The following is a 144,179-nucleotide window of genomic DNA, read 5'->3' on the forward strand; positions in this document are numbered from 1 at the left end:
ACTGTCGTCAACAGTCTTGTCTTGTCTTGAGACAATCGTGACGACTGTCGGGGCCATTTTTCAAATTTTTACCGTTTCCTGTCGGCACAGTCGTCTGTGCTGATTACTTAAGAGTGATGAGGGACTGTCGTGACGACAGTCTTCGCCAAATGAAGGACGTTCGTGACGACTGTCGGCTGAGAAATATTGGCTAACACTGCCGCCATCAAGAAATTTATATATTTATTTTGCAATCACAAGCACAATAACAACTGGGCATGGTTACGTTTCGCTGGCACAAACTTGGGAGCCGCACAGAACGCATGCACGTACTCCTTTTGCCTCGATCTCTCTTGTGTTGAATGACAGGTTGCCACCCTGAGGTCAGAAAAATGTGAAATGCAACATCTCACTCTCCAATACGGAATGGATCCATATTTAAAGGAACGGGTGGCAACCCTAAAATTTCTCGAGCATGAAATGAGTGACTGCCGCATCACGCTGCTGGTGGAGGCAAGAGGGAGGGGGGAGGGACCTTACGTCGCGTATTCTACACGTATTTTAGGACGACCCTTTGACAAATTTTACGGGCTGGTTTTGTGATTAACCGAAAAGTGCGCTCACTATAATTTTAAGATACTGAATTTTATCTGCTTGACCATTCAGATAACAAAATACCGTACGGAACAAATGCCGTTCTGTATTGGTTCAAAACGGAACGATACATTTCATCCTCGAATAATGAGCGATTCCGTATTTTAAGGAACGGCAAGGCTGCCGCCAAGACAGTCGCCAAGACAGTCGCGAAGACCGTCAGGAAGACCATCAGGAAGACTGTCGGGCAACTCCTTGGCAACTGTCGGCCAGTTAGTCGGCCAACCAGTTGACAGACAATCTGGAAGACCGTCTGCGACTGTCGGCTAATCGGTCGGCAGATTCGTGGTTGCCATAGACATGGCGCCATTTAAAAAATTGACCGTTGAGACTCGTCTTGAGACTAGTTGGCAGCATGTCAACTAGTTGGCCAAATGTCCCAGACAGTCGGCAATCATGGTAGCCGACACCAAGACGCCAGAAAATTATTGGAGCGTGGGAACCGACTTATCAAATGCAGAAGTCGCTGGGTTGTCGTGGCCCAGAGTCGGCACAGCGTGAACGGGCCTTAAAGCCCCGTTTACACTGTGCCGACTATGGGCCACGACCACCCAGCGACTTCTGCATTTGACAAGTCGGCTCCCACGCTCCAAAAAAAATTTGGCGTCTTGGTGTCGGCTAGCATGATTGCCGACTGTCTGGGACACTCGGCCAACTAGTTGGCAGAATGTCTGCGACATGCTGCCAACTAGTCTCAAGACGAGTCTCAACGGTCAATTTTTCAAATGGCACCATGTCTACAACAACCATGAATCTGCCGACCGACTGGCTGACAGTCGCAGACTGTCTTGACGACAGTCTTCCAGATTGTCTGTCAACTGATTGGCCGACTAGCTGGCCGACAGTCGCCAAGGAGTTGGCCGATGGTCTTCCTGACGATCTTCGCGACTGTCTTGGTGACTGTCTTGGCGGCAGCCTTGCCGTTCCTTAAAATACGGAATCGCTTTGTATTCGATAATGAAATATATCGTTCCGTTTTGAACCAATACGGAACGGTATTTGTTCCGCACGGTATTTTGTTATCTGAATGGTCAAGCAGATAAAATTCAGTATCTTAAAATAGTAGTAAGCGAATTTTTCGGTTAATCACAAAACCAGCCAGTAAAATTTGTCAAAGGTTCGTCCTAAAATACGTGTAAAATACGCGACGTAACGTCCCTCCCCTCTCCCTCTTGCCTCCACTAGCAGCATGCTGCTGCTGTCACTCATTGCATGCTCGAAAAATTTTAGGGTTGCCACCTGTTCCTTTAAATATGGATCCATTCTGTATTGGAGAGTGATGTTTCATTCCACATTTTTCTGACCTCAGGGTGGCAACACTAGTTATGTTATTCAACACAAGAGAGATCGAGGCAAAAGGAGTGCGTGCGTACTGTGCGGCTCCCAAGGTTGCGCCAGCGAAACGTAACCATGCCCAGAAGTTGTTATTGTGCTTGTGAGTTGCAAGATAAAAATATAATTTTCTTGATGGCAGCAGTGTTAGCCAATATTTCTGAGCCGACAGTCGTCACGAACGTCCTTCATTAAGCGAAGACTGTCGTCACGACAGTCCCTCATCATTTTTAAAAAGTCGGCACAGACGACTGTGCCGACAGGAAACGGTAAAAATTTGAAAAATGGCCCCGACAGTCGTCACGATTGTCTCAAGACAAGCCAAGACTGTTGACGACAGTCTTGACGACTGCCCCCGACCTCCCTCAGACCTTAACCGGAAGTGACGGTTGGTCCAGACTCTTGCCGACTTTTGTCTTGAAAGTTTAGCATGAAATACTTTTTTTGCGCTAACCCTCACGCCTGCAGACTCCCGTCACGACGTCGGCGCAGCATTCGGCAACAGTCTCAAGACCTCTTTCGAGACATGCCCGACCCTTTCACATCAACATCCAAGACCTCGTGTACCCTAGAGTCGTGGCCCAAAGTCGGCACAGTGTGAACGGGGCTTAAAGCCCAAAATACACTGCCGAATTTTGGCTCACGAATGTGCGCGAATATGCAAGTCATCCTGTGTCGCGAACAAGTTCGGCATCTTTCTTGCCTGTTCTTGGCCGTTCGGGGACATGTCTGCGTCCACCACACGACTTTTGACAGTTGGTCACGACCGCCACGAAAGTTTCATGTTGCATGAAAAATTTGCGGCCGTTCGCCGAATGTGCACGAATGCAAAATGGACGCCGAATTGTCGCCGACATGTCGCCGACATGTCGCAGACAATTCGGCGTCCGATTCGCGGTGTTCGGCGAATTGTCGCCGAATTTTGACCGTTGAAATTGAAATTTTATTGGCAAATTTATCGCCGACATGTCGCCGACTATTCGGGGACATGTCTCCGACATGTCGCCGAATGGCCAAGACTATTCGGGGACATGTCCCCGAATATTCGGCGAATTAATCACGACACGGCAAACGGGTCGCGGTGGGAGGTGTACACGGGGGCCTGTCTATCTATCTATCTATCTATCTATCTATCTATTATCTTTCTATCTATCTGTCTATCTATCTATCGGTTCCATGTCAACTGAACCAGTGCCACTTGCACAAGTACCACATGCACCAGTGCCAACTGAACCAGTAGACAACTGAACCAGTAGACAACTGAACCAGTAGACAACTGAACCAGTGGTCTACTGAACCAGTGGTCAACTGAACCAGTAGACAACTGAACCAGTGCCACTTGCACCAGTACCACATGCACCAGTGCCAACTGAACCAGTAGACAACTGAACCAGTAGACAACTGAACCAGTGGTCTACTGAACCAGTGGTCAACTGAACCAGTAGACAACTGAACCAGTGGTCTACTGAACCAGTGGTCAACTGAACCAGTAACCATTTGAACCAGCGACCATCCGAACCAGTGCAACTTGAACCAGTGCAAACTGAACCAGTACTACTTGAACCAGTACTATTTCAACCAGTGACCATCTGAACCAGTGACCATCTGAACCAGTGGTCAACTGAACCAGTGCAACTTGAACCAGTACTACTTGAACCAGTACTATTTCAACCAGTGACCATCTGAACCAGTGACCATCTGAACCAGTGACCATCTGAACCAGTGACCATCTGAACCAGTGGTCAACTGAACCAGTGCAACTTGAACCAGTGCAAACTGAACCAGTACTACTTGAACCAGTACTATTTCAACCAGTGACCATCTGAACCAGTGACCATCTGAACCAGTGGTCATCTGAACCAGTGGTCAACTGAACCCGTGCAACTTGAACCAGTGCAAACTGAACCAGTACTACTTGAACCAGTACTATTTCAACCAGTGACCATCTGAACCAGTGACCATCTGAACCAGTGGTCAACTGAACCAGTGCAACTTGAACCAGTGCAAACTGAACCAGTACTACTTGAACCAGTACTATTTCAACCAGTGACCATCTGAACCAGTGACCATCTGAACCAGTGACCATCTGAACCAGTGGTCAACTGAACCAGTGCAACTTGAACCAGTGCAAACTGAACCAGTACTACTTGAACCAGTACTATTTCAACCAGTGACCATCTGAACCAGTGACCATCTGAACCAGTGGTCAACTGAACCAGTGCAACTTGAACCAGTGCAAACTGAACCAGTACTACTTGAACCAGTACTATTTCAACCAGTGACCATCTGAACCAGTGACCATCTGAACCAGTGACCATCTGAACCAGTGGTCAACTGAACCAGTGCAACTTGAACCAGTGCAAACTGAACCAGTACTACTTGAACCAGTACTATTTCAACCAGTGACCATCTGAACCAGTGACCATCTGAACCAGTGACCATCTGAACCAGTGGTCAACTGAACCAGTGCAACTTGAACCAGTGCAAACTGAACCAGTACTACTTGAACCAGTACTATTTCAACCAGTGACCATCTGAACCAGTGACCATCTGAACCAGTGACCATCTGAACCAGTGGTCAACTGAACCAGTGCAACTTGAACCAGTGCAAACTGAACCAGTACTACTTGAACCAGTACTATTTCAACCAGTGACCATCTGAACCAGTGGTCATCTGAACCAGTGGTCATCTGAACCAGTGGTCAACTGAACCAGTGTAACTTGAACCAGTGCAAACTGAACCAGTACTACTTGAACCAGTACTATTTCAACCAGTGACCATCTGAACCAGTGACCATCTGAACCAGTGGTCATCTGAACCAGTGGTCAACTGAACCAGTGGTCAACTGAACCAGTACTACTTGAACCAGTACTATTTCAACCAGTGACCATCTGAACCAGTGACCATCTGAACCAGTGGTCATCTGAACCAGTGCAACTTGAACCAGTGCAAACTGAACCAGTACTACTTGAACCAGTACTATTTCAACCAGTGACCATCTGAACCAGTGACCATCTGAACCAGTGGTCATCTGAACCAGTGGTCAACTGAACCAGTGGTCAACTGAACCAGTACTACTTGAACCAGTACTATTTCAACCAGTGACCATCTGAACCAGTGACCATCTGAACCAGTGGTCAACTGAACCAGTGCAACTTGAACCAGTGCAAACTGAACCAGTACTACTTGAACCAGTACTATTTCAACCAGTACTATTTCAACCAGTGACCATCTGAACCAGTGACCATCTGAACCAGTGGTCATCTGAACCAGTGGTCAACTGAACCAGTGGTCAACTGAACCAGTAGTCAAGTGAACCAGTGGTCATTTGAACCAGTGGTCATTTGAACCAGTAACCATCTGAACCAGTGTAAACTGAACCAGTACTACTTGAACCAGTACTATTTCAACCAGTGACCATCTGAACCAGTGGTCATCTGAACCAGTGCTACTTGAACCAGTGCAAACTGAACCAGTACTACTACTTGAACCAGTACTAATTCAACCAGTGACCATCTGAACCAGTGGTCATCTGAACCAGTGCAACTTGAACCAGTGCAAACTGAACCAGTAGTACTTGAACCAGTACTATTTCAGCCAGTGACCGTGTAATACAATTTAACCCTTTTTCGAAGGCCGATGGTACTGTACTCCGTTGTGTAACCCTTTCATTACAGGTGTAACTCGTTTATGTTAGCATCCTCCCTGCACCAGCTTAAACCACGCATACTGAATTAATACAATAAATTATCCTAGGCTTTGCATTGAATTAAAACAAGAAATAATCCTAGGCTTTGTACTGAATTAAAGCAAAAAATAACCCTAGGCTTTGTACTGAATTAAAGCAAAAAATAATCCTAGGCTTTGTATTGAATTAAAACAAGAAATAACCCTAGGCTTTGTACTGAATTAAAACAAGAAATAACCCTAGGTTAGTACTTATTTAAAGTAACTTGTCGGCTTCTTCACCATAAGATCTAACTTTAACTGCTAGTCTGTTTGCTAAAAGTACATATCTATTTCTTGGCCTCTCAAGATTGACAGCTTGGGCATTTTGCATTGTTAGCCTATGAACTGCAATGTCTTTTCTGATACCATTCATGAAAGACCACATTGTTGGATGAGAGCACATAAAAAGTGACTTGAGCGAATTATGAAACCCTTCCGTGCAATTAGTGGTTTTGGTGCACATATTTGGGCATCCTCGTAATGATTCCATAGCTGTGGTTCAAATCTTGGGTTTCTTGCCTTCCTCCTACTCGAGGTCCACGTACATATGTAGATTCAAAATATGTAATTAGGTCATTGCATTCAGCCTCATCTGGAAAAGCAGCTCCCAACTCTTCAAAGACCTCAGGTACTTCATCAATTGGTACAAAGCAAGTGCTGGAAGGACTTGACAGTCATTGCAAAATCACGGTCTGTTTCATACCTGACCTTCAATCCCAATTCATTTACCTTTCTTATCACAGACTGATTTAAATGAAAGAAACATCCAGATACTCTTGCTAGAGGAAACTCATTTTGAAAGCATTTATTGCCGCCAACTCAAAATCAAGTAAGATAGTAGAAGGGTTGAGACCTGGATGCAACATTTTTAAAATTTCAATCATACGTGTGTATGTTTCAGCTGTTTTGTTTGGCAAGAGAAAATATATACAAGGGGGATAGGAGTTTCCTATCTTGGCGTGAATAGTATACAACTGAAAGAAAATCAATGGGGTAGTCTCAAATGTTCCATCCCCAATCCATAACTCACTCTGAAGGCAATTTACCAAATCATGTCTCCCAAAGGCTAACATTCTTTGAGGATCATCGACTCCAGAATCATACATGACAATGTCTGCATAATCATTAGGTATCTCAAAGTTTCGAGACTGAGGAGGTGGTTGGATGTTCTCTTTTTGGCGTGTTCGTCTAATACGTCGTTCAATGGCAGATTTAACTGGCATTCTTGCCAAGACATCATCGTTTAAGGGAACGAGATTGTCGGCGAGAATTGTCCTTGTGGTGGCACGAGTGTTTTTTCCATCTTGTTTCATTTTTGCAAGGGCAACATGAACGTCAGTTTGAATAGAGTCTCCAGAATGGGTGTGGTCAGAGGGTTCTTTTATAATATTTGAGCCCTTCGTTATTATTGATGATTTACATTTGAAAGTCTTATATTTCCTGCACCTCCAATACTTTTTTTCAGCATCCATCCAAGGCTCTTTTGTCCGAAGAATATACTCAAAACCATGATGCACTAGCAATTCTCCACCTCTCAAGGACTGTGAAATATCTAGAGCCATTTCACATAAAATTATTTGAAGATATACAGTATTATAACTACAAAAAGTACGGTTAACTGAGTAGGTGCAACGTGAGAAAGCCCCCAGTCTCAGTGACGTCTAACCCCCTACTGGGCCTGGTGGGCGGCGCCGCGGCGGGCCACTGGTGGCGCCCTGTGGCCGCAGGCAGGATTGCCAGACCCGTGTGTTAAAAATTGGCACACTCTTCCCGAAAAAAGGTTCAGATGGTCCCTTAAACGATGATGTCTTGGCAAGAATGCCAGTTAAATCTGCCATTGAACGACGTATTAGACGAACACGCCAAAAGAGGAGAACATCCAACCACCTCCTCAGTCTCGAAACTTTGAGATACCTAATGATTATGCAGACATTGTCATGTATGATTGCACGGAAGGGTTTCATAATTCGCTCAAGTCACTTTTTATGTGCTCTCATCCAACAATGTGGTCTTTCATGAATGGTATCAGAAAAGACATTGCAGTTCATAGGCTAACAATGCAAAATGCCCAAGCTGTCAATCTTGAGAGGCCAAGAAATAGATATGTACTTTTAGCAAACAGACTAGCAGTTAAAGTTAGATCTTATGGTGAAGAAGCCGACAAGTTACTTTAAATAAGTACTAACCTAGGGTTATTTCTTGTTTTAATTCAGTACAAAGCCTAGGGTTATTTCTTGTTTTAATTCAGTACAAAGCCTAGGATTATTTTTGCTTTAATTCAGTACAAAGCCTAGGGTTATTTTTGCTTTAATTCAGCACAAAGCCTAGGGTTATTTCTTGTTTTAATTCAATGCAAAGCCTAGGATAATTTGTTGTTTTAATTCAGTATGCGTGGTTTAAGCTGGTGCAGGGAGGATGCTAACATAAACGAGTTACACCTGTAATGAAAGGGTTACACAACGGAGTACAGTACCATCGGCCTTCGAAAAAGGGTTAAATTGTATTACACGGTCACTGGCTGAAATAGTACTGGTTCAAGTACTACTGGTTCAGTTTGCACTGGTTCAGATGACCACTGGTTCAGATGGTCACTGGTTGAATTAGTACTGGTTCAAGTAGTAGTACTGGTTCAGTTTGCACTGGTTCAAGTAGCACTGGTTCAGATGACCACTGGTTCAGATGGTCACTGGTTGAAATAGTACTGGTTCAAGTAGTACTGGTTCAGTTTACACTGGTTCAGATGGTTACTGGTTCAAATGACCACTGGTTCAAATGACCACTGGTTCACTTGACTACTGGTTCAGTTGACCACTGGTTCAGTTGACCACTGGTTCAGATGACCACTGGTTCAGATGGTCACTGGTTGAAATAGTACTGGTTCAAGTAGTACTGGTTCAGTTTGCACTGGTTCAAGTTGCACTGGTTCAGATGACCACTGGTTCAGATGGTCACTGGTTCAGATGGTCACTGGTTGAAATAGTACTGGTTCAAGTAGTACTGGTTCAGTTTGCACTGGTTCAAGTTGCACTGGTTCAGATGACCACTGGTTCAGATGGTCACTGGTTCAGATGGTCACTGGTTGAAATAGTACTGGTTCAAGTAGTACTGGTTCAGTTTGCACTGGTTCAAGTTGCACTGGTTCAGATGACCACTGGTTCAGATGGTCACTGGTTCAGATGGTCACTGGTTGAAATAGTACTGGTTCAAGTAGTACTGGTTCAGTTTGCACTGGTTCAAGTTGCACTGGTTCAGTTGACCACTGGTTCAGATGACCACTGGTTCAGATGGTCACTGGTTGAAATAGTACTGGTTCAAGTAGTACTGGTTCAGTTTGCACTGGTTCAAGTTGCACTGGTTCAGTTGACCACTGGTTCAGTTGACCACTGGTTCAGATGACCACTGGTTCAGATGACCACTGGTTCAGATGGTCACTGGTTGAAATAGTACTGGTTCAAGTAGTACTGGTTCAGTTTGCACTGGTTCTAGTTGCACTGGTTCAGTTGACCACTGGTTCAGATGACCACTGGTTCAGATGGTCACTGGTTCAGATGGTCACTGGTTGAAATTGTACTGGTTCAAGTAGTACTGGTTCAAGTTGCACTGGTTCAGTTGACCACTGGTTCAGATGGTCACTGGTTCAGATGGTCACTGGTTGAAATAGTACTGGTTCAAGTAGTACTGGTTCAGTTTGCACTGGTTCAGTTGACCACTGGTTCAGATGACCACTGGTTCAGATGGTCACTGGTTGAAATAGTACTGGTTCAAGTAGTACTGGTTCAGTTTACACTGGTTCAGATGGTTACTGGTTCAAATGACCACTGGTTCAAATGACCACTGGTTCACTTGACTACTGGTTCAGTTGACCACTGGTTCAGTTGACCACTGGTTCAGATGACCACTGGTTCAGATGGTCACTGGTTGAAATAGTACTGGTTCAAGTAGTACTGGTTCAGTTTACACTGGTTCAGATGGTTACTGGTTCAAATGACCACTGGTTCAAATGACCACTGGTTCACTTGACTACTGGTTCAGTTGACCACTGGTTCAGTTGACCACTGGTTCAGTTGGCACTGGTGCATGTGGTACTGGTGCAAGTGGCACTGGTTCAGTTGACCGGCAACCCTATCTATCTATATCTGCATCTCTCTCTCTCTCTCTCTCTCTCTCTCTCTCTCTCTCTCTCTCTCTCTATATATATATATATATATATATATATATATATATATATATATATAAACGGAATAAAATAATACTATAATAATAAATAGTAAACGAGAAAATATGAAAAACAAGAAGAATCATGAAAAATCCCAGCTTGGTGGCATCGGGCGGGGATTGAACTCGCGTCCTCCTGAAAGATGTGCCGTCACGCTATCCATTCAGCCATTCACATGGCATTCACATGGCACAGTAACATCTTAAACAAGGGAATTTGTAAGAGCTATAACATGTATAAAGAGTTGTATGTTTTGGAAGATTATCTGTTAAAATTAAAGAGAAACATCAGAATACCCTTAACTAAAATAAGAGCAAATAATAATAAATTACCCGTTGTGACAGGAAGATATGAAAATATAAGTAGAGATGAAAGATTATGCACAAAATGTAGAAGTAATAGTGTGGGAGATGAATTTCATATAATGTTTTTATGTCCTAATGAAAATATTGTTGAATTACGGAACAAATATATTCCATATTATTATAGAAATAACACAACAGTAAATAAATTTATTGCTTTGATGCAAAGTAAAGATGTAAAACTTCTAACCAATGTGTCATATTTTTTGAGAGCTGTTTATAAAATATTTAAGTAATCTACATCAGAAGCTTACTTCAGGCTACTGTTATCATCACTATGTTATTGTTGTTGTTTTTTTCTTTTTTTTCTCTCTTTGCTGTTTTTTAATGACCATTGAAATGAAAGGAGGAGCTGTGCTCCATACTTTGTTTACAAAGTTTGAGCAAAAATAAACTGATTCTGATATATTCTTAAGAAAGGAGACAAAAAAAGTAACGGTTAATTACAGGCACATTTGTCTTATTTCAGTAGTATATCAACGTGAAAAAATAAAAGGTATAAAAAGGATAGAAAAAGGGTATATAAAGTGTCTATAATAGTGTATACCCTTTGGGGGTATAAAAAAAACTCTGATATACCTTTTACGGTATACCCTTGCCAAGGGTATAGCGTGTGCTTCCAATACCCTTACTCAGGGTTATATTCAAGACAAAGGATACCCTGCGAAAGGGTATTTTAGATTATTATATACCACCACCACCTCCACAACCAGCATCACCACCACCAGTATCACCACCAGCATCGCTACCACCACCACCACAAGCATCATCAACACCACCTTACTAAAAAAATAAAGAAAGTGTTCCAACTCCTCTTTTATCATATATCTCATCATTACGTTTATAGAAAACGACCGCAATATATATTATCCTTATACCTTGGTCAGCTGTATGTTGGAACCCAAAGCATTTAGTCATTCCGCTCGGATGTCGTCGTGCGCTTTATCCTCGTTCACTTGATCTCCGGGCACTGACCCCTACGGGGCCCGGGCAACAGGCCAACGGTCATTAAGTAGTTTTATACAAGTGAAGTTTTACGTACCACCACGTACCACCATCACCACCACCACAATCATCATCAGCACCGCCACCACCACGTCCACTACCATCACCACCACTACCTTCACCATCACCACCACCACCACTACCTTCACCATCGGCATCATCACCACCACCACCACCACCATTATCATCACCACCACCACCATCATCATCATCATCATCATCATCGTCACCACCACCATCACCACCACCATCATCACCACAATCATCAACACCACCACCTAAACCATCACTATTACCACCACCACCACCACAATCACCACCACCTCTATCACCATCATCACCACTACCACCATCACCACCACCACAATCACCACCACCACCATCATCACAACCACAACCACCACCATCATCACCACTACCGTCATTACCACCACTACCATCATTACCACCATCATCACTACCACTACCACCATCATTACCACCACTGCCACTATCACCACCATCATCACCACCACTACCACCACCACCATCATCATCATCATCGTCATCACAACCACCACAACCACCACCACCATCATGCGGTAATGGTGGGGGTGGTTGTGGTGGTGATGATGGTGGTGGTGGCATATGTTGTGCTGAGTCTAATAAAGGGTATATATTTGTACTTAACCCTAGAACACTAACCTTAGAAAAAGTCACACCACTACTAACCATGGGTACATCATACCCGATTTTGAAAAAAAAATAAATAAAATTAAATGTAAAGTTATAATGGAATAAAGTTACATGAAGGGACTTCAAACTTTGTATCTTGACTTAACATTAAGAAGAACTGAAAAACGTATTGTTTTGGTATGAAAATCAGGTACTGAAAAATGTTACAAAAAATAGGAAAAATGTTCAAAAATTTCAAAAAAAAAATTTCATAAAAAAAATTATCATCCGATGGCTTCCAAACTTCTTGTATGGCCTCCCAGGTCCTGTGATCCACTGCACAGGTGATCACTAAAAAAGTACGTAAACAATATCCTAGGAACATGTACAACACCCTGTATCACCAACCATGGGTATGCCGCACCCGAATGTAGGCCTACAACAAAGGTGAGCAGAGAGAGCGAGACAACGTGACCTTCCCCTACACTGTCAAGCGGGCACATGAAGCTACTGAGGAGGTGGGTACCCTCAGAGCACCGGAACCATACACAATGGCAATGACGTCATTCGCATGGGTACCTCATACCCATGGTTAGCGTTCTAGGGTTAAATACCTTGCCTCGTGACTGAAAAGGGTATTGGTGAGGTTAACGCTACTTTAACTCGAAATTATACCTTAGATCCCGAGGTATACCCTTTTTATACCCTTCACTTTTTGGAGTGCTTGCCTAAAGATATTTTTCAAGTAAAGCCACGGTTCATCTTCATTGGAATCATCTGATGATTGAATTTCTGTCAGTCATTGTCGGAAATCTACGAAATTTGCTCTTTTTAAATTAGGCACCAGTATTATGTTTTCAGTCACCGTCGTTTGAGCTGTAAGGTATACGTCCACACCGGCGCTAAAACACATCGACAACAAACTTCATGACACTGCAGGCAACAGTGCTTTAGCTGCTATTGGTGCATGGTGCGGATGTGTTGGGATTAGACTGTAGGTGATGTATAAATAATATAACATGGTGTATGTACCTGCATGTGTACATGTGTATAATTGTGTTTGAATACATGTGTATACATGTTTGTGTTACCTTGTATGTACAGTGTGTGTGTACATGTGAGGGTATATGTGTGTATAGATGTGCACGTACAATGCGTATGTACATAATATGTGTACATGTGTGCGTAAATGAGCGTGTGCTTGTCTATATGTGCATGTGCATACATTTGTGTATAAGTATTGTGTGTGTTCAATATTTGCGTAAATGTGTACTACATGTGTGCGTGTATGTGTGCACAAGTGTGTTTCATGTATGTGTGTAGGCTGCATGTCGGTATAAATTTGCGGACATGTGTGCGTACATGTGAGTGTAAATGTGTGTACTTGTGTATACATGTTTGTTGGAGTAGATGTATATTCATGTATCTACATGTTTGTATACATGTATGTGTTCATGTATGTATTTGTGAGCATATTTGTGTGTAGCACTTACATGTCACGTGGTTACAAGGTCAAGGTATATATATATATATATATATATATATATATATATATATATATATATATATATATATATATATATATATATATATATATATATATATATATATATATATATATATATATATATATATATATATATATATATATATATATATATATATATATATATATATATATATATATATATATATATATATATATATATATATATATATATATATATATATATATATATATATATATATATATATATATATATATATATATATATATATATATATATATATATATATATATATATATATATATATATATATATATATACACACACACACACACACACACACACACACACACACACACACACACACAAATCCACACACACAAAAAAAGGGCCGACGGAGACACCAGAGGTGCCCTTCGCCTCTTGACCACTTCCGACACTGTCGCCCAACCGGACGCAGGGGCTATAGAAGAACTCAGGGCCAAACACCCCCCAACCTCTCCTGACGAGGACTTGCAGCATTACCTTAGAGATCGGAACAACTCTACTCCCTTCTAGTTCTCCGAAGCAGAAGTGCTCGCCGCCATCCAATTCATGCCACGCGGCTCGTCGGCCGGTCTAGACGGCATCAGACCTCTCCACCTACAGCAGCTCACCACCAAGCAAACCGCAGAAGCCGGTTTGCGCTTGCTCTCGGCTTTAACCGCTTTATGTCGCCACGCTGCCACAGGCCACATCCCCGACTCTGCCAGAAACGCCTTCTTCGGTGCCAGTCTCATCGCTATCAAAAAGAAGCAGGGAGGCCTGCGACCAATCGCCATAGGAAGCTACTATCGCCGTCTCACTGGTAGAGTCGTCGCCAAGCTCACGACAGCTTCCCTTTCAAGCCAACTTACACCCACCCAGCTAGGAGTCGGTGCCCCTCTCGGTTGCGAGGCAGCCGTCCACGCCGTGCGCGAGTACACACGTACCAACAGAGGCAATGACGAGCTGCTCGTTAAACTAGACCTCTCCAACGCCTTCAATTCCGTCACACGGGAAGCTGTGCTCTCTCAGGTCAGTCAGAGATGCCCCTCAGCGCTCCCATTAGTCCGACAAGCATACGTGCAGCCTACCCCACTCTTCATCTCTGATCGTTTCATCTGGTCCTGCAGGGGAGTCCAACAGGGAGACCCTCTATGACCTCTCCTTTTTGCTCTCGCTATTGACCCCGTCATACAAAACCTACGTTCTCCACTCAACATCTGGTACCTTGACGATGGCACACTCGCCGGGCCAGCCGACTCGTCACTGCCGACATCTCCATGTGCACCCTACGCCTAGCCCTACAGTGCATCGACCTCAAAGTGAACTGCCAGAAGTGCGAACTTACCAGACTCAACGACACCCACGCCGCCAACATCAGCATCCCCGCACTCCCTAATGCTCGCACCGTGCATCTACACTCTCTATCCTTCCTTGGCGCCCACATCCACGCTGAGGGTCTCCCTGACGCTCTCGAAGACTACACAATCCAGAAAGAGGATGATAGAACGTGCAGATGGCATCGGTAGCCACCTTGCCTTCTTCCTCCTCTCCCGATACTCCGTTGTCCCTCGCTCCACCTACCTCATGCGCGCGGCCCACACCTATCTTGCCCCTGAAAACCATCGCCGTATAGACGACATCATACGCACGGCAATCTCCAGCATTTGCATGATCGATCTTCCTGATGAAAGCTGGATTCAAGCGTCTCTGCCCACTCGCCTGGGCGGGATCGGCATCAGCCGTATGGAAGACGTTGCCCTACCTGCCTTCATCTCCTCCATGAGTGCCACGCGGGAGCTTGTCGGACGAATAACCTGTCGCTCAAACGACGACGGCCCAACGCTCCTTGCCCCAGCCCTCACAGCCTTCACTGATCTCATCCGGCCACAAGACGCCCAGGATTTCTCCGCAGAGTCACCACTTCAGCAACGCCAGCTGGACGAAGCCGCCTCTCGCAAACGCCTTGACACTCTCCTCGAGGAATGTAACCAGGTACATCGCCCCCGCCTGCTTGCTGCTGCCGAACCACACAGCGGAGCATGGCTTGATTCTCTCCCCGTGGAGAAGCTCGGCCTTCTCCTCCCTGATGAAGCCGTTCGGGTCGGCGTTGCTCTGAGGCTCGGCATTCCCGTGTGCCTACCTCACAGATGCAAGTGTGGTGCTATGGCGGACAGCCTAGGTCACCATCACCTATCCTGCCCCCGAGACCCAGACTGCCTCCCAAAACACGCAGTCATCAACGACATCATAAGGCGCGGCCCGGCAGCTGCAGGAGTGCCGGCGCTCCTCGAGCCACGAGGCCTCGACCGCGGTGACGACCGGCGGCCAGACGGCATCACCACCACACCGTTCAGCAGCGGAAAGTTGCTGGTCTGGGACGCCACCTGCTGAAACACTTTCAATTCCACCCAAGTCACCACCTGTGCCGTAACCCCCGAAGCCGCTGCCCACGTTGCTGAGTAACGGAAGCATGCGCGCTACTCCGCACTTGTCCAGCGATACCGCTTCGAACCCCTCGCAGTGGAGACGACCGGCGTGCTGGGACCCGAGGTCTCCAAGTTCCTGACAGAGCTCGGACGTCGTATCACAGCACAGACGGGAGAGAAGCGGGAAACCTGCTGGCTCAGACAATGTGTCAGTCTTGCTATTGTACGCGGCACCGCTGCCGCCATCACGGTGCCGGCAACGGACCCGTGATGGGCCCATTTTTGTAAAAGTAATATAGAATGAAAATTTTCCTTTGACACACACACACACACACACACACACACACACACACACACACACACACACACACACACACACAACCTAAGAGGTGCACGTCACAGCAGCCTGCGGAAAGACCACACACACACACACACACACACCCTAACAGGTGCACGTCACAACAGCCTGCGGAAAGACCACACACACACACACACACACACACACACACACACACACACACACACACACAGAAGGAGGTGGAGGAAGAGAATTAATATGAAAAGGAAGAGCAGGATTAGAAGGAGGAAGAGTGAGGCCATTAGGTCCTACTGCTTAGAAGACAATGGAAAAAGAAGGAGAGAGAGAGCCTCTCTCCATTTCCAATTCTGCATCTTAAAAATAGTCAATATATATAGTATTAAATGATTTAAAATCTAAAAATAGTACGTATAAGAGTAATATATAAGTCACGCGCATAATGACATAGTTATCCATCATTTCTGACCAGGCCAGACTCCCCCAGCACCCCCGCACTCGCCCCGCGAGCTGATTGGTCGTAATTTCTCCCTATGCCGAACCATAAAAGAATTCGGGAATATGCTGCCGGGGCAGGGGAGCTGTAATGCCCCGGAACAAGCCACTTGCAAAAAATCTAAATGTTATTAAAATCTGCAGCATGGGATCTTCTTGTCGCTCGTCCAACTAGTGGATCCAGTCCTTCACACATATGAATAAGTCCTTGTCTTGAAAATGATATAATATTTCAGCAAGTGCTCGTCGCTGAAAGCGACGAACACTTGCCTTAGTTCTCTACTTAGTTCTCTACAGAGAATCGTCCTCATGTCTGCGAAGGCTAAAGTCATAGCTGCGATCAACAACGGCACCGGAAAGACTTTCTAACCTGGCAGTATTGAATAATGAGAGGAATCATGTGAACAAGCTGAACACAGAATTCATCACTGACTTTTTTGGTAGATGTAATGGTTGGGAAAAATAAATGGTAATTATATATATATATATATATATATATATATATATATATATATATATATATATATATATATATATATATATATATATATATATATATTGTTGTTGGCCAGCTTTAATCATTGTTAGGTTCTTATTGACATCAATTTGCAATTTTATGTGGTGCTTTATATCTCTTTTTATAATGTTCAGCTGCAATAGAAATACAAAAGAAATATATAAAAAGGTAAAATTCGGGCAAAAGGTACCTGCCCCTTTGAAAGAACTGGACCTCCTACGCCTATGTTGCCATAAATCTTTATGTTGAGAGGTTCGCTCTCCTACGCCAGTGTTGTCCAAACTGAGGTCCGCATACCCCTGGGGGTATGCAGCATAGATCAAAGGGGTACGTGAAAAGACGATGAACACACACACACACACACACACACACAGAGCAGAAACTTCCCATGTTCTATGAAGGAAAAGAGAGAGGGAGGGACGGGTACCTAGGAAGAACGCCTAATGTACGTGTACCTAAATATAATATAATACAATATAATATAATATAATATAATATAATATAATATAATATAATATAATCGAGTTTAATCAGCCATTGGGGATACATACGTAACAGTAGGAGAAGGTAATAAAGGGTACAATGGGCGAAAAAGTTTTGACAGGACTGTCCTACGCCCCCACTCACCACGGTGACCTTCAAAGGGAGGTTGATCGATGGATCAAAAGACCAATAGTCCCAGGGGTAGCAGAAAAGTATTCGCGGCCACCACTTGACAAAGTGGTGGCCGCTTGCCTCATGGCCACGCAGACTGGTCGATTGACCTCACCGAGGCCGCCCGTCACCTAGGATGTGAGAAGTATGGCAGGGACAGAACGGAAAGAATGCGGCTGGGGAAATTTTCCGTGGATCTTCAGTCATAAAATCGTCGATTTTTGCCTACGTGGACATACTACCGTCGTCTTCCTATCACACTTGCCCCGCATTCTCACAGCGTTCCGTGGTCTTGACCGACACATTTTCACAACAACAAGTATGGCTGATGTCCGTGTTTGCACCCCCGTTTTCACTCAAAGTGTTGTTGCTTTGGCTCTAGTGACACTCAATTTATACAAGCAACAGAAAAAGAAAAGAATGTGGAGGCGGCAATGGCTTGCAAGAAGAGAGGAGAGCAGTGAAGTGATGCAGCTATTGCAAGAACTACGTCTAGAAGACGAGGAAGGCTACAGGCAGTGAATGAGAGTCAGCAAGAACCAATTTTATGAAATATTGAGCCTTGTACCATAATGTAATCTGCCGCTTCCTTCAAGTACTTCCTTTTATGCTTTTTTTTTTTTTTTTTTTTTTTTGCTTACAAATCATGCCTGGGATCCCACAGATCTGGCATGTCCCGTATTTTCTCAAAGTAACCTCGGAGGCCTGGGTCCAGGCAAAAACACTCAAAGCTGAGCAGTATAGTATAGTATAGGGACAGTAGGGTGTAGATTCTTCCTCTTCTTCTCGTTTCTTGTTATTGCTGATGATGATGATTGGGAATATCGTCGTTCTTCGGTGAAATTATCGTAGCTACGGAAGATCGTGGACACGTCAGAAAACCACGGAAATGAGAACCACGCCAGCGGAAATCGTGGTTTGACTGAAGGTCCACGGAAAATTTGCCCAATGTAATAGCCCCTCAAGAAGTGTGTGTGCTTGTCTGTGTGTGTGTGTGTGTGTGTGTGTGTGGATATGTGGATGTGTGTGTGTTAAGAGTGAGTGCGGACGTGCGAGCGAGCTCCCGTATCAGCTCCAGTGATAGCGGCTCGCGGTGGTTAGGTAGTTAAGTGCATAATGGATAACCTACCAACCGCGGGTAGTTACTGTACAATATGCAACAACCAATGTGTACTAGAGTGTTTGAAGTTCAACAAATGCAAAAAATATATACACGCTGGCTGTTCAAATCTGCCAGTATATGCTATAGTGCACTTCTTTAACACTAGGTGCCAGTACACGTGTGAGGAATGCACTAGAAACCAGCTGGGCGAAGACTGCGACCGGCTGTTTACACAAGTGTACACTGTTATTGATAAAGAGATTGAAGCCGAGCAAAAATCACAGCATGAAGGTGCTGAAAGTGACGCTACTATTATAAACGAAACTATGGACGAACATGAAAGTAGTTTGAATAGAGTGCCCAGCAAAGCTCTCCCGCCAAACAACACAAAACAACACCCGAGTGGTAAACAAGGCAGCGAGCAAACTACCTCAGTAAACACCAACCAAGCTAGTGAGCAGCAAAATGACAAGGTATGTTACTTCTACAAAAACAACAATTGTAAATATGGACTAAGGGGCAGAGATTGTCCATATGCTCACCCCAAACTGTGCACCAAGTATAAGGTTAACGGTTGTGACCCAGTAAGAGGTTGTAGAAAAGGCAAAACCTGCAAATTTCTCCACCCACCAATATGTTATGGATCCAAAAGAAAGCGAGAATGCCTAAATATGGAATGTAGAAAACTACATTTAAAAGGCACTCGACGCTACCCCTATGAGCAAACAATTACCGGACAAACAAGGCAACAATCATCACAAGTCAAGGAGGTACCCATACAATCACAACCAGCCCCTCAGCCACACAACGCATGGGCAAACGGCCCGCCACACCACACTGAAAAGCAACAAAATGAATCTTTTTTACTCCAACAGTTGCAGCAAATGCAACAAGTGCAGCAACAAATACTACAAATGCTGAAAATAACACCGTGGCAGTGGGGCCCAGGCCACCTATCGCAAGGACACCAACAACAACAAGCGACAACAATGCCAATGCTCTATACAGGATAATAACCTTAAATATCGCCGGCCTCCTACCGTACAAATTTATAGGCAAAATAAAACTGCTCACAGAAATGGCACAAACTGAAAATGCCTTTATAATCTCTCTCACAGAAACACACTTAACAGAGGAGATTAGAGAAGCAGAAATAAAAATACCACACTTTGTACCATACAGGACGGACCGACCAATTCAACGGAAAAAAGGCGGGGTCATCACTTACGTTGATAGCCATTTTGCAGCTAGAACAAAAGTACTTTTCCAGGAATCAAACATGTACACAGAATCACTGGTACTATACATTCAAGACATTGACTGGGTATATATAAACATATACAGACCACCAGCATGCCCAACAGAGAAATTTATGACGCAACTAACAAAGATAAAAGATATCATTGGCTCGCTACCACCGCCCATGCCCACCATTATACTTACTGGAGACTTAAACTTTCCGCTAATAGACTGGAATTTGGAGTGTGCGTATGGAGGAGCGGAAGACATGAGGACCCAGGCAAAAGCTGTCATGCACTTTGCCGAGGAATACTGCCTCAATCAAATCATCGACACTCCTACAAGAGGTAACAACATACTAGACATCGTTATGATAAATAATGATGATATTATACATAATGTTAGGGTGAATAAAACTAATCTCTCTGAGCATAACATCATCACCGTGACTACCGACCTACCTAGAAATACACATCTTAGACTGTCCAGTGAAGTGGAGCAGGCTCCTAATTTTAATTTTAGCCAACTCAACTTCCTAAGCGAGTCAATCTGCTGGGACAGTATAAAGAAAGACCTGGGTGAGCTAAACTGGGATCTACTCATGAGGGACTGTGACCCTGAGGCCCAATATGATACAATCATTAACACATGCTTGAAAATATCAAAGAAGCATGTACCGTTGAGGAGACCGTCTAAAAAGACCTCTCCTTTCAATGGTAACATACCAAGAGACCGAAAAGTACTAATGAGAAAAAGAACAAAACTAAGGAAGAAACTCGGTAATACCAACTACACCAAAATGCTGACGCAACTCGAAAACAAAATTGCCATTAAAGAAGAAAAACTAAAAAGATCAGTTGAATCAGAGAATGACCGGAAAGAAATACAAGCTGTGTCATGCATCAAAACCAACCCCAAATACTTTTACAAATATGCTGCTAACAAATCGGTAGTGAGAGCGAGTGTTGGCCCACTGACTGACGTACACGGCCAACCCATAAACAAAGCCCAGGATATCGTTGAAGCACTACTGATTCAGTACAAAAGCGTCTTCAGCAAACCCATGGAAGACAAAATTGTCAACCTACCTATGGACTTTTTCAACCAAGGAACTGATCACATATCACACCTGACGGACATAAGCTTAAACAACGACGACATACAGCAAGAAATTAAAGGGGTGGCCACTAATTCGGCAGCTGGCCCCGATTCCCTGCAGTACTTCTTAAAAAATGTGCTGAAGAGCTGAGTGTTCCTCTGTTAAATTTTTATAGAAACTCTCTAGATTCTGGCATAATACCAGAAAAGCTAAAAAGTGCATTCATTACACCAATATACAAGGGAGGGTCAAGAGCAGAGGCAAAAAACTATCGACCAGTTGCCGTCCCATATTATTAAAGTTCTAGAGAGAATAATGGTTAAAAACATGTCTGCATATCTAGAAAGCAATAACAGAATGAACCCGGACCAACATGGCTTTCGTACTGGGCGCTCGTGCCTCTCACAACTTTTGGCCCACTATGACTCAATCATACATAAGCTTGAACATAATGCAGATGTCGATGTGGTCTACCTTGATTTTGCGAAAGCTTTCGACACGGTAGACCATGGCATTTTGTTACACAAAGCCAGACAAATGGGCATTACGGGAAAACTCGGGATGTGGCTACACTCATTTCCCACTGGCAGGACTCTATGTGTAGCGGCTGATGGTGCAGTTTCTCAGTCATCGGAAGTTGTCAGCGGGGTACCACAGGGATCAGTCCTTGGACCCCTGCTATTCCTGATCCACATCTCCGACATCAATCAGCACATCTTACATTCGACTGTAGCTTCCTTTGCTGATGACACCAGGGTACTAAAGGAAGTCTCTTCAACAGCCGATGCCGAAAAATTGCAAACTGATTTGGCAGCACTCTACTCATGGGCAGAGCGCAACAATATGTCTTTCAATAATAACAAATTTGAGTGCATACACTATAGCTCAGGGGGGACCAACAGCAATGCACACAAATATTTAGCACCGGATGATTTCCATATAATAATCAAGGAGCATATAAGAGACCTGGGGATCACTCTGAGCTCAGACGGAAACTTTACCCAACATATCCACAAAGTGGTAAAGAAAGCACGAAGCCAGGCTGGATGGATACTGCGCACTTTCCGGACAAGGGAAAGGAGACCTATGATGACACTGTACAAGTCACTCGTAATACCCCTGCTCGAGTACTGTTGTCAGCTATGGAGTCCATGGAGAGCAGGAGAGAAGCAGGCACTCGAAGCAGTACAACGATCATTCACCAGTAGAATATCTGGCGTCTAACACCTCGACTACTGGGCAAGGTTACGTGAACTCGACCTCTATTCATTAGAAAGGCGCAGAGAAAGATACGCCATATTATACACCCACAAAGTATTGTCTGGAAAAGCTTTAAATAATTTGAATATACAGTCTAGCATGCACCAGCGACGAGGTCGGCTCTGCCACATTGAAAAAGTACATACCAGAGCAAGCACAAGAGTCAAGACACTCAAGGAAAATACATTCACCATTAGAGGACCACGTCTCTTCAATGCACTACCCAGACACCTACGAGACTCAGTGGAAATGAATTTCGATAGTTTCAAAACTCAGTTGGATAAATTCTTATGGATAATACCCGATCAACCCAAGCTGCCACACTACCACATCTGCGCCACCAGCAATAGTATCATACACCGGCTGGCGCATAGACGAGCAGACGGGTTGCACTAGTGGCGGCGCACCAGCGTGGCCACGGGCGGCGGCTGCTGCCTGCAACTATCACCACAGAATCACCACAGGTGTGTGTGTGTGTGTGTGTGTGTTTGTGTGTGTGTGTGTGTGTGTGTGTGAGAGAGAGAGAGAGAGAGAGAGAGAGAGAGAGAGAGAGAGAGAGAGAGAGAGAGAGAGAGAGAGAGAGAGAGAGAGAGAGAGAGACGTTTGGGAGATAAGATAACCATGACACACACACACACACACACACCACCCCTCCACTCTTCTCCACCTGCTCACTACTGTTTACTGGCCTCATCCCCTTCACGCACATATTTCCTGCATCCGTCCAAAGCAAGTGAGTAACAGTAGTTATAGTTATAGTAGTAGTAGTAGTAGAAGTAGTAGTAGTAGTAGTAGTAGTAGTAGTAGTAGTAATACTGTAGTAGCAGTAGCAGTAGTAGTTGATGTTGGCACAATTTGTTTAACTCTACTACACGACTATGTTAGGCTTCTGTGCTGACGGTACGTTCGTGTGACTATTGTTAACATTGTAACTCTACTGCAACAGACATTAGGCATTCCATATCGATAAAGTAAATAGTAATACCGTAAAAGACTCTAGCAATAGATAAAATAGCGAAATAAGCGGCAATGTGTAAATGACTACACGACGCCAGTGTTCCGCTTAGTGGTTATATAGTAGGGTAAAGCAATCAGTTACTGCTTACGTCCTTGATTTTGGTTGTAGCAAAATACAAAATAACGGAGGAAGAATGTGATGTATGTATTGACTGCAGACCCGCAGAGGAACACAAATGAGCTAACAAAGTTGCTCGTCTAAATCAGAAACCTTCTCAGTGCTCACTTTTATTCCTTATTCAGTGTGTTTGTGGGAGCTGACTCAAACTGCATCGGTCTACCAATGAAACTGTTCAACTAATACTAAAACTGCTCCACACCAAGACAAGCAGTTCCACACTAAAACTAAAACTGTCCAACTCTGAGACCAAAAACTGTCCCATTCTGAAACCAAAACTGTCCCACTCTAAGACCAAAACTGACCCACTCGGTGAGGAAACTGTCCCACTCTGAGACCAAAACTGTCCCACTATGAGACCAAAACTGAGGCCAAAAGTGTCCCATTCTGAAACCAAAACTGTTCCACTCTGAGACCAAAACTGTCCCACTATGTGAGGGAAACTGTCTCACTCTGAGACCAAAACTGTCCCACTCTGTGACGGAAACTGTTCCACTCTTAGACCAAGACTAAGCCCAAAACTGTCTCACTCTGAGACCAAAACTGTCCCACTCTGTGACGGAAACTGTTCTACTCTGAGACCAAAACTGTCCCACTCTGTGACAGAAACTGTCTCACTCTGAGACCAAAACTGTCCCACTCTGTGACGGAAACTGTTCCACTCTTAGACCAAAACTAAGCCCAAAACTGTCTCACTCTGAGACCAAAACTGTCCCACTCTGTGACGGAAACTGTTCCACTGTTAGACCAAAACTAAGCCCAAAACTGTCCCACTCTGAGACCAAAACTATCCCACTCTGTGACGGAAAATGTTCCACTTTTAGACCAAAACCAAGCCCAAAACTGTCCCACTCTGAGACCAAAACTGTTCCACTCTGAACCCAAAACTGTTTCACTCTGAGACCAAAACTGAAGCCAAAACTGTCTCACTCTGAGACCAAAACTGAGACCAAAACTGTCTCACCCTGAGACAAAAAAATGTCCCACTCTGAGACCAAAACTGTCCTACTCTGAGACCAAAACTGTTCCACTCTGAGACCAAAACTGTCTCACCCTGAGACAAAAAATGTCCCAATCTGAGACCAAAACTGTTCCACTCTGAGACCAAAACTGTCCCACTCTGAGACCAAAACTGTCCCACTCTGAGACCAAAACTGTCCCACTCTAAGACCAAAACTGTCCCACTCTGAGACTAAAACTGTTCCACTCTGAGACCAAAACTGCCCCACTCTGTGACGAAAACTGTCTCACTCTGAGACCAAAACTGAGGCCAAAACTGTCTCACTCTGAGACAAAAAACTGTCCCACTCTGATACCAAAACTGTCCCACTCTGAAAGCAAAACTGTCCCACTCTGAGACCAAAATTGTCCCACTCTGAGACCAAAACTGTCCAACTCTGAGACCAAAACTATCCCACTTTGTGACGTAAACTGTTTCCCTCTGAGACCAAAACTGTCCCACTCTGAGACAAAAACTGTTTCACTCTGAGACCAAAACTATCCCACTCTGAGACCAAACCTGTCCCACTCTGTGACGGAAACTGTCCCACTATGAGACCAAAACTGAGGCCAATACTGTCCCACTCTGAGACCAAAACTGTTCCATTCTGAGACCAAAACTGTCCCACTCTGTGACGGAAACTGTCCCACTCTCAGACCAAAAGTGTCCCACTCTGAGATCAAAACTGTCCCACTCTGAGACCAAAACTGTCCCACTCTGAGACCAAAACTGTTCCACTTAGACTAAAACTGTCTCTCTCTGAGACCAAAACTGTCCCACTCTGTGACGGAAACTGTTCCACTCTTAGACCAAAACTAAGCCCAAAACTGTCCCACTGTGACACAAAAACTGTTCCACTCTGAGACCAAAACTGTCACACTCTGAGACCAAAAATGAGGCCAAAACTCTGAGACAAAAAACTGCCCCACTCTGAGACCAAAACTGTCCCACTCTGAGACCAAAACTGTCCCACTCCGAGACCAAAACTGAGGTCAAAACTGTCCCACTCTGAGACCAAATCTGTCCCACTCTGTGACGAAAACTGTCCCACTCTGAGACCAAAACTGTCCCACTCTGAGACCAAAACTGTTCCACTCTGTGACGGAAACTGTCCCACTCTGAAACCAAAACTGTCCCACTCTGAGACCAAAACTGTCCCACTCTGAGACCAAAACTGTCCCACTCTGAGACCAAAACTGTTCCACTTAGACCAAAACTGTCCCTCTCTGAGACCAAAACTGTCCCACTCTGTGACGGAAAATGTTCCACTCTTAGACCAAAACTAAGCCCAAAACTGTCCCACTGTGGCACAAAAACTGTTCCACTCTGAGACCAAAACTGTCACACTCTGAGACCAAAAATGAGGCCAAAACTCTGAGACAAAAAACTGCCCCACTCTGAGACCAAAACTGTCCCACTCTGAGACCAAAACTGTCCCACTCCGAGACCAAAACTGAGGTCAAAACTGTCCCATTCTGAGACCAAATCTGTCCCACTCTGTGACGAAAACTGTCCCACTCTGAGACCAAAACTGTCCCACTCTGAGACCAAAACTGTTCCACTCTGTGACGGAAACTGTCCCAGTCTGAAACCAAAACTGTCCCACTCTGAGACCAAAACTGTCCCACTCTGTGACGGAAACTGTCCCTCTCTGAGGCCAAAACTGTCCCACTCTGAAACCAAAACTGTTCTACTCTGAGTCCATAACTGTCCCGCTCTGAGACCAAAACTGAGGCCAAAACTGTCCCGCTCTGAGACTAAAACTGAGGCCAAAACTATCCCACTCTTGAGACCAAAACTGTCTCACTCTGAGACGAAAACTGTCCCACTCTTGAGATCAAAACTATCTCACTCTGAGACCAAAACTGTATCACTCCGAGACCAAAACTGTCCCATTCTGAGGCCAAAATTGTCCCACTCAAAGACTAGAACTGTCCCACTTTGAGACCGCACCCCGTCCAGAAGAAAGTAATGTTAGGTTACATATATTTGCATAAATCTTATTTCGCTTTAACACACTGTGCTCTTTCAAACACAGGTGACTTTCCCAGGCCACCACATGAGGTAACATACGCGATATAAGAAGAGACGAAAGTACAGCTGTATACGGCCGTACCATAAGGCAACCTCTTCGACTGTAGAACCTCTTCGGTCATTTTCTCCTACCAAATTGCTCGCAGGTTTTTTTCCGGAGGGTAAAGGAAGGTACTGGAGGGCGAAATTGTTGGAATCTGGCAAGGGGTCGAGATAGGCACATCTTCGTCAGCCCATTCGCATATTTTATTCGTCAATCCTGTATTTCTTTTTATTTAATTTAAAATGTTGTTAAAGACTTTAGAGTTGTATCACGATTTTTAACCCATGCCGTGTCAACACACCTACTTGATTAACTCAAGCAGGTAGTCTTTTCCTATAGCTCCGATGGGGCTCGATCATTTTTCTAACAGCTCCTTGCTTGACGGGATAGTAGCGAGGGACAGAGAAGTGGTAACGCCGGGCACATGTGGACTCCTGGGCTGACTGTGTGGAGCGGTGGAGGGGTGCAAACACGTGCCGCACAGGGATGCCAACCCTGATACTCACGCTATGTACGCAATTATACCTATATATTTATCATTCACTCAACTATTTTATTTGGTATAATCACCAAAGTATAATCACACTATATAGTATAATCACACTAATGTATGTAAAAAATGGCGAACCATAACCGTGCCTCGGAGTCCCCGCCTGGGGGGGGACCGCAAATTTCCCCAGGGAGGACTCCCCTTCTGGCTGCCGTATTGAGAGGTGTCTTGATAACTTATCGAACCTCTTTCTTATCAATTTCTGCAACATACGCGGTCTTCGTTCTAATTTTCATTCTGTGGAACACCATCTCTCCTCCTCTAAACCTCACCTTCTTTTCCTCACCGAAACACAGGTTTCTGAGTCTACTAACAGCAATCTCTACTCTGTTCCCTCCTACTATCTCTATCCTAAATTTCAATCCAAAACTGGATGTTGCGTCTACGTGCGCAACGACATCACTTGCTCTCGAGCCCACGACCTTGACTCTTCAGAATTTTCCACCATCTGCCTAAGACTTTATTGTCATTCTATTACTAAATACATTTGCGCTGTTTATGTCTCACCCACCTCTACTAACTATGTAAAATTCTTTGACTATTTGAACTTTAGAGTGGAGCACATCTTGACCCTCTCTCCCTTCGCTGAAATCTCCATCTTGGGAGATTTCAATGTTCACCACCAGCTTTGGCTTTCATCCTCTTTCACTGACCAGTCTGGTGAACAAGCCTACAACTTTGCTCTCCTCAACGGTCTAGAGCAGTTGGTTCAGCACCCTACACGTATTCCCGACTGTCTTGGAGACTGACCCAACATACTAGACCTCTTCCTTACCTTTAACCCTTTTGCTTACTCTGTCAAACTGTTCTCTCCGTTGGGTTCCTCCGATCACAACCTTATTTCTGTATCCTGTCCTATCGCTCCTGTACATCCTCTGGACCCACCGAAGAGGCGATGCTTCTGGCATTTTGCTTCAGCTCGGTGGGACGACCTGAGGATGTACTTTTCCAATTTCCCGTGGAATGATTACTGCTTCCAGGAGAGAGACCCCTCTGTGTGTGTCCAGCGCATCACAGAGGTGATTGTCTTTGGAATGGAGGCATACAGTCCACGTTTTTTCTCTACTCCCCATGCTTTAAAAAGCCTTGGTTTAATCACGCTTGTTCTCGTGCAGTCAAAGATAGAGAGGCAGCTCACAAAAGGTACCAGAGTCTTCGAACTCCCGCTAACCATGATCTTTACATTTCCGCCCGGAATAGTGCCAAATCTATTCTTCGACTAACCAAAAACTTCTTTATCCATATCAAATATCAACACCTTGCTTTCTCTAATCCTTCCAGAAACTTCTCGCACTTAGTCAAAAATATCTCCTCCAATTTCACTTCTTCCTCTTTCCCGCCTCTTCTTAACCCAGGCGGCAGCACTGCCATCTCATCTATCTCTAAGGCTGAACTCTTCTCTCAAACTTTCTGTAACAGCTCCACTCTGGACGATTCCGGGCATATTCCTCCTACTCATCCCCCCTCTGACTCCTTCATGCCTGTTATTAAGATTCTTAAGAGTGATGTTTTCTATGCCCTCTCTGGCCTCAACTCTCAGAAAGCTTATGGACCTGATGGAGTGCCTCCTATTGTACTTAAAAAATTGTGCTTCCGTGCTGACACCCTGCCTGGTCAAACTCTTTCGCCTCTGCCTATCAACATCTACCTTTCCTTCCTGCTGGAAGTACGCCTTTGTACAGCCTGTGCCTAAGAAGGGTAACCGTTCCAATCCCTCAAACTACCGCTCTATAGCTTTACTTTATTATCTATTTAAAGCTTTTGAATCAATCCTTAACCGGAAGATTCAAAAGCACCTTTCCACTTCTAACCAGTATGGGTTCCGCAAGGGGCTCTTTTAACTCTTTTTTGCTCTCTTAACTGATCGGTGAAACTTTCTCAGTTGCGCTAGACATATCGAAAGCCTTCGATAGAGTCTGGCACAAGTCTTTGCTTTCTAAACTGCCCTCTTTCGGATTCTATCCTTCTCTCTGTTCCTTTATCTCCAGTTTCCTTCCCAGCCGTTTTATCTCTGCTGTGGTAGACGGTCACTGTTCTTCCCCTAAACCTATCAACAGTGGTGTTCCATAGGGCTCTGTTCTATCACCCACTCTCTTCCTGTTATTCATCAATGATCTTCTTTCCATAACAACTCATACGCTGATGAATCCACTCTGCATTATTTAACTTCTTTCAACAGAAGACCCTCTCAACAAGAATTACATGACTCTAGGCTGAAGGCTGCAGAACGCTTAACCTCAGACTTTACTATCATTTCCGATTGGGGTAAAAGGAACCTTGTGTCCTTCAATGCCTCAAAAACCAAATTTCTTCACCTATCAACTCGACACAATCTTCCAAACACCTATCCCCTGTTCTTTGACAACACTCAGCTGTCTCCATCTTCAACACTAAACATCCTCGGTCTATCCTTAGCTCAAAATCTTAACTGGAAACTTCACATCTCCTCTTTCACTGAATCAGCTTCCTCGAGGTTGGGCGTTCTGTATCGTCTCCGCCAGTTCTTTTCCCCCGCACAGTTGCTATCCACATACAGGGGCCTTGTCCGCCCTCGTATGGAATATGCCTCTCACGTGGGGGGGGCCTCCACTCACACAGCTCTCTTGGACAGAGTGGAGTCTAAGGCTCTTCGTCTCATCAGCTCTCCTCTTACTGATAGTCTTCTGCCTCTTAATTTCCGCCGCCATGTTGCCTCTCTTTCTATCTTCTACCGTTATTTTCGCGCTGACTGCTCTTCTGAACTTGCTAACTGCATGCCTCCTCCCCTCCCGCGGCCCCGCTGCACGCGACTTTCTACTCATGCTCATCCCTTACTATCCAAATCCCTTACGCACGATTTAACTAGCATCTTCACTTTTTCATCCCTCACGCTGGTAAACTCTGGAACAATCTTCCTTCATCTGTATTTTCTCCTGCCTACGACTTGAACTCTTTCAAAAGGAGGGTATCAGGACACCTCTTCTCCCGAAATTGACTTCTCTTTCGGCCACCTCTTTTGACTCTTTATAGGAGCAGCAAGTAGCGGACTTTTTTTTATTATTGTTTCCTTTTTTTGTGCCCTTGAGCTGTCTCCTTTGTTGTAAAAAAAAATGCTTCAATTATCAAGATTTCCAAAAGTTTTTAAATAAATTATTTAAAATGTTGTTAAAGACTTTAGGGTTAACATAAGAACATAAGAACGCAGGAGTCTGCAAGAGGCCGGTAGGCCTGTACGAGGCAGCTCCTTTGACCCTAAGCTCCCGTATCTAACTCCCCCACCTATCGCTCTCCATGAATTTATCTAGTCTATTTTTGAATGTGACAATTGTATTGGCACTCACCACGCCTATTCCACTCATCCACCACCCTGTTGGTAAACCAATTTTGCCTATGTCCCTGTTGAATCTGAATTTATCCAGTTTAAAGCCCTTCATCCATTTATAAACCTCGATCATGTCTCCACGCACCCTTCGCCTTTCTAGAGAATGCAAGTTTAACTGTTTGAGTCTTTCCTCGTATGGCAGGTTTCTCAACCCCTGAATCATCTTAGTCATCCTCCTCTGCACCGATTCTAACATTTTGATATCCATTCTATAGTAGGGTGACCAGAACTGAACCGCATAGTCAAGATGAGGTCTAACTAATGCTAAATATAGTTTGAGGAAGACTTCGGGGCTTCTGTTGCTTACGCTCCTTGAAATAAATCCCAGTACCCTATTAGTTCGATTTCTAGCTTGAATGCATTGTGCCCTTGGACGGAGATCAGAGCTCACTAAGACCCCTAAATCCCTCTCGCACCCAGACCTACTTATGAGAGTGTCATTTAAGCAATAGTTATGTGAGGGGTTGTTCCTACCTACACTCAGAATACTGCACTTCCCTACATTGAACTCCATCTGCCATTTATCCGCCCAGTCATATAATCTGTTGAGTTCACCTTGGAGAATACTAGCGTCCTGATCCGACTCAATTACTCTACCGATCTTGGTATCATCTGCAAATTTATTAACATCACTACTAATTCCTGTATCTAAGTCATTGATATAAATAATAAACAAAAGTGGACCTAATACCGAACCTTGTGGGACCCCACTCGTAACACATCCCCAGTCAGATCTTTTACCATTGATTTGCACTCTTTGCTTCCTATTGCTAAGCCACGCCTTGACCCAGTTCAAAACTTTACCCTCTACTCCGTGAGCCTGTAATTTAAGCAACAGTCGTTGGTGAGGAACTTTGTCAAACGCTTTACTAAAATCAAGATAGATTACATCATAATTTTCATCTCTGTCAACCGCCTCAAATACTTTATTGTAGAAGGACAAGAGATTGGTGAGGCATGACCTACCTTTTGTGAACCCATGCTGCGAGTCGTGAATTAAGCTATGTTTCTCTAAATGCTCCCGAATGTTCCTGGCTATTATGGACTCCAGCATCTTCCCTATAACCGATGTTAAGCTAATTGGGCGATAGTTTGAAGCAACTGACCTGTCCCCCTTTTTAATAATCGGCGTCACATTAGCTACTTTCCATGGGCTCGGCACATAGCCAGTATTTACCGACATCTTAAAGATGTCGGTTAGTGGGTCACTGATTATATCACCTAACTCCTTTAATACCCTCGGAAATATCCCGTCAGGACCTGGCGACTTGTTCTTCTTAAGCTTATCTATCTCATCCTGAACTACTTGCCTGGTAATGATTATATCCCTCAATTTATCGCCATCCCCGCCCTCGTACACCTGAACTCTTTCCGGTATAGTCGTTCGATCCTCCTGTGTGAATACTGAAAGGAAGTAGTCGTTCAACAATGTGCTCATATTTTCGTAATTTTCTACTAGCTCCCCTGTGTTTGTTTTCAGCGGTCCAATTTTCTCCCGTGTTTTTGTTCTATACATCTGAAAGAAGCCCTTAGGATTACTTTTCGCCTCATTTGCTTCTTTGATCTCATAGTTCTTTTTTGCTATCCTGGTGTTTTTCTTAACTAATCTAGATAGTTCGACGTACCGGCCCCTGAGATGTGTTTCCCCATTCTTTATTTTCTGATAAATTCCCTTCTTTAACCCAATCTCGTGTTTTAGTCCACGAGTCATCCACTTAGGATCATTGTTTTCTTTTCTAAGTGTTCGCTGTGGTATATGCTGTTCTTGCCCCTCTACTATTACTCTAACTAAATTATTGTAAGACATTTCTACCTGGTTCTCCTGGCTCTCCAATCCGCAGTTCTGGCCCTTATGAATCCCTAAATTATCCCAGTTTACCCCTTCAAGATGTCTTCGAAGCCCCTCGTAGTTTGCTCTTCTTAAATCTGGCACTAACACTGGGTTTGGTTCGCGGGTTACCGCCCAGTCTAAGCTAAAACGAACCGTTCTGTGATCACTATTTCCTAACTCTCCGCCCACCTCCAACTCACGTAGCAAGTTCCCATTATTGGTTAGGACTAAGTCTAATATGTTATCTCCTCTGGTAGGCTCAGTAACTACCTGCTTAAGGAAATTATCTTGTATAACTTCAAGAAAGTCCTCGGCTTCCAGGTCACCCACTAGATCTTCCCAGTCTATATTCCTATAATTAAAGTCCCCCATTACGCAGACATTTCTACTCATACTCGCCCTGCCAATCTCCTGTAGTAATATACTCGTGTCCTGCCTGTTAAGGTTGGGTGGCCTGTATATAACTCCTAGAGTTAGTTTTTCTTTCCCTTTGTAAACGTCCACCCAAACTGATTCTGAATCCATGTTAGTTTTGACTGAGTTGTTAACTAAACATTTAAGTGAGTCTTTAACATATAGCGCAACTCCACCTCCCTTTCTGCCCCTTCTGTCTTTGTGAAACATCTGATAACCCGTTATTTCAAATTCTGATCTAAAATTTCTATTAGCAGTGTCTATCCATGTCTCAGTGATCGCTATTATGTCAAAATTTTCTGAACAAGCTTCACCCCTTAGTAAGTCTATCTTGTTTCTGAGGCTCCTGCTGTTAGTATAGAAGATTCTTAGCCCGTCCTCTGTTACTCCTCTAGAATTACTTCTAAGCTGCCTGGTTATATTATGAGCTAGATGTCCCCTCCCATTACTCCTCCCATTGCTCCCATTACTCCTCCCCCCCTCGCCTATACTAAAATAAATCCCTCAGGGTACCAAGTGCTCGCTCAAGGGAGTCTGAGAGAGCCTCAACACCCTTGAACGTCAAGTGTATCCCGTCACGGGCGTAGAGGGCGTCGTTGCCAAAGAAGAGGTCCCAATTGTCGACGAACAGCCACCCATTGCGCTCGCAGTGCTCAGCAAGTCTGCTGTTCACTGCTATCGCCCTGGACAGCCATCCATCGCCAACGCCCCTCCTTGGCAGGACGCCACACACTACTGGCGACCCACCAGCGTCACGTATCCTGCCTAACAATTCTCTAAAACGCCTGAGAATGTCCTCGCTTGGCACACGAGAAACGTCGTTTCCGCCACAGCTGAGAAAGACAATGGGGTTCGATCCCTCGCTTGCCATACACGCCTCAATCCTGTCTGATATATGGCCCACCCCTGCCCCTGGGAAACACACCCTCGTCCTGTTCTTATCCTTGGAGCAAAAATACCTGTCAACATAACGAACCTGACTATCACCGACAACAAGAACCCGACGGTCGGAAGGGGGGCCAGGAGGGGTGGGTGAAGGGGGGAGGGGAGAGCGGGAAGGGAGGGGAGGGTTGTATCATGATTTTTACCCATGCCGTGTAGAGGTGTTTACAGAGGCTACCAACCCAACTTGAAGAACCTTTAGTGAGGGAAGGGGTCGAGGTCAAGTTATAGTGGCCAGCAGAAAGGGGACACCGTGTAAGGGAAGGGGAAGAGGAAGATGGTAGGGGAGATGTATGGTACGGCCGTATGGCCCTAGCTGTAAGGTCGATAAATGATACAGGAAGACAAGTTGGAAATAATGGCGCATGATGAATTTGCAAAGGGAAAAGTTCTTCATTGTTTAGGAATGGAAAAAGCTGACGGTCATCGGTCCAGCACGTGATCAGACCGTAGGCAAAGTAACACTCTAGCAACTAACGTCTTTGCAGGAGTCGCATCATTGTGATTATTTTTTTCGGCTCTTAGTCTCCCTTCTTGACCGTAACATCGTAAAGAAGAACTGAGCGTAAAAACATAAGGAATGCAGTGAGCGATAAAGCTTGTAATACAGAGATGAGTGTAGAAGGAACAAGGAATGGATTGGCCGATAAAGCTTATGATAAAGAGATGAGCACAGAAGAGTAAGGAATGGATTGGCCGATAATGCTTGTAATAAATAAATGAGCGTAAAAGGATAAAGAATGGGGGGAACAAGGAGAGGAGAAGGCAAGTAGGAATGGAGCGCGGATTAGGACACAAAGCCCGTCCTTGTATCACACCACTTGCTAGCGTCGCTAAGCCTAGACTCCGCTCTGGTATCCGCCCCCTGCCGCCAGATTGAGTTACTTCTGGCAGTAGAGAGAGAGAGAGAGAGAGAGAGAGAGAGAGAGAGAGAGAGAGAGAGAGAGAGAGAGAAAATATTGTATGACAGTCTCTCCTGTAGTGGTGTGCAGTGCGGATACGAGTGAGCACGTGAGTGAAGTACGGAGAGAGAGAGAGAGAGAGAGAGAGAGAGAGAGAGAGAGAGAGAGAGAGAGAGAGAGAGAGAGAGAGAGAGAGAGAGAGAGTTTTTGGAAAGTAGTAATTTGGATGCAAACGTAGGTGTGTGTGTGTGTGTGTGTGTGTGTGTGTGTGTGTGTGTGTGTGTGTGTTAGTATGATTGAATAGAATAGTTTTTAAATTTTGAGTGGTGGACATAATGCTCAAAACATTTTTCGTATGCAAAGTAGTCAAACACATTCATTCTCTCTCTCTCTCTCTCTCTCTCTCTCTCTCTCTCTCTCTCTCTCTCTCTCTCTCTCTCTCTCTCTCTCTCTCTCTCTCTCACACACACACACACACACACACACACACACACACACGTGATAATAGAGATGGAGACAGAGGAGGAAGGAAATGAAGGAGACGAATCATATAAAAGAAACTTGTCAAACTACAGGAAGGCAGATATGGAAAATCTCAGGAAATACTATGGAGAGCTAGACTGGGAAAAGTTAAAGAGAACAAGAGAGGTGCAAGAAAAGTATGATATTTTTATGGAGGCGTATGAACAAAGAGTTATGATATATGTACCAGAATATAAACCCAAAGAAAAAGGAAAAAAGAATTGGTTAAATGCAAGATGTACAAAGGCAAAGGAAAAAGTACACAAAGCATGGAAGAGATTGAAAAGAAATAAGAATCAAAGGAATAAAGAAGATTTTAAGATAGCAAGAAATGAATACGTGAAAATAAGGAGAGAAGAAGAGAAAGGATATGAAAAGGATATTGTCTAAAAGTGCAAGGAAGAACCTAAACTGTTTTATAGATTCAAAAATGGAAAAATCAAACTAAGGGAAACAATAGAAAGACTGAATGATGGAAATAAGACAATCGAAGATCCAAAAGACATGACTGAGCTGCTAAATAAAAGGTTCCAGCAAGTTTTTACAAAAGAATCACAATTCAATGAACCACAAGATAACAAGATAAATGTTCATATGGATGAAGTCATAGTAACTGAAGAGGAGATAATAAAATAATGAAGGAGCTGGAAGAGAGGAAAGCAGTAGGACCGGATGGAGTAGGTAGGAAGACACCTACCGAGCGGGCGCAAGCCACTCCCGGTGAGGTATATATGGGAGGTGAGAAGGGAGCTGAAGCCCTCCAAAGACCCTTCCCATGTCCTCACTAACCGTTTCCCTATTGTCTCACCAACACCGGAGAGTAGTTCAGCATGCTCTCTAAAGACAGATCCTCTCTCTATCCACACCACACTGCATTCACACAACATATACACCTTTTCCCAAAATTAAAATTTCAAAATGGCGCACATACACCAAGCCTCAAAGTCCCCGACTGGGGGGGGGACCACAAATTCCCCCAGGGAGGACTCCCCTTCTGGCTGCCGACCCGAGAGGTGTCTTGATAACTCCTCGAACCTCTTTCTTCTCAATTTCTGCAACATTCGCGGTCTTCGCTCTAATTTTCATTCTGTGGAACATCATCTCTCCTCCTCTAAACCTCACCTTCTCTTCCTTACCGAAACACAGGTTTCTGAGGCTACTGACAGCAATCTCTACTCTGTTCCCTCCTACTATCTCTATCCTAAATTTCAATCCAAAGCTGGATGTTGCGCCTACGAGCGCAACGACATCACTTGCTCTCGTGCCCACGACCTTGACTCTTCTGAATTTTCCACCATCTGGTTAAGACTTCACTGTCATTCTATTACTAAATACATCTGTGCTGTTTATCTCTCACCTAACTCTACCAACTATGTAAAATTCTTTGACTATTTGAATTCTAAAGTGGAGCACATCTTGACCCACTCTCTCTTCGCCGAAATCTCCATCCTAGGAGATTTCAATGTTCACCACCAGCTTTGGCTTTCATCCTCTTTCACTGACCATCCTGGTGAACAAGCCTACAACTTTGCTATCCTCAACGACCTAGAGCAGTTGGTCCAGCACCCTACACGTATTCCCGACCGTCTTGGAGATCGGCCCAACATTCTAGACCTCTTCCTTACCTCAAACCCTTCTGCTTATTCTGTCAAACTGTTCTCTCCGTTGGGCTTCTCCGATCACAATCTTATTTCTGCATCCTGTCCTATCGCCCCTGTACACCCTCTGGACCCACCGAAGAGGCGATGCTTCTGGCATTTTGCTTCAGCTCGGTGGGACGACCTGAGGATGTACTTTTCCGATTTCCCGTGGAATGCTTATTACTTCCAGGATAGAGACCCCTCTGTGTGTGCTCAGCGCATCACAGAGGTGATTGTCTCTGGAATGGAGGCATACATTCCTCGTTCTTTCTCTACTCCTCACGCTAAAAAGCCTTGGTTTAATCATGCTTGTTCTCGTGCTGTCAATGATAGAGAGGTAGCTCACAAAAGGTACCAGAGCCTTCAAACTAATGCTAATTATGAACTTTACATTTCTGCCCGAAATCGTGCCAAATATATTCTCCGACTAACCAAAAATTCTTTCATTAATAGAAAATGTCAAAACCTTGCTTTCTCTAACTCTTCCCGTGACTTCTGGCATCTAGCCAAAAACATCTCCTCCAACTTCACTTCTTCATCTTTCCCTCCACTCCTCAGTCCTGACGGCAACACTGCCGTCTCATCTATCTCTAAGGCTGAACTCTTCTCTCAAACTTTTTCTAAAAACTCCACTCTGGACGATTCTGGGCATATTCCTCCTACTCATCCCCCCTCTGACTCCTTTATGCCTGTTATAAAGATTCTTCAAAATGATGTTTTCTATGCCCTCTCTGGCCTCAATCCTCAGAAGGCTTATGGACCTGATGGAGTGCCTCCTATTATCCTTAAAAACTGTGCCTCCGTGCTGTCACCCTGCCTGGTCAAACTCTTTCGCCTCTGCCTGTCAACATCTACCTTTTCTTCCTTGCTGGAAGTATGCCTTCATACAGCCTGTACCTAAGAAGGGTGACCGCTCCAATCCCTCAAACTACCGTCCTATTGCTTTACTTTCTTGTCTATCTAAAGCTTTTGAATCAATCCTTAACCGGAAGATTCAAAAGCACCTTTCCACTTCTGACCTTCTATCTGATCGCCAGTATGAGTTCCGCAAGGGGCGTTCTACTGGTGATCTCCTAGCCTTCTTAACTGACTCTTGGTCATCCTCTCTTACCCGTTTCGGTGAAACTTTTGCTATTGCGCTGGACATATCAAAAGCTTTTGATAGGGTCTGGCACAAATCTTTGCTTTCTTAACTACCCTCCTACGGCTTCTATCCTTCTCTCTGTACCTTTATCTCCAGTTTCCTTTCTGACCGTTCTATTTCTGCCGTGGTAGACGGTCACTGTTCTTCCCCTAAATCTATTAACAGTGGTGTCCCACAGGGCTCTGTCCTATCTCCCACTCTTTTTCTGTTGTTCATTGATGATCTTCTTTCCAAAACGAACTGTCCTATCCATTCCTACGCCGATGATTCCACTCTGCATTATTCAACTTCTTTTAATAGAAGACCCACCCTTCAGGAACTTAACGACTCAAGGCTGGAGGCTGCAGAACGCTTAGCCTCAGACCTTACTATTATTTCCGATTGGGGCAAGAATAATCTGGTGTCCTTCAACGCCTCAAAAACACAGTTTCTCCACCTATCCACTCGACACAATCTTCCAAACAACTATCCCCTATTCTTTGACAACACCCAGCTATCACCTTCCTCAACACTAAACATCCTCGGTCTATCCTTAACTCAAAATCTTAACTGGAAACTTCACATGTCATCTCTTACTAAATCAGCTTCCTCGAGGCTGGGCGTTCTGTACCGTCTCCGCCAGTTCTTCTCCCCTGCACAGTTGCTGTCCATATACAGGGGCCTTGTCCGCCCTCGTATGGAGTATGCATCTCATGTGTGGGGGGGCTCCACTCACACAGCTCTTTTGGACAGAGTGGAGGCTAAGGCTCTTCGTCTCATTAGCTCTCCTCCTCATACTGATAGTTTTCTACCTCTTAAATTCCGCCGCAATGTTGCCTCTCTTTCTATCTTCTATCGATATTTCCACGCTGATTGCTCTTCTGAACTTACTAACTGCATGCCTCCCCCCCTCCCGCGGCCCCGCTGCACTCGACTTTCTACTCATGCTCATCCCTATACTGTCCAAACCCCTTATGCAAGAGTTAACCAGCATCTTCACTCTTTCATCCCTCACGCTGGTAAACTCTGGAACAATCTTCCTTCATCTGTATTTCCTCCTGCCTACGACTTGAACTCTTTCAAGAGGAGGGTATCAGGACACCTCCTCCCGAAATTAACCTCTGATTTTGGACACCTTTAACCTCTGTTCGGGAGCAGTGAGTAGCAGGTTTTTTTCTTTTTTTATTTGCGCCCTTGAGCTGTCTCTTTAGCTGTAAAAAAAAAAAAAAAAAATATATATATATATATATATATATATATATATATATATATATATATATATATATGTATATATATATATATATATATATATATATATATATATATATATATATATATCTATATATATATATATATATATATATATATATATATATTGAAAGAATGCAGAAATCAGCTGGTTGGACCGGTATATGATATCATAAAATGCTCAATAACAACTGGTAAACTACCAAAGGAATGGCGGAGGGCTGAGGTGGTCCCTATATACAAAAGTGAAAAAAAAGAAGAACCCCTGATCTACAGACCAGTATCACTGACCAGTGTAGTATGTAAGATATGCGTGAAAGTGATAAAGAAACAATGGACGAAATTTCGAGAAGAACATAATATAATCACAAAAAAACAGTATGGCTTTAGAAAAGGGCGCTCATGTGTAACAAACTTGCTGAGCTTTTACTCAAGAGTGACATACATAATACAGGCGAGGGATGGATGGGTAGATTGCGTGTACTTGGACCTGAAGAAGGCTTTTGATAAAGTTCCACATACAAGACTACTATGGAAGCTAGAGAATAAAGGAGGATTGAAATGGAAAATGAAGAACTGGATGGAAAGTTACTTAAGGGGAAGAGAGATGAGAACAGTGGTTAAGGACATGAAATCGGAATGGAGAATTGTAGATAGTGGAGTGCCTCAAGGATCGGTATTGGCAACAGTACTTTTCCTAGTATATATAAATGATATGCCAGAGAGAGTAAACACTTATATGAGCCTGTTTGCAGACGATGCGAAACTGCTGAGACACATAAGAAACAGTAAAGACTGAAATTCTGCAAGATGACTTGAATAAGATTTGGGAATGGAATATGAAATGGGAGATGGAATTCAATGTGAAGAAATGTCCTGTAATGGAAATGGGAAAGAGTGAAGGGAGACCAGAATGGACATATAGAATGGGAGCTGGAGAAATATTAAAGAAAGTTCAAGAAGAGACAGATCTGGGAGTGACAATACAGGATAATCAACAGCCTGAGAGAACATGTTAATAGGATATTCGGTGATGCGTATAAAATGATAAGAAATATAGGATTAGCATTCCATTACATGGATAAGGATATGATAAAAAAGTTAATAACCACTATGATTAGACCAAAATTGGAATATGCGGAGGCGGTGTGGTCTCCCCATAAGAAGAAACACATAAAAAAATAGAAAGAATACAAAGGATGCCAACAAAAAATGGTTCCAGAACTGGAGGGATTGACATATGAAGAAAGGTTAAAGGAAATGGACTTACCAACACTGGAGCAAAGAGGAGAAAGGGGAGACCTAATACAAATTTATAAATTATTGATTAAATGGAAGTAGATAATGAGGAGTTACTACTAAGAGAAGAATAAACACCAGGAACACAAGAGGACACAGTAAATAATTGAGGAAGGGAAGATGCTTGAGAGACAAAGAAATATAGCTTCCCGCAAAGAAATATAGACGTTTGGAACAGACTAAGTGAAGATGTAGTATCGGCGAAGAGTATGCAAAACTTTAAGGAAAAGTTGGACAAATACAGATACGGAGACGGGACCACACGAGCGTAAGCCCAGGCCCTGTAAAACTACAACTAGGTAAATACAACTAGGTAAATACACACACACACACACACACACACACACACACACACACACACACACACACGTTGAGAAGCAGTTGAGTGTAAGGGATAAACAAATACATTATAACTAACATTCTAATTTCACATTGTTTTGCAATGCGCTGCAATATGGCGAAGCCGGAAAAAAAAACTAAGAAAACTAGCCCAAATTTCATCCCTTGTTGTGTTACGGTATCTGGAGAGCATAAGTAATACTATAATAACCTGGTATTATGTATTATATAGGCGCACATTATTCGTCATGGTGGAGATACAGCGAAACACAAGTTACGTTAAAATTTTCCGGCTTCTGGCTATGACAATTTTCATTCTATCATATATACGTCTGTGCTGTCTATCTCTCACCTAACTCTACAAGCTGTAAAAAAAAAAAAAAAAATAGCTCTTTGAATTCCAATATGGAGCACATCTTGACTCAATCTCCTTTCGCTGAAGTCTCCATCTTGGGAGGTTTCAATGTTCTTTCACTGACCATCCTAGTAAACAAGCCTACAACTTTGCTTTCCTCAGTGATCTCGAGCAGTTGGTTCAGCATCCTACTCGAATTCCCGAGCGCCTTGGAGATATGCCAAACATTCTAGACCCATTCCTAATCTTTGATCCTTCGGCTTATTCTGTTGAACTGTTCTCTCCTTTGGGCTCCTCCGATCACAACCTTATTTCTATATTATGTCCTATTGCTCCTGTACAGCCTCTGGACCCACCGAAGAGGCAATGCTTCTCCCAGCAAACCATCACCCTCGGGCCTTCGTCGGCAGAAGGGCGGCCAGCGTCGGCCACCGTCGGCAAAATTTATGACGTCAAATCGACGGAGGGCCTCCGTACCTTAGAGGAATAATACATGGAGTGGCCCTCAACGGGTCGCTCTTCACCATGAGGTGAAGCAAGGGGGGTAGGGGGGGGCGGACCTTAGCCGATGGGCGGAGCCAGCAATTCTACCGCGTGATGGACGACGCGGGTTCGAATCCCCACGCTACCACCTCGGATTTTACGGTCATCGCCGAGTAGCTTAAAACTACCCACATGCTTTCCATCAACCCGGACTCCAGAGGAAACCGTCCAAGTGAATCAACAACGAGTTCCGGGGGGCAGCATGAGGCAAGAGAGGATGGCGCCACTATAAACACTTGCCTGCGCCATGACGGGCTGGGGCCGACTACCATCCAGGCCCCCCAAGAAAGCCTACCGACGCCATAGGCGTACACGTAAAAAAAAAAAAAAAAAAAAAAAACTCTCGCTCCCAGACCGTCGGCGTAAATGAGCTTGTCTGCTTTATTTCTTCCACATATCATATGTTTTTAGTTATTCAACTGCTGCAGTATATGCACAAAGGATGTATGTACAGGTTTTAATAGAAAAACACCAGCATTTCCTTGTCTTTATTCCGTAGAATCTGAGAATAAAAGTTCCACACCCGCCTTGATCCCTCACACTTCCTCTGTATAATGTTCATTATATAATGACCATGGGCATATTCCTCCTACTCATCCCCCCTCTGACTCCTTTATGCCTGTTATTAAGATTCTTCCTAATGATGTTTTCTATGCCCTCTCTGGCCTCAACTCTCAGAAGGCTTATGGAGCTGATGGAGTGCCTCCTATTGTCCTTAAAAACTGTGCTTCTGTGCTGACACCCTGCCTGGTCAAACTCTTTCGTCTCTGCCTATCAACATCTATCTTTCCTTCCTGCTGGAAGTATGCCTTTGTACAGCCTGTGGCCAAGAAGGGTGACCGCTCCAATCCCTCAAACTACCGCCCAATAGCTTTACTTTCATGTCTATCTAAAGTTTTTGAATCAATCCTTAGCCGGAAGATTCAAAAGCACCTTTCCACTTCTAATCTTCTTTCCGATCGCCAGTATGGATTCCGCAAGGGGCGTTCTACTGTCGATCTTCTTGCTCTCTTAACTGACTCTTGGTCATCCTCTCTTAGCAGTTTCGGTGAAACTTTCTCTGTTGCGCTAGACATATCGAAAGCCTTCGATAGAGTCTGGCACCAGTCTTTGCTTTCTAAACTGCCCTCTTTCGGATTCTATCCCTCTCTCTGTTCCTTTATCTCCAATTTCCTTTCTGGCCGTTCTATCTCTGCGATGGTAGACGGTCACTGCTCTTCCCCTAAACCTATCAACAGTGGCGTTCCACAGGGCTCTGTCCTATCACCCACTCTCTTCCTGTTATTCATCAATGATCTTCTTTCCATAACAAACTGTCCTGTCCACTCATACGCCGACGACTCCACTCTGCATTATTCAACTTCTTTCAATAGAAGACCATCAAAACAGGAAGTACACGACTCCAGACTGGAGGCTGCAGAAAGCTTAACCTCAGACCTTGCTATCATTTCCGATTGGGGCAGAAGGAACCTTGTGTCCTTCAATGCCTCAAAAACTCAATTTCTCCACCGATCAACTCTACACAATCTTCCAAACACCTATCCCCTATTCTTCGACAACACTCAGCTGTCACCTTCTTCAACACTAAACATCCTCGGTCTATCCTTAACTCAAAATCTCAACTGGAAACTTCACATCTCCTCTCTCGCTAAATCAGCTTCCTCGAAGTTGGGCGTTCTGTATCGTCTCCCCCGGTTCTTCTCCCCCGCGCAGTTGCTATCCATATACAGGGGCCTTGTCCGCCCTCGTATGGAGTATGCATCTCACGTGTGGGGGGGCTCCACCCACACAGCTCTTCTGGACAGAGTGGAGGCTAAGGCTCTTCGTCTCATCAGCTCTCCTCCTCCTACTGATAGTCTTCTACCTCTTAAATTCCGCCGCGATGTTGCCTCTCTTTCTATCTTCTATCGATATTTCCACGCTGACTGCTCTTCTGAACTTGCTAACTGCATGCCTCCCCCCCTCCCACGGCCCCGCTGCACACAACTTTCTACTCATGCTCATCCCTATACTGTCCAAACCCCTTATGCAAGAGTTAACCAGCATCTTCACTCTTTCATCCCTCACACTGGTAAACTCTGGAACAATCTTCCTTCATCTGTATTTCCTCCTGCCTACGACTTGAACTCTTTCAAGGAGGGTATCAGGACACCTCTCCTCCCGAATTTGACTTTGTTTTTGGCCACCTCTTCTGGTTCTTTTATGGAAGCAGCGATTAACGGGCTTTTTTTTTCTGTGCCCTTGAGCTGCCTCCTTTGTTGTAAAAAAAAAAAAAATGGTCTTACTTTTAATGTAGAAGCATGTACAGCCTTCTATGTAGAGCGTCTAAGATTTGATCAAAACTCACTACGAGTAAACAGAAGAAAGTATTGGGGAGGGAGGCACCAATTACTGAGAGGGGTTGGTTACATGTTTTTTTGAGAGAGAAATGATTGTGGAGTGGCGGGGATGGCTCTATAACCTTTGGTTGTGATTTTGAAAAGGTCCTTGATATGTCCAAAATATATTTCTCTGCGGAGCACATATGTACAAGCCGCGGACAAAAAGAGTGACAACGCGTGTTAATGTCGCGGCAGCCAGCCTGTTACTGCCGGCCGATGGCTGAGAGAAATGCAAGCTTTACAAAACTGTATTGTCACGTGATTCGTGAGTGATATGGAAAATTCCGTGCAAAGCATTGCTCGGGTACGTGGACAGTCTGTCCTCAAATAGAAGAAGTAGAAGACACAGACACAGAAAAAAAAAATTGTAGTAATCAAATGACTGTTGTGCACGGTAGTAACATTAGACATAGTATATAAGGAAATAACAAGGTAAATGTGGGACATCCATGGAGTCTTGAAAGTTCTGGTAAAATAAAAATACACGCAAGATACTAAAATTTTTTTTTTTTTTTTACAGCAAAGGAGACAGTTCAAGGGCAAAAAAAAAAGGAGACAATAATGAAAAAAAAGCCCGCTACTCACTGCTCCTACAAAAGAGTCAAGAGGAGTGGTCGAAAGATAGGTCAATTTCGGGAGAAGAGGTGTCCTGATACCCTCCTCTTGAATGAGTTCAAATCGTAGGCAGGAGGAAATACAGGGAAGATTGTTCCAGAGTTTACCAGCGTGAGGGATGAAAGAGTGAAAATGTTGGTTAACTCGTGCGTATGGGATTTGGACATTAAAGGGATGAGCTTCAGTAGAAAGTCGTGTGCGGCGAGGACGCGGGAGGGGGGAAGGTATGCAATTAGCAAGTTCAGAAGAGCAGTGAGCGTGAAAATATCGATAAAAGATAGAAAGAGAGACAAAATGGCGGCGGAATTTAAGAGGTAGAAGACTATCAGTAAGAGGAGGAGTGCTGATGAGACGAAGGGCCTATATACTCCACTCTGTCCAAGAAAGCTGTGTGAGTGGAGCCCCCCACACGTAAGATACATACTCCATACATAATAAAAGTTAAACCACCCGGGAAATAATTGGAATGTACTGTGAGATTAAAGATTAAAATGGGTAGGAACATGTGGAAATCATGGCATTGCACCAACAAGGTTTAGCATGAAATCAAGTGAAAGTGCATGAGATTCACGTACAGGTAAGGAAATAATTAACTAAACCTAATGGTAATAATCCTAACATTGTGGGCAATGGTCACACATTGGGTGGTACATAAAATCATTTATAAAACTAAGAATGTTAAAACTAGCTCCCGGAGGTATAATACAGAAAAGACATGAAAGGATAATAAAAGTTACCTAATAAAAAGGAATGGACAGAACAGTTTGTGAGGTTATTGAAACATGGTATAAAAACATAATAAAATCTCATACGTAAAAACGGAGGTAACAAGGAGAAAGAAAAAAATGTCGTAACGACTTAGGGAGTCTTGCTGGGTCTCTTGAAGATTACTGGTGACATCGTAAGACACCAGACAGTATCATAGTTACATAGCCGGGAGTCGGTTCCAACTAAAATAATATTTTTTCTTTATATAGTATCACAAATATCCAATAAAACTTGTATCAGACATATAACATCCTCAAGTCCCAAACACTAATAGCAATGAACAGATAAGATACGATTCTCTCAATTTCCGCCTGAAATGCAACATAACAGTAGTCATTTGCTGAGGTAATCATTCCAGGATTCATGTAATATACAAGTCATGCATTTCAGTTCAGTCATGGTGCAATCCTCTGAAATACGACCGTCTGCACACTAGTGTTCTTGCTGAGGGACTCATACGCTCCCTGGGCGAAGACATTGAGGCCGGCCAGTTTTGGCAGGCGACTGTGAGAGACTGTTGCCTACGAAAATAGAATTGTCAATGATACACTTGTTGATGGCACATGGGCGAAACATACATGAGATACGGGAAAGAACATGAAAGAGTGTCCGTTGAGCTGCAGAGAAGCGTCCCTCCACACGGGTGAAAGAACACGGGCACAATAGCGAAGGGAGCCGCCGGGCACCGTCGCAGGGTGTAGACAAAACATGTCACAGATAGCAAGAACGGAGGGTTTAGGGGAGGAAATATGCATGAAGTCATCAGAAATCAAGATTATTAGGTTGGGAATGTGGGGCGAGTACAGAGAACCGTTGACAGTGTAAGGAGAAGGTGGTAAAAGGCATAGGCTAGGAAAGTGCCGCGTGACCTGAAGGGTATATGTGGACGGAGATACCAGCTGTGATTAGTGTGATAAGAGGTAAGAGTGATAAGTGATCTATGGACCAGGCAGGAAGAAAATGAGACGTTGGACAAGAAAGAACAGCTGGGCGAAAAAAGAAATCGTAAGAGGGTGACTAGAGACGTCGTCAGGAACAGGCAGTACTACTAGGCTTCGGCAGGGGCGTTTGCCTTCGCGTGAGAACGGAGTTTCTTGCGGTACTCCTCTGAGGGAGGAGGATCAGCTGCACCAGTTGAAGGCTGTTCGGGCGGAAGAGCCGGGAGCTCCTCACCTCTATCAAAAAAACGAGAGACTCGCTTCACATGGTCGAGGTGGACGACTTTGACCTCGTACGACGTTAAGTGTCGTACTTTAACTTTGTTTCCCCTTTCATGTTGGAGAACCCGGTAAGGGCCTTCAGAGCGTGGAGCGAGTTTGCTTTGAATCTCGTGAATCTGAACAAATACAACATCCCCTGGGCTAATTAGTTTATCTTTAGTGGTCCGCCATTGCTGAGTAATCATTTTATCCTGGGACGCAGTGATATTTTGTTGCACTCGTTTATAAGTGTTTTGAAAGTCTGCAACTCTGAGTCTTACATAATCATCAAAATTGTAAATGGGCTCCGCTTTTTGTAGCAAGAGTGAGTACGGAAGACTCTTGTCCTGTCCGAAGACAACGAAATGAGGCGTGTCACCGATTGAGGAGTGTTAGGAAGAATTTAGTGATGCCGCTACTTGGGGCATCCACTCATGCCAGGAGAAAAAAACATCGCCAACCAGGGAACGAAGGTGTTGGAGAATCTTTCTGTTTTGTCTCTCCACCATGCCATGCCGTTGGAAGCGGGGTGATACGCTACAATATTGCTTTTACGGATCTCGAACTGACGGCAAATTTCCTACAAAATTTGATTGTTAAATTCCGTGCCGATGTCCGATAGTATCACCTTCGGTGTGTTGAACTTGCAGAACACCTCATCAATTAGCGCTGTAGCCACCGTCTTGACTGATTTATTTATGAGTGGCACCAGAACCGAGAACTTACTAAAGTGATCAATGGCTACAAGTCTTTCGTTACAGTGTCCCATGGTTCCTGGGCAACTGGATAACTTAGAATAGGCACCTGTGATTTTAAGGAACCTTTGTTTTCAGAACAAGACTGGCACTTATTTATGAAATTGTGAATGTCCTTGCGCATGGTGGGCTAATATTCCAGTCTAGCCTGGTAGAGACACCTATCCTTCCCTGGGTGGCCTGCATATGGGGAGGAATGTAAATAAGAACATAAGAACATAAACACGTAAGGAGTCTGCAAGAGGCCGGTCGGCCTATACAAGGCAGCTCCTGTACACTCAACCCCACCTTACCTCACCATCCATGGGTTTATCTAACCTCTTCTTGAATGTATCTATGGTATTGGCACCCACAACATGGCTCCCAAGCCTGTTCCATTCATCAACCACTCTATTGGTGAACCAATTCTTGCCTATGTCTTTGTTGAATCTGAATTTGTCTAACTTAAAACCATTGCTACGCGTCCTACCTGGCTCTTTTACTATCAAAATCTCATCGACATCCCCTTTATTAAAGCCCTTCATCCATTTATAGACTTCGATCAAGTCTCCTCGCAACCTTCGCCTTTCTAGAGAGTGTAGATTTAAATGCTTCAGCCTGTCTTCATAAGGCAAGTTTCTCACCCCCTGAATCAGCTTTGTCATCCTCCTCTGTACAGATTCTAACATCTTGATATCCATTCTATAGTAGGGGGACCAGAACTGAACTGCATAATCGAGATGAGGTCTAACTAGTGCTTAGTAAAGTTTGAGGATGACTTAAGCGCTCCTATTGCTTACGCTCCTTGAGATGAAACCAAGCACTTTGTTTGCCTGATTTTTAGCCTGAATGCATTGAGCCCTAGGACGGAGGTCAGCGCTCACTAGTACTCCCAAGCCTCTCTCACGCCCAGACCTGCTTAGAGGAGTGTCATTTAAGGAGTAATTGTGTGAGGGATTATTCCTACCTACACTCAGAATGCAACACTTCTCGACATTGAATTCCACCTGCCACTTCCCTGCCCAATCATATAGTCTGTCAAGCTCATCCTGGAGAACGCTAGCGTCCCTGTCTGACTGGATTACTCTACCGATCTTGGTATCATCTGCGAACTTACTGACATCACTACTAATTCCTGTGTCCAAATCATTGATGTAAATAATAAAAAGCAGAGGACTCAGCACCGACCCTTGTGGGACTCCACTCGTAACACTGCCCCATTCAGATTTCTTACCATTGATTTCCACTCTCTGCTTCCTACCACTAAGCCACGCCCTGATCCAGTTCAAAACTTTCCCATCTACGCCGTGAGCCTGTAATTTTAATAATAGCCGGTGATGAGGAACTTTGTCGAACGCTTTACTGAAATCTAAATATAATATGTCATAGTTTTCATCTCTGTCAACCGATTCGATCATTTTAGTGTAGAAGGACAACAGGTTAGTAAGGCAAGACCTGCCCTTTGTGAACCCATGCTGTGAATCATGAATTAAACTATGTTTCTCTAGATGGTCCCGAATACTCGCGGCTATAATTGACTCCAACATTTTTCCTACAACTGATGTTAAGCTAATTGGGCGATAATTTGAGGTGGCTGACTTGTCTCCCTTTTTGAAAATCGGCGTCACATTAGCTACTTTCCATTGATTGGGCACATACCCAGAATTTACCGACATCTTAAAGATATCGGTAATTGGGCCACTGAGGACCTCCTTGCACTCTTTCAGAACCCGTGGGAATACTTCGTCTGGGCCCGGCGATTTGTTTTTCTTCAACCTACCAATCTCATCCTGGACCACTTGCCTAGTGATGATCACATCCCTCAATTTGTCGTTCTCTTTGCCCTCATATACCTGAACTCTCTCCGGAATGGTTGTTAGATTTTCCTGCGTGAAAACTGATAGGAAATAGTCATTCATCATTTGACTCATATCTTCTCCATTCTCAACGAGCTCACCTGTATTTGTTTTCAACGGTCCAATTCTGTCTCTTGTTTTCGTTCTGTACAATTTGAAGAAGCCCTTGGGATCGCTCTTGGCCTCGTTGGCTACCCTAATCTCATAATTTCTTTTTGCTAGGCGGGTGTTCTCTTCGCTTCCCATTCTACCGATATCATTGCCACCGAAACTGCAGAAGACGATTGGCTGAGTACTTTCCCCCGCTAAAATATCCTCAATCCTGTCATAATTGTGTTGTATACCTGCCCCGGGAAAACAAACTCTAAGTCTATTGTCCTTATCCTTTGAACAAAAGTACCTGTCAATGAGCTTGATTTGACTGTCCCCAACAACTAAGACCTTCCTAGGAACGGCGCCAGGAGCGGGAAGAGAAGCTGGAACAGGAGGAAGGGGCGGGGAGAGAGAGGAAAGGGTGGTAACAGGGTGGGTGGCTGTGGCGGAAGAGATAGGGGAGGAGGAGGAGGAGGAGGAGGAGGAGGAGGAGGAGGAGGAGAAGGAGGAGAGCGAAGAGGAAGATGAGGGAGGGGAAGAAGGGGCAGGGGCCAGGGGAGGATGAGAAGGGAAAGAAGTGGGTGGGGGCAAGGCAAAGGAGGTCGAGGAGGAGAGGGAGGAAGGAGAGAAAGAAGGGGAAGAGGAAGAGCAAGAGGGGGAAGGGGAGGGAGTCTGGACGGAGGGGGAGGGAGAGGAAAGGCGAGTGTTGGGGGGGAGGACGACGAGGAAGGCACCTCGGAGGAGGTCGGAGGAGGGTGAGATAGGAGAGAGGCAGCGGGAGGAAGGGGAGGGGAGAAAAGAGAGGGTGCAGGAGGAGGAAGGGGAAGAAGACGAGTCCGAGGAGGAGAGGAGCGGGGAGACAACGGGGCTGGGTGGTGCAGTGCTCAGGCGTGAGGGAAGGGGCGGCAGAGAGGGCGAGGCGGAGGCGGCAGAGAGGTTAGCTGGTGAGCGCGCGGGAAGGGTTACGGGGTTACCAATGAGGTCTTTTAGTTCAGCGAGCTGTTGTGAGAGGCCTCCAATAATACCCTCCAGTTTTAATATTTTACTTTCGTCCTGGCTTGCTTTGACACAGAATCTACATTTATCAGTTTTTACATTCTTTACACGGACATATTGTGGAGCCTGACGGAAGCGACATTCGGGGCAGGTTTGAAGGCGAGAAGGCGTCTCGTCTCTTGTTGTCTGGGTCAATGGGGGTGACGCGGCTTTTAAATGGTCCCCAGGGATTTGCATTCTCCGACCAGTTGCACTTGGGTTATTTTTTGTCGACACGGGAGCTTTCCTACATGCCAGAACACACGCACGGCTAATAACAATTAACACGAAGTGAAGTATGAAATATGAAAATATGTGTACACTGATGTGGGCGAAGAGGTAGTGGTAGTGTTGGAGATAGCGACTAGCTAGACAAAGCAAAGTGTTATGAGTATAAAATACTAAAATAACACTTAGCGAGTAGCAGGCGTTGACCGTAACAGGAACGTCGACACCACCCGCAGCAGCAGCAGTAGTAGTAGTTGTTCAGTCACAGCAGCAGCACTACAGCAACAGAAACAGCCTCAGGAACCGCTGGGAAGCAGACAAAAGGAAAGCCAAAGCGCCGGAGCACAGAGAGCAAGGTGACACACGTATACCCCCGAGGCTGGGGCAGGGTCAACTGAGGCTGGGGCAGGGACAGTTCAGGGTTGCCAGGTCGGGGACTGCAAACCCGCCACATCCCTCACTGAAAACCGCCAAATCCCGCCAGACTGATTTGCTTTTTCCGTCCCCCAAAAAACGCCAAATAATATTTAAGGCATCATATTATGTAGGCTTTTTTTTTTTTTTTTTTTTACAGCAAAGGAGACAGTACAAGGGCACACAGAAAGGAAACAATAATAGAAAAAGCCCGCTGAACATTTTATTTTTCTAAAATAATATATATAAATTTATATATATATATATATATATATATATATATATATATATATATATATATATATATATATATATATATATATATATATATATATATATATATATATATATATATATATATATATATATATATATATATATATATATATATATATATATATATATATATATATATATATATATATATATATATATATATATATATATATATATATATATATATATATATATATATATATATATATATATATATATATATATATATATAGCCTAGCTATACCTATAGCTATGTTTTTCTGTAGTTTTATATATCAGAGAAATCCAGATCTGTGTCCGCGTCCTTACGGTATATGTCCTGAGTGAACAGGGCTAACATTGATGGTGAGGGAACAAATTCTTGGTAACAAATGCCGTTTCTTTGCATGAATGCACGAATGTGCAATATGCTTTCGAGGCTTTTCAGCTGCATTCTGTTTCTTATTTTATTTTTTATTAGGTTCATATGGGAAAAGACTCTTTCTACTGATGCATTACTGAAAGCGAAAGACAGCATGGAGAGAGCAAAATTCCCCAAAGCCTTACAATCTCTTTCCCCTACTGCATCCTGATGGTGGTAGACTGCCATCTAAAACTTCTCCTCCTCTACAGTTTGATCGCTTGGCCAGTTAATAGTTCCTATTCTCTGCCACTGTTCATCTAGGATGCTAATATCTCCTGAAAATCTGTTCAGGAATGACAGCTCTATGAGCTTTGGCTTCCGCTAAGAACACGTTCTGTAGACAAAGCATTTAAACTGTGAAGAAGCTGCACATTTGAAGGTAGCCTGTTTCGAAGCTCTCGGAGGAGCTGCATTAAATACTTGCGACAGAATGCCTTCATCCCATTGATGGTGTGTTGCTCCATGTCAGTTCGTGCCACTTCAAGGTTGAATTTGACCCCGAAGTCAACGGCACCCAGTGGCAAGTGGTTGCGCTCATTCTCCACCTGTTGTGAGAGAGAGAGAGAGAGAGAGAGAGAGAGAGAGAGAATTGTTATATAGCCAGATAATATAAGTTTAACTATACAATCATGCACATTAGCGGTAAATTCTGTATTCACCAGAAACAGACTCACACTGATACCTGAAGGAAACAACACCCATATCACGAGGGGAATGGGCTACACTACACTAACTTTGTTTGATCCTCAAGAAGGCAGTTATTGATAAAAAAAAAAAAGAGATGGTGTGTCGGGTGTCCTGGCCATTAGAATAGGTAACGTGGTCAGCTTCGCCTGGTGAGTGTGCAAACACTTCACACCGTCCCTCATGAGTCATAACTCATCCCTCTCTTATCTTTCTGTACTTGCTGTCTCTCCTCCTTGATGAATATTTCATCACTTTATACAACATCTCTTGATGCCCTATACAATATCACTTGAACATAATTATTAGATCTATGACCTGTCCATGATAATAAAAATAATTGCAAGACCAACTACTATATATACGCATTCCCGCAGGAGCACAGAGGGACGGGACGCATATGATTTTAATGTAATGGTTATATTATCATCCCTGAGACAATATTATATATATATATATATATATATATATATATATATATATATATATATATATATATATATATATATATATATATATAACCCAAAACACTAAACAATAAAACAAAACTTACATCAAAATTTGTGATGGATTCCCAAGTGGAGAATGTTCGCGGCAACATGAGTCTGCTCAGAAGAGACTGATACAAAGACATGAGCTCCTCCAGCAGCTTGCTGACGTTGCAGTGGTCAGACTCAAATAACTTATTGACCCTGTTGACCTGAGCTACTAGAGGCTGCAGGAACGCCAGGTACGCCTTATTTGCAGGATCAGCATACATCTGATGCAACAGCCGCGCGGTGTAGTTGTTGTCCTCATCCTTTGCAATCTGGATTAATGACGCAAATCGTAAATTCATGGAACTACATCTGTACTGACTCATATTAAATTAGTTACTACTCATGAGTCTTTTAACATAAACTTTTAACATAATTGCACACATATACACCCACACCCACACATACATCACCCCCCCCCCCAACACACACACACACGTGCTGGTACATATAGGAGCGCTCACGCACACATAGCGCACACAGTACACCCACACACACACCCACACCCACACACCCACACCCACACCCACACTTGCTGGTACACATAGGAGTATAAAAAAGCGTTCACGCACACATAGGGCACACATACATACTCACACCCACCCACCCACCCACACACACAGATACAGATACAGTTACACACACACACACACACACACACACACACACACACACACACACACACACACACACACACACACACATCCGTGCTCTCATCTATAATTAGTGAATATGCACTATCTCCTATGTCATCAAGCAGCTCTTTTAACATGCATGGTCTAAGCACGTTGTTTATAAGTGCCGTGCACTTTGTTCTGTGAAGTGCAATCTCCTTATTGAATATTGTTTTCACGAGTTCACCCAAGTGATCAATAGTTTTCATGCTTGAGTGGCACGCAATGTGAGCAGATAATTTCAGTTCACTTATCTTAGTAGTGTTGTTCACGGTCACCTTCTTGATGCCTGTATCAAGCAGCGTTCTTGTGCTTCTTCGTTGAGCAGTGGTCTTTCAGGTCCGAAAGATGGGCCCGTAGCACTGTTTTACAATATCTGCACGCGGCCTTTGTGTCATCACCTGGCACACTGGTGATCCACTCTTTTATTCCATCTTCTTTCTCCCACTCTTTACAGTATCTTCTCCCACACTTCGCCGCTTTACCCATCTTCTCCCTGATCCACCTTCCAGTGATGACCTTACTTCAGTACGTGTTCCGGTCCCGGCTAAAACTGAAGTCGTCTGGCGTCTGCGGTGAACTGAGTGCATATATATATAAGACTCGATCGTCACTATGTTTGGGTGGGTCACACAGGAAGCCTAGTTGACACAGTTATCCCAGGGGACTTCGAAGATGCCAGAACAACTACTTTGTCGAGGTTCGGCTATTCTATTATTTTTAAGCTAGATTTTCAACGCCTGGCGAAAAAAAAACTTACCTGGCACTTTTGACAGCATTGAAAGTGTATCGTCTTTCATCGTAAGCCTTTATTTTTCACGAATCAGTTGTTTATTATGTCTGCATATCATGTGAAAATTCGCCTCCGGAAGGCCTAGTGCAGGTGGCCTTAACTGACAGGAAAATAACCCCTCCCCTCTTGACCTGACGTGAGCAAGGAAAAGAAGAGGGAAAGGGAAGGGAGACGGAGAGGGAAGAGGGGAGGGGGGGGGAGAGGCAGCGATAAGTCGGAACAGGTGTGGGGAGGTCGCGGGCCGGGATGAGGGCGGGCAAGAATCAGCATCAGCATCTGAGTGCGAACATTCTTAATGAGATATAATCTGCAGGAGTGCAAATAAGGAGAGGGAAAGGGAAGGGAAACGGAGAGGGAAGTGGTAGGGGGGGAGGCAGCGATAAGTCGGAACAGGTGTGGAGAGGTCACGGGCAGGGATCTCATCCCATCGGATCGGGTAGCCGTGAAAGAGATCACGGAAGTGGCGCAGGCCCCATACGACTGCGAGGGCATCCTTGTGAGTCGTCGAGTAATTTTGTTCGGCCCTGTTAAGGGCTCAACTGGCGTACCCAATAACCTGCAGTTTAGTTATGTCATCCTTTTGTATTATTGCCGCGCCCAAACCGACGCCCGATGCATCCGTGTACAAATAAAACTCTTTGTTGAAGTCTGGATATGCAAGAATCGGTGAAGTGGTAAGTAATGTCTTAAGCTGTTGGAATGACCGTTCCTGCTCCTCGCCCCGTTGGAAAGGCGTGTCTTTTCTCGTCAGGTGAGTTAGGGGCCTTGCTATGGTTGAATAGTTCTTAATGAAACTGCAGTAGTAGCCGCTGAGTCACAAGAATGACCGTAGGGACTTTAGATTTGTAGGAGTCGGAAACTTTCGAACGGCCTCCAATTTGTCCTGTGTGGTATGGACGCCCTTGTCATCGAGAGCGTGCCCAAAGAACGTAAGCTTCTTCTGTAGGAGGTTGCACTTACTCAGTTTTAGTGTTAGCCTGCTGCTTGTAGACGAGAAAACACTTCCTGGAGTTTGTTTAAATGAGACTGAGTGTCCTTAGTGACTATTATTATGTCACCCAGGAAGGCAAAGACAGAGTCCCCCAAGAGACCTGCAAACACTAAGTTAATGAGACGTTGGGAGGCAAATGGGGCTCCAGAGATGCCAAATGGCATTTTCTTGAAGGCGAAATGGCCTGACGGTGTGCTGAAGGCAGTTAGTTCCTTCGATTCCTCGTCCAGCGGGACTTGCCAGTACCCTGTCCGTAAGTCAAGTGTGGAAAACACCCTATTTTGTGGGCCTATGGACATCAAAATGTCCTGTAGAACTGGTAGTGGGTACCTTTCCTGTTGATAATGTTTGTTTAATTGCCTATAGTCAACGGCAGGACGGCTCGTGCCGTCCTTCTTAGGGACTATAGGAACAATGGAAAGTTCCAGGGTGAATTACTCTCCTCAATAACCTCTTGAGCTAGCGTGTCCTTTACGATCTCGTCTAGTTGTTTGGGTTGTAAGTGAGGGAACCTATACGCAGGTATATATATTGGCGCCGTGCCCGCATGTAGCGGGATGTGATGTTCCATCAACGTGGTGGCCCCCAATGGGTCCCCTGGTAGAGAGATCACCGAGTGATACTGCGTAAGTAGCTCTGTACTACCACTACTACTACTACTACTACTACTACTACTACTACTACTACTACTACTACTACTACTACTACTACTACTACTTCAACTTCTGTTACTCTATGCAAAATCTCTCCGTAACCAGATGAAGAGCTGCTGAGCTGCTCCAAAAGATCTGACGACCATTTCAGCAGAGACCAGGAAAGGTGGACAACTCGACGACGAAAACAGCCATGAAGGCTTACTTCTGGTGAGCTGCGTGCTGTCTGTTTATCTATCTGTCTGTCTATCTGTCTGTCTCTCTGTTTGTTCGTCTGTCTATGTCTGTTTTAAAAACTGACGTGACATATACACTTCAAATTCTAGCGTCGAAAGATTTTATGCATTAAGATTCTCTGGAGTCATTATACGACACTAACAGTTCTGGAAGTCAGTAATCGAAAGTTATTTTTTTCTCTTAGACTCCACTGTGCACTGACACTGTCGACACCATCCCTTGACCTTTCCTCGTGTCCTAGACCTGAAAACTTCATAACAAATATTTCCAGCGGCTATAAAGAAAATTAGTCGAGTTCTCATGTTTTCCTGTTCTTGTCTCCTGAGAACCATGTGAAACGATAAAATTAAAACCTCTGAGCACACTAACATGAGATAGGGAACCAGGTGAGGAGATCAAATCAATACCTTTGTCTGAGCAGGTTGGAGCATATTACCATCAAACTGAAAACCAGGTCGCACGATGAAATTAAAACCATTTCCAATGTAGAATAATGTGCGTTCACATTGCATAAGTAACCAGGTTGAGATGAAATCCAATCCTTTCTTTGTGCAGGTTTGACCATATTACCATCAGGCAGAGAATCATACTATGAGATGAAATTAAAACCTTTGCAAGTGTTGAATAGAGCACACTAGCATTACTTAAAGAACCAGGTTGAGAGATAAAATTAAAACCTTTCTCTGAGCAGGTTTGAGCATATTTCCATGAGGCAGAGAACCAGGTCGTACGATGAAATTACTACCTTTGCCAGTGTAGGATAGAGGGCACTAACATTACGAAAATCACTAAAACCAAATTACTAAAATCAAATTAAAACCTTTGTCTGATCAGGTTTGAAGATATTAGCATCAGACAGAGAACTAAGGTGTAGAGTTGAAATTTAAACTTTTGTCTGAGCAGGCAAACATAAGAGAGCGAACCAGGTGGAGAGATCATATCAAAACCCTCGTCTGAGTAGGTTTGATCATATTATCACCAATCAAAAAGACAGTTGGTGATATAAACTTAACACCTTTGTCTAGGCAGGGTGGAGTACACTAACATCAGACAGAGAACCAGCTGGAGATGACCTAACGATTACTTATTCTATCAACCCAAAATCCCCATAAACCAGGCCTTACCATGAGCTTCCCTTTCGCTTCCTCACACCTCCTACCTCCCCGTCTTTATTATTATTATTATTATTATTATTATTATTATTATTATTATTATTATTATTATTATTATTATTATTATTATTATTATTATTATTATTATCATTATTGTTATTATTATTAGAGGCGGATCAGGTAAGGAGGGAGGAGTGCAGACACTAAAAGCTGCCTCTTCATCAGCCCCCAAACACCTGGCACGCCGAGCAAGAGAGAATGACAGCAATGAGAGAAATAGAAACGGGATGAGATGATTATAGAGGATTACAGGAGTGATGGGACAGAGAGGCAGGGCAACAAACATGCCAAATTACACAAATAAACAAAGATTAGAAAAAAATAAGTAAAAAATACAAACTGATTAAGTATGAGCATAACCTCTTGACCTCTCGTTCTTATTTTCTTTTGCCGGAGCAGGGTTTTGCGGACTTTTTCATACTCTTTTTTTTTTTTCCTAGACCTGCCTCCCTTACTGTAAGAAAAATAATAATAATGTGCAATTTACCTAACCCTCTTCCACCCGCCCCAGGAAACCAGGCACGGGGTACCAGGCAGTGTGTGTGGCCGTGGTGGTGGCGGGGCTAGTGTGGCTAGTTTTATGGCTCCTGTACCCCCCGGCGACTCCTTCAGAATGTGGCGCCTCTCTAGCAAATCTAAAAGGTACGGAGAGAGAGAGAGAGAGAGAGAGAGAGAGAGAGAGAGAGAGAGAGAGAGAGAGAGAGAGAGAGAGAGAGAGAGAGAGAGAGAGAGAGAGAGAGAGAGAGAGAGAGCAAGGCCGTAATTTCGGGGGGCAAGGGGGCTAAAGCTCCCCAAATGTTCTCAATATCAACCTCATAATAACCCTATAAGTGCTTATTCTTCAAAAAGATTCCCAAAACTGCGCATGCTCCTTTCGCTCGCCACCCTCCACCCCGCCAACCTCATGAACCTATGATGCCTTCTAGCACCCCAAAAACCTGCCAAAATTACAGAGAGAGAGAGAGAGAGAGAGAGAGAGAGAGAGAGAGAGAGTTTGTGTATATGGATCAATTTGAGGTTTTGGAATGGTTGATTAAGATTCATCTCTCACTCACTCACTACCACACGTTAAACTCAAACGCGTTCAATGCGTCAAGGACTTGGGGGTCAAAGTCGCGTCAAACCTCAAATTCTCACAGCAATGCATCGATGCAGCAAATAAAGCGAACAGAATGTTGGGCTTCATTAAAAGAAACTTTGTATTCAAGAATAAAGATGTAATACTCCCGCTCTACAACAGTTTAGTCAGACCCCACTTGGAATATGCGGTACAGTTTTGGTCTCCCCACCATGCAAAGGATATTGCTAAATTAGAAGGTGTTCAGCGTCGGGCAACGAAAACGATCCCTTCCTTGCGCAACAAATCCTACGAAGAAAGGCTTTCTACCCTTAACATGTAATCTCTTGAGAAACGTCGCCTCCGAGGAAAACTGATCGAATGTTTTAAAATACTTAATGGTTTCACGAATGTAGACAGATCAACATTGTTTATGATCGATGACACTTTGCGCACGAGGAACAATGGCGTAAAACTCAGATGTAGACAAGTAAATTCAGACTGCACCAAATTTTTCTTCACCAACGTTGTAGTGCGAGAATGGAATAAGCTTCCACCATCAGTGGTCCAGTGTAACACGATTGACTCCTTTAAAAATAAGCTCGACCGTCACTTCCTTCAACTTAATATCAACTAGAGTAGAAATGCAACGTTTTGGAGTCTTCTGATTAATGTAAAATCACTTAGGTTTAAGGACAGACCACCAAGTCTGGACCATGGGGTCTGTGTGGTCTGATTTTCTATGTAAATCTATGTAAATCTCTCTCTCTCTCTCTCTCTCTCTCTCTCTCTCTCTCTCTCTCTCTCTCTCTCTCCCTCTCTCAGACTCGCTGGTGAGGGCCATTAGGGAGGAAGTGGAGAGGAAGGACGCCAACTCACATCTTCCCATCATCTATGTTATCACACCCACCTACAGGCGACCGGAACAGGTGTGTGTGTGTGTGTGTGTGTGTGTGTGTGTGTGTGTGTGTGTGTGTGTGTGTGTGTGTGTGTGTGTACCGACGGACTGAATTCAAGGTCTTTTCTTGACCAGGCTCCCGCAAAATAAGGTGAAGTACTGGCACCCGTCATATTCAATCTCTTTGTCGGACTCATTCATGGGTTTCCTCGCCAGAGCTCTAGGAGAACTCGATGTCATCCTTATGGAGTATATGTTAGACTGGAATGAATTATTTCAGTATCAACGTCCCCTCCAAGCCCACAGAAAGGCATCGCTACCACAGTTCCGAGACTTCTAGTTAGCGGAAGACGCTGCCCTTATAGCCCGCTCAATCTTCTCTAGCATGTCTAAAAATGTATAAAAAAAACAGAAAATAAACTTTAGGAGAAAAAATAAACACTCAAACCACCATAGACAAAGACATGAAGGAAGAAAAATACTGAGGGAATATGGGAGAGGAAGAAAAGAGGGAGGAAAGGGGAGAAAAGGAGATAAAGGTGTGTTTCCTAGCTGTCTATAATTCAACATATGAATAGATTTTATATATAAAGTAAAGCCCACTCCTGATCCACCTGTTTACACCATACGTACTTGACGTTAGACTTGTGCTTCGTATACGTATATAGTAGTCATTTAAAGAGTATTGTTAGCATGGAGACTTCAACGAAAATCGACTTGCATTCTCTTTATAATCAACCAGACCTCATTATCTTTTGGAAGACTTGAGACGAAGGTTTCATAAATCGACGTTTGAAATTAGCAACTGAAGCCTTGGTTCGTAACATTCAGCCTCTCGGCGCTCCTCTACGGTGCAGAAGCCTTGACTAGTACCGACGACACAAACAAGTGGAGCATTTTCACATGACCAGCCTTTCAGAACTCTCGGTGTCACCTGGAGGGGCCGCGTAGCTCACGCCGCTACACTCACCAAGAAGCAACTGTGTCAGCCAGGGTATAATGGAGGATCTGCCACTTCTCCAAGGAAATGAAAATTTTACCTACTCGAGAATATATATTTTCTCAATAATCCGCCCGGTAGTCGAACACGGGCCCTCGAGACGGAAAATGGTTTTTATAACTTCGAGATACAACAAAAGCCTACGGTGTAAGATCTTTATAGTCATTTTCCGCTATTATCTTCTTATCGGGTCATGACATGGCTTCCCTTCTTACATTTAAACTTCGCTGAAATCTCCATCCTAGGAGATTTCAATGTTCACCACCAGCTTTGGCTTTCATCCTCTTTCACTGACCATCCTGGTGAACAAGCCTACAACTTTGCTATCCTCAACGACCTAGAGCAGTTGGTCCAGCACCCTACACGTATTCCCGACCGTCTCGGAGACCGGCCCAACAATCTAGACCTCTTCCTTACCTCAAACCCTTCTGCTTATTCTGTCAAACTGTTCTCTCCGTTGGGCTACTCCGATCACAATCTTATTTCTGCATACTGTCCTATCGCTCCTGTACACCCTCTGGACCCACCGAAGAGGCGATGATTCTGGCATTTTGCTTCAGCTCGGTGGGACGACCTGAGGATGTACTTTTCCGATTTCCCGTGGAATGATTATTGCTTCCAGGATAGAGACCCCTCTGTGTGTGCTCAGCGCATCACAGAGGTGATTGTCTCTGGAATGGAGGCATACATTCCTCGTTCTTTCTCTACTCCTCACGCTAAAAAGCCTTGGTTTAACCACGCTTGTTCTCGTGCTGTCAATGATAGAGAGGTAGCTCACAAAAGGTACCAGAGCCTTCAAACTAATGCTAATTATGAACTTTACATTTCTGCCCAAAATCGTGCCAAATCTATTCTCCGACTAACCAAAAATTCTTTCATTAATAGAAAATGCCAAAACCTTGCTTTCTCTAATTCTTCCCGTGACTTCTGGCATCTAGCCAAAAAGATCTCCTCCAACTTCACTTCTTCATCTTTCCCCCCACTCCTCAGTCCTGACGGCAACACTGCCGTCTCATCTATCTCTAAGGCTGAACTCTTCTCTCAAACTTTTTCTAAAAACTCCACTCTGGACGATTCTGGGCATATTCCTCCTACTCATCCCCCCTCTGACTCCTTTATGCCTGTTATAAAGATTCTTCAAAATGATGTTTTCTATGCCCTCTCTGGCCTCATTTCTCAGAAGGCTTATGGACCTGATGGTGTGCCTCCTATTGTCCTTAAAAACTGTGCCTCCGTGCTGTTACCCTGCCTGGTCAAACTCTTTCGCCTTTGCCTGTCAACATCTACCTTTCCTTCTTGCTGGAAGTATGCCTTCATACAGCCTGTGCCTAAGAAGGGTGACCGTTCCAATCCCTCAAACTACCGTCCTATAGCTTTACTTTCTTGTCTATCTAAAGCTTTTGAATCAATCCTTAACCGGAAGATTCAAAAGCACCTTTCCACTTCTGACCTTCTATCTGATCGCCAGTATGGGTTCCGCAAGGGGCGTTCTACTGGTGATCTCCTAGCCTTCTTAACTGACTCTTGGTCATCCTCTCTTAGCCGTTTCGGTGAAACTTTTGCTATTGCGCTGGACATATCAAAAGCTTTTGATAGGGTCTGGAACAAATCTTTGCTTTCCAAACTACCCTCCTACGCTTTCTATCCTTCTCTCTGTACCTTTATCTCCAGTTTCCTTTCTGACCGTTCTCTTTCTGCCGTGGTAGACGGTCACCGTTCTTCCCCTAAATCTATTAACAGTGGTGTCCCACAGGGTTCTGTCCTATCTCCCACTCTTTTTCTGTTGTTCATTGATGATCTTCTTTCCAAAATGAACTGTCCTATCCATTCCTACGCCGATGATTCCACTTTGCATTACTCAACTTCTTTTAATAGAAGACCCACCCTACAGGAACTTAAAGACTCAAGGGTGGAGGCTGCAGAACGCTTAGCCTCAGACCTTACTATTATTTCCGATTGGGGCAAGAAGAACCTGGTGTCCTTCAACGCCTCAAAAACACAGTTTCTCCACTTATCCACTCGACACAATCTTCCAAACAACTATCCCCTATTCTTTGACAACACCCAGCTATCACCTTCCTCAACACTAAACATCCTCGGTCTATCCTTAACTCAAAATCTCAACTGGAAACTTCATATCTCATCTCTTACTAAATCAGCTTCCTCGAGGCTGGGCGTTCTGTACCGTCTCCGCCAGTTCTTCTCCCCTGCACAGTTGCTGTCCATATACAGGGGCCTTGTCCGCCCTCGTATGGAGTATGCATCTCATGTGTGGGGGGACTCCACTCACACAGCTCTTCTGGACAGAGTGGAGGCTAAGGCTCTTCGTCTCATCAGCTCTCCTCCTCATACTGATAGTCTTCTACCTCTTAAATTCCGCCGCAATGTTGCCTCTCTTTCTATCTTCTATCGATATTTCCACGCTGACTGCTCTTCTGAACTTGCTAACTGCATGCCTTCCCCCCTCCCGCGGCCCCGCTGCACTCGACTTTCTACTCATGCTCATCCCTATACTGTCCAAACCCCTTATGCAAGAGTTAACCAGCATCTTTACTCTTTCATCCCTCACGCTGGTAAACTCTGGAATAATCTTCCTTCATCTGTATTTCCTACTGCCTATGACTTGAACTCTTTCAAGAGGAGGGTATCAGGACATCTCTCCTCCCGTATTTGATCTTGCTTTCGGCCACTTCTTTTGATTCTTTTTTAGGAGCAGCGAGTAGCGGGCTTTTTTTTATTATTGTTTTCTTTTTTTTGTGTGCCCTTGAGCTGCCTCCTTTGTTGTAAAAAAAAAAAAAAAAATTTCTTTGTCCTTCAATTTTCTCAAGCTGCTCCTCCTTACATCATGTTTTCTCTGGTAGCAAAACCTGAGATCCTCTTCGAGAGACGTGAGTCATCCACTCTCCTGCTCCGCGTCGGGGAACACGCAACACAGGAATGAATGTCATGGCTTTTTTTTTTTACAGAAAAGGAGACAGTTCAAGGGCGTGAAAAAAATAATGAAAAAAAAGCCCGCTACTTACTGTTCCTGAATAGAGTACAGAGGAGTGGCCAAATAGAGAGGTCAATTTCGGGAGGAAAGGCGTCCTGATACCCTCCTATTGAAAGAGTTCAAGTCGTAGGCAGGAGGAAATGCAGATGAAGGAAGATTGTTCCAGAGTTTACCAGCGTGAGGGACGAAAGAGTGAAGATGTTGGTTAACTCTTGCATAAGGGGTTTGGACAGTATAGGGATGAGCTTGATTGGAAAGTCGTGTGAGGCGAGACCGCGGGAGTGGGGGAGGCATGCAGTTAGCAAGTTCAGAAGAGCAGTCAGCGTGAAAATATCGATAGAAGATAGAAAGAGAGGCAACATCGTGACAGAATTTAAGAGGTAGAAGACTATCAGTAAGAGGAGGAGAGCTGATGAGACGAAGAGCCTTAGACTCCACTCTGTTCAATAGAGCTGTGTGAGTGGAGCCCTCCCCTTACACACACACACACACACACACACACACACACACACGCGAGATGCATACTCCATACAAGGACAGACAAGGCCCCTGTATACAATGGATAGCAACTGTGCGGGGGAGAACAACTGGCGCAGACGATACAGAACGCCCAACCTTGAGGAAGCTGATTTAGTGAGAGAGGAGAGGTAAAGTTTCCAGTTAAGATTTTGAGTTAAGGATAGACCGAGGATATTTAGTGTTGAAGAAGGTGACAGCTGAGTGTTGTCGAAGAATAGGGGATAGGTGCTTGGAAGATTGTGTCGAGTTGATAGGTGGAGAAATTGAGTTTTTGAGGCACTGAAGGACACAAAGTTCCTTCTACCCCAATCGGAAATGATAGCAAGGTCTGAGGTTAAGCGTTCTGCAATCTCCAGTCTGGAGTCATGTACTTTCTTTTGGGATGGTCTTCTATTGAAAGAAGTTGAATAATACAGAGTGAAATCGTCGGCGTATGAGTGGACAGGACAGTTTGTTATGGAAAGAAGATCATTGATGAATAACAGGAAGAGAGTGGGTGATAGGACAGAGCCTTGTGGAACACCACTGTTAATAGGTTTAGGTGAAGAACAGTGACCGTCTACCACCCCAGAGATAGAACGGCCGGAAAGGAAAGTGGAGATAAAGGAACAGAGAGAGGGATAGAATCCGAAAGAGGGCAGTTTAGAAACCAAAGACTTGTGCCAGACTATATCGAAGGCTTTCGATATGTCTAGTGCAACAGAGAGTTTCACTGAAACGGCCAAGAGAGGATAACCAAGAGTCAGTTAAGAGAGCAAGAAGATCGCCAGTAGAACGCCCCTTGCGGAACCCATACTGGCGATCAGATAGAAGGTTAGATATGAAAAGGTACTTTTGAATCTTCCGGTTAAGGATTGATTCAAAAGCTTTAGATAGACAGGAAAGTAAAGCTATAGGGCGGTAGTTTGAGGGATTGGAACGGTCACCCTTCTTAGGCACAGGCTGTAGGAAGGCGTACTTTCAACAGAAAGGAAAGGTAGATGTTGATAGGCAGAAACGAAAGAGTTTGACCAGGTAGGGTGTCAGCACGGAAGCACAGTTTTTAAGGACAATAGGAGGCACTCCATCAGGTCCATAAGCCTTCTGAGAGTTGAGGCCAGAGAGGGCATAGAAAACATCATTATGAAGAATCTTAATAACAGGCATAAAGGAGTCAGAGGGGGGATGAGTAGGAGGGATATGCCCAGAATCGTCCAAGGTGGAGTTCTTACAGAAAGTTTGAGCGAAGAGTTCAGCCTTAGAGAGAGATGAGACAGCCGTGCTGCCGCCTTACAACTGCTATCATGGCTATCTTCATTTCTCGAAGAACATGGGAAACTAATCTAATCGGGAGAACAAATCTCATTCCCAGCAATCCCTCGGGACTTAAACCTGAAACCGTGAGAAAAATTTTACCCATTAAATAATCCTCCAGGAATCCGAACGGCCGCGCCCTCGAGACACGAGGCCACACTCCAGCGTCGAGCCAAGAAGTAATCCAAGGCTGAAGGCCTTCATAGTCCTTGGCCGCGTCTCTGGCCATTGCGTGGCCACTTGTCCACATGCCTGACTAGCTTGTTCAAGTTGCTGTTCTACGGCCAGTTTCAAGGGGCATCAGAAAAGTTGGAGACCCTCAAACAGTTATTCCAAGAATTTTTTAATTCCTCCTTGGAGAACTGCAACATTTTGCCCAGCAACCTGGGAACAATAGGAAACAAATGACCACAACGAAAAACTGTGAAGGATGGAGTGGAATCACTGGAGGAGGTAAACAAAGCAACCGATTATCACGAAGGGACAAGAGCAGCAACGAAGATAACACGATATCCAGCATGGCCCTGCCCCGTCCTGTGTGGCACGGTCTGTGGACACAGGACTGGACTCATCAGCCATCATAATGCTCATCAACGATGACGCCAACAACCACTGCTTTCCATTCATCTCCTCAGAGTCTAGAGCAGCGGTTCTCAACTGATGGTCCATGGTGACGTTGTGGGTGGGTCACAGGACGTATACTGTTATGGTAATAAACCGGAAAAGGAAGGTACATAATTTTAATTTTATTGAAAATTCAGGACGAACAATATAATAAGTAAAATAACTAGCCTTTCATTTTATTATATCATTCCTGTTTAAGACTGATTGATTGGTTGGGGGAGTTCCATTCTTGGCGCCGCAACTGCAAGGTCATATGGCGTCGAATATAAAACAAATTAAACTATAATGTAAAACTGCAAAAAAAAAGGAATTAATTAAAAACATGATAAAAGAAAACTCAATAAAAGGTCAATAAAACCTTCAGTAGGTTGAGGACGCCAGCCTCCTGCAGGAAGCCATAAGCGTCATGCCCCGGGCAGAGCCTTCTCTCCCAGAACTAGGGAAAGAGAAACTCCCATCTCCACCCCAGCACCGGGACATGTACCGCTCTCGCAGGTCCCCCAAAGTGGGACACTCGACCAACAGGTGCCGCACTGTCAGGGGAACCAAGCAGTCATCACAGTAGGGCTGAACTCCTCGGAGACATGAGAAAGCCATGTGTATATCTAGTGTGACCCACCCTAAGAAACATATTGGCAATCTTTAAGTTTTAGATGCTAAGTAGCACTTCGAATCACTTCCAGTCTCTAAATTTAATATATTACAAAATGAATATCCGATATTCACTGTACGAGTCGCAGTGGCGAGCCATCCTGTTGAATCCTTTCAGCTGCTGCGCGGCTACATACAACACTCATAAAGTGTTGTAGCCATGTATATTCCAAAACATAATGCTTGTTCCGTGTGCTTAATTTATCCTTATTCAAAAATGAATGGTCTACGACATTTATTTTTTTCGGGTTGGTGGTCCGTAGCATGAAAGGAGTTGAGAACCACTGGTCTAGAGGGCCAAGGGAGAACACTGCCCTAGAACATCCCCACGACATTGGTACAATTAAGGTCGACTTCGGCAACGATGAACTGCAACAAGTGTGTGTGTGTGTGTGTGTGTGTGTGTGTGTGTGTGTGTGTGTGTGTGTGTGTGTGTGTGTGTGTGTGTGTTTAGTGTCCTTGCCCACCTCCCCAGATGCCTGAGCTGACTCGCCTGGCCCAGACACTAATGAATGTACCCCGCGTACACTGGCTAGTGGCAGAGGACGCCCAGACCACCAACACCAGAGTGACGTACTACCTCCTGCAGACCGGCCTGTCGCACACCTACCTCCTGAGTGAGTGTGTGTGACTGTGTACCTCAGTGAGTGTACTTATTGGCCTCAAGGTGTACGGAATGATAAACCTCAGTCTGTGTTTAACTATAGACCCCAGTGAAAATGTGAAATATACATTTCAGTCTTCATGATCATAGGCTTACTACAGTATCTCCTGCCGTGAGTATTTGTCATGATAATAATGAGTGTGTAATTATACTAATACTATACAAGTGTATTGTGCCCCGGTGACCGTTATAAGCCACGTTATCGTATCATAATCATTCTAACAGCAGCCTCGCCATGTCGTTAGGTTATTATAACACACACACATCCTCAATTGATGCGCTCAGCTTCTCTAGTTAGGGATCTGGGGTGGGATGTTCAAAAGATCTTAGCGCGCCAATAGCGGCCGCCTTCGCTCGTGGGCTACGATGTCCACCAAGTGTATTTTCTAAGGTTGGTGACTATGATCGTATTTTCTAAGGTTGGTGACTATGATCGTAGCTCACGATGATGCGATTTAACGGCAGGGTCCGTTCCGATCCGCTCGTCCTTAAGCATCCTCGCTGACTATCGCTGGCCAGTCAGAAGCAGATTTCGTTGACACTGGTCCCCGTGAGCCAATCCTAATGCACTATCACAATGTAAACAAATACACTGCTAGCACATGTCTTCGTATCTCAGTAACACTAAAGCTGACCGAAACGGGATAGCGGTGTGTTGATAAAACGAATTTCATTTCAAATGTCCCCCCAAACACTCAGTTGTACTAAAAAAATCAAATGGAAGAAAAATCACCGAAAAATAGGAAGCGGTAACAGAGGAAACATTTACTTAAGATTTAATGCATTAAGCAAACTTTTACAGGGAGGCAAAGCAAAAAAATCATGTACTTATACCTCTGGGTATCTATATTTCTCAAGAGATGTTCTGAAGAGCACACGTGTCAGCCAGTTGATCCCTGTGGTCATTACTGTGTTATGTATGTGTCTCCCAACATATTCTGGAACGAGCCACTTGCAAAAAATATCAAGGTCATTAAAATCTGCAAATGGCAAGCTCCAGCATATGATCTTGTCGTTCCTCAAAATAGTGGTTCCACTCTAATATTTCAGCACGTGCTCGTCACAGAAACCAAATGGGTCCATTCTAATTTCTTTCAAGCGTCAGTGCTCTACATATTGCCAGATCGTGCTACAATAGCACTTGCAACTTCGTCTTCATTCACGCTACATGGGGACAGGATAAATAAACAAATTCAACATTACTAGGATTTCTACATGATCCGCTTAAGGTGCTCTCGGAAATCGTAGCTCAAAGAGCAAACGTGGCGGACGGATGATTCGTAAAGTTCGTTCATATATACACTATAGCGAGTTACGAGCGCGCTACGAATGCTTCAACTGCTAAAATGACTTTAGCGACCATTTCGAGCTTTTGAACATCCCACCACTCATGGAAGAACGCTATATAAAACACAGTCCAGACTTCCTACTTCCGCTTCCTTGTGTGGATCATTTCCGCTACTCCGCCACGTACCATCCTCTAACAAAGGCCCATGTTCCCTCCAAGGAGGGAGGGGGGGCGCGCAAATTATAAGGAAGGGAGGAACACGAAAATGAACCAGAATTTTGTGACTATAGACAGGGTAAGTATATACTGACTATAATTTAACATAGTTTCTATTAAGGTTTTAATTAAGTACAAGCGATAAATGCAACCTCTTGGATCACCTATGTCTCGTAATCTTAGATTAAACAAGAATCCAGTCAGCCTGTGTATGGCAGCTCTTGATAACAGAGCTATTCACCACCTGCCATCCCCGTCAGTGAATCTGACCTATCCTACTTAACAATACGAACTACTCGACTACTTGGTTTTCTGTCCTCCTTCAATACTCCCTGCTTCTACGCCTGTTTCTGCCTCTCCATTCAAACAGACCTATCGCCACTCATCTTCGCTGCATCTTGTTAAAGTATCGAAATCGACACTTTAACAAGGATACAATAGGATACAAGGAGACTGTGTGACAGAGCTGGGTCTACCAACATGCGTGGAGTGAATTTATTTCGCAAATAAAATAGTAGCCATCCAAAACTAAGGCCTCTCCAAAACCAAGGCACCAACCGTGCAGGCTTTCCAAACGAGGAGTCTGAGGAGAGGTGTGAGGTGACAGGCTCGTGAACAGCTGCTTCCTCGGTGAAGGCGTTGTAGAGAGAATATAAACAACTGGACGATGGGGAAAGTATGTCATTGGTTATGAGCATCAAGGAGCACCCGGCTAGAGCAACTATCTCCAATCAGTGCACCATCATGCCTTTATCTAAGAGACGGGGCAGTGAGTGAAGATAATTCCTCAAGCCTGGTGCTCATTGATGGTCTTAATCATCAATAATAGTTCCCGAGTGGTCCTTATATTTGCTTACATCTCTCCCTAAACCAAATTCATGGTGGAGGAAGCTGTTCATGGGCTGACGTCTCTCACTCACGCCCAGTTTGAAGAGCACTACCATTGCATCACACATTTTTACCTGTGATGTACTACAGCTGACTGACTCTTCTAATTCACTAAAACTAATAAATGCCAAGATATCGGGTCGATATTCATCCTCAACCCGTAATCTCTCATTTCACTTATAAAACCATCAACAATCTACTTCTACATTATTCCATGCCCCGTATTACGTTAACGAGGTGGATTTCCTATCATATTTCTGGAACCATACTGTGTCCACACACAGCAGTTGCCCCTAGAACAAGCAATTCACCTGTCTATTGACCTATGTAGCTAATCATCACCAATCACTAGCCAACCCGCTCTCCCTTCCCTCCCCTGCGAAAACAATCTGACCACACACGGCACTCCTTAAAGCCAGTAACCCACCGTCATTATTCCCTATCTATAAACCTATGTGACTAATCTTCTCCAATCACTAGCCCTTCCCTCCCTTCCCTGCAGCGCCCATGCCAGCCGAGCACAGGAACAAGACGGTGCGGCCCAAGGGCGTGGCCAACCGTAACGGCGGCCTGGCGTGGGTGAGGGAGCAGGCAAGAGAGGGCGTGGTGTACTTCGCCGACGACGACAACACCTACGACATACGCCTGTTTGAGGAGGTGAGAGAGAGAGAGAGAGAGAGAGAGAGAGAGAGAGAGAGAGAGAGAATCATTATTTAGTAAATTTATTACGCCCAAGGGCAACAGACCTATCAACATTTGTGCAGCAAATTAGTTACATATCGGTGACGCAGGGCACGATGCAAATAACTTTGTAAGACATACGTACATAACTTATAGGCTACGTATAATACCCATCCACACCAACACACACACACACACACACACACACACACACACACAGTACGTAAATACATGGACGTAAAGTACACACACACACACACACACACACACACACACACACACACACACACACGCAAGTAAAATATATACAAAGAACAAAATATTTACAATTAACAGCCACAAAAATGTGGATATCTAGCAAGAACTGTGTCTAAGTTGTCTGCAGTGAGCAAATATTTACAAGTTTGGAGTATGGTCTGTCTGCGTGGGAGTAAGTTTTCTACTGTGGGGCACTGGAGGCAACAGTGTTCAAGGGTGTTGGAGTTCGGTTGATCGCAAAGTTTTCATGAGGAATAGTGCGGCATATCCTCTTCTTGGGAGACCTGCCACACTGGCCGGTATCCGAGCCTGAGCCGCGCACTCACAACATAGTGCCTCCGTACCATGACGCCGTGTCGGCGGTACTTGTGATGACACTGGAGAATGTTGTCGTGGTGCTGGATGGACCCACTGTTGGCCCGTTCTGCGTCCCTGCAACGCACTGTCTTAAAGAGAGCAGCTGAGTATATGCTGTGTCGTAGGCACCGGAGGGAGGACACAGCATCCGCATCATGCAAGTCCAGTGTACAGGCCGCCTTGGCAAGACGATCCACCGTGTCATTACCAGTAAGCCCGATGTGGGACGGCGTCCACACGAAGGACATGACAAGAGAGGAATCGCTGGCAATGGCTAGTTGACGCAGGACGTCCTGCACAACACAGCCACAGCTGGGTTTGGGCGAGGAGAGGGCATGGAGAGCAGATTGGGAGTCACAGATTATAACCCCATGCATTCACTTTTCGTCGAGCAAGGAGAGTTACTGTATCCAGGATGCCGTGAAGTTCACGGAAGGTGGAGCTCGATGAGTCGGGTAATCTGCGGCCGAGCCACTCATCCCCTACAGGCTGCTCCATGGTGGGGAACAAGGCACACGCTGCACTCCCGTCTGCCTGCACTGAACCGTCAACGTAGATGTGATGGACGGCGGGGACTGACGTGGACACAGCGGCGATGGTTTCCAGAGTCAATTGCTTCTGCAGGAGGAGAGGGAAGTCTTTGGAGGTCGGCGTAAGTGTGACAACAGGGAGAGGGACCCGATATGGTGGTAAGCCAGGAACAGCTGCCTCCTCAGGGATGTTAATGACCAGATCACGAATGTTGTCACACACAGTACTGACGAGGCTGCGGCCACCTGGTCAAAGTTGGAGTCTGGGTACGTCAGGGTCGAGCAATGTTCTGATGACTGCAGAGAAGTGAGAGAGAGAGAGAGAGAGAGAGAGAGAGAGAGAGAGAGAGAGAGAGACGACTCTCTGTAACACACACACACACACACACACACACACACACACACACACACACACACACACACACTTTAGTGACTAATATCTAACTAATATCTAATCGAAAACTTGCAGCCTCCTCCTCCTCCAGCTACTCCACTTATTCCTTCTCCTCGTTTCGCCTCGTTATGGTTGTTATAAATGACCAATACTTTCATTGATGTGTGTGTGTGTGTGTGTGTGTGTGTGTGTACAGTAAACACAACCTATTGCCAGAAACCACCATAAATATAAACAAGTTTATGAGTAGTTGTTGGCTGGAGTAGGTAGGAAGACACCTACCGAACGGGCGCAAGCCACTCACGGTGAGGTATATATGGGAAGCGAGGAGGGTGCTGAAGCCCTCCAAAGACCCTTCCCATGTCCTCACTAACCGTTTCCCTATTGTCTCATCAACGGCGGTGGCTGAATGGATAGCATGACGGCCCCGCGTTCGGGACGACGCGAGTTCAATCCCCGACCGGTGCCACCAAGCTGGGATTTTTCAGCCGCCGCCGAGTGGCTTAAAACTACCCACATGCTGTCCAGAAGACCACCTATCAACCCGGACTCTAGATTCTAGGATTAAAGATGAGCTCTGGGAGGGCAGCATGAGCCAATGCAAGATGGCGCCACTATAAACACTCGCCTGTGCCAGAACGGGCTGGGCCGACCATCAGGACCCACCGGGAAGAAGCCTTGGACCGACCATCAGGATCCACCGGGAAGAAGCCTACCGGCGCAATAGGCCACGACGTAAAAAAAAAAAAAACAGTTCACCATGCTCTCTAAAGACAGATCCTCTCTCTATCTACACCACACTACATTCGCACTACATGCACACCTTTACCCAAAATTCAAAATGGCGAACCATAGGCATGCCTCGGAGTCCGCGCCTGGGGGGGAGGCACAAATTCCCCCAGGGAGGACTCCCCTTCTGGCTGCCGACTTGACAGGTATCTTGATAACTCCTCGAACCTCTTTCTTATCAATTTCTTCGTTCTAATTTTCATTCTGTGGAACACCATCTCTCCTCATCTAAACCTCACCTTCTCATCCTCACCGAAACACAGGTTTCTGAGGCTACTGACAACAATCTCTACTCTGTTCCCTCCTACTATCTCTATCCTAAATTTCAATCCAAAGCTGGATGATGCGTCTACGTGCGCAACGACATCATTTGTTCTCGTGCCCACGACCTTGACTCTTCAGAATTTTCCAGCATCTGGCTAAGACTTCATTGTCATTCTATTACTGAATACATCTGTGCTGTTTATATCTCACCTAACTCTACTAACTATGTAAAATTCTTTGACTATTTAAACTCTAAAGTGGAGCACATCTTGACCCACTCTCCCTTCGCTGAAATCTCCATTTTGGAAGATTTCAATGTTCACCACCAGCTTTGGCTTTCATCCTCTTTCACTGACCAGCCTGGTGAACAAGCCTACAACTTTGCTCTCCTCAATGACCTAGAGCAGTTGGTTCAGCACCCTACACGTATTCCAGACCGTCTTGGAGACAGGCCCAACATACTAGACCTCTTCCTTACCTCAAACCCTTGTGCTTACTCTGTCAAACTGTTCTCTCCGTTGGGCTCCTCCGATCACAACCTTATTTGTGCATCCTGTCCTATCGTTCCTGTACACCCTCTGGACCCACCGAAGAGGCGATGCTTCTGGCATTTTGCTTCAGCTTGGTGGGACGACCTGAGGATGTACTTTTTCGATTTTCCGTGGAATGATTACTACTTCCAGGAGAGAGACCCCTCTGTATGTGCCCAGTGCTTCACAAAGGTGATTGTCTCTGGAATGGACAGAGGTGGGCGCGGTACCGAAAAATCAGTAGTGCGGTTGCGGTAGTGCGGTCCCATTTTTTTCTTTCCCAGTGCGGTACGCGGCGTGCGGTACTGCGGTAGCGGTAGTCACTAATCAATATAAAAAAAAAATACTTCAGTGCCTATCCTGGCTATCCATTGACTAACTAATAACTTGTGAGATACAAAAAAAAATAAAGGAGGACTGGGGGATAGAGAGAGGGAGGTAAGGGAGGAGGAAGGGGGGGACAGGCCGGGGAGTAGAGGACGGGAAGGGAAGGAGGGGGAGGGAAGGAAATGCAACTTTCCGAGGGAGGGGACAGGGAAGGGAGAAGAGAAGATCAGCGTCATGTGAGAGAGGAAGAAGTGGGGAGTGGGGAGGAAGGAAGGAAGGAAGGAAGGAAGGAAGGGTGGTGCAGCTGCAGGGATATGGGGGAGTGAAGGGGAAGGGGAGGAGGGGAAGAAGGGGAGGAACTCTCCAGCGTTTGAGCGAAAACGAAAGATTACTAATATAGGAAATTCATGACAGGAAGAGTGAAACTTAATTCAAACTGTCCAATATATTAAGACAAAACGCATCAACTGCAACAGTTAATAGCGGCTCCCATGGGAAACCTGTAAGCCCTGCTGGTGTCTCATGCCTCAGGGAAGAAACCACGTGGAAATTTCAACGAGGAGATAAGAGTAATAGTAATAATAATAATAATAATAATAATAATAATAATAATAATGATAAATTATTATTATTATTATTATTATTATTATTATTATTATTATTATTACTATTATTATTATTATCATTATTATTATTATAATAATAATCAAACAACATTGATCTTGGCTACATTGAAGAGAGAGAGAGAGAGAGAGAGAGAGAGAGAGAGAGAGAGAGAGAGAGAGAGAGAGAGAGAGAGAGAGAGAATGATAAAATAGAGAAGTTACAATGAAGTTAAAAAAACAGATACAGTATGTAGTAGTAGTACTATGTACTATGTCATGCATCAAAGAAAAATTTGTACGGGACATGAGCGGCGATCATGTTAGTGCTTGCTTGTACAGTCATCGTCAGAGGCAGTCATGGCGCGCCGCCTTGGGTTGAGTGACGAACAGATTTACTCTGAGTTATTCATTTAGTATTTAATTTTGAACAATAACTGAAAAGTCAGAATGATTGAATCACTGATTCTGATGACTGATACCGATTGACTGATTGAGTCCGATTCACAGTAAAAAAAATAAAAAAAAATCTGTGAACATGCCGCGATGCAAATGTCTTCGATGGTTTTCTAAGTACCGCAAAAAGTACCGCAGGATTGTTTAGTGCGGTCCGTGGTAGTGCGGTATTTTCAGAAAGTTTGCGGTAGTGCGGTAGTGCGGTACTTTTTTGTGTTGCGGTACTACCGCACTACCGCACTAAGTACCGCATTTGCCCACCTCTGGGAATGGAGGCATACATTCCACGTACTTTCTCTACACCCCATGCTAAAAAGCCTTGGTTTAATCACGCTTGTTCTCGTGCTATCAAAGATAGAGAGGCAGCTCACAAAAGGTACCAGAGCCTTCGAACTCCCGCTAACCATGATCTTTACATTTCCGCCCGGAATCATGCCAAATCTATTCTTCGACTTATCAAAAACTCCTTTATCCATAGCAAATGTCAACACCTAGCTTTCTCTAATTTTTCCAGAGACTTCTGGCACTTAGCCAAAAATATCTCCTCCAATTTCACTTCTTCCTCTTTCCCGCCTCTCCTTAACCCAAACGGCAGCACTGCCGTCTCATCTATCTCTAAGGTTGAACTCTTCACTCAAAATTTCTGAAACAACTCCACTCTGGACGATTCTGGGCATATTCCTCCTACTCATCCCCCCTCTGACTCCTTCATGCCTGTTATTAAAATTCTTAAGAATGATGTTTTCTATGCCCTCTCTGGCCTCAACTCTCAGAGAGCTTATGGACCTGATGGAGTGCCTCCTATTGTCCTTAAAAACTGTGCTTCCGTGCTGACACCCTGCCTGGTCAAACTCTTTCGTCTCTGCCTATTAACTTTCCTTCCTGCTGGAAGTACGCCTTCGTACAGCCTGTGCCTAAGAAGGGTGACCGTTCCAATCCCTCAAACTACCGCCCTTTAGGTTTACTTTTCTGTCTATCTAAAGCTTTTGAATCAATCCTTAACCGGAAGATTAAAAAACACCTTTCCACTTCTAACCTACTATCTGTTCGCCAGTATGGGTTCCGCAAGGGGCGTTCTACTGGCGATCTTCTTGCTCTCTTAACTGATTCTTGGTCATCCTCTCTTAGCAGTTTTCGTGAAACTTTCTCAGTTGCGCTAGACATATCGAAAGCCTTCGATAGAGTCTGGCAAAAGTCTTTGCTTTCTAAACTGCCCTCTTTCGGATTCTATCCCTCTCTCTGTTCCTTTATCTCCAGTTTCCTTTCCAGCCGTTCTATCTCTGCCGTGGTAGAAGGTCACTGTTCTTCCCCTAAACCTATCAAGAGTGGTGTCCCACAGGGCTCTGTTCTATCACACACTCTCTTCCTATTATTCATCAACGATCTTTCCATAACAAACTGTCCTATCCACTCATACGCTGATGGCTCCACTCTACATTATTCAACTTCTTTCAACAGAAGACTCTCTCAACAGGAATTACATGACTCCAGGTGCAGAACGCTTAACCTCACACCTTATTATCATTTCCGATTGGAGTAAAAGGAACCTTGTGTCCTTCAATGCCTCAAAAACCCACTTTCTCCACCTATCAACTCGACACAATCTTCCAAACACCTATCCCCTGTTCTTCGACAACACTCAGCTGTCACCATCTTCAACACTAAACATCCTCGGTCTATCCTTAACTCAAAATCTTAACTGGAAACTTCACATCTCCTCTCTCACTAAATCAGCTTCCTCGAGGTTGAGCGTTCTGTATCGTCTCCGCAAGTTCTTCTAACCCGCACAGTTGCTATCCATATACAGGGGCCTTGTCCGCCCTCGTATGGAGTATGCCTCTCACGTGTGGGGGGGCTCCACTCACACAGCTTTCTTGGACAGAGTGGAGTCTAAGACTCTTCGTCTCATCAGCTCTCCTCCTCTTACTTCTACCTCTTAAATTCCGCCGCCATGTTGCCTCTCTTTCTATCTTCTATCGTTATTTTCACGCTGACTGCTCTTCTGAACTTGCTAACTGCATGCCTCCCCTCCTCCCGCAGGCCCGCTGCACACGACGTTCTATACTAAAGCTCATTCCTTTACTGTCCAAATCCCTTACGCACGGGTTAACCAGCATCTTCACTCTTTCATCTCTCACGCTGGTAAACTCTGGAACAATCTTCCTTCATCTGTATTTCCTCCTGCCTACGACTTGAACTCTTTCAAGAGGAGGGTATCAGGACACCTCTCCTCCCGAAAATGACCTTTCTTTCGGCCACCTCTTTGGATTCTTTTTAGGAGCAGCGAGTAGCGGGCTTTTTTTTATTATTGTTTCCTTTTTTTATGTGCCCTTGAGCTGTCTCCTTTGTTGGAAAGAAAAAAAATACCACTACCATCACCACCACCTCCACCCTTCCATTCACCACCACCAACAACAACACCCTTACACCCGCTCTTCCATTCACACTTCACATTCCACCTTCACCCTCTTCCAATGCCACCACATTCACAACCTTCATAACAAGGTAAAGATAGCTGCTCTAGGTAGTTTCGCCCCTCCCGCGCCGCGCAGGCTTGCATGACGTCACACAGGGGGAGAAGTAGGACGGTAACAGTGGAAACAAAAAAAAAGAAAATGGAAGATGATTTACCGTATCATAATGTAACTCTTTATTCGTTTTTTCGGAAGGAGTACAATGATAATTAATTAAGAACTAGAATATAAAAAAAAATAAAGTTCGATAGATTTGCACTTACAAAGAATACAAACAGCGGGCAAATTGGCAAAACTAAACTTGCAGCACGTGGCCCACAACGGTCGGAGGACAGATACAGACTGGCGCCCGTTCAAGCCCTGCTGCCGCTCTGTCAACTGACGTCACACTAGGATGCGCATAACCATGGAGGTAGATGGGAGGAGAGGCCGAGGAGCGAAAAAAGTGAGGTCAATCGGGTCGGCCGGCAGCCATTAAAGGACTGGCAGAAAGCAGGTGACAGCCGCCGTTCCCTTGCCCAGCCTTGATATGACCATACACTAAACCCTGGCTGCTCTCTTCATTCATTCATTAATTTATTCATTCAGCACACCATGAACATACTGGATGGACGTGTCAACGTGTGTGAGGAAAAAAATTGAAGAAAGATCCATGTCTGCTGCACTGCTTATGGTTCCACATCAAGACTGTTTTTGGGGAAAGTATCGCATGTGGGAGGATGCAGTTGCCTACATTGCCGGCTTCGTTGTGCGCAATCTTGGAATATCTTTCCATAGCGAGGCCTGTATTGACTTTTTAACCTTGAGAGACGCCACTGCCTCCTCCATCCACTCCCTTATCAATCTTAAAAGCAAAAGAAGGTCAATATATCCTATACAGAGGACGTAAAAGATATATATGTGAAACAAGTGAAAAACTTTTTAGATAAATTATAACTAGCACAAAAGCTCCATATTTTACGCTGAAGAGAGTGGACTTCCATAACCTTAAAGACTTAAGTCAGTAAAACATATTCTCTAAGTTTAGTAATCATATGCATGACACAGAGCACCATGCAAATCACACTTATTAACTAAGGTAGTTGACGAAAAATATTTGCAGGTGAGGTGTCATTACGTATACTGGGAAACAGATCACTGCCATGTTGCAGGACATAGTTGGAATAAGGAGTCTCCAATTTACACAAAACTAATTCACTTCATTGACCAGTATAGCATACACACTCACACTCTCTCTCTCCCCGTCTCCATGTAACTTAATTAAGTCATTTAAGTATTACAATTTTCGAACGTATCCTTTACATTTTAATGTATTAGGTACATATGTATGTCATAAATAAAAGTCAAATCGAAAAATAAGCTTTCTTGGATTTCTTTTTTGTTTACAAAGTTTTCAGATCCTACATGAAAACTTAAGGGCGGACCCAACCCTTACTGAGAGTGAAAAACCTTGAAAATTTGAAAAGTGCATTTCATCCATATTTTGTATCTATAACCATCTAAGAATATGTGGAAACTTGTTTGGCAACGGTAGCTCACTATTACGGGGTTTAAAGGGACAAGAGGTGTAGCCCTTTAAAAATATTTTTCGGATTTTTTCATCAAATGAGCACTACAGAGGATTGATCTTGCGTATGGCAGTGATGTCTTACAATCTCTCCAGCCATCAGTCACCTCAAGTTAGATGAATGAATGCAAGGATAAAAAAAAAAAAAAAAACATAACTGAAGCCGCTGACCTTCGCTGATAAAAAAAAAAACTTTCCAGCGATTTGATATTCTTAGGACACCCCAGCAGTGAGGCATTTTGCCGGAAAAGGTACAATAGAAAAATATGGGAAGTTTAGTGAAGATGACAGGTGACCTCGATATGAAATTTATTGCAAGTAAGTGGCTCCAATCAGTGGTAAACCTTTGAATAATATGTTGATCTTTGGCACAATGCATCACTATATGTTAATGAAGTTATACACTGAAAGAAAAAGAAATTTGGAAATAAATAAAAAATATACAGGTGCTGAAAAACTTTAAACGCCCCTATCATAAAACTTTTTTTTTTCATATCCAAATATTCATAAAAAATCTAAAACATTATGGATTTACTTCAAATTTAGGATACTTATTTCCGATGGTTGCAGGCACATAATAACATTGCGATATTTGAAATAAATTGAAAATTGACCACGTCAGAGGAAAACAAACACGAAAAATGGCTGAGAAACGCGCGCCAATCGAGACGTCCATCTTTTGATCATAGTAGTTCATTACATAAAAAGAATTTTAGAAAAAACGAGATGTTACGATATTTGTATTATATTAGACTATATACCAGGGGTTCCCAAACCAGGGGTCGGGACCCCAAGTGGGGTCGGAATGCTCATTATGGGGGTCATAAAGAGGTCATGGGGTCGATGGGGTCGCTGAGGTACCCCCAAGGCCTGGGAGTACGAAATATCCAAGTAGGGATTACAAGACCATGTCAAATTCATTGCTGTATAGTACTTTAATTGAGAAAAAATAACAAGTCATATAATAAATTATAATTACTTCAAGCAGCCTTACACGAGCCACGACTGACCGTTGAATCCCCCCTCTCCCTCACTCCCTTACAACCCTCCCCCGAGTCAACTGATATTACATCACACCCGCAACTTCTGATCTTCGGAAGATTTCTAAAGGAGAGCTCTGTCATTGAGGAACTGCTTGCTTGCATTTCACTCGAAACTACAACAAAATGTGAGGATATATTTAATGCTATAGATAAGTTCTTCACTGAAAACAACCTGGACTGGAGTAAAGTAATTGAATGTAGCATGGATGGTGCCCCATCAATGATGGGTAAGAATATTGGAGTGCGTGGAATTCTATCAAGAAAACATCCTCACATTAAAACAAACCACTGTATCATCCATCGTCAGAGTTTGGCTCCAAAAGACATGTCTCCGAACTTCGCTGATGTGATGCAGGTAGTCATTTCTATTGTCAATTATGTGAAGGTCAGGGACCTGAATTCTCGCATGTTCAAACAGTTGTGCATCACTGAAAATTCTAATCACCACACTCTGCTAATGCACACTGCTGTCAGGTGGCTGGCACGAGGAAAAACTTTGGAAAAGGTTTTCCTTCTTCGCCGTGAAGTGGCCACATTCTTGCAAGATCAGGGGCACTAGAATTATTGTTATTTTCGTGACCCACACTTTCTTGCTCGCCTTGCACTTCTGACTGACGTTTTTGAGCACATTAATAAGCTCAACACTGAACTTCAAGGAACAGAGAAATGGGTGTTTGACCTTCAGGGAACAATAAAGGCTTTTGTCAGCAAACTGCAGATACTACAAGAAGCTGAAGCTGATAGTTACTCTCATTTCCATCACTACTTGGAATTTACAGCTACAAAGGATATTGACTTTGATGAAACACTGGATCTTACAGAAGAGAAACAGGATTTACTTAATTATTTGCAGAATCTGAGAAGGAATATGAATGTTAGATTCCCAAAGTTGCTAACCGAGTCTTTTGATTTTGTGCAATTTCCATTCAAAACTGATGCAAAACAGTGGGGTTCTATTGCGCTTGAAATGGCAGAGTAGCATGTTATGTAGTGTTAAAATAGTATCACCAGTTTGTAATTGCCAAATTTGAGAATTTCATTTTGATTACCTTTCTTTTGTAAGTAAAATCTAAATATGTTTTGTGTGTTAATTTCTCCTTTACATAAATACCATCATGTGACCAAAAATTCACAATAGTGCTGTAAAAGTAGAAGTAAACATAAACACTTGGGGTGTGTATATATATATATATATATATATATATATATATATATATATATATATATATATATATATATATATATATATATATATATATATATATATACTTGGGGTCGCACTGAACAGTTTAAAGTGCTGAATGGGGTCGTGCTAGTAAAAGCTTGGGAACCCCTGCTATATACAATTCAAAGCTCAAGTTCCTACTATACAAAATAGAGTCTCCAGGACATTTTAAATTATGATGACGTCGTCATATCATCATGACGCCATCATGAACAACATTCGCTTGTTCATATAATATGTGTATTCATGTTTTAAATATATCCTGAAAGTTTCAAGTCGAAAGACCTGAAACTTTGATTTTTATTAATATTTTTGTGTTAGGGGTTGGGTCACCCTTAATTGCATCTAATGGGTCAACACTTAGGTTTTTAATGACGCATAAATTAAGTCATGATCACATTGAACTTTTTTTTTTTGGGGGGGGGAAGTAAGGCATATGGGAGGATGCAATAATAAAAACAATCTACAGTTAGACAGTTTTCTGCTGCCTTTAAGAAGTTGATGGTGCATAATGACATGCTAGATATTGCTAGTGGTGGCCGCCTCTGCTGCAGAAAATGATTACGTATACATTCCCAGTGATTCACACCTATCAAAGTGTTTCAACAAAATTGTTGCCTACATTGCCGGCCTCGTCGTGCACGGCCTAGGAAAATTTTTGCATTGCAAGGCCTGTATTGACACTCTAACCTTGAAAGACGCCACTGTCTCCCCCATCCACTCCCTTATGAATCTTAAAAGCAGAGGAAGACTAATATATCCAACCGACGACGTAATAAATATATGTACAATAAGTGGAAAGCTTTTTAAGAAATTATGGCCAGTAAAAAATCTCTACATTTCACACTAGGGAGAATGCACTTCCATAACGTAAGAAGTGCAGTACTACAGCCTTACATCAGTAGAGACATACTCACTAATCTGTGTGAACATATGTGTGACACAGAGCCCCATATAAATCACTCATACTTATTAACTAAGGCAGTTGCCGAAAAGTATTTGCAGGTGAGGTGTCACTATAGTGGGATACAGTACCAATACTAACTAACTGCCACGTTGCAGGACAGAGTTAGAGTAAGGAGTCGACAAACATATACAAAACTAATTAATTTCACTGGCCAGTAGCTGAAGGTTGAAGCGCAGCAACACAGACAGGTCCTGCGACAGTGTGAAGAGTGAGCTGTTGGAGGAGGTGCAGTCTCTGAAAGGCGAGGTTCAGGTAGAGTCCCTTGATAGAGAGAGTCCCGACAACCTAAGATTTGGACGCCATTATTGGGCCTGTTTTCGCCGCGCTTTTCAAACGCTAGCACACGCTCTCCTTTGTATTTCTATTTCACAGCCATGGGGGTCATCCAATGAAACTGAGCACACTTGTGTCAGATCTGCACACCTTCCCCTAACAGCCAGCAGGGATGCAGCAGCCAGCGAGCTCTGGGAAAATAAATAAGAGACGGTATGTGTCTACATCAACAGGTATCGCCATCCCACCATTACGCCCTTATACTTTACCATAATTTGGTCACCAGCCGTTGGACAGGAGATTATTATTAGCCTTACGATCAGCCACTGTCTCAGTATAGGCACTCAGTAACCCACGTAGCCTATGATAACTGTAGGCGAGTCACGGCGGGCTGCTGACGACCTTGAGAGGCGGCCGCGGCAGCGCTCAGAGGGTACTGAGAGACTTCAAACAAGTCTATTGCTTCTCTTTGAGTGTTGCTGCTGTCATGGATGGATTTAACAATACTTATCGCTGTAAAACATTATCGGCAGCAGTTTGGGAAGACTTTTTATTACCTACATATCCCTTCATCGCCTGACCCTTGCCTGCAGGGAGGGACGCTGCCTCCTGAACGTCATGAGCCTTGACATATACTTGTCATGGGGCACGTGGCTGACACACTACCCAAGCTCCATCAATGCAAAGGCACTTTGCTTCCTTTCCATTACCTGCTTGCAGCAAACTTTAGCATATGGAGAGAAAATCAGTGTAAACTAATTATCTGGGGGTGGAGGGGGCCCTGATTCCATTACTCGTCGTGCTGCTCTATTGTGTTAACACACACACACACACACACACACACACACACATACACACACACACACACTATTGCTGCAATAAATGTTCTGTGCGATTCCAAGTTATTGTGAAGATAAGTCATCAATGATTATAATTCAACAACATTTAATTTAATTTAAATACTTATTGTTGATTAAAAAAATAATAGAGTAAAATACTAAGGCCATGTAAACGTGTTTAATTTTGCTTGAGGGTCAAAATAGCTAGGTTTAGAGAATACTGTAGGAAAATGTCTTCAACATATTATAATGACATTGGTACCCATGAAAATGAAGACTGTGCAACCTTATACATTAGGCTATTAAATAAAGATGCACTTATATCCCAACCGAGAGGAGTTTCTAGCTGAAGACCCTCACATGAGCAAATAGCAACCTATCCCATCACCGCTGAAATAGTAATATTTTCCCGCATTTCAAAATCTCATAAACGAGTAATAATAATGAAAACGGTTACCAGAGTGATGATTAGCAAATACAATCTAAACAAATAATGTGTTAACTTTTAGAGTGAGTTGGGTGTGATTCTAGAGTTTTACCAAGACAGATATGTATGGCCCACCAAAAAAGCTATCTTCTGTTCATTAAACTCTTGTAACACGTCCAGTCTATTAGACTGTGGCCTTGATGAGACTGTGAAATATCCATTGTGAGTGTAATAACAGCTAGAGCCCTGTGGGAGAGATCACATCCAATAATTTTGGCCATTAGGGCCACAGCTTTCCTCATCATGCCTGGACCTGAGGTGAACGATTGTTTCAGTCCTTGTAGCTGTGCCTCTCTCACAGTGATTTCCAATTTTATATCCCATTGAGTCCTGAAGACATCTGAAAGTATGGATTGTAAGTAAACATGCATTCATAGTGAAATAAACCATTTTGTTTCATATTTCACTCACAAACGTCATGGGATATCAGTTTGAAGTGATTCCCTTCAGTAGTTTTCTCTCGGGTCTCAATGGGCTATAGGCAGTACAAAGGGAGGGCGGCTATGACAGCAAGACACACACAATGGCAGTGAGTGTGTTTTGCTGTCATAACGTACCGATGGTTTCCTCCCAAGACGACTGACTGTTAGCACACCTCTGTCTTCTCAGCGGCCTTGCAGTTAAATTATACACTTTGTATCCCCTCTGTGGAATGTTGCAACAACCGAAGGCTAGTTAGCAAGGCATTGTTACATTGAAAAGCAGCCGAATCCGCTTCCAAAATAGGTAAAATTATGTTTTTAATACCTCAGTTTAATGTCGGCGCGGTGCTCGAAGGGCCAAAAATGGCGCCCAGCAGCCTTATACACAGGGCCGCCTATGTCGGGACTCTCTCTATAAAGGGACTCTAGGTTCAGGGCCTGAGAGGTGAGATGGTAGCAAGGGAGAGACATCTTCGAGAGGCGGCAACGTCGCATTCGCCACAGAAGGACGCAGTTTTGGCGAGAAGTGGTGTTGCTGATCTGCCGGATTTGTCTGGGGCCCTTGGCAGGGGGGCTCTGGCACAGCCCTCTAGTATAGAAGGCCTGAGCGATGGGCCGTGACGTCATCAGCCTCAGTCATCTCCCTCGCTCCGTCCTCTCTCCCTCGCCCTGTCGGCCATGATGCTATGCATATTATACAATAATTTATAATTGCTATCCCAGACCTTTATAAGTGAAAAATGTATAATATAGTAATTCTTCTGTAACTTAAATATAATTAGTTCTTTAGCATTTATTAGTGGTCACTATCACATAGTTATATAGCAACATCAGCAATTCATTGCAACTACCCTGGCATAAAATTCTAGATTCTATAATTGCGATAAAGAAACCCACAATATGGTTTTAATTACAAATTTTCATTACATTTTATCATAGTAAGAAAAGTGAATGACGAACATGATTGACATTAACTTCAGTAACTTTATCCCGTTAACGTCTGCAGCTTCCTTTTCTTTCCCGCTTTCCTACTCTGGTGTATGAGATCATTTTTTTTGGTACAGAAATTGTTGAGTAAGTTATTTGTTGACACCCACACTAACATTTTCTGAACTTTATCTGTGCTGTGTTCATAACCGCAATTATTTATTGGTAGGAAAACATCATTATCTGCAAGGAATTCATTGTCATTTCTGTGGCGACATTTCTTTGGTTCAATGAATGTGTGAAGTTATGGTTTGCTGTTAGTTTGTTGACTGCAATATAATTCTACATAACCATATTGACTACTCCCTCAACAGGGTAGAGAAGAGCACCTCTGGTAATGCCTTGTATGTAGCCGTTACTGTCTGGGAAATCCTTTGCATTTTCATTACAAGTTAGCAAGTATTTACATGAATTACATTTTTTTTTTTTTTTTTTTTTTGGTAACCACATAGCAACAATAGCCTGCCAAATATGTGAGAAATGGAAAATAATCCATGTTCTTTTTCAATGTCATCCCGTGTAATTTCTACTCCAAAGTAATTGAAATTAGATAAATCATCACTGTGCATTTCTCCAACTTCGTTTCTTTTAAATCAGTTAAGTCTACGTTCTGGTTTCTGAGGGGTATTTTCAGTACTGACATAAGTCATAACTTTTTTTCACACTCAAATACCTGTTGGATAGAAACTATGATTACAGCTTGCAAGAGAGAGAGAGAGAGAGAGAGAGAGAGAGAGAGAGAGAGAGAGAGAGAGAGAGAGAGAGAGAGAGATATTCCTAACTTTAATTCACATATTGAGTGAATCATGTGAAAGAGCCTGTTTATTCCCTCAGGCTAGTATCATCGTAAATGGAGTTACATAAATAACTACAATATAGGTATCAAGATTTAATATTTTGTCATTTCATGATTCATTTAGAGTATGATTAATGACTTTGATTATAATACACACAAAAACAACAACAACTGAAGCATCAAATTAATCACAAGCTCTCCGAGACTCCCAGCTGAGTGATGTTGCCATAAGGAATTAATTATGTTGTAGCTATTAACTGCTATGATTCACCACGTTCTTCATCGTTCCGTACGATAATCTTGATGTTTATCACATCAACGTCATTAGGAAATAAAATGAATAATGGAAAATAGTAACCACTGACATTAAAATTCAACGGACAGCATGACGCCCTCCCTTCCTCCCTTCCTCCCCCGGGTAGGCTGCCGGTGCGTTCATATTTAAATGTGAAGGGCTACTTCTAAACCGTTGCGATAAAAAAAAAAAAAAATTCACTATTTAACATTTCTGACTTAGAATGACTTGATCTCTCATTATAGAAAATGTGACGACCTGTAGCGGAAGGTTTGCACTGGCCCTGCATAAAACAACATGCGGTCATACATTGATGCCCCTAATATTTACCACCTTAGGTTCTAATAACTGCACTGGAATATCAGCAATTATAACAAGGATGGTATAATATTGGAGTACTTACCCTGCTGATCTGATTAGGTTTAAAATTGTCCCTCTTTACGGCTCTAATCCAGGGGTGCTCAACCCACTGTTTTAGGGCCGCATGCGGCCCTCAAGGAAGTTTAATGCGGCCCTCGGGAAGTAACCAAAAAATAATCTACTTATCACTTATCATAATACGTACTATTTTTCATTTAATAATCTAATGATATGCAAATAATTAATTTATGATTGATATTAATTGATATATATATATAATTTTTTTTTTTTTTGTATCATTGTAATATAAAATTATAAAGGCTATTGCACATCTAGTAGCCTGAATAGCCCTGGCTGATTTTGTTGATTTTGTTGACGTGTTGCGCGTTTGCCACTTTTTTTTTTTTTACTAGATCTTGGCTTTTGGACTTTTTTTTGCCTTTTTTTTTCCCTCAGAACACAGGCTAAATCTTTTTTTTTTTTTTTCTCTCTCCCTGCTATCCCCTTCTCATGTCCTCATCCTGCCCCCATATCCCCACTTATCCTCTCTCTCTGTCCCCCTCTCCTCTGCCTACCCTCCCCTACCCAACCAACCACCGGGCCGCATCCTCCATCCTCCTTCACCCTCCCCACCCTTCCCTCGCCACTACCCATCCACCCCACGCCCACATTGAGTTCCCCTCCCCTCCCACCACCGTAGCCCGCGTTCTGATTCTCTCCTTCGTTCAACAGCGTTGTCGTGTGCTGTAGCTTATATTTCACTTTTTATTATGGCCTGTAATTTTATGTTTCCAATTGTAATTTATTAAAAGAATAATTAATTACGACACTATCCGAGTTATTAATATATATACATATTATAATCAGTTTTTATCAGCGTGTTAATAATATATTATCATGCAATGCCCATTTAATTGCACATTAACCACCCAAATCACATTGTTCTAACCCATTCACGTGCCAATGTTTCATCTTTTGGGAAAGAAAATATAGCCACTTCAGGATCAGTAGGATCATTTCCGTTGAAACGAGGTACACAACACCTGCAGGGCATGTTGATGTGAAGCACAGAACTGAGGAAGTTTGAGATTATGTAAGAGTCCTTGAAATAAGTGGTCGTGACACTTCACCGTGACCGAGAACGTGTGCTCTCCTTCACAATCACAGCCAACTAACAGAGCGCGCCTACGGGTCGCGCGGCTGCTGTATGACAGAGCAGCGTGACGTCACGATATATCTGAATCCAAGCGCTCAGGCCTTCTATTAGAAGGCCGTGGCTCGAGGCGGCGCAGCATCGCGTCGGAGCCGGTGGCTGCTGTAGGAGGCTGGGGAGCTATTGGGACTGATCCTATGGGCTCAGTTGGCGGCATATTCGGACCCGTTCACCACGCCTCGTTGCCTCCCTCACCCTCCCTCACTCCCCCCTCCGGAGCGGGCGTTCCACAGCCCGCCTGGTCACCCTCCCCACTCTGCACCCCCTGGGCTTCCCAGCGTTCAAGAAGGCGTAAACCTGCGGAGTACGACGGGAAGGTGGCTTGGGAGGCCTATGTTGTCCAGTTTGAGATGCTCGCTGCCGCTCATGGCTGGAGTGAGGCCGAGAAGGCTCTACAGTTAGCAAAATCGCTACGGGGTCTTCCTGAAGATAACCAGTGTCCTAGAGACAGTCGCCCAGCCCCGCCATGACCTCCGGGGCCGGAATGCGAAGGTGGAGAAATAGGAAGCGTAGAGGAAGGCGAGCCCAGAGAGCTTTCACGGCTCGTGTTGGGACTGTGGAGAGAATGACCAGAAGCGCAGCCAGTGTCAGAGGGGAGGAAGGACGCGTTCCCTCGGCCGACTGAGTTCTGATGCCTTCCAGCCTTGCTGCAAGGACTGTGGCAAGTCTGGACATCGCTCTAGTGTCTGCCCCTAATCAAAGGACGTGGTGCAGGGGGGAAACTTGGACAGATTGGAGAAGGGGTCCAAACCCCAGACTTGTGCAAGTTGCCGCCGTACAACCAGCGCGATGCAGGTGCAAGGCTCAGGGAATGGGAGCCGTGCTCCCTGACATTGGACACTGGGGCTGAGAAGACGTTGGTGCCGCCGGACATGCTGGCCACGAAGCAACACAGAGGCTGTGTGGCGTAATGGGGCACTGCGTGCAGCTCAAGGGGACAGTGGAAGCTCGTATCGGCGTGGGCAGCGCGGTGAAGCGGCTGCCGGTGCATGTCGCCGACTTGGACGAGCCGTGCTTGCTGGGCCTCGACTATCTGACGCAGAGCAAGGCTTGTGTCGTCCTCGAGCGGAAGCGGGTGAGGGTGCGCGGTCAAAGAGTGCCCTTGTTTCCGGAGATTGGCTGCGCGGAGGTAGTTACGGCCAAACAACTGCACCTTGCCCCGAGGACGGGAGCCAGGATTCAGTGTAGACTGTCCAAAGCGGTGCGTTGGAGCGAGTCATGGTAGAGCCTACTGAGAACCTGCAGGTGGCTGACGGCGTTGCAGTCTGGCGGAGCCTCGTAGGAGCGTGGGAGGAGTTAGTTACGGTGCTGGTGACTAACGTCTCCGACGAGGCCCGGAAGATACCAGAAGCTGGGCACCTGTGAGGAGGTGGAGCGCGCTAACCGGACGCTTGAGCAGCAGCTAAGTATTGCAGGGAAGGCCAGGAAGATTGGGACGTTAAGCTGCCAGCCATGCTGATGGCCTATCGGTCCGCTGTGCATGAGGTGACGGACTTCACACCTGTCCGCCTCATGTTTGGCAGTGAGTTGAGGCTACAGGTGGACTTGGCCACGGGGCGGCCTCCCGACGTGAGCCTGTCCACCATCACCTCTAGCTACACAGTGGCACTGCAGGAGAGTCTGGTTGAGGTGCACCGACACGTGCAAGGCAGGTTGAAGGTGGCAGACCAGGCCATGGAAGAGACCTACGACCGGCGCATGAGGGACGTGAGGTACTCCGTGGGCGACAGTGTGGCTGCACAACCCCCGCCGGAAGCGAGAGCTCTCGCTGAAGCTTCTGGGCCCCTAGGAAGGGCCGTACACGGTGGTGGTAGCCTTATCTGACGTCATCTACAGGATTTACCGAGGACGGAAGCGCTTGTCTGTTGTCCATCTGAGCCTTCTGTGGCGTTACCACGGTCCGGGTCGCTACGGCGAAGGGGATGAGGACGTAATTCCCAGAAGCAGCGACGAGGACGTGGCAGGGGACGACCGAGACGTGGGCGAGCTCCTGAGCGATGCGATCGATGTGGTGTGGATACCAGTGGTGACCCTGCGCCAGGCCTTGGGGCTGGAAATGCCCCGAGTGACGAGTGTAGTGTGTGTGTCTGACAGTAAGGAGGTGGCATGTGCTTTACTGTGAACCTGTCGTGTACACTGTGGCGTTCTGTAATGTGTATATTATAATGTACATGTGAATGTGTGAATGTATGTCGCAACGCCATGGCACAGCCGCACCGCAGGATGTTTATTAATACGTCGGTGCTAGGTTGTGCTTAGGAAGTGCTCCTTGCTGTGGGAACGGTGCTGAGTTGACAAGCCTGGGCACACATCATGGAAATATCATTCGTGTCAGATCTGGGAGATAAAATATCTCTCAGTCGCTCGAAGGTCAATCCCGGGAACGGGAACGACGGCCCTCATAAACAAGAGCGCGTTCACAGAACGAAAGGATTATGATGCGTTTCGGTCACTTTTTCTTGAAACATTTGGGGAAGATGGGCAACACAGCCTCGTAAAGGGTGGAAATTTTGCTGTGGACACTGTGCAAACGAGTGGCCTTTTTAACAGGCCAGTAGACGCCTATAGGCTATCTACTGATTTGATCTCGTGTTTTAAACAAGGTACTGGACAGATGGAGAAACCATTTCTGTAGCTAATGCTAGATTATTACTAGAGGTCCTTGTGTACATGATTGTCCTTAAAGTTCCTCTTCGAAGGAGTGCAGTATCCCTTGACTACAGCCCCACTGGCAACCTACACGGTTTTATCAGCCAACTTTTATGGCACTAAAGTAATTTTGGGTCCTTTTTGAAGCTTCTTTTGCCGTCGACACGTTCGTCGGGGAGGGGGGCCTTCGACCCTCAGACCTAAACCTTTTTGGGTGTCACCAGCGGTAATAAAAAAAAATCCTTGGTGTGTTCTTTTACCCGTGGTCTAGGCAGAAATAGTCAGATAAATAGATGGACGGAAATTTGAGCTTTACGATCTTTTTTTTTTTAATACACAGAATGTGCATAGTGATCGTCTCCAAAGACTAGCGCCGGCTTAAGGTTAAGCCTGACGCTGCTTTGTCTATCTTTCCACCAAACGACTATAACCTGCGTCCTCGCATTTACTAATTTATATTTGGTTCCTGAGCTTTTGCCTGAATCTTTTTCATGCGAGAGGGGACTGCTTGAGTAATACTTTTCACTCTAACCCACTATTTTCTTTTATTGCTGAGTTGATGCAAGGCAGTCAGTCTTCTATTTTTTTTTTTTTTTTTGGGGGGGGGAGCCGTAATAACCGAGAGTAGAATAACATAGGGATAGGTACATTTTAACCTTGAACCTCATGTGCTTCTGCTTAAAACAGACTTTTTTTTTATCTGCAATGACAGACTAAACTGAACTTGAGCAGATGCTGTCCCTAACTTTTATTGTAACCAGCATGTGAATACCTGTAAGCTTTGGAAGTAAGCAGACAAGTCTTACTTACCCATTGCTTGACATACCACTGTTACCCGTTACGGGAATTATTTTTGGCGTCACAGATGTCAGTCATCCACGTTCGTTACGATCGGAGGATAGGTGGAAATTTGTCTTTTTAATTTGATGTTTATTAATGCTGGAATTACTTTAATCAATTATGCTGGAGTTATATATTTCAGTGAGATTTGTTACAACGTGATTTCACAACTTGGTGACAGGATTTTCTTATATAGTATTGTAGACCTGAAAAACGGAGTATTAGGAGTTAGTGGTGCTAACTGCCGATGCTTCTAAGGTTCTCCAGACTTGTCCTTGTTATCACATTGTGCATTTGGGGGAGGCGGTGGCTGAGTCGTCAGAGTAACGGCCTCGTGTTCAGGAGGACGCGAGTTCAATCCCCGCCCGGTGCCACCAAGTTGGGATTTTTCAGCCGCAGCCGAGTGGCTTAAAACTACCCACATGCTGTCCAGAAGACCACCTATTAACCCGGACTCTAGATTCTAGGATCAAAGATGAGCTCTGGGAGGGCAGCATGAGCCAATGCAAGATGGCGCCACTATAAACACTCGCCTGCGCCAGAACGGGCTGGGCCGACCATCAGGACCCACCGGAAAGAAGACTTGGACCGACCATCAGGATCCACCGGGAAGAAGCCTACCGGCGCAATAGGCCGCAATGTAAAAAAAAAAAAAAAAAAAAAAAATCCATCGTCTCTGTTACTGCAATTAAATGTTTTCGATCCACAATACTACTCGTGAACACTTGTTATTCATTCACCTTCTGCTATCCCTGTCTTAAAAACTGTTTAACATTACATTTAAACTTTCAACCGTATTCGTATCAACTGAACAACTCTTAAATTCATCGCATTCATCCAGGTGAGGTGAGGAAGGGAGGGAGGAAGGGTGAGATGAGTATTTATTGTAAACGCATTTTTGTTTCTTTGTGTAAAAACAACTATATTAAAACATAATATGACTGACATAAATTATTCAACTTCTATTTCTACTTGAAAGTAGGTACACGGTCCTTAAAGTCAAGATCAAGACCAAGATTGCCCATCACACGTAGCATCCCCGTGTAATTAGTTCCCTCAGCAGTTCCTCGAAAGTTGCCGCCCGAAGGTCTGGGTCCCGAGCAAAATCGTCCCCGTGTAATTCCCGCTGTGTGTGTCTCGAGATTCGAACTATTTCACTGATACAGTGTTCTGGAAGCTCCGCCTCGCTCAACCCTTGTCTTATAAACAACTCGAAGGTGTTATAGTGTTTTCTCTCGTTTCAAGTAATATTGCGTTGATGAACGAAGCACTTAGTTGAGCTATTTGAAGTTTACGTATGTGTTGCGTCACTCTCTCTCTCTCTCTCTCTCTCTCTCTCTCTCTTCAAGTTATGGGCTCTCATGATTTAATTTTCTCGTCCTATATATTATGCTACATTGCCTCTTAAGCCCCGTTCACACTGTGCCGACTCTGGGGCACGACAACCCAGCGACTTCTGCATTTGACAAGTCGGCTCCCACGCTCCAAGAATTTTTTGGCGTCATGGTGTCGGCTACCATGATTGCCGGCTGTCTGGGACATTCGGCCAACTAATTGGCAGAATGACTGCGGCATACTGCCAACTAGTCTCAAGACCAGTCTCAACGGTCAATTTTTGAAATGGCGCCATGTCTATGACAACCACGAATCTGCCGACCGATTGGCCGACAGTCTTGACGGTCTTGACGACAGTCTTCCAGATTGTCTGTCAACTGGTTGGCCTCTGGTCCGCCTGTCCTTCACGTCTTCGTTCTCGTCCGCCTGCTCTTCATGCCTTTGTTTTGGTCCGCCTGTCCTTCACGCCGTTGTTCTCGTCCGCCTGCTCTTCATGCCTTTGTTTTGGTCCGCCTGTCCTTCATACCTTCGTTCTCGTCCGCCTGTCCTTCATGCCTTTGTTTTGGTCCGCCTGTCCTTCACGCCGTTGTTCTCGTTCGCCTGTCCTTCATGCCTTTGTTTTGGTCCGCCTGTCCTTCATACCTTCGTTCTCGTCCGCCTGTCCTTCATACCTTCGTTCTCGTCCGCCTGTCCTTCACGCCTTCGTTCTCGTCCGCCTGTCCTTCACGCCTTCGTTCTCGTCCGCCTGTCCTTCACGCCTTCGTTCTCGTCCGCCTGTCCTTCACGCCGTTGTTCTCGTCCGCCTGTCCTTCATGCCTTTGTTTTGGTCCGCCTGTCCTTCATACCTTCGTTCTCGTCCGCCTGTCCTTCATACCTTCGTTCTCGTCCGCCTGTCCTTCACGCCTTCGTTCTCGTCCGCCTGTCCTTCACGCCTTCGTTCTCGTCCGCCTGTCCTTCACGTCTTCGTTCTCGTCCGCCTGTCCTTCACGCTTTCGTTCTCGTCCGCCTGTCCTTCACGCCTTCGTTCTCGTCCGCCTGTCCTTCACGCCTTCGTTCTCGTCCGCCTGTCCTTCACGCCTTCGTTCTCGTCCGCCTGTCCTTCATGCCTTTGTTTTGGTTCGCCTGTCCTTCATACCTTCGTTCTCGTCCGCCTGTCCTTCATACCTTCGTTCTCGTCCGCCTGTCCTTCACGCCTTCGTTCTCGTCCGCCTGTCCTTCATACCTTCGTTCTCGTCCGCCTGTCCTTCACGCCTTCGTTCTCGTCCGCCTGTCCTTCATACCTTCGTTCTCGTCCGCCTGTCCTTCATACCTTCGTTCTCGTCCGCCTGTCCTTCATACCTTCGTTCTCGTCCGCCTGTCCTTCACGCCTTCGTTCTCGTCCGCCTGTCCTTCATACCTTCGTTCTCGTCCGCCTGTCCTTCATACCTTCGTTCTCGTCCGCCTGTCCTTCATACCTTCGTTCTCGTCCGCCTGTCCTTCATACCTTCGTTCTCGTCCGCCTGTCATTCAACCCTTCTTTCTAGTCCGCCTGTCCAGCACGCCTTCATTATCTTCCGCCTGTCCTTCACGCCTTCGTTCTCGTCCGCCTGTCCTTCACGCCTTCGTTCTCGTCCGCCTGTCCTTCACGCCTTCGTTCTCGTCCGCCTGTCCTTCACGCCTTCGTTCTCGTCCGCCTGTCCTTCATGCCTTTGTTTTGGTCCGCCTGTCCTTCACGCCGTTGTTCTCGTTCGCCTGTCCTTCATGCCTTTGTTTTGGTCCGCCTGTCCTTCATACCTTCGTTCTCGTCCGCCTGTCCTTCATACCTTCGTTCTCGTCCGCCTGTCCTTCACGCCTTCGTTCTCGTCCGCCTGTCCTTCACGCCTTCGTTCTCGTCCGCCTGTCCTTCACGCCTTCGTTCTCGTCCGCCTGTCCTTCACGCCTTCGTTCTCGTCCGCCTGTCCTTCACGCCTTCGTTCTCGTCCGCCTGTCCTTCATACCTTCGTTCTCGTCCGCCTGTCCTTCAAGCCTCGTCCGCCTGTCCTTCATACCTTCGTTCTCGTCCGCCTGTCCTTCACGCCTTCGTTCTCGTCCGCCTGTCCTTCATACCTTCGTTCTCGTCCGCCTGTCCTTCACGCCTTCGTTCTCGTCCGCCTGTCCTTCATCCCTTAGTTGACGTCCGCCTGTCCTTCATACCTTCGTTCTCGTCCGCCTGTCCTTCATACCTTCGTTCTCGTCCGCCTGTCCTTCATACCTTCGTTCTCGTCCGCCTGTCCTTCATACCTTCGTTCTCGTCCGCCTGTCCTTCATACCTTCGTTCTCGTCCGCCTGTCCTTCATACCTTCGTTCTCGTCCGCCTGTCCTTCACGCCTTCGTTCTCGTCCGCCTGTCCTTCACGCCTTCGTTCTCGTCCGCCTGTCCTTCACGCCTTCGTTCTCGTCCGCCTGTCCTTCACGCCGTTGTTCTCGTCCGCCTGTCCTTCATGCCTTTGTTTTGGTCCGCCTGTCCTTCATACCTTCGTTCTCGTCCGCCTGTCCTTCATGCCTTTGTTTTGGTCCGCCTGTCCTTCACGCCGTTGTTCTCGTTCGCCTGTCCTTCATGCCTTTGTTTTGGTCCGCCTGTCCTTCATACCTTCGTTCTCGTCCGCCTGTCCTTCATACCTTCGTTCTCGTCCGCCTGTCCTTCACGCCTTCGTTCTCGTCCGCCTGTCCTTCACGCCTTCGTTCTCGTCCGCCTGTCCTTCACGCCTTCGTTCTCGTCCGCCTGTCCTTCACGCCTTCGTTCTCGTCCGCCTGTCCTTCACGCCTTCGTTCTCGTCCGCCTGTCCTTCACGCCTTCGTTCTCGTCCGCCTGTCCTTCACGCCTTCGTTCTCGTCCGCCTGTCCTTCACGCCTTCGTTCTCGTCCGCCTGTCCTTCATGCCTTTGTTTTGGTTCGTCTGTCCTTCATACCTTCGTTCTCGTCCGCCTGTCCTTCATACCTTCGTTCTCGTCTGCCTGTCCTTCACGCCTTCGTTCTCGTCCGCCTGTCCTTCATACCTTCGTTCTCGTCCGCCTGTCCTTCACGCCTTCGTTCTCGTCCGCCTGTCCTTCATACCTTCGTTCTCGTCCGCCTGTCCTTCATACCTTCGTTCTCGTCCGCCTGTCCTTCATACCTTCGTTCTCGTCCGCCTGTCCTTCACGCCTTCGTTCTCGTCCGCCTGTCCTTCATACCTTCGTTCTCGTCCGCCTGTCCTTCATACCTTCGTTCTCGTCCGCCTGTCCTTCATACCTTCGTTCTCGTCCGCCTGTCCTTCATACCTTCGTTCTCGTCCGCCTGTCCTTCATACCTTCGTTCTCGTCCGCCTGTCCTTCATACCTTCGTTCTCGTCCGCCTGTCCTTCATACCTTCGTTCTCGTCCGCCTGTCCTTCACGCCTTCGTTCTCGTCCGCCTGTCCTTCATACCTTCGTTCTCGTCCGCCTGTCCTTCACGCCTTCGTTCTCGTCCGCCTGTCCTTCATACCTTCGTTCTCGTCCGCCTGTCCTTCATACCTTCGTTCTCGTCCGCCTGTCCTTCATACCTTCGTTCTCGTCCGCCTGTCCTTCACGCCTTCGTTCTCGTCCGCCTGTCCTTCAAGCCTCCCTCGCCTTCGTCCCCCAGATGCGACACACACGGAAGGTCTCCATGTGGCCGGTGGGACTCATCAGTGGCAGTGGCGTCTCATCCCCGATCCTGAGAAATGGTCGCTTCGTCGGCTGGTATGACGGCTGGATCGGCGGCAGGACCTTCCCCGTGGACATGGCTGGGTTTGCTGTGGGCGTGGAGTACCTGCTGGAGGTGAGAGAGAGAGAGAGAGAGAGAGAGAGAGAGAGAGAGAGAGAGAGAGAGAGAGAGAGAGAGAGAGAGAGAGAGAGAGATTGACATATACAGACAGACAGACCCCCAAAAACACATACACACACACACACACACACACACACACACACACACAACGACAAAATGAGTGACTTGCAGACAAAGGGGCAGACACAAACAGACAGACAGACAGGTAGAATAAGAGCTAGAAACAGACAAGAGATAAAGAGAGAGCAAAAAACAAATAGATAAATAAATAGGTTGAGTAAATTGAGCCCACTCCTTTTCTTCTCCCACCACCCTAGCGGCCTGATGCTCAAATGCCTTTCACCCCTGGACACGAAGAGGATGGATTCTTGCGAAGTCTTGGCGTCAAACCTTCGGAGATCGAGTTCAAGGCCGCCGAGTGTACGCAGGTGAGAAGATGAACATATACGCTGAAGCTGCGCGTGGCCTCGGTGCTCATTTCCGTCGCATTAGCCTTTAGCCTGAGGTGGGTAAAAGGAAGGGGAAGTGGAAAAAGTGGGGCAGAAGAAAAGTGAGAAGGAAAGCAAAGTTTTGAATGAAAATTAGAGAAAGTCGGAGAAAGGGAAATGAGAATGAGAGCGAAGTGAGTAAGGAAAAGAAGAGAGGAAAGAAAAGGAAGTGGGAAGGAAGAGAAGTGAGAAGGAGAGTGAAGTGGGGAAAGAAAGTGATGGTAGTAAAGAAGAGAAAGTGGGGGAGACGGGAAGTGGAGAAGGATATTGAAGAGGAAAAGAAGAGGAAGTGGGGAAAAAACGAAAAGGAACGCGAAGTGGAAAAGGAAAGGGAAAGGAGGAAAGAAGAGAAAAGGGAAGAAACGTGAGAGGAGGAGAGGGATATGAGGAAGGAAGGGAGAAGGTAAGTGAGCTAACAAGGGAAAATGAGGAAGTCTCTCTCTCTCTCTCTCTCTCTCTCTCTCTCTCTCTCTCTCTCTCTCTCTCATACAGACACACAAAGTTCTTTTCACCATTCTTCACACTCACTGCCTCTTCCAATGTTCTTTTCCTCTTTAAACGGACAAAATCTAATCTCACCTTCTCTCACCACAGATCTATGTATGGCACACCCAGACCAAGAAAAACCACCCTTATAGCCGAGAGATCCTGAGCCCGAGGTTTGACAAGACCAATTTGAGGGTGCTGCAGAAAGACATAATGCTCCAGCCGGGCTAGCGGAGGATGGCAAAATGTGGAGCCTTCATTAACTTTTTTACTTGTGTACCTATGATTTGTTTTATACTCCTCCTCTGATGCTCTCTCCTTAGAACTCCCTCGGCGGGGTGGGTATGTTAGTAGTAACAAATGTACGGAAGTGGGGGTATTTTTTGCGGGGACGCACGGAAGTGGGGGTTGGGGGGGTTAGCGGGGGGTGTGACGGAAGAGGGGGTAGCTGGTCTCCCCCCCTACCCACCCACCCCACACACACACATATCTTTCACCTTTTCACCCCCCCCCCCTCTCGGGCTAGCGTACGGAAGCGGGGGGGTGACGGAAGTGGGGGTGCCCAGCGGGGAGGAGGGGGTGGCGGAAGAGGGGGTAGGTGAAAGGTTAAGATAAGATCGCGGGGAACTAGGGCTCCAATGACCACAAGATTATAATCACGGAAAAGGTTAAGGACATTAGGTTAATGACCAGGCTGGAATATGTCCCGCCCACCTGTTCCCGGCGTCTTATCTTTCCTTAATCTCGTTGCCTGACCCTCCCAGGCTAAGGTCACGACCCCCGCTTGCTCCGGCTTGCGTCCACGCTCTCACACCATACTTCCGTGACTTAGTGTTCACCGTGATTCCGTGACTTAGTGTTCACCGTAATTCAGTGATTTAGTGTTCACCGTAATTCAGTGATTTAGTGTTCACCGTAATTCAGTGATTTAGTGTTCACCGTAATTCAGTGATTTAGTGTTCACCGTAATTCAGTGACTTAGTGTTCACCGTGATTCCGTGATTTAAGTGTTCACCGTAATTTAGTGATTAAGTGTTCACCGTAATTCAGTGATTTAGTGTTCACCGTAATTCAGTGACTTAGTGTTCACCGTGATTCCGTGATTTAAGTGTTCACCGTAATTCAGTGATTTAGTGTTCACCGTAATTCAGTGACTTAGTGTTCACCGTGATTCCGTGATTTAAGTGTTCACCGTAATTCAGTGATTTAGTGTTCACCGTAATTCAGTGACTTAGTGTTCACCGTGATTCCGTTATTTAAGTGTTCACCGTAATTCAATGATTAAGTGTTCACCGTAGTTCAATGACTTAGTGTTCACCGTGATTCCGTGATTTAAGTGTTCACCAAGTGTGCGTTGCAATCTTTATACGTCATCGAGGATCTTAACTGTAATTGATATTGCTTGAAGAGGTTCATCGGTAACTTCATCGTCGTCTCACTGCTGAGCAGACATCACCGCCGCTGTGGGACGATAAGTGTTATAACTTTACTGCTACCCGTACCTGTCACAGGGCGACAAAGTATAGTATTTCAACAACAGCACACACACTGTCTAAACACAAACTCGAGTGATACATTATTACTTATTATAGCGAGTCTTTTATTTATTTTATTACTAAAGTAAACGATCAGATCACAACTCACTGTATTAACTTGTTCGTTGCCAATTGCCAATCGTTCCTGAGCCCCGCCCTATTTATTCCCAGGGGTATAACTACTCCCGGTACCGCCCGTTAAGTCTGATATTTTCCGGGATTAGTGAGGTCGGCTAATCTTTTCACCGGCACTCCCTCACCAAGATAGTCAGGTGTACGCGGTCAGTTTCTCAAGTATTCACACACCCGCCCAGGTGTTCACACACCCGCCCATATCCCACAGCCACCAAGGGCTTAACGAAGGAAGCCACCCGGCACTCCTTAAATAATCCTAAAATTGCCAGGGTCAACACAGGTGTTTCTATTTTAATCACCTTCCCTATTCCTCTTTCTCCGCCCATACACATATTTCCTCCCCCTCCTCCTCCTTTAACTATTTCCTCCTCCTCCTCCTCTAACTCCTCCGCCTCCTCTAACTATTTCCTCTTACTCTGCCCATACCCATATTTCCTCTTCTAACTATTTCCTCCTCCTCCTTTTACTAAACAAGCCTCTCTGCCGTCCAACTAATTAACCCCCGCGGGACTCGACCCGACCCCTACCTAACTCCTTCTAGGTGTTCAGTACAACTCCTTCCTGGTATTCAGCAAGCCACCCACGGGTTTCTAAATATATCGTAACTGTAAAGTTTCTTGCTACAGAAAAAAAAGGGAATTGTAACCATGCCTAAATATTTCACTTGCGGTAATTGTTCGCAGAAATTTGCCACGATTCACTTCCACCTCGGCGAGTCTAACTGTAAATATTGTGTCTTGGATTCGCGTATCCAAGCACTTAGCTCAATAAATAATGATTTGAAGCGCTCACATGCCCTGTTATGGGATATTGTGACATCCTTCCCCGCCCTTCCCACTCCTTCCTCCTCCTCAACCTCATATTCTGACGTTCTGACCCAATCACATACCTCTGCCTCGCCCGAACCTGCCTCCACCCTAACTGTTCCTTCCGCCCAATCTACCACCCTTCCTACCTCATCCACACCCACTACCACACCCTCTTCCCCCGCTCTCTCTTCCTCTCCCTCCACCACTCTAGACTTCTCCCCTATCCTCATCACCACTCCATCTTCCACTTCCACCTCCAACACGATCTCCTCTGCCTCGCCTGAACCCGCTTCCATCCTTACCACTCCTTCCACCCCATCCACCTCCCTTCCTACCTCATCCACCTCCATCCACAGTACCACACCCACTTCTCCCGCTCTCCCTTCCTTTCCCTCCACCACCTTAGACTCCTCCCCTATCCTCATCACCACTACATCTTCCCCTTCCACCTCCAACACGACCTCAGCCTCCTCCTCCACTTCTGATACCACATTCCCCTCCCTACACACCTTACCCTCCACCCTTCCCCAACCACCCACTACCGTCACTACCACCACTTCCAAACCCACCTTCGCCCGCGCTCCCTCTTGTACCTCACGCCCTGCCAAAAGAAACCACAAGACCATTCTCCGAGCTGTCACTTGTACGAACCAGACGCTATTTCCTGGCATAGGCAAACTGACTACTAGAGTCAACTTAGTTGGCGACAGTCTGGTGAGAGGCCAACTTACGGAGTTTCGCGGTCGGAATACATTGACACGGCAGCGTTTCTGTATCCCCGGAGCCAAACTGGACGATATTGAATCAGCTGTCGATGCAGTTTCAGTAAATGCGAAAGACGACACAGTGTATCTGATCCATGCGGGAACCAACGACCTTCAGTCAACTCAATCTCAGGACCTGTTAGCAAAATACCGTCAAGTCATTCGGAAATACAAGATCAAGTCCCCTCACATCATCGTCTCTGGAATTCTACCGAGAGTCAATACGTTCGCCGGATTTAACAATAAAGCGTACGGCGTCAACACTAGTCTAAAATAGTTATGTAACGATAAAGGCGTAGCGTTCACGAATGCGTGGCATCACTTCAATCAGCGCCCAGATTTGTTTTGGGAGGACGGACTCCACCTGAACGAGGTTGGTTCGGCGCGGCTTGGAAGGCTCCTGAACGAGGCAGTTGAAAGCTTCTCGAAAAGCTATTAAAAAAACTGCAGGCGAGGGCAAGGCAAAGGCAACCCTTGATCAACCGAACCGTAGCGTCGATGCGGCTTGCAAGAAACTGTGTAACCAACGACGCCCCCGACAAGCGAACTCATTCAACACGACGCGGCCAAACCAGGAGTCATATTTCCATTTTGTACACAAATGCACGCAGTCTATACTCAAAAAGGACGAAATTAGGGCGTATATTGCAACTGAGAAACCAGATGTGGTAGCCATCACAGAGACTTGGGCCAACTCTGCACATCTAGTATCTGAACTGTCATTTCCCGGGTGCGAAAGCTTCCAAAAAAATCGATTGCACAAGAAAGGAGGAGGAGTAATTTGCTACGTAAAAAGTACGCTCCCAGCCATAAAAATAGACAAACAAGACGCAGAAAGTTACGACTCCGTCTATGTGGAAATAACCGCGAATAATAAGAAACTAACACTTGCGACCGTATACAGACCTCCAAAACAACAGGCAGCCGACGACACTGCCCTATACGAAGAACTTCACTCTTTAAAACAAAGCAAAGAAGCAATAATAATTGGGGACTTTAATTGCCCTAACATTGACTGGGGACTGATGACTGGAGATCAAGAGGGTAACAGGCTTATAGAAATGGTGGCGGATTCGTTCCTCACTCAAGTTGTAACTCAACCGACAAGAGAAAACAATCTGCTGGATCTGGTATTAGTAAGCGACCCCGACCTCATTCGCGACTGTGAAGTTGGTGAAAAAATTAATGGTTGCGATCACCACTTAATCCGTTCCAATGTCAACATAAGTCACAAACTCGTAGACAATCCGTCAGTGATACCAGACTACAAAAAAGCAAATTTCAACCTAGCCCGTGAGCTGCTTCCCCCTGCGAACTGGGACCAACTTCACCTAACCGACAATATAATCGACAACGTGTGGAACAACTTCAAAGATAAGCTTTTGCAGGTAGAGAAGGCTACAGTGCCTACGAAACCCAGGCGAGCAAATGGTACCGTGGATCCACCGTGGATGACCACAGAAATAAAAAGGGCGGTAAACTTAAAAAAAAAGGAATTATAACCTGATGAAAGAAAATGACACGGCCGAAGCCCGTACTCAGTACCACACCAGCCTCAGAGCTTGTCGCACCCTTATTCGAAGTAGTAAACGCAACTACGAAAAACAAATAGCGCGTGACATCAAAACAAACTCAAAAAAATTCTTCACATACATCAGATCGAAAAAGAAAGTAAAATCCAATATTGGTCCCCTGACAGATGAGACTGGATCTGTAACTCAGGACAGTAAACAGATGGCCAGAATCCTCAACAGTAACTTCGCATCCGTATTCACAGTCGAGGACATCGAAACCATTCCCGAGAGCCCTGACCCGCCGAGTGAGATCACGCCCCTGGAAATTGACACAATATGCGACCAAGAAGTTAAAAAGTATTTGGACAAGCTCGACACGAACAAGTCAACGGGACCCGACGGTTTGTCACCACGGTTATTGAAAGAGCTTAAACAACAAATACTTCAGACACTCACTAACATATTCAACCAGTCTGTTAAATTGAATAATGTCCCAGAAGACTGGAAGATGGCGAACGTAACACCGATTTTCAAAAAAGGAGACAAAAGCGTTGCATTAAACTACAGGCCCATAAGTTTGACATCAGTGGCAGGAAAAATACTCGAAAAGATTATTAGAGACAAACTTGTCAAGTTTCTAGAAGACAATAATGTAATCTCCGACACCCAGGATGGCTTCAGAAACAAGCGCTCATGCCTAACAAATTTATTAGACTTCTTCCAAGGTAAATATAATAACAGGGATGCCCACATCCCCAGTGATGTTATATACCTGGACTTTCAGAAAGCCTTCGACAAGGTACCGCACGAGCGACTCCTTAAGAAACTGCACTCGGCGGGCATTGGAGCCAATCTGATCGCATGGATAAGAGATTGGCTCACCGGCAGAAAACAACGTGTACTACTAAACGGACAGCCTTCCGATTGGCTTCCAGTCAATAGTGGAATGCCTCAAGGGTCAGTGCTGGGACCCATTCTCTTCATCATATATATCAACGACCTCGAATCAGGATTGAAATCAACAATATCGAAATTTGCTGATGACACCAAGGTGGGTGGAAAGGCCCTCACAAAGACCGACTGCGAAGTCATTCAGAAAGACCTCAATCACATTATCGAATGGTCAGAAAAGTGGCAAATGTCCTTTAATGTTGACAAATGCAAAGTCATGCACATTGGGTCCAGAAATAGTAACCACACTTACATCATGAATGGGAAACCTCTGCAAGCGATGCAGGAGGAAAAGGATCTTGGAGTCACTATCAGCAGTGACCTGAAACACGCGAATCACTGTAAAAAAGCCTACAACAAAGCCAACACTATGCTCGGGTTCATAGCGAGGAACTTCGAGTGTAAAACGCCAGACGTGATGCTAGCCTTGTATAATTCCATGGTAAGACCGTACCTCGAGTATGCAGTACAGTTCTGGTCTCCTAATTACAGAAAGGACATTGATTTATTGGAAATGATTCAACGACGCGCCACAAAGATGATTCCAACCTTAAGGGCTCAACCGTACAGGAAACGACTCAAGTGACTCAATCTCTTTATATTGGAGAAAAGACGCCTGCGAGAGGATATGATTCAAGTTTTCAAGTATCTGAAAAAACTTCAATAGCGTCGATTACTCCCAAGTCTTTGAACTGCAAACCAACCGAAGAACTAGAAATAACGGCTTACCCATTCAGTCGAGTCGATGTAACACAGACATCGGATGGAGTTTCTTTTCAAACCGAGTCATTCGTCACTGGAACAATCTTCCTTCAGAAGTAGTAAATGCGAATACCATCACCTCCTTCAAATATAGAATCGACCGTCACTTCACTGCGTCAGGAGTGAACTGAATATTGAGGTGCATGTTTTCAGACAGATTGCAACAAGACCTCAACCTATATTCATATAATTCTCCCCCACAACCTAGATTGCAAGTAGCGTAAGTCAACAATAGAGTAAAGCAACAGTTAATGTCCGCATGACAGGTGGAGTGAGGTGTGGGTGCAGTAAGGCGACAGGTTACTGGTGCGTGCCTAGTACCGCCGGTAAAACGAGGATCAAGTCTCCACCTGTGCCCCTGAAACTACACCTCACTCATCATGAGTATTAGGGGGGATTCTGGGGCTGCCCTGTGTAGGCCACTCGTCCTCTTCCAGTCTCCCTGTATTTCTATGTTCTTGTATCTGCTCCTCAATATCGAGGTGCTTTTCATCTGCTCCTCAATGTCGAGGTGCTTTCATCTGCTCCCCAGGCACCAAGTGGCTGTCGAGCAGATTAAATCACCAAAGCAGGCAGCCTCGTAATGAGCCAATAAGTTTTCTGTTGCCTGCATTTCCATGTTTCCCTCTCTCCCATAGACGCACACACACACACACACACACACACACACACACACACACACACACACACACACACACACACACACACACACACACACACACACACACACACACACACACACACACACACACACACATCTGGTCATACGAGATAAAATCGCGGAAAAAATGGTTCGATGACATCTCCATGTATCTAAGACCACGCCTTTTGGAGTCTTAATGATTCAAGTCATTACAATAAACCTCAGGTCATTAAGGACTGACCTGAGGAACACACATGCATGCGCACACACGCACGCAGTAGTGGGAGATGGTGCCAGTGACGGGACTAAAAAAATTCGCGACTATGATCAATAATTAGCGCCAGAAACACGTCCAAAAATTTATACGTCGAAAATCCACGACAGGCGGGCGGGCAGCCAGCCAGCCAGCCAGCCGCCGTGGGGACCTACCCACCACCCACCCAGCCGGGTAGTGGTCAAAGTTACCCAAAAGTGATCCCCCCCACCCCCCCACCACCACCACCTTTCCGGCGTGCCCACGCCACCGTGGCGGTGGCTGAATCGACAGAGTAACACCACCGCGTTCAGGAGGACGCGAGTTCAATCCCCGCCCGGTGCCACCAAGCAGGGATTTTTCAGCCGCCGCCGAGTGGCTTAAAACTACCCACATGCTGTCCAGAAGACCACCTATCAACCCGGACTCTAGATTCTAGGATTAAAGATGAGCTCCGGGAGGGCAGCATGAGCCAATGCAAGATGGCGCCACTATAAACACTCGCCTGCGCCAGAACGGGCTGGGCCGACCATCAGGACCCACCGGGAAGAAGCCTTGGGCCGACCATCAGGCCCCACCGGGAAAAAGCCTACCGGCGCTATAGGCCGCGACGTAAAAAAAAATAAATAAATAAATAAATAAATAAAAAAATCACCCCTTTCGCGAGCGTCGGCTTGTTGGGCGGAGGCCTGTGGCTACCACCGTACCGGGGCGTCACCCTCCTGCCGGGGGATCGGTTAGGGGCGTCCTTTCGCATCGTGCCGGGGCGTCACCCTCCTGCCGGGGATCGGTTAGGGGCGTCCTTTCGCACCGTGCCGGAGCGTCACCCTCCTGCCGGGGATCGGTTAGTGGCGTCCTTTCGCACCGTGCCGGGGCGTCACCCTCCTGCCGGGTGGACTTAAGGCCTGAGTTTTGGAGCACGACATGCATGTTTGGGCGGGAAAAAACTGGTGTGCATGCAGCTTGGTCCCCCACACCTTTCCGGCGTGCCCACGCCACCATGTCTCCCCCTACCCCCTCTATACCCACCCCTTTCGCGAGCGTCGGCTTGTTGGGCGGAGGCCTGTGGCGGAACGCTTGGAAAGACATTTGAATGAAGTAGAAGGCTCAGGTTTCATGATACTGGAAATTGACATGTTTAAAGTAATCTTAGGTAGAACAGGTCATCGAGCGGCGATAGGCATACACGTCAATAAACCATTGGGCTTCCAGGGAGCTCGCACCATTTTTAACCCTTCGGGCGAGGAGGGTTACTGTCTTGTGCAATGTCTCGCGGCTCGCGCTCTTTTGGAAAAAGATCTTAAAATTCAGGACCTTCCTCGCAAAACAAAGACACTGAGACAATGCAAGAAATTAGTGACTGTGCCAGATATAGATTTCCCTCTTGCGTGGTAAGATATTGCGCTAATCGAGCGGATGAATAAGCTCTCCATTTATGTGTACGCAGTAGCCCCCATTGATGAGCATGATGATGATGATGATGATGATGATGATGAGGAGGAGGAGGAGGAGGAGGAGGAGCGCCAAAGAATGCGTCGGAAGAGCGGAAATAGTTGGGGTGGGACTAGGCACGAGATTTATGTAACCCGGAAAGGTGCAGCTAGTCACTAGTGGGACATATGTTGCTTTATTATTACTGGATGGGCAACATTTTGCCCTCGTAAAAAATTTCGCAAAATTCATGCCAGCATTTATGAGAGGCCATAAACGGCGCTTAAAAGGCCAGACGCTGAATCAGTACTCTAGATATTGCAAAAACTGCTTGACTGGATATTTTGACATAGCCGACCTTGAGAAACATGAAGTCAGTTGTCAGATTCAGCAGAAACTTGTATTCCCCGCCTCAAAATCAGTGTTGCAATTCATTGACAGCGGTAAAACATATCCACCATCACACATTGCCTTTTTTGATTTTGAGGCTATTCTTGACGACTCTGAATCCAACAGCCACGTTATCAATCAGCACAGAGCCATGGCGTACGCCTTCTGCATCTTGGATTCAACGGGCTCTGTAGTTTGCAAGCAGAATTACTGCGGGAGAGATGCAGCGTCACACTTTCTCAAGAACCTGGCCTCCGCCTGGAGGAAAGTTAAAGAGGAAAGGAAAACATATAGCATGGTCCTAACCCCCGAGGCGGTAATTGATTTCAAACATCAGACCGCGTGTCAGATTTGTAAGAAAAATTTTCAGAATACAGAAGACAAACATCGCCATCACGATCATACCAGACCCGGCCCAAACAATCTTGGTGCATTATGAAGAAGATGCAATACATTATGTATCAGTAGCCGCTGTCAACTTCCTACATTTGCCTTTCACATGACTTATGATATGAGCCAGATACTGAAAGAAGCCGACCGACAGAGTTTCCATAGGAAGAAAACTAACGTAATCACTAAAGCGGGCTTACGTTTTTTGAGGGTAGATGTGGACAATATAAAGTTTCTCGACGTGCGAGCCTTTCTTGAAGGCAGTCTGGCCCATCTCGGCGCAGAACATATTACCTCGGGGGAATCTCTACCTGTCGAGCGCTCATAAGTCATTTCCCCGCACCAGCGCGTGAGCTCCTCCTCTCAGGAAAGCAATGTTTTCCTTATGAGTTCGTCACTGATTTTGACAAATTAGCGCGTCAGTCACTTCCAGACATTGAAGATTTTTATAGCAGGCTTAGAAGCCGGAGCGTAAGTGAGGAGGAGTACAGCCACGCGCAAGCAGTGTGGAACGCCCTGGGTTGTCAAACCTTAAAAGACTACATGCTCGCGTACCTTCTAGTAGATGTAGGGTTGCTTGCTGACATTCTACAGAAATGGCGAAGAGTGTTGCATGAAACATATGGATTAGATATAACACATTATGTCTCTCTCCCCGGATACGCTTTCGACAGCTTCTTAAAATCAACAGAAGCCAAAATAGAACAGCCGAGCGAACCAGACTTGTATCATCTTGAAAGAGACAATGTAAGAGGGGGTTTTACTACAGTAGTCGAACCACAGGCAGTTGCAAATAACCATCACATTAATCCTGATTTCAACCCCGAACGAGACACCCCATCACACATTATCTATTTAGATAAGAATAGTCTGTATCCTACAGTAATGTGTAGGCCGCTTCCGGAGAGAAATTTAAAAAAATTATCGGTAGAAGAAAGAAAGGAGTGGTTAAGAACTCATGACATAACAAATGTGGAGACGGATGGAAGCGTGGGGTACTGGTTTCGCTGCGACTTACACACAATTGAGCCCGATGTGGCTAGGTCAACGGATGAGTTTCCCTTACACATCCACCATATGGACATAGATAGCGAGCAACACCTGTCTGAGCACAGCAAAGCATTTATGGCGAAAACAGGATGTTGACTCCCTAGAGTGACGCGAAAGCTTGTTGGATCGCATTGCGCTCAGAATGGCATCCTCACCACGCTACCCATGTTGCAGTTTTACTTGGGAAAGGGAGGTAAAATTGCAGAAATCCACGATATCTATCAGTTTACCCAATCCACATTTCTTAAAGAGTTTATGGAGGGTAACATCAAAGCACGACGCGAGGCCAGCGGTAAAATCCTACAGAAAGCCTATAAAGTAATTTCAAATAGTATATTTGGTCGAAATAAAAAAAGCTTAAGGCGTACCTCACTATAGTTTGAGAAACTATAATCATGAAAAATACAGACAGGTACTGCAAGGGGCGGGGGTGGATAAGGCACGCCTCTATAGCATCCGCTGCCTGAAAGGTCAGGTATGCACTATCTCCATTGAGAAGGCAACTTTAAGTGCATTAGATAACAAAAGAGTGCATCTGCTCTCTGATGACAGCATGCCGGGTAATCCTTCTCGTGTTTTTACGAGAGCTTATGGCCACCCTGATTTACCTGAGAATTTGCGTCAAATGCGGAGTACATCTCAAGCTGCTTCTACTAGTTGCACCACTACTGCTACTACTGCTAGTACTGCCACTACTACTACTACTAGTACTACTCATAATGTTGTCGGGGATACTTTAAGTGAAAGTGGTGATGAGGGTGTGTATAGTCATGGAACTAGACCAGTGGCGTGTAATCTATGGAGAAAAAGATATAGAAAATACAACGTAGAGAACGTTAATCGATCAAACAAAAGAAAGAGGAGAGAAACCAATGTCTTCCCATCGCGCCAGCTACCAGCAGCGTCAACATCATCTCCACGGTCACCTTTATCCTCGCCCTCCCCACCCCCGAGAATGGCATGGAGATTCCCTCCCCCACCGGGCTGGGTTTCAAAGGAGCTCACGCGAGTGGCTGTAACGGCGACATAGCTCGCGCTAAAAGCAATCATTGATCTGTTACTTAAAAGCTAAAGCCTAAACCATAACAAGCTCAGTCTTTATCGCAAACATGACGAGCGCGGACGAATATATAATATACCTTAGTAGCTTAGGAAGTCGCGATCTTTATCCCGACAACGTGCCGGGTTCATTTGAAAATGAAATCATACCGTTAAATTTACACCCCGACCGAGATTATCAGGTTGCCTTACACGGTATTTTTATTCCTAGAGAAGTATACACCCTCCATCGAGAAGACAAAGAAGCCATAGTGGAAGTTTACACAGAAACGCTCAATGACACCTCAGGAAAACCGTTGCGGTACTCGCTGTCTCCCTCGAAAAATATAACGAGCAAACAAATAAGCGCAATTGTGGCTGACCTTAATACATACTGGCAAGCTATTTTAAATGGAGTGTTTGGGTTTACAAATTACAAGGATTATTTTGATGGAGAACGCGGAATACTGAGTTGGACCAAAAATTTTGTATGCTACCACAAACGCTCTATAGATGGCTGCGGTAATCTAAATTATTGCAAAATAAGTTTGTTATTTAAGCCCAGATTGGCGGCTATTCTTGGATTTATTCCTAATCATTACTATGATATATTCGTCACGGATGAGGAGTCACATTACTCACTTCGCCAAGTAAATGCCGATTTCCCGCCAGACCCCCACGCCGACGTAAACTATCTCCACCTATATTGCCACATAATCCAGCCCACGCGATTTGCTAGCCAAACTGTGAACATTTTAGCCACTCTCCCTTACGGTGGGAGTAACAATTATTACTCAGTGCAAAGACCTCTGTATAAAAAGTTGGCGAAAAATGCTTTAGATTCAGTGGCGGTAGTGGTGACGGATCAGTATGGACGAAAAATATACTTTGAAGAAAATAGATCCGCAACGATCGTGCTTCACATTACACCCATCCACCCTCTCTTTTAAAATCAGTGGGCCAGCAAAAAAACGCTCACTCATCGCGAGACTTTTGCCATGGAAGAGTGTTATGGGGAAGACCTTATCGATTTATTTCCCCGCGAGCGAGGAGGGAGGATATTTGTGGCCGGTGCGTCAGGATCTGGGAAAACACAGCTAGTGACGCGACTTGTGCGGAAATATTGCGACAAATTCTATCGAGTTCTTATTTGCGGTGCAACACATCATCCCATTCAAGACTTGCCAGAGCTGCAAAATAAAGTAATACTTAGTAAGGACATTATAGACCCAGAACAGGAAATTGATCTCTGTCAGAAAAATAAATCTATGTTAGTAGCATATGACAATAACTTTTTACGCGCTGCCAATGATGAAAGCGTCGCCAATGTTTTTATTAAAGGGAGACATCTTGGCCTTAGCTCCATACTCATTTCTCAGAACTTATTTATGCAGGGAAAGTATGCGCGAAGCATATCCCTCAATTGCACTCATTTCGTTTTGCTTAAACAAAGAGATCTTGGTCAAATTGAACTTCTAGGTCGTCAATTGATTGGTCGTGACAGAGCCAAGGCATTTCTCAGCATCTACAAGCGAGCTGTTGCGGGAAAACCTTACGGCTATCTCATGGCCGACGTGTGTATAACTACCCCCGAGGTCCTATCGCTGAGATCAAATATAGCGAACGACGGCTCCTGTGAGGTTGTGTACTCGTGGAGAGAGTGAGCGATATGCTAGCCCCATCCAAGACACGTCTTTTAAAGTCACTTTATGAAGACCCTCAAGTACCTGGAGGCTTAAGTGGAGTGAGACCTTTATTTTTAGCAGCGAGAGCCATTGAACCCGACGTTTCCATGCGCGATGTTGAACAGTTTATGGAAGGTTGCAGAACACACACATTACATAAGATACAACCCCATAAGTTTAAGCGACGCGCTATTCTCAGTCCCAAACCGCGACATGAAAGAATTGTCCCGCTTTAATAGGGGTCATAATTACATCTTAGTCTGCGTTGATGCATTTTCAAGGTACGCCAAAGCCCTGCCTCTTAAACGTAAAGATGCAAAGTCGATGGTAATGGCAATGAAGACATTGCTAGAGGAAGACGCTGCTTTCAGTGGGGTCTCTAGTCTCTGTGTTGACCGAGGCAAAGAGTTCTATAATTGTCCACTTCAAACCTATTTGCAAAGACATAAAAATGTACAGCGTTTACTCCCAAGAGATAAAAAGCAGCCTTGCTGAGCGATTTATCAGAACTCTGAAAGGTCGAATATATAGGTATATGACGGCTCACAATAAACTCGAGTATATTTCCATCTTGCAGAAGGTACTCGAGAGCTATAACCACACGCCTCACGCACGTCTAGGAAAAACCCCAGCCGAAGTACATGCCATGAAGGACCCGCGAGGAATCATTCGTCAGTTTAAGAAAATGCATAATTATAAAAACAGAAAAGCGTCAAGGTAAAGCCAGTCGTGTGCTGAACATCGGGGACTACGTTCGACTCGTGGGCGCGGATAAAGCTTCTAAATTTAACCGAGGCTTTCATATCCAAAACACAGAAGAAATATTTAAAATTGCAAGCGTGGATTATCGACAATCCCCATTGGGTTATACCTTGCAAGATTTATCCAATCAACCCATCCAAGGCTTGTTTTACAAAGAGGAGCTTATCAAAGTTCAGCTCCCGGACGTTTTCCCCATCATCATAAAAAAAAAATCGAGAGTGGTGAACGGTCGCAAACAATTTTTTGTATCTTGGTTGGGTTATGATCCGAGTCAAGACGGTGACCTCGAATTCACCAACAAGAAAAAAAAAAAGCGCCTCCCCTCGCCTTTGTTCACAAGGATCTTGTTTTGTTGTTGGCTAAACTCTCCCCCGACAAGCGGAAAAAAATAACTGCGGTGTTGAACAAGAAACATATAGATTGCTTGTCAGAAGTGTTTCTAAATTTCCTAAAAACTAATCTTACGCGAAATACAAAGATTGTGAAATCCCTGAACAAATATAAAAAACACATAAGGAAACTCGCCAACAAGGGGGTAAGTACACTAAAATAAAAAAAAAAACTACTGCGAACACAGCGGGGCGGTGCTATACTCTCTGTGCTGTTACCTCTGGCAGCTAGCGTCATAACAGGTCTTTTAACAAAATGAAGGAATATTGTCTCATCCCGAAATCAACAGCAGAACAATTTTTACTCAAGTCTTCTACGGGGAGCCGTATCATAAAACGAAACAGGAAGACGGACGAGGAAAAAAAAGAAAAGAGTGTGGAAACCGTTGTCGGGTTCGACGGTCAAGGTGTCAACTGCATTAAAAAATATAAAGAGACGCGCGCTGCAAGATGTATTAACCCAAAACAACCACCCGCCATCTATAGCGGCCATAGGTCCTCGCACGACGTTCCCCACAAATACTATCGATTCGAAACCGGCCATAGATAATAGGATTGATGTTAGAATGAAAGCAACTCAAAGGGATTATGCCAAAGCTTTCTTAGCTCTCATGAAACATACTCCAAGAATTACATGGGATACAAACGGAAATCTTTTGAGTCCCATTAATAATTTTAACGTCACTGATATATTGCAAACCTGTGACGTCAACAGCAAGTTAGGTTTCAAAGCTGATGATATACCATTTATTAAAATGCTTTTCCACAACACAAACTTAGATCTATCATTTATACGCGATAATAAGGCAAGGAAGCAACTGTTTGGAGGAGGAGGAGGTCACGGTGGAGGAGGTGGTGGGGGAGGAAGGAGAAGTGCCCTAATTCGGGCAAAGCCACGCCCTACGCCTTCTTTCTCCGCCCCCGCGCGGATGCCGGGTATGACGTGGGAGAATTATCGCGTATAAAAAGGATTTGTTTTGGGGTGGGATATAGACACTTGTGTGACCTCGCGGGACAGGGAGACACTGGGCGTGAGTAAGAGCGAGAATTAATATATACTTTTTCTATAAACATGTCAGACTATCCCATCATTCCTGTGAAAGGGCGAATGACCGATCGTCAGTTCATTGACGACAGTGTGTGTTTAGTAACCACCATCAACGCCAGCAGTTTTAAACTTAGCGGTATAGCCAAGGACTTGGCTGAAGTGTATGGCTATGCTAATCTCTTTGAAAATCGGAAACTTTATAATTTGAAAAGAGTCGTTTGGAGTGACAGACCGAATGTGGGGTCGCTGGTAGTGAAGGAACCACCCGCGGAATGATATTATCCCATTGTGGTGGGTATGGTGACGCAATTTTGTCAGGGTGATTCTGTAGAATATAATGACGTGTCAAGATATTTTATTGAAACCTGCAGAGATATGCATTATGTGAACGGTTTAATGTCGGACACCAAGCAAAGCAGACGCGATAATTTTAAAAGTTGCCTCAATGAGCTAGGTGATTATGTAAAGCAGAAAAAAAACATTCGAAAAGTCATTTTTCCTACCGGCGTAGGACGAAGGGGAAAGATGGATCATGAATGGAACGTGGCCTACTTGAAGGAGCTAAGATCTTTTGCCCACCAACTAGATTTGAATAACGTTAGGTAATGCTCTTGGGGCAGGAAGAGGGGACGAAAAATCTGGGGGGGGTTGGGGGGGTTTCCATTGTATTTCTTTGAGCATGTACGGTGTGAGTTTGTAATATGTCTTTTTTTTGTGTGGCGATTGTGTGTTTTGGTACTCTACCTTAGGCTTAGCGTGTATTTAGTCTGGATTAAGAAAGAACAAATTAGCCTGGATTAAGAAAGAACAAATAAAATAGACTAGATTAAGGTAATATAATAACTTGTCATACCAGTTTTTCCACTATATTTCAATAAAAAAATGTATAAAACCTACTTTTCCCGTTCCTACCCCCTCACTGAAAAGACAATCGATATAACTCCAGTCAATATGAAAATCAACAGTAACACACACACACACACACACACACACACACACACACACACACACACACACATGCTGGCAAACTGAAAAAGCAATAGCGGGTAGAGGGAGAGGGAGGGGGAATGGTAACCTCGGACTGACCAACAAGTCACCGCTCGCGAGTGGTGGGGTATAGAGGGGGGGGACACGCACATACACATATACACACGCACATGCTGGCAAACTGGAAAAAAAAATCAATAGCGGGAGGGGTAGAGGGAGAGGGAGGGGGAATGGTAGCCACAGGCCTCCGCCCAACAAGTCACCGCTCGCGCTAACCGATCCCCGGCAGGAGGGTGACGTTCCGGCACGGTGCGAAAGGACGCCCCTAACCGATCCCCGGCAGGAGGGTGACGCCCCGGCACGGTGGTAGCCACAGGCCTCCGCCCAACAAGCCGACGCTCGCGAAAGGGGTGGGTATAGAGTGGGTAGGGGGAGACACGGTGGCGTGGGCACGCCGGAAAGGTGGTGGTGGTGGGGGGTGGGGGGGGATGGTCACTTTTGGGTAGCTTTGACCACTACCCGGCTGGGTGGGTGGTGGGTAGGTCCCCCCCGGCGGCTGGCTGGCTGGCTGCCCGCCCGCCTGTCGTGGTTTTCGACGGATAAATTTTTGGACGTGTTTCTGGCGCTAATTATTGATCATAGTCTCCAATTTTTTTTAGTCCCGTCACTGGCACCATTCCCCACTACTGCACGCGCATATATATATATATATATATATATATATATATATATATATATATATATATATATATATATATATATATATATATCTATATATGTATATATATATATATATATATATATATATATACACACACACACACACACACACACACACATACACATCTGGTCATACGAGATAAAATCGCGGAAAAAATGGTTCGATGACATCTCCATGTATCTGAGACCACGCCTTCTGGTCTTCTGGAGCCTTAATGATTCAAGTCATTACAATAAACCTCAGGTCATTAAGGACTGACCTGAGGAACACACACACACACACACACACACACACACACACACACACACACACACACGTACAAACGAACACACAACGCCGGGTGTATTTATGGTCGTCAAACCAACGAGCCCTTCACAGCTTCTCAAGGAGGTCTCAGGTCAGGAGGTCTCCTGTTCTTGTTTCTCGCAAACATGAGGATCCCTGTACACACCTGTATCAAATGTTCATGGTGTAATAATTACTTCCCGTTGTCCACGCTCGCAGCTCATAGGGCGACATGTCTTCCAGAGGGCCTTGGGACTGGATCGAAAGATATATCTACTAGAAACAATGGTAAGTACTTAAATGCTCGCGTTACTTTATGTGATTGTCATAAAAAAATACAGTAGCAGATGTGGATGACGGGAGGGGGTAGAGAGTTGGGCAACATGTTCAATATCGACTTTAGTCTTTCTATTTTTTTCAGAAGAGACACCGTCGTCTAGCTCTGATCGATCAGATGTCGGTTTCTCTTAACCAGGCCCCAGCGATATTGGGAGTTGTTCTCCACGGACGGGTCTCAGCGACGAAGCCAGTCAAAACCAAAGGTAGGCCAAAACCTAATATCTTCTGAAATGCAATATTGTTAAAATGTGTTTTACAAGAGACACATTCCCATATTGTATTTTAAGTGTCACAGTAAAATATGTGCGGGGTAGAGAGTTTCATAAAATTTCATTTATGTGTTTCATATTCCTTAAGGGGTATCTCCGAAGAAGGCGGGTCTGGTAGGCTCAGCCATTGCTCCTCCTCTTTAGCGATCGGTAGTGGACGAAAACGAAAAGAAGCGAATACAGGAACAAACGGTAAGTTTCTACATTTCTTTTATTACGCACACCTCTGTTCTAAGGAAAAAATTGTAATTTCACAGGTCCCTCTAATATTATTTTACCTTTCTTCAGACACCTGCAGGAAAAAGCAAGCCTGTCGTGAGGGATTCTCTCAACCAAACAGTTCTCCACAGCCAGGGCCCAGCGGTTATAACCCGGGTCGGCCGGCAACAACACCCTCACCAACACCCGGTGAAATAAGCCAACATTTCAACGGGGCTTTAACAACGATCGACGTTCCCATCCCACCAGCAGACAACGGAGACATTGCATCGTATTTCAACAACAACACTGACCGTCTTCGCGAGGCAGTAGAGTCTGTATTCCAAGGCTGCCAGCAGGTTAGACCTCCTTCTTTTAAAGTGTACGTAAAATTTTCCTTCTCTCTTATAATGCTGCACACTAGTATTGGAGAGTATGTACCCTATCCTAAGGGTGTTCCAGGGAAAAAACAAGTTCTCAACCTTTCAGGACCCACGGACTGTGTTTTCCAAGCTCTAACACCTTATCGCTATCTAAAGTCAAGAAATGTAGTTTCATCGGGCAGACAATGGGAGAATGCTTGCTTGGCCTCTATTAATACAGGTAACATTCCAACCCCGGTATCCAGGGAAGACCTCGGTCGGCTTCAAAGATTAAACAACATAAGTATTCGCGTTTACTGTCTAGACAACGTTGAAGACAAAAAAGGCGAACTAACTCTAGTCAGAAAGGGGCTCGAAGATCAAGAAGTTGTTCATTGTCTGTTGTTGGGGAACAGACACCAAGCTCTTATCCAAGACTTTGACGCATACATGAACCTGTTTACCTGCCAACGTCGCGGGAAAAAATGTTTTGCGATATCTGCTTGTGCGCCTGTGAAAACAAGACAACGCTTGCTGAACATGTGCTAATTTGCCCAACGATGATCACAAGACTAAGATTCCCACCCGCGGGCTCTACTGTGAAATTTATTAATCATGCTAAGGCATATGAGCCATCTTATTTAGCATTCTACGACTTTGAGAGTATTCTCGAAGAGCCTTCTTCGAATGTGTCTGGATGTGTAAAGAGACATCACTTTGCCATAGCGTATGCTTACATTATAGTGAAGAGAAACGGAGAAACAGTACAAAGCGGATCCTATTGTGGAAGTAATGCTGTAAACCATTTTATTCATATGTACAATGCAGCGTGCCTGGTAGAAGTTTAAATTTTCTAAAGGCTACAATAAAATCAATATGACCGATGAAGATACGACACGCCACAATGAGCTAACTCACTGTCTTCTCTGTAAACAGGTTTTTTTTTTAAAGGTAAAGAAGTAAAACATCATGACCATGAAAAATCAGGAAACAATTACGTTGGAGCTTATTGTAATAGATGCAACCTCCAAATGAAAAATCACAAATTGCAGCTCACTCTCATTGCACATAATGCTAATTACGACATGTCGTTAATCCTGTGTGAATTAACGATACCTGACTTGAAAATCAAACTAAGACCAAAACGTCCAGTTCACAAATACCATGTAGTCATCATAAATGACTTGAGATTTATTGACTCGTATGCCTTAATGTCTGGTTCACTCGCGGCTTTAGCAAACCAATTCATCAGTAATGGGAACGAACCCATATGCACACAACAGATGTTGAAAGATGTGCCAACACCTGCGTTGCCATTATTGATCAAGGGAAAGCAGGTGTTTTGTTATGACTATATGGATTCGATGGAACGACTTTCTGAGACACGTCTTCCATCCCGCGAAGATTTTTTCAATTCACTTAAAGAAGCAGAACTTTCCGAAAGTGATTATGAACATGCTCAGAATGTTTGGAAAGTAGCTGGGTGTCAGAGCCTGAAGGACTATTTGTTGCTTTATGTAAAAATGAATGTTGGCCTTCTATGTGATGTCTTCCTAGAGTGGAGAGGTATTTTGAAAACCCAGTGGAGGTTGGATATTGTAAATTATGTTAGCCTGCCAGGATTTGCCTATGACTCTTTTCTGCTAAAAACACAGCAGGAATTAGAAGTACTTAGTAACCCAGACATATATCATTGCATTCAAACAAATGTGCGTGGGGGCTACACAAGTGTTGAGCGTCGTTTTGTACGCGCCAATAACATCTACACGAACCCTCAGTTTAATCCAAAATATGATAGAAGCACTTTCCTTTCATATCTTGACTTCAACAGTCTTTATCCTACTGTAATGCAAGAGAAGTTACCATGTGGGGATATGAGAAAACTAGATGAGACAGAAATGCAGTCGTTTTTGAGCGGGGGCTTGGTCAATCAAGCAACCGATGGCGATTTTGGATATCTCATTCTGTGCGATACTGAGACTATCTCACGTGAAGTCGTTGAGAAAACGGATGACCTCCCACTGATCATCAGAAGACACAATATCACCAACAGAGCTATATCGTCAGTCACACGCGAATGGTATGAAGAAGAAACCCGTCCAGCACCGTGTAAGAACATAAAACTGATTGGAGCACATGCTGCTCAGGAGAAAATGCTGTTTGCTCTGCCCCTCCTTAAACTACTTATTCAACTAGGCCTGGTTGTTAAAAAAGTGCATGCTATTTATACGTTTAAGCAAAAGCACTTTATTGCGGACTTCATTCAGGATAACATAGAAGCCCGCAAAAGTGCTACTTGCCCTATCAAGAAAAATGCAATCAAGTGTATTTCAAACAGCATTTTTGGTCGATTCCTGATGAACGTGGCCAGATATAGTGAAGACATAGATATTGTCACCAACCGCGAAAAGTTGTTGAAGCTGGCCCGAAGTCCTTACTTTAAACGCGTTGTACCTCTCAATGATGGCCATGTAGTTGTAACTCGCCATAGGAAATATTCACGGGTGAATCATTCAAACTACATTGGCTACTACATCCTAGAGCTGTCCAAGCTGCGACTATGTGATTTCTATTACAATGTGTTGAAGGCTCATTACGGAGATCGGGCGAAACTAGTGTATTGTGACACTGATTCCTTAATAACAGAAATTGAAACTCCTGATCTATTAACAGAGTACTCGCAGGAACCCTTCAAAAGCTATATAAACACAAGTAACTTTAGCCCCTCACATTCATTGTACAGCACAGATAACAAAGGAAAGCTTGGATTTCTCAAGTCTGAAGTGGGAGAAGGAACCATCTCAGAATTTGTAGGTGTAAAACCAAAGTGCTACTCTATCCTCTTGGCAGACGGTGACCGGTTGAGTTCAGCTAAGGGCGTTCCAAAGTTCATAAAGAAGAAAATTGCTTATCAGCGATACAAAGACGCCCTATTCCAGAAGCAAACATTTAGCTTTGACTATCAGGGATTCACAGTGCGCAATGGACGAATGAGTACAGTAAAATATCCCAAGAGAGGGATATCTGTAGTTGAGAACAAAAGATACTACATTAGCACCTTGGAGTCACGATCTTACGGTCATCCCGATAATTCTATAGGGATAGAGGAGGAAGAGAAGGAGGAGGAGGTAGCCCAGATCATGACACTGTCAAACGAAGAAAATTTGGAGGAAGGCGATGAAAGAGGCACAACAGAAGCGAGACTAGCCGAGGTAATGGGTGGGCAAGAGATCGGTGAAATGGGAGAACTAGAAGAAGAAACCTATGAATTGTGGGGAGAACGGGATGTGCTGGCCGAGCAATATTTCCCCCCGAAAAAACAGGTAGAGACGGATGATGACATGTTAATGCTAGCCGCAGAACAGGAAGAAATAAATCAAATGCTCTCATCATCCCCCCTTGAATATATGCTAGAAGATACAGACTTTTCAGAATAAATTGTAGTTGTTTATAAGATAAGGACTGGTGTGAATGTTGTATATACAGTTTATAGTGTAAGAATTTGCCTGCTATTTTTATGTTAAATATAAAATATATGTAAATATATTCTGTATATAGGACTAATGTTGGAGCCTATGATATTATAAAATTGCACATGATGAATCTGGAATCATAATTTGACCAAATTCCAATAAACATTGAGTTTGTTTGACTTGTTTATATGTCCTTTATCAACAAAAAAAAACGGATGAAAAAACAATAATTGTCTTAAAATTTATTCGATTTGTGGAAACATTTGAATAAAACGCTTTTATGTTTCGATCCGGCTCATACATAAAAGACTGCCGATAATGTTCGCACCGACGGCGGCGGCGGCGGAGGAAGCGGGCGCTGCGGGCGCTGCGACGACAGGATGCGACAGGATTACGCGCGGGACTCGGGACGGGGCGGGACGGGGGCAGCACGGGGTAGTAGCGGTGACGAGTGAGGACCTGTGTGTGGAGCCAGACCTCAGATTTAAGCATGGTATACAAACCCCCGATAAAGGAACTAGAAAATTATTTATGCTTAGAATAGCTTCATGGAATGTAATAAACTTCAATATGAAAAAATCAATAAAGTCAATACTTACTTTTTATGAACACGTGTTAAATGTTTGATGACATACGGGCATTATAAACTTGCTGTAAGCGAGTCTCATCACGTGTTCATCATTCCTCGAATATTCGGTCTTGGAAAACTCCATACATATTTTTTCAAGAGTTTCTCTTACACCCAAGTGTGAAACATTATAGGCAAAGTACATGGCATAAGCCCCGCACACATCGCTTCAAGTGCTTTGAAGTCGAAAAGCATTTTTATACATACTGAGCCCGGGGTAATCAATATATTTAAAATGATCAGAATATAATTTTGGATTGAGAGCATAACTATCTAGGAACACTGCCATGCCCGGTTCACAGTAGAGACAAATCCAGTGTCCCATTTCTCTTTTAGAATAACTTGGTAGCGTATTGACAACGCACACTATAGGTTTTCTATATCGAGGTATAGAGTTTACCTCGTCTGCCAATAACACGCCTAAAGACAAGGCTTGCTTTCCTATGTGTCCCCTCAATCCTCTTTCAATCTCCATGTTGTTCATCGCACAGCCGCTTCAAGCGCGCACATTACACTGCAGCCGTCTTTCAGAGTTAACTGTTATTATACCCACTGTTTCGCCAAACAGTATCAACAGACGGTTCTCGTTTTCTCCCTTGCTTAGATTCAAGCTAAGTCTAAGCCCCCCATTCATTTCAACGGGCAAATTATCAATCAAGTTTTCAGGACGCAAATCAAATGTGCAAATCATTGCCCCCTTGCCGAATATATCCTTTCCAATTAAATGGTCTTTGTGAAAACCAAGTGCATCCAAAGTACGATGGTAGAGCTCAGCATAGTCATGAGGGAATTTACTTGGAATATTATACACTTAAGCTTATTTGACTTATATCGCCATGGCTCAAATACAATGGATTTAGCGTATAGTCGCCAGAATGAGCTTCCATGCTCGTTATAATAAGCGAGAGTTTTTCCGGAATAACATCACCCCACGGTTGATCATACGTTCCTGAGGTTTGGTCTTTCGCTAGCACATAGGTTTTCAAGAGGGTTTTGGTAAATGTCGATTTTAAAAGATTCCCTGTGGCGAGAGACGCGTTCAAAGCATGAAGTGCATTCGGATAAGGAAACAGTCGCGTATAAAGCAGCTTGGCTGAATCTATATGCAGACGAATGTTGTCGCCAGTTGGAGAATTTTGCAGCCATGCATTACTAGATAGTTCCATTCGGAGTCTAACCGAAATACCATCGAGCAAGTAACTATCTAAAGAACTTATATCCAGAAAAAGCGGGGTACAGAGTTGTATACCGTCAGTCTTAACCCGCTTCATAATGGTCTTGTGTTGCGCGCTGGCATTGTCAAAGTATTTTGTTGTAACTTTGGAAATAAAACCGTTCTCTGGGATGGTAATATTAGCATTGGCTCCAATTGTATTCAATTTGTTGGGCGACAAAGTATTCAGCATTTTAACGTATGACGTGTACCCATAAAGTACATTACTGTCAACAGCTACATCTCCCAAAAAACATTGCACTGATTTGAATAGGCTGTGCGCGGTATTATTTGTAAATTCAACATGTTGAGCGTCATCGAGAGTAGTAGTATTGTCTGGCTTAGTTAAGCGTAAAGAGGTGTGCAACACCAATTTCCCCAAATCAATAAAACTGCCAAGTGTTTCAGGAATGAGAAATTCTATATATCTATCGGATAATTTCATATTGAATCCAAGGTTAGTAGGTAAAACATCAGCATCATAACGGGAGGCAATCGTTGTTTCCAATAATTTCATTTTGTTGGGGCGGGGAAACAATTCACTGACACCGGCGGCATATTGCCCCAGTGGAGAACGCGGGTCCCCGACACCAACCGCGCTGGTGATGCTCGCCATACTGCTCTTAGTTCAACAATGATTACAACTCGGTAAAGATGTCCTTTTATAACACCTTTTCCTCCCGACTCGCTTGACTTTCTTTTTCCCGCTTCCTCTAGTCAATTTCATTGCAGCTTGCTTTAAGGAATTAATTCCATGATTTTTAAAGTGCTTTTCAAGTTGCTTCCCTGTGAAATATCAACTAGAACATTGTTTCCAAATGTTCGAGCTGACGGCACAATGACATTTTTCACTAGGAAAGGGAAAGCTCTTTTAGCGATTCCTGCTAAAACCGGGAATAAACCCCCGCCTCTGTGATAGCTTGGTTCATAAGAAAGTGTGACTATATCATCATACCACTCCCTCGGGATGATATCTGATTGCCATTCGAAAACAGGGTATGATATTCTGCTACGTAAGGAGGGATGAATGTAACCCGCATGGTGGCGACGAGGAGACTGTCTTTTCAAATGGACAACATTCCTATTAATACAGCAAAATGAACTCAGAGATTCAACGTGATCGGATATGAAGTAAACATGTAACAGGGTATCCTTCTTCGAAATGAATAGGACGACCTTTTTGATCTGTGAGTTTAATAGAAATCGAATCAATTACTATGGATTTAAAGGACTTATATATAATTGGATGCACGCCTTTTGTTAGACCTCCGGAGAGCGAAAAGGCATCAAGAATATTTACATATTTCCCTGCATACCTAGAGGGATTGACAAGGTCAGTGTAAATGAGAACACACTGTACGTCACCATTTCTCAACAGAGGGGCATGACCATGTCGCGGAACAAGAACGTTTTTTTTTTTTTTTTTCATGTGTACCCAAGGAAGAAAACACAGCATAACCTAAGTTGGGGACAAAACCGAGAACCTGGGCCAGTCGCGTATCAAAGGAAACCTTAATAAATACAACTAGTGGATGATAACCACTGTAGCAGAACAAAGTTAAATTATCATTTGTTGAGCTAAATGCAAGAATCTCTCTAGAATACGCTAGTAAATGGTAGTTGTATCCATCGACCATCTCCTTTAACAATGTCGTTATTATACCGTTAACACACATCAGCAAATACCCAGTGTCATTATACAAGATATTAGCATTAATAGCCTCTGACAGTGTGCGTCTTTCAATAGCTTCTGAATCTGGCGTTGGTCTTATACCACATTCAAGATGTATACTACACTTTGGTTCACCCGGTTTAACAATGTAATACCGACGGGGAAGCAACACGTTCAGTAGACCGACTTCATATTACACGTCCTTGTCTAATGTTAGAGTTTGTAAATTATTAGTAAAGCTAGTGCTGGAATTGGGGTAAATTTCCCCATACGCAATGCTGGTAACATATATATGATGTGACTCCATTTAGAGCAAGCAAGACACTAGCAAAAATATTATAATTATTTCATTATATAGAGGTAGACATGACGACATGCCAATTACATATTGAAGGTAAATCATACTAAACATCATTACATTGTTATTTATTGTACGAGGGAACAAGTGAGACACGGGCTGAGCGTACGTAAGTCCTTTAATGCGGCTGGTAACAGACTGCCCTACACAGCGGTGGTGCCGGCCAATTCCGGCGGCAGCCCAACGTATCGTACATCCCCCCTCAAGATATTGACAAGTAATAGGAACAAAAGTGTAATATCTGATAACTAAATGCAAATGGTGGTACAGAGAATAAATTACCTCAGCCTGTGTTAGGCCAGAACTAACAAAGTACAGAAATATCCTTCTACCCAGCACGCACACAACAGCACACACACACACACACACACACACACGCACACACACACCCTACGTGGGTGTATCTGTCACAAAGTCAGACAGCCATCCTGGTCGCTTGACACGTCGCTCCGGACGCTGAGACACTAGTGACTCGGATGGCGGGGACGTCGGGGCGTGCTGCGGGGGCGGGGGCGGGGGCGTGCTCCCAGCACGGACGGGCCGAAGGTGCCTCCGATTACGCAGTGAGACGCGGCCACTGCCCTCCAGCTTGATCGTGTATTGGCGGTGTGGTAAAGCCTCCACAACCGCGCCGCGTCTGTCCCAGACGTGTGTGGCCTGGTTCTGGACCCAGACCCGAGTGCCGGGCGACAGGGCAGGGAGCGTCCTGGGGGATCCCTGTCGCTCCATCACGGTAAGGCGCTGACGGGCTACCGCACGCTCTCTGCCGCGGAGCGTCTGCTGCCAATACTTGTCCACCATATAGTGTTGTCGGTGTACTGGTATGCCGTCGCGAAGTTGCCGCCCTGTAGCCAACTGTGCGGGTGACTTATTCCCCTCCCTTAGAGGTGTATTCAGGTACTGCAGTAGGGCCTTGGGGAACCTGTCACTGTTCAAACTGCCTCCCGGGGTCGTGTTATCACGTAGAACCCTCTTCGCTGATTTGACCGCTGCCTCTGCCCGGCCGTTTGATTGGGGAAAGTGCGCCGATGACGTCCTCATGGCAACACCCCAGCACTCCAAAAACTTGTTCATCTCGTCGCTGGTGAGGTTGGTGCCACCATCAGTGGAAATGCTTTCTGGGGCGCCCCATCTTGCAAAATACTGCCGAAGCACTGCCATAATCTTGCTTGACGTAGCGCCGTTGGGAAGGTGGTTGATTTCCAGCCAAACTGTGCACCTGTCAGCATATGCCAGATACACCTGCCACTCGAGCTGGAGCAGATCGGCTACCGTGTGCTGGAATGGGTACTCCGGTGGGGGCGTCAGGATGAAAGGCTCGGCTGCTTGGGAAGGCGCGTGGGCGTTGCATGAGGCACAAGAGTAACGGATATGCTGCAGGTCACCGTCCATACTGGGCCAGCACACCGCCTGTCTCGCTCGTCGTTGCATGCTGTCAAGGCCCTGGTGACTTGCATGAAGGTTAAGAGCCACCCACCGACGAAGACTCTCAGGGAACAGCTCCCTGGTCGTATGTGTAAGTCACCAATCCTTGGGAGACAGCTAGCCTGTCCCTCGCACCATAGAAGGGGCGCAGGCAGGCTGGCTCACGGGCTCGTTGTTGGTGCCAGTCCTCAGCTGACACTTTGGACACCAATAGCTGATAATCTGGATCTTCAGCAGCAACTTGTCGCACCATGGTGTCATCCAGCGTTATGAGTTCATCTATGGCGAGGGCGTTGACAGTTGCAGCAGCCACGGCCACCTCGAGGTCGTCAGCTTGTTCCTCGTCTGTGGCGTCAGGCTCCCCAAGCACTGGATAGCGGGACAGGAAATCAGAAGCACAGTTACGTTTTCCTGCAAGGTATTTAACTTGGAATTTGTACTGTTGCGTTTTTTCCTTCAACGCAAAGAGCCTCGGGTTGACTATATCCTTCAATGCCCTGTCGCCCAAGAGCTTCACTAGTGGTCTGTGGTCGGTAACAACCACCAGGTTAGAGCGGCCGAGGAGGAAGAGGCGCGCCTTGCGGACACACCAGGCCACTGCCAGTGCTTCACCCTCAACCGGGACATAACCCGCCTCTGCAACTGTTAAATGACGGCTGCCACAAAGTGCAAGGCGCCACCCACTCTTGCAGCAGAACGGAGCGTCGTTAGCTGGGCACGAACAGTACTGTTGAAGCACAACAAAACCGATGCCTACTTTGCTGAAGTCAGTGATGGCGATAGTTGGTCTGTTTTTGTCATAGAACGTTAAGCCTTCCTTAGCCAGTTTACATATGATCTCCTTCGCTTGTAGGAATTTCTGCTGCAATTGCGTGTCCCAGTAGACCTTCTTGCCTTGAGGTTTACGAAGTAATTCTCTGAACGGCTCCATGACGGGTGCTGTGGCGAGGAACGGCGCCAGCTGGTTCACAAAACCATGCCACGAGCGAATGTCTGTCAGCGTGGGTGCCTCGGGCATGCTGAAACTTTGTATGGCAGCCAGTCGCTCAGCTGTGGGCTTGTAGGAGTCCCACCCTATGTGGAAGCCCACGAAGTCAGGCTCCCTCCTGCAGAACTTGAATTTCTCTTGTTTGAGTCTGATGTCCTTCCTCGCGCACGTCTCCAGGAACTCGTAGGTGTGCCAGAACGAGTCCTCCACATTGGTGTCGTACAGTAGCGTGTCGTCAATGTACTTCAGCCTCCTCGTGATTCCCGCGATGGCGTCGTCGTACCTCCTAGTGTACGCATCCGGGGCTGCACAGCTTGCTTGCCGACTTCACAAAGAACACCTCTTGAGTTGTGGAGCGCCCACCATACTGGACGCTGCATGTGGCGGATCCCAAAGGCTGGAGGAGCACGTTTGCTACGTCGCGCAGGCCGCCACGGCGCTTCAGCAGTGAGTGTGAGATGCCGAGGGCACTCATCAGCTTCGGTCCGGCCACACACACCTGTGCACCCGTGTCTGGCACCCCATGGGTACCTACCAGCTTGCTTGCCCCATGCGCGCAGCGTACCGTCACAGCGATACTCGGCTGCGGCGGTGCCTTGCCGGTAGCCGCTACCACAATGCCAGACGCCTCCACGTCCTCCGCAGCCGCCGCCTGCTTCTTCTGCTTGCATACTGACGCCAAGTGCCCTACCTTGCTGCAGTTGTAGCACACCGCCTTCCTAGCTGGGTAATCAGTCTTTCTTGGGGGGTGTTTACAGCCACAATCGCCAAACTTGCGGGTCTTGTTGCACAGGTGGTGAGTGTTGGTCGCCGCGCAACAGCTGTCTGCTACGTCTGGCTGCGGGGCTGCAGCCGCCGCCACGGCGCCTTCTCGGGCGACGCTCGGTTTCCCGTCAGAATCCTGACCGGCGTCCTTGTGACCCGCTTCAAACGCTGTGCAATAACTGCGCAGCGAGTCCACATCACTGAATGACGCAAAGTTGCGGAACACTTCCTCTCTTAACACCACAGAGTACAGGTCCGACATGAGCTTCCGCAGCAGCACATAATCCGTGAGACTACTATCACAACTAGGGCACAGAAAGTTACAGTCCGCCGCGCCATGTGCCGAGCGCACAAAGTACTCACTTATGGGTTTCTCGGGTAACTGGCTGATGGCGAAGAACCTCCGCCACTCCGCGGCTTGATTCGTGGCCTGGAGCGCAAGGCGACCGACTTGATCCAAGGCTTCCACTGTTGATAGTCCTTGCCACTCCACCACGGTGAGCTTCGCATCCAGGGCGCGCTGCAGGGCTGGGGTGCAGAAGAGGCGTATGTGAAGAACTGCCTCTTCACGTCCCCATCTATTGAGTTCCAGCCAGCACTCCATAGATCTCCTCCAGGATCTGAACGCTGCAGTTGACATCACAGCCTCACACTTCTCGGGCGCGGCTGACGCCGGTGGTCTGGGCGGAGGGCGCTGCCCAGGAGGGAGAGGCGTCATCTGCCGCTGAAGTGCAACAATGGCCTGAGTCTGCGCCTCAAGCAGTTGCTGCGCCTGCTCAAGAGCCGTAGGTGCCCGCCGGGGCCGGTGACCAGACCGTGGTGTTGCAGAGAAGTGGGGGCGTCGGGATCCCATGGTCCAAGACTCACTGCGCCATGTACGAGGGAACAAGTGAGACACGGGCTGAGCGTACGTGAGTCCTTTACTGCGGCTGGTAACAGACTGCCCTACACAGCGGTGGTGCCGGCCAATCCCGGCGGCAGCCCAACATATCGTACATTTATTGACATATTTTACATTTAGTGATTTTTTTTTCTTTTTTTTTTTTACGTTGTTGCCTATTGCGCCGGTAGGCATCTTCCCGGTGGGGCCTGATGGTCGGCCCAAGGCTTCTTCCAGGTGGGGCCTGATGGTCGGCCCAGCCCGTTCTGGCGCAGGCGAGTGTTTATAGTGGCGCCATCTTGCATTGGCTCATGCTGCCCCCCGGAACTCGTACTTGATTCGCTTGGACGGCTTCCTCTAGAGTCCGGGTTGATGGGTGGTCTTCAGGACAGCATGTGGGTAGTTTTAAGCCACTCGGCGGTGACCGAAAAATCCGAGTGGTAGCGTGAGGATTCGAACCCGCGTCGTCCATCACGCGGCGAATGTGGGTCCAGTACGCTATCACTTCGGCCACCGCCTACATAATTATTGGGAAATTGTCTGGAGCTATAGTTATTTAGGATCCACGTCGACTACAGCTACTACAGTTTTCTTTTGCATTCGTCAGCCACAGCGTCGTCCTTTGTATCCACCAGTTTCCTCTTCCTGTTTCGCTCGGGAGACACAGATAGAGTTAATTTTGTTTCAGGCTCATCGCAAGTCCACCATCTGTCCAGGATGACGCACGATATATTATGCAGTTGGAGTTCAGCCGCAGCCTCTTGGAGATGCGGTTGGTAGTCAGCTTTCCACAACACGTAAAGAATTCCAGCGCTTGCAATATTGTAGGGGAAGACGACACTTGTAATGTTGCTTTTAATCACCCATTCTACCAGTTTTGTGATGGACTCTTTAAACCAGAGGAGACGGTCATCATAACTGTCTTCCTTTACCCCACGAATGAAATTTTGATCTTTTAACGTCTGAAGATATCCTTGGTTTATAGGGTTATTTTCCAGTTCGCGGCCAGGAGCATATTGGGTTAGGATACACGCCACATAAGGAAGATATTCACTCGAAGGATTGCGAATATGCAGACTACCGGAAATACCACGATCTTCCCAGCGACACCTGTTCAGTTGATAGATCGGGCTTCTTTCGTGGTAGAGATTACTGTGCGGGTATAATCCATGTAGGCGTCCAGTAAACCCCCTCTTTTCGTAGCAGGAACTGCAGTTGAGGGAAGAAACGATGATGGTCTTGTTGTTGCGGTAGATGTCATCGCCAGGAGAACCGTCTTTGTAGTTGAACACGTAGGCGTCCGACATGGTGTCCTCTGGTATACTGGTGAGTGATGAATAGTACCGCTTCAGCTGATGGCGAGGGACGAGTAGCGAACCATCGTCCCATCTGTTCTCTCTTATAAGCCCGCTCGGGACACCACCGTGTCCGAGCGTGTTCGTCCTCGCCTCCGGCATTTCTCTCTCCATGACGTCGCCGCTCCCTCTGTATAAGCCACGCGTCCAACGCGGCTCAGTATCTACCACGTCCATGATTCTGTTTCTTTCTTGAATCACAATGTAGGACTGCACTAGCACATTGGAAAAGCGGATTTAATATGGAACCCATCTGCAAGTTACCAACGATGGTTGTTTGGTGAAACCAGATCCCTGAATCTTTTGCCGCACGCGCTTATTTTGTATTTCGCTAGGTGATACACTCGTGGCGTCAATGATGTGTTTTATATCAGCAATGTCAGCAATCGTTGGTTTATGACTTGCATTAGAGAGTAAATTCAACATGTATAGGATATTGGAGGATCGAACAGAAGACAATAGGTTACCTCTGCTATCCCATTTTACGATGGGATTGTCTTTTATTCGTTCTAGCATCATATTGACGTATGGCACGTCGATACTTTTAACATACAGAGGTATTAAATTACTTATTTCAGGATTGGAGGAAATCTTGTTCTCCCTAATCCCTGTGACTCTAAGTTGCACGGGTGGTAGTTTTGTGGTTTTGTATACACCAGATCGCGATATTTTTATTTTTTTTTGTAAGTTTTCTTTTTTACAGAGCGAGATGACGGGTTCAATCTTGTAGGAGTGCTTGGTGTTGCACCATGGGACGACACGACAGGACTACTGCTGCTTGTTGGCACATGTTCAGAGACCGGCATGTGATCGGTATGGGTCGACTGGGGTTGAAACACGATTGGCCGTTGACCCCCGGACTCGTGGAGTTGGCGCATCTAGGCTTAATACCTGTTAAAACACGCTCAGCGGTAGACTCGGGAACAAGATAATACGTGCGCATTATCCAAATAATTTTCCGATTAAGAAAGCGGCAACAGGTAATATAGCAGCTAATATATTACCACCCCGTCTCGATGTCAATATAAGTCTTTTCTTATGGAGAGGAGTTTTCTGTCTAGCTATAGCACGTATGTCTTCCCGATAGTTACGTAATTTCTTGATAACTTTGTTATTGAGAGTAAGGTGCTTCTTAACAAATTGGAAAATATTTCAGATATACAGTTCAATTGTTCTCGAGCTGCTTGCTTAATAGCACGGTTTCTATATTTTACGCATTTTCTACATCATTAGCGTCAATCCAGCTGTTGAATGAAGTAGGGTATCCCAACCACGATACAAAATACTGTTTTTTTCCTTTAATTTTTCGTGAACGCAGTATTTTAATATCGTATGACTCAGGCAGAGCGCTTAAGACGAGCTCTGGCGCGTAGAATATCCCCTGTATTGGTTCTCCAGACAAATCTTCTAAGAGATAAGTTCTTGGGCGATTCTTGTGTTTAATTGATTTTATGCGAAAGAGCTCGTGAGTATTTTGCTGCGTGTATCCTTTATGGAATACAGAGGAACGAGCACTTCCAACAAGGCGAACTATTTCCCCAACTGCCAGTCGAGGACTTATGGAAGACGCTGGTTGCTTCGGGTTTTTATACATTGCGTGGAATTGCCGTTTGATTGCAGATGGGTCTTTTAAGTTATGAATATCAATGGGAGTTTGTTTGTTCTTCAGTCCAGAATGTTGTGAGCGGTTGTAGGCATTGACCATGTTTTGCAGCTGATCAATATATCTTGAAGAATTTTGAGACGTGATGAACTTGTAGATGCGTGCTTTCAGTGTACGAATGGCCCGCTCTGCCAAGGCTGCTTTGATCTCACTTGAGTACACTCTGTACAGCTTAATGCCCCGGGAACATAAATAGTTTCTTACTTTTGGATTCCAGAATTCTGTGCCCAAGTCGGTGTTTAATCTTCGTAAGCCTTCAGAATCTTTATTTTCCACCACTTGTTTAAAGGCCACGAGCATAGTATTTGCGTCTTTATTCCGACACGGGACAACTTGCATATATCTAGAAAACACGTCTATGCATACTAACAAGTAGCCTATGTTATTATTTTCCTTTCTTATATGTTTCACGTCTGCTAAATCGGCAGCCATGATTACTTTGGGTTTTGAGGATATTATCTTTTGCCGGGGAATTTTTTTAGTCTGTAGCTTATGCAATGTATATGTTTTATTGCTTCTCAAAAAGTTGAATACGTCATCACGTGTTATTGCCGGATTTATACTTTTTGCTTTTCCCATAATTTCGCCTGAGAGTTTAAACCATAGGGTTCGTTATGTTGGGAGTATAGAGCGTGTAAGAGTTTCTTCTTCCTGGAGTTCACCATTGGAATACGCGTTCACCTGGGGGTTCTCCAACAATGTTTGAGCGAAACTGTAGGGATTCAGGAGTATTTATACCCAAATCAACAAGAAGATATCCATAAGGACGTGAATATACAGCATATTTATATATATCTACAAACTGGTTTGCCTTCTCTTTTCCGAATATTTGTCTGCCCAGAGTGTGAATTTGAGATAAATCGCGCTGTCTTAACAAGAGGAAATGAAAACAGTTCAGGCTAATATTCCTTGCATGTTTTCCACCCATATATAGATTTTGAGTGATAAATATGCATGAAATATTGTTGTGCCGTCCGCGAGTAAAAGCATCAACCACAAATTTGTTCCTTACAGCATCAATGAAAATATCATCAAGTACATACAATGTTCCTCTCTGATCAAACGTATCGTCGTTGGCAATTGGATCAATTATTTCAGACGACACTATAACTTTAGGTCCTATTTCTTTATTTCTTTGAAGAGGATGAGACGTTAAGCCACATATGACAATTTTTTTGAACTTTTCATGATACTTCAGTATAAGCTGCTGTACAAGTTCCGATTTTCCGGAGTTGCTATATTCTGCAACTATTATGCGCGCAGGGTATTGGAAAATATCAAGAAGGTTTTCTGAATATGTCTCAGCCATAGCGGAAACTCTATTAATGATGGTAATTATTAAAGTATGATGCTTAGGTAGCACAGAATATGCATTTTTTCCGCGATTTTATCTCGTATGACCAGATGTGTGTGTGTGTGTGTGTGTGTGTGTGTGTGTGTGTGTGTGTGTGTGTGTGTGTGTGTGTGTGTGTGTGTGTGTGTGTGCGTCTGTGGGAGAGAGGGAAAGAAAAGAGATTAAGGAAAGATAAGACGCCGGGAACAGGTGCGCGGGACATATTCCAGCCTGGTCATTAACCTAATGTCTTTAACCTTTTCCGTGATTATTATCTTGTGGTCATTCGAGCCCTAGTTCCCCGCGATTTTATCTTTTTTTTTTTTCTTTTTTTTTTAATCAAGGGTATAGTACGAAGAGGAAGTGGGTTAGTGGTGAAGGTACAGGTGGGGAATAGGAAAGACAGTAGGAGTGTACAGTTGTATGGTGTAGGTTCGGTAGTTGTTCTGGTGTAGTTATTGTTTATCGGGCACCTTATTTGTATACCCCCGGCGTGCTGGGGGGGGAGGGATGTTTGAATTGTTTGTGTGTAGAGAGCTAAGCTAAGCTATGGCGTCACTTGTGTGAAGTGATGTGTGGGCGGTTGTTCTCGTACTGACTTCAAGCTGCGCGGAAACCAGGGGTGGACCAAGTTCGTGCTGCCGTCAAGCTCCTTGACGTGGGTGTAGTTCACGTCGTCTTGCTGGTCTAGTTTCTCCCATATCTTTCCGGCGGCCTCCCGTAGCCTTGTACTGACTAGTTGTACTCCAAGTCTGCGGTGTTGTGCTGCTGTGTTTTCCCTGTACGGGTATTTCTGTCCGGTGGCAAATCTCAGCGCTTTGTTCTGCAGCCTCTGAAGCTGTAACATCTTGGTGTGGGAAGCCATGTGTGTCGGGGTGGGTGATTAGTCTTATCTTAACCCTTCAACTACCCCCTCTTCCGTCACCCCCCCCCGCTTCCGAGAGGGGGGGGGTGAGGGGGGGGTGAAAAGGTGAAAGATGTGTGTGTGGGGGGGGAGGGGGGGAGACCAGCTACCCCCTCTTCCGTCACCCCCCCGCTGACCCCCACAACCCCCACTTCCGTGCCCCCCCCGCAAAAAATACCCCCACTTCCGTACATTTGTTACTACTTATGTTACAAGTCTCCTACCCCTACGCTACGCTCTAGTCTTGCATATATTATACTGAAACCAGATTGGCGAGAGCGTTTTTGCGTTGGCTTCCGCGGCTCCTTTCCTCCCCGCCGCTTTGCCACACAGTCCTAACACCTATCTTCGCCTCTCATATGTTGACTATGGGTAAAATATGAAAGGAAAAGATAGGTGTTAGGACTGTGTGACGGAACTGTATCATCACTTTTGCACTTAAAAGTTTACCGTTTACCGTTGATGAGGTTTCAGGCCCCGCTCCACTGTCAGCGCAGCGCTCCGCAGGGCCGTCAGCAATAATGATGTTAGCCTCAATAATAATCCTCGATATGCACTTATTCACAACGTCGTAGTGAGTGAGTGAGTCTTAATTGCTTTCATGGATAACCTACGTACTGATGTCCTTTCATAAACATGGCATCATTATTGTCGTGCTAATCACAATATCTTTCCTTTTTATAGTATCACAAATATCCATTGTTTCATTTTCCATTTATCTGATATTTTCTTTATATTATCACATTTCAATGTCCAACGATTATTTCCAACTCACTGTACATTTATCACATACAATTTATCTTCGAGTCTCAAACACCAATTAATAGCAATGATCGGTTATGTTACGAATTCTCTCAATTTCAGTTTGAAGTACTACACAACACTGGTCATTCGCTGAGTGGTTGATTTCAGGCTTATTGTACCTCACACAATTTATGCATTTCCTCTCAGCCATGGAACAATCTTTTGATTTATGATCACCAGCGCGCTTGTTACATTTTGGGGATTCTCCATTGTTTTTGGCAGTGCAGTTGGCCTGAAGATGGCCGTATCTTTGACAATGGTAACATATTATGATTGCATGGTATCTATCTCTCACAGTGTACACTCCCCATTCTAGTTTTATCCTGCCATGATGTTTATGAATTAATTCTCTGACAGTTGGATCACATTTCATAATATAGTGCATTGTGCCACCAGCAGCAGGCTTGGTAAAAATCTTCTCAATTTTCCCCTCAACTCCAGGAATCGAGTGTAGGAAGTCATTCGTGTTTAACATGGAGTGCAAATCCAATTTATTTTAGGTATATTATCCTGCTGGACTCCAGTCAAATTAGTACACTTCACATGACACCACCTTGGACACAAACAGCATGCAATCCACTTCTCGCCTGTAAAATCTTCACAGACACAACAGGAATCTTTCAGACTCCTGGTTCTGCCCGCCATTGTCGACTCAGTAGTTCCAAGGAGCGAGGAGCTCACCCCGGCACGTCGTCACCCTACCTCTCTCAACTTTATTATCGTTTTTTTTTTTTTTTTGCCCACTTATTCCTTTTTTTATTCTCTCCTTATTTCCAAACCACTTGAGGGTGCTGCACTGAACACCTGCTTACACACATCAGTTTGTTTTTCAAAAAGAAATGTCAATAGATAAATAAAACACTAAATATACTTACCGAAAATATCGATTGGTTGGCTGAGACGACAGACTATGTTGTGTTGGCGGTGTACTATACGCTGCCCAATAAAACGCTTATACAACAAAAATAAGAGTTTTGAATAATTTTTTTACTTATATATGCTTTCTGCATGCTAGGTATGTCATATCATTGCAGATTTACTCATTTACTTTGAATTTATTGGTTGCAAATCTCGTTTTCGTCACCTCAATAACTCACCAAAATCTCCTCACCAAAACGCCGATTTTTCGTTCGCGAGCGACTGAAAAGCAGCGGTCGAGAGCGACTGTAAAGACCCGATCGCGCAAGGAAGGCTGTAAGACCGAAGGCCCTCTGTGGAAGACTACTACCGCATTAATGTCTTCTTCAAGGCGACTGATGAAGTTCAGCAAGATATACAACTGCGCTTTGGACCAAAACAGCAGCAGGCTGCAAGCTTCTCTTGTGTCATACCGGCGCTCATGCACTTTGACAATGTCGAAGGAGATTGGCAGAAACTAGAGAAGGCAGTTGATCAATATGCCAGCTTGTTTTCTGACCCAATCACAGTGATCAGAGCAGAGTATGATTTGTGGTGCCGTAAGTGGCAGAATCAACCTGCTGTAGACCGACCTCGAACAGCGCTTGCTGCACTGGATCATTGCTACCTGTTGTGTTTGTGGTCTGCCAGCACTTGGTTACTCCTTACAGCACCACAACGTACCTGTAATACGTGGTAACTGGTTATATCCCATCCTCGTCGACGTGTCCGTGGTGTCAATCTTGAGGGGGATGGATGCGCGTGGAGGCACTTAATATTTATTGAGAACTCTACATTACTCCTTGAGTCTCAGCGCCTCGTGTTCTCGTGTGTGCAGAGAATCCTCTAGAAGCTATATGTAGCTGAAACTTACATATGGTATACAATCCTAGTACATAAACATACAAAAGTATAAAGGTATCAAAACTCCTATAAGGGATTTGGATTCTCTGTTATTACATAGTTTTGTCTGGGGTGCGTACAAAGAAAACTTAACAGTAATGCATAACTTATAAATACTTCCTACTCTATTCTTAATCTACTTACATATCATTTCCTTCCCCCTGTCAGAAAGAAGGGAAAACCTTACAGATTTAAGCGCTCTGAAGGAACTCCTCTTGTACTCCGAGCTGGAAGAACTCTCCTATTTACATTTTCTGGAGGAGTAGAAGTAACACTAGAGTCACTAGACTGATCAAGTACATTAATCTATTTACTCTCCAATGGCACAGGCTCTTCATCGCTTTGGTCTCCATTTGTTTCTTGAGCTGGAGCCGTGTATGGTCTAAGTTGGTCGACATGACGTTTCGATACGCGTCCACCAACGTTGACATCATAGTGCATCCGTCCTAGGTCTTTAGTAACTTGGCCTGGGACCCATTTTACATCTGTGTTGTAGGAACGAACCATTACCGGTGAAGAAGGTTTGAACTCATTCTCAGTTTGATGTTTTGATACTTGTTGCCATTCACGATTGTTTTGTTGTACGTAGAAGTCTGGTTTAAGTAAGTCCAACTTATTCCTGACTCTTCTACCCATCAATAACTGTGAAGGAGTTTGTCCGATAACAGAATGTTCAGAAGTTCTATAGGGCAATAGGAATTTGCTAATGGGAGCAATAAGATCTGCAGATGTTGCACTCCTACATTTCGTGTTATGCTTGAAGGTCTGCACAAAGCGTTCCGTTTCATCATTGGTGGCGGGATGGTAAGGTGCTGCCTTAGTATGCTGTATTCCATTAACTTTTAAAAATTCTGAAAATTCACTGGAGCGGACATTGTTCGTCACAATGCAAACTGGAAGTCCGTGAGTGGCAAAGACTGGCATTAACGCCTTTATAGTAGCTTGTGCTATGGTTGAACTCATGGGTAGGTATTACCTCTGGCCATTTACTGTAGGCATTTACAATTACTAGAAATGAATGACCAAGGAAAGGACCTGCAAAGTCTAAATGCAATCTTTGCCAAGGGTGTCTAGGGTATTCCCAAGGATGCATGCGTGCTGGCTTGAGATCATTTTGAAATGTTGAGCAGTTTGGGCATTGTTTTACACATGACTCTATTATGACATCTATTCCTGGCCACCACACATACGTACCTTGCGATCGCCTTTGATTTTACACTACCATGATGGTCAGCATGTACTTCACTCAGGACTTGCTTCCTTAAACTTTCTGGGATAACTACTCTGGCTCCCCTTAGAATACATCCTTATTCTTCTGACAGTTCTGACCATATCTTTAGATAGGGTTGAAATTCTGCCTGCTCTGGTACTGTGTTATAACCAGTAACTAATGATTGCAAAATACGTGACAACACTGGATCTTGTTTAGTGGCATGTTTTATCATTTTAGCTGTTATAGGTAAGTTATGACATTCTACCATGAATACACTTCAATCATGTTTTTCTGGAGCCCTTTCCACTTTCAAACGTGATAAGGCATTCCCATTACCCATTTTCTTGGTAGAACGATACTCTATATCATATGAGTAAGCTGCTAGTTTGAGTGCCCACCTTTGCAATCTGGCGGCTACCAAGGTTGGTAAACTGGCCTTTTTACCCAGTATTGCCAGAAGAGGTTTGTGGTCTGTGATTAAGGTAAATTTGGCTTTCCCATATAAGTTGGAGTAGGTAGGAAGACACCTACCGAACGGGCGCAAGCCACTCCCGGTGAGGTATATATGGGAGGTGAGAAGGGAGCTGAAGCCCTCCAAAGACCCTTCCCATGTCCTCACTAACCGTTTCCCTATTGTCTCATCAACACCGGAGAGTAATTCAGCATGCTCTCTAAGGATAGATCCTCTCTCTATCCACACCACACTACATTCACACAACATATACATCTTTTCCCAAAATTCAAATTTCAAAATGGCACACCTACATCATGCCTCGGAGTCCCCGCCTGGGGGGGACCACAAATTCCCCCAGGGAGGAGTCCCCTTCTGGCCCAACCCGAGAGGTGTCTTGATAACTCCTCGAACCTCTTTCTTCTCAATTTCTGCAACATTCGCGGTCTTCGTTCTAATTTTCATTCTGTGGAACACCATCTCTCTTCCTCTAAACCTCACCTTCTCTTCCTCACCGAAACACAGGTTTCTGAGGCTACTGACAGCAATCTCTACTCTGTTCCCTCCTACTATCTCTATCCTAAATTTCAATCCAAAGCTGGATGTTGCGCCTACGTGCGCAACGACACCACTTGCTCTCGTGCCCACAACCTTGATTTTTCAGAATTTTCCACCATCTGGCTAAGACTTCATTGTCATTCTATTACTAAATACATCTGTGCTGTTTACCTCTCACCTAACTCTACTAACTATGTAAAATTCTTTGACTATTTGAACTCTAAAGTGGAGCACATCTTGACCCACTCTCCCTTCGCTGAAATCTCCATCCTAGGAGATTTCAATGTTCACCACCAGCTTTGGCTTTCATCCTCTTTCACTGACCAGCCTGGTGAACAAGCCTACAACTTTGCTATCCTCAACGACCTAGAGCAGTTGGTCCAGCACCCTACACGTATTCCCGACCGTCTTGGAGACAGGCCCAACATTCTAGACCTCTTCCTTACCTCAAACCCTTCTGCCTATTCTGTCAAATTGTTCTCTCCGTTGGGCTCCTCCGATCACAATCTTATTTCTGTATCCTGTCCTATCGCTCCTGTACACCCTCTGGACCTGCCGAAGAGGCGATGCTTCTGGCATTTTGCTTCAGCTCGGTGGGACGACCTGAGGATGTACTTTTCCGATTTCCCGTGGAATGATTACTGCTTCCAGGATGGAGACCCCTCTGTGTGTGCTCAGCGCATTACAGAGGTGATTGTCTCTGGAATGGAGGCATACATTCCACGTACTTTCTCTACTCCTCACGCTAAAAAGCCTTGGTTTAATCACGCTTAGCAATACTGCAGGGTCACCAATTGTTGGTGGTAGCGAGTGTTCTAAGTGCTAATCGGTTCACGGATAGAGAAAGTCATATCTGCCAGGGTTACTTTATTGGACAAAAATCACAAAGGTCATTAGGACAAGGACAGCACATGGAATAGGTGTTTGTTTGTGTAAGCGTTTGTGTGAATGTTGTGAAGTGTGGGTGACATATGTGTTGATGTGTATGTGTGCAACTATGTGTATAATTTGACAATAGAAGGACGAAGACAGACAGTGGAAGATAAACGAGGACAAGGAAAGTTATACATTGAAGACGCTACAAGACAGAGGGAGTAAAGGATCGACGAACATTAAACATGAAAACGCAGAATCTTAGGTCTTTCTTTGCAGCACCCCATTTTCTTATTGTCACTGAGGGGAAGGAACACGGAATTTGAGCGGTGACTGCTACAAGCTTAGGTTTGGTTAGGTTTGGGTAGGTTAGTTTTGGTTATGTTAGGGGGCAGGTTTTTTTTTTTAATTGAAAAAATAAAAGTTTTTTTTCCTTCCCCCCTGGAATTTAGGTTAGTTTTGGTTTGGTTAGGAGCGGGTGGGGGGGCAAAAAAAAATTTGATGGGAAAAATGATCAAATTCATAAAGAGCACGTTGAAATCTATCAGGAAAAAATAATTTCAACCCCCAAATCCTATTCTGACCTCTGCTATAAATTTACCTACTTTTCTTTACAGGAGTTGCTGTTCCAGAGGCCTGACTCAAGGGGAAACTGTTGAGTCTCCTGTAAAATCAAGATCAAGCGGTTTTTGGAGGGAAAACATCATAACCAGAAACAGGGAAACTCCTCCACTCACTGGCCTCACTCCACATCCACAGACCCACAGTATCTGACCTCCTGAGTGGTAACCAAGACCCTGGCCTGGCCTTCAAGATCCTAAAACTCGCCAGAACCTTTCTCAAGAAAACGGAGCAACTCAAGTCAAACAGTCATCCACCTGCTACTTGCACCTTTTGGGCACTACCTAGAGGTTGTGGTACCACAGCCTTCACGGGCCCCAGCAAATACACAACAAGAACATGTGTACAGTAAGATCGCTCTTTTCCTCCCCCGTCTTTGGTGATTTCCTTGTTGCTCTGACCTGCCGTTTGCATCTAATACTAACAGTATGATGTGTGTGGATGTGTTTTGTGTTGTGTAGTACAGTACAGTACGTATGTTGCTCGTATTACTTGTTATGGTGTGCAGTTGCCTTTTTTCTTAACATCGTCAGGAGAAAACCTGTTTGGGGCGAAATATATGTGTATCAGTGTGTACATTTTTTTCTAGATCAATACACATCTACATAGGTGTGTGAGTACGTGTGAGTGGTTATTCCTTGTGTGTGAGTGCAGGTTTGGATGGTATACCTACGTAAATTGGGCACTCATTACGCAGAGTGCACCCTCACGCTCACACCCATTCCTGCTAATGTAACTAAACCTAACCTAACTAAAACTAACCTAACTAAAACCAACCTAACCTAATGTAATCTAACTTAATTTAACTCTGGTTGGAATGCTGTGAGCACGAGGGTGCACTCTGTGCAGTGAGAGCCTGTAAATTGTATGTTGGTGTGAGTGTGCACTTGCCAGCTAGTGTTATTGCATGTGTAGTGGATTGTTGCTGTTGACACCCCCGGTGGTGGCCACCTGACGTACGGGTGAGGAGAAAAAGGTGAGTGTGCAACAATAATTTTAATTTAGGTGCCAGTTGTTCATTAATTGTACCGAATTTTCCCTTGCTTTGGTGGGTATTTTATGTTGTAGGTACTATTATGACGTACATGTAGTAGGCGTACTGTACATGTTTATCTACTCTGTATCTGTTCTTTGACTTACCGGGTACTGCTGTATATATGTAGGCTGTGTGTTAATAGTTATAGGCCTGCCCTTGCCCTATTTATTTGTTGTTGTCTGCAATTGGAATGAGACTAGTGAGAGAATTTTTACCGAAAATTCTGCCTCATGCTATAATACTTCCTAGCTATATACTGTTAGGCACGGTAGGAGGAGGCTTGCTTTGTTGACTATTATTTTGGGTATCATTAGAGGGTAAGCCTGACTTCTGGCATCTAGCCAAAAATATCTCCTCCAATTTCACCTCTTCCTCTTTCCCTCCTCTCCTTAACCCTGATGGCAGTACCGCCGTCTCATCTGTCTCTAAGGCTGAACTCTTCGCTCAAGCTTTCTGTAAGAACTCCACCTTGGACGACTCTGGGCATATTCCTCCTTCTCATCCCCCCTCTAACTCCTTTATGCCTGATATTAAGATTCTTCCTAATGATGTTTGCTATGCCCTCTCTGGCCTCAGCTCTCAGAGGGTTTATGGACCTGATCGAGTGCCTCCTATTGTCCTTAAAAACTGTTCTTCTGTGCTGACACCCTGCCTGGTCAAACTCTTTCGTCTCTGCCTATCAACATCTATCTTTCCTTCCTGCTGGAAGTATGCCTTTGTACAGCCTGTGCCTAAGAAGGGTGACCGTTCCAATCCCTCAAACTACCGCCCTATAGCTTTACTTTCATGTCTATCTAAAGCTTTTGAATCAATCCATAACAGGAAGATTCAAAAGCACCTTTCCACTTCTAACCTTATATCTGATCGCCAGTGTGGATTCCGCAAGGGGCGTTCTACTGGCGATCTTCTTGCTCTCTTAACTGACTCTTGGTCATCCTCTCTTAGCCGTTTCGGTGAAACTTTCTCTGTTGTGCTAGACATATTGAAAGCCTTCGATAGAGTCTGGCACCAGTCTTTGCTTTCTAAACTGCCCTCTTTCTGATTCTATCCCTCTCTCTGTTCCTTTATCTCCAATTTCCTTTCCAGTCATTCTATCTCTGCGGTGGTAGACGGTCACTGCTCTTCCCCTAAGCCTATCAACAGTGGCGTTCCACAGGGCTCTGTCCTATCACCCACTCTCTTCCTGTTATTCATCAATGATCTTCTTTCCATAACAAACTGTCCTGTCCACTCATACGGCGAAGACTCCACTCTGCATTATTCAACTTCTTTCAATAGAAGACCATCACAACAGGAAGTACACGACTCCAGACTGGAGGCTGCAGAACGCTTAACCTCAGACCTTGCTATCATTTCCGATTGGGGCAGAAGGAACCTTGTGTCATTCAACGCCTCAAAAACTCAATTTCTCCACCTATCAACTCGACACAATCTTCCAAACACCTATCCCCTATTCTTCGACAACACTCAGCTGTCACCTTCTTCAACACTAAACATCCTCGGTCTATCCTTAACTCAAAATCTCAACTGGAAACTTCATATCTCCTCTCTCGCTAAATCAGCTTCCTCGAGGTTGGGCGTTCTGTATCGTCTCCGCCAGCTCTTCTCCCCTGCGCAGTTGCTATCCATATACAGGGGCCTTGTCCGCCCTCGTATGGAGTATGCATCTCACGTGTGGGGGGGCTCCATTCATATAGCTCTTCTGGACAGTGGAGGCTAAGGTTCTTCGTCTCATCAGCTCTCCTCCTCTTACTGATAGCCTTTTACCTCTTAAATTCCGCCGCAATGTTGCCTCTCTTTCTATCTTCTATCGGTATTTCCACGCTGACTGCTCTTCTGAACTTGCTAACTGCATGCCTCCCCCCCTCCCGTGGCCCCGCTGCACACGACTTTCTAATCATGCTCATCCCTATACTATCCAAACCCCTTATGCAAGAGTTAACCAGCATCTTCACTCTTTCATCCCTCACGCTGGTAAACTCTGGAACAATCTTTCTTCATCTGTATTTCCTCCTGCCTACGACTTGAACTCTTTCAAGAGGAGGGTATCAGGACACCTTTCCTCCCGAATTTAACCTTGCTTTCGGCCACCTCTTTTGATTTTTTTTTGGGAGCAGCGAGTAGCGGGCTTTTTTTTCTTGTTTTCTTTTTTTGTGTGCCCTTGAGCTGCCTCTTTTGTTGTAAAAAAAAAAAAAAAAGGCCATAACAGAATCAAATGTGGAAGATTTGGACTGATTTCTGCGCTCCGTCGATTGTATATAATGACTGCTGGTAATTCAAATTGCAATAATCAGAGTATTTCTTCATGAGGACATTATTTGAAGTTGTTTTAGTTGTGCAGTATGGGCTGTTTTATATAGCTCTTGCACACCCACCTACCCCTGTTATGTTTTTGTATTAACCACATTTGAGTGGCATGACCCTGAGACAGCTGGGCTTTCATGCTCTTAGGAGAAGCAATTTATGTATTTGCAGAAAAGTAGTAGACAGGTACAAATCATATTCTGCTGTTATTCATATGTGTTGATTTTATTGCATTGAGTAATTTCATTTACTATTTTCCAGCAAACCCATGTTCAGAATTAGTTGGTTGGCTGGCTATTCATGGCCTATGGAACCAGTGCATTATTTTCAGTAGGGTGAAAAATAACTTGTGTATTTGTAGTTTTCAAAAAGCAATAAACCAGGATATAGTTTTAAGTACATATTTTTTGCCTCAGGTTGTTGTTGGTGATTCCTAGGCTGCCTGGCCCCTGAGAAAGGTCATTGCCAAGACTGGGCTTTCTTACTGTGCTCTCATGGAGTGTATTCTATGTTGTTGGCACATCTGCCTGATAAATTTGCCTCGGGTTGATAAGCATGGATACTGTACTTAGGCCAACAGGATGATAGTTCCTGCTGCCCACAGATCCATTGTTGGAGCTCAAATGACATCCCTATGTACATCAGTTTATTGCCTTTTGTTGAAAGTAATTTCTTGGTTTCAAATCCTTGAAAGGTGACTTTCAAGGATTTGAAACCAAGAAATTACTTTCAACAAAAGGCAATAAACTGATGTACATAGGGATATCATTTGAGCTCCAACAATGGATCTGTGGGCAGCAGGAACTATCATCCTGTGCATCTAGGGGAATGTTGCCCATGCATGCCCATATGGTTAACACATGGGGCCCACTCTGCCCACCTGGGCCCCACACAGATACACTGTTGCATCCCCCATCTGGGGTCCATGTGGGCAAATGTGGGGCCCATATTTGCCTATCCGGGGCCCACCAAGATTGCCCAACTGGGAACCCATATTTTTGCCCACATTTTCCCATATGTTGCCCACATGGGGCCCACATTTTTTGCAAGCTGGGCATGGTCCCTTGTTTTATTTTCTTTGGGCTGAAGGAGACATTGGCCACGACGACAGGCACTTCCGCTGCAGCAGGGTCTGCCAAAGTACTGCCTACAATCACCCCGTTTTCTACCGGGCATCGTCTTCCACTCTCTACCACACACAGACTAGCTGGGGGGGCACCCGTAATTTGACAGGGTAACAGCATCTCTGACCTCGGAGGAATAATGGTGGTGCGCTTGACTGTCACTGGCAGGCCCTCCTTGTTCACAGTCGTCAGTGGCACCCTCCTTCCTCCTACAGTCAGCCGCTTAGCGCGGAAGTCTAGTTCGCACCTGTGGGAGACAAGATAATCCATACCTAGGATGCAGGGGTCGTCCATATCAGCCACGTAGACAGAGAGGAACTCTTCCTTTCCTCCGAGCTCAAACTTCACGTCCACTGGGTCTCTGAGCTCTGCATAGTGTCCAGTGACTCCGCACAGTCGATGCGACGTCTTAGGAAGCCGACGATGACTCACCACGTCAGGCCGCACCAGTGTGCGTTCCGAGCCTGTGTCGACGACCACAGGCCACAACACTCCGTCAACCTTGCCCTCCACTTGGCAGCTCGTCATGGTGGTTCTCCTGTACATTGATATCTTCGGGGCATGTACAGGACAGACTGGTCGTTTCCCCCCGTGAACCAGTCCTCCTT

General features: G+C 45.0%; 2 protein-coding genes and 1 long non-coding RNA gene across 6 annotated transcripts; 2 read left to right on the plus strand and 1 right to left on the minus strand.

Moving 5' to 3' along the window:
- Positions 1-22,940: 22,940 nt before the first annotated feature.
- Positions 22,941-105,437, plus strand: LOC126996821 (galactosylgalactosylxylosylprotein 3-beta-glucuronosyltransferase P-like). Of its 3 annotated transcripts, none has more exons than XM_050857682.1 (9): positions 22,941-23,039; positions 56,295-56,399; positions 58,110-58,240; positions 59,481-59,584; positions 67,108-67,249; positions 70,191-70,345; positions 96,264-96,440; positions 96,764-96,874; positions 97,529-105,437. In XM_050857682.1, the coding sequence occupies exons 2-9, from the start codon at positions 56,383-56,385 to the stop codon at positions 97,649-97,651; spliced, it is 960 nt and encodes a 319-aa protein (XP_050713639.1). In that variant the 5' UTR covers positions 22,941-23,039; positions 56,295-56,382; the 3' UTR covers positions 97,652-105,437. The 3 variants fall into 3 exon arrangements, with proteins under 3 accessions (XP_050713639.1, XP_050713638.1, XP_050713640.1); XM_050857681.1 differs by lacking the exon at positions 22,941-23,039 and adding an exon at positions 23,162-23,308; XM_050857683.1 differs by lacking the exon at positions 22,941-23,039 and adding an exon at positions 34,863-34,896.
- LOC126996822 (uncharacterized) lies at positions 51,729-70,183 on the minus strand. Its single transcript, XR_007751620.1, has 3 exons — positions 69,359-70,183; positions 53,096-53,350; positions 51,729-52,403 (listed from the first exon to the last, which is right to left on the minus strand). It is a non-coding gene; the product is annotated as an uncharacterized LOC126996822 (long non-coding RNA).
- Positions 105,438-114,830: 9,393 nt separating the features above from the next.
- Positions 114,831-119,746, plus strand: LOC126997179 (uncharacterized). Of its 2 annotated transcripts, XM_050858216.1 has the most exons (4): positions 114,831-115,250; positions 115,384-115,504; positions 115,659-115,762; positions 115,859-119,746. In XM_050858216.1, exon 4 carries the CDS (start codon positions 117,162-117,164, stop codon positions 119,565-119,567), a length of 2,406 nt encoding a protein of 801 aa, XP_050714173.1. In that variant the 5' UTR covers positions 114,831-115,250; positions 115,384-115,504; positions 115,659-115,762; positions 115,859-117,161; the 3' UTR covers positions 119,568-119,746. The 2 variants fall into 2 exon arrangements, with proteins under 2 accessions (XP_050714173.1, XP_050714174.1); XM_050858217.1 differs by lacking the exons at positions 114,831-115,250; positions 115,384-115,504 and having other exon boundaries at positions 115,527-115,762.
- Positions 119,747-144,179: the final 24,433 nt, after the last annotated feature.

The sequence above is a fragment of the Eriocheir sinensis genome, chromosome 11, assembly GCF_024679095.1.
Source record: "Eriocheir sinensis breed Jianghai 21 chromosome 11, ASM2467909v1, whole genome shotgun sequence".
NCBI classification, from domain to species: domain Eukaryota; kingdom Metazoa; phylum Arthropoda; class Malacostraca; order Decapoda; family Varunidae; genus Eriocheir; species Eriocheir sinensis.

Excerpts from the sequence above, each read along its gene's own strand:
- LOC126996821 (XM_050857682.1), top strand. Across the intron at positions 58,241-59,480 it reads CTCTCTAGCAAATCTAAAAG|ACTCGCTGGTGAGGGCCATT; the intron begins GTACGGAGAGAG and ends TCCCTCTCTCAG. Across the intron at positions 96,875-97,528 it reads AGGCCGCCGAGTGTACGCAG|ATCTATGTATGGCACACCCA; the intron begins GTGAGAAGATGA and ends CTCTCACCACAG.
- LOC126997179 (XM_050858216.1), top strand. The coding sequence starts at position 117,162 with ATGAAAAATCACAAATTGCAGCTCACTCTCATTGCACATAATGCTAAT.